Here is a 144179-nt window from a genome sequence, read left to right as displayed (position 1 = left end):
TATTGGTCTATTCAGGGTTTCAACTTCTTGCTGGTTTAGGCTTGGGAGGATGCAAGTATACAGGAATTTAGCCATTTCTTCCAGGTTTACTAGTTTATATGCATAGAGTTGTTTATAATAATCTCTGATGATGGTTTGTGTTTCTGTGGAATCTGTAGTGATATCCCCTTTATCATTTTTTATTGCCTCTATTTGATGATTCTCTCTTTTCTTTTTTATTAATCTGGCTAGTGGTCTATTTTGTTGATCTTTTCCAAAAACCAGCTCTTGGATTCATTGATTTTTTGAATTTTTTTGGTGTCTCTATCTCCTTCAGCTCTGCTTTGATCTTCGTTATTTCTTGTCTTCTGCTAGGTTTTTAGGTTTTTTTTTGATCTTGCTCCTTTAGCTGTTTCAGTTTTGACGATAGGGTGTCAATTTTAGATCTCTCTTTGCTTCTCATGTGGGCATTTATTGCTGTATTATTTCCCCTCCAGACTGCTTTAAATGTGTCCCAGAGATTCTGGTATGTTGCATCTTCATTCTCATTGGTTTTGAAGAATATCTTTATTTCTGCCTTCATTTCATTGTTTATCCAGTCAACATTAAAGAGCCAGTTGTTCAGTTTCCATGAAGCTGTGTGGTTCTGAATTAGTTTCTCAATTCTGAGTTCTAACTTGATTGCACTGTGGTCTAAGATACTGTTATGATTTCTGTTCTTTTGCATTTGCTGAGGAGTGATTTACTTCCAAATATGTGGTCAATTTTACAGTAGGTGTGATGTGGTGCTGAGAAGAATGTATATTCTGTGGATTTGGGGTGGAGAGTTCTGTAAATGTCTATTAGATTTGCTTGGTCCAGGTCTGAGTTCAAATCCTGGATATCCTTGTTAGTTTTCTGTCTCATTGATCTGTCTAATAATGACAATGGGGTGTTAAAGTCTCCCACTATTATTGTGTGGGAGTCTAAGTCTCTTTGTAGGTCATTAAGAACTTGCCTTATGTATCTGGGTGCTCCTGTATTGGGTGCATATATATTTAGGATCATTAGCTCTTCTTGTTGCATTGATCCTTTTACCATTATGTAATGTCCTTCTTTGTCTCTTTTGATCTTTGTTGCTTTAAAGTCTATTTTATCAGAGACGAGAATTGCAACTCCTGCTTTTTTTTTTTTTTGCTCTCCGTTTGCTTGGTAAATCTTCTTCCATCCCTTTATTTTGAGGCTTTATGTATCCTTGCATGTGAGATGGGTTTCCTGGATACAGCACACTGATGGGTTTTGGCTTTTTATCCAATTTGCCTGTCTGTGTCTTTTGATTGGGGCATTTGGTCCATTTACATTTAGGGTTAATATTGTTATATGTGAATTTGATCCTGCCATTTTGATGCCAGCTGGCTGTTTTGCCCATTCGTTGATGCAGTTTCTTCATTGTGTTGATGCTCTTTACCATTTGTTATGTTTTTGGAGTGACTGGTACTGGTTGTTCCTTTCTATGCTTAGTGCCTCTTTCAGGAGCTCTTGTAAGGCAGGCCTGGTGGTGATGAAATCTCTGAGTACTTGATGAAATCTCTGAGTACTTGCTTGTTGGCAAAGGATTTTATTTTTCCTTCACTTATGAAGCCTAGTTTGGCTGGATATGATATTCTAAGTTGAAAGATCTTCTCTTTAAGGATGTTGAATATTGGCCCCCACTCTCTTCTGGTTTACAGGGTTTCTGCTGAGAGATCTGGTGTGAGTCTGATGGGCTTTCCTTTGTGGGTAATCCAACCTTTCTCTCTGGCTGTCCTTAGCATTTCTCCTTCATTTCAACCCTAGTGAATCTGACGATTGTATGCCTTGGGGTTGCTCTTCTTGAGGAATGTCTTTGTGGGGTTCTCTGTATTTCCTGGACTTGAATATTGGCCTCCCTTGCTAGGTTGGGGAAGTTTTCCTGGATAATATCCTGAAGAGTACTTTCCAGCTTGGATTCATTCTCTTCATCACATTCAGGTACAACTATCAAACGTAGATTAGGTTTTTTCACATAGTCCCATATTTCTTGGAGACTTTGTTCATTCCTTTTTACCCTCTTTTCTCTAATCTTGCTTTCTCATTTTATTTCATTGAGTTGACCTTCGACCTCCTATATCCTTTCTTCTGCTTGGTCAATTCGGCTGTTGAAACTTTTGTATGCTTCGCGAAATTCTCTTGTTTTTCACTTCCATCAATTCACTTATATTCCTCTCTAACTTGTTTATTCCCGTTAACATTTCGTCAAATCTTTTTTCAAGGTTCTTAGTTTCTTTCCATTGGGTTAGAACATGTTCTTTTAGCTCACAGATGTTTCTTATTACCCACCTTCTGAAGCCTGATTCTGTCAATGCATCACACTCATTCTCCATCCAGCCTTGATCCCTTTGTGGTGAGGAGTCGTGATCCCTTGTAGGAGAAGAGGCCTTCTGGTTTTGGATGTTTTCATCCTTTTTGCACTGGTTTCTTCCCATCTTTGTAGATTTATCCACCTGTTGTCTTTGTAGTTGTTGACTTTCAGATTGGGTCTCTGAGTGGATGTCCAGTTTGTTGGTGATGAAGTTATTTCTTTTTGTTTCTTAGCTTTCCTTCTAACAGTCTGGCCCCTCTGCTGTAGGACTGATGAGGTCCACTCCAGGCCCTGCTTGCCTGGGAATCACTTGCAGCAGCTGCAGAACAGTAAGAGTTGCTGCCAGTTTCTTCTTCTGCTATCTTTGTCCCAGAAGGATACCCACCAGATGTCAGTCTGAGCTCTCCTTTATGAGGTGACTCTTTGGATATACAAGGGTCAGGGAGCTGCTTGAGGAGAAAATCTGTCCTTTATAGGAGCTCAAGTGCTGAGTTGTGAGCCTCATTGTTCATTCAGAGCTGCTGGGAAGGTACATTTAAGTCTGCTGCAGCAGAACTCATAAACCCCTTTTTTTATTTTTATTTTTCCCCAGATGCTCTGTCTCGGGGAGTCAGGGCTTTATTTATTAATTTCTGTTGTGCTGTTGTCTTTTTTCAGGGTTGCCCTGACCAGCGAGGAGGCAGACTAGTCACTGTCTGCCTGCAGAGGCTTTGCTGAGCTGCTGTGGGCTCCGCCCAGCTGCCCTGTGAACTTCCATGCAGTACTGTTTATACTGGTGCAGTTAGAACTGCCTCCGCAATGGCAGCCCACCTCTATAGTGGCAGACTCTCTCTGTAATGGCGGGCTGCCTCAGCAATGGCAAACAACCTCTGTAGTGGTGGACTGCCTCAGCAATGGCAGATGCTCCTCCCCCACAGAGCTGGACCATCCCAGGTTCAGCTGTGCTTGTTTTGAAACTCTCAATCCAGAGTGTTTCTGATTACTGTTTTTTTGTGGGGATGGGACCAGCTGAGCTTGATCACCTGGCTCCCAGCCTCAGAGCCCCTTTTTTTTTTTCTTAGTTGAATGGTTGACTCTGTCTACCAGGTGTTCCAGTCACCTGTTGAAAAGGCACCATGATCTGTCTGATTTGCCAGCTGAAACAGCTATGCTGTGATTCGTGGTGCTTTTTTGCCCAGGAATCTCCTGGCCTGGCTCCCTGTTTCAGTCCCCTTTTTAATCAGTTGAATGGATGCATCTGTCTGCCAGGAGCTCCAATTGCCAGCTAAAACAGTGCCTGGACACGTGTATTTTGTATGCAGAACCACTGCCCCAGGGCACTGGCAAAGCAGCCGCACCAGCTACCCCTGGGGCTCCTCCACCTGGGGATCTCCTGGTTTGTGGGCAATAAAAATCCATCTGGAAATATGGTGTCCACTCACCCTCTGCGCTTTTGCTGGGAACTGCAATCCTGAGGTGCTCCTAATCAGCCATCTTGGATCCCTCCAAACTGTTTCTTGTAAGTCAGTTTTAGTTATTTGTAGAGTCTGGATATTAGCCCTTTGTCAGATGTGTAGATTGCAAAAATTTTTTCCCATTCTGTTAGTTGCTAGTTCACTCTAATGATTGTTTCTTTTGCTGCTCAGAAGCTCTGGAGTTTAATTAGATCCTATTTGTCTATTTTAGCTTTTGTTGCCAATGTTTTTGGTGATTTAGTCATGAAGTTCTTGCCTATGCCTACGTCCTGAATGGTTTTGCCTAGGTTTTCTTCTTGGGTTTTTATGTTGTTAGGTCTTATGTTTAAGTCTTTAATCCATCTGGAGTTAATTTTAGTGTAAGGTACCAGTAAGGGGTCCAGTTTCTGTTTTCTGCACACGGCTAGGCAGTTTTTCCAATGCCATTTATTAAACAGGGAATCCTTTCCCCATTCCCTGACAAACCTGTCAGATATGTCAAAAATCAGATGGTTTTAGATATGTGGCATTGCCTCTGAAGCCTCTGTTCTGTTCCATTGGTTTACATCTCTCGCCAGTTAGAATGGCAATCATTAAAAAATCTGGAGACAACAGATGCTGGAGATGATATGGAGAAATAGGAACACTTTTACACTGTTGGTGGGAATGTAAATTAGTTCAACCATTGTGGAAGACAGTGTGGCAATTCCTCAAAGACCTAGAAATAGAAATTCCATTTGACCCATCAAGGATTATAAATTGTTCTATTATAAACACACATGCACACGTATGTTCATTGTGACACTGTTTACAATAGCAAAGACCTGGAACCAAACCAAATGCCCATCGATGATAGACTGGTCAAGAAAAATGTGGCACATATACACCATGGAATACTACGCAGTCATAAAAATTGATGAGTTTGTGTCCTTTATAGGGACATGGAATCTGGAAACTATCATTCTTAGCAAACTGACACAAGAACAGAAAATCAAACACTGCGTGTTCTCACTCATAGGTGGGTGTTGAACACTGAGAAGAAATGGACACAGGGAGGGGAGCATCACACACTGGGGTCTGTTGGAGGGGGACAAGGAGGGACAACAGGGGGTGGGGAGGTCAGGGAGGAATAACATGGGGAGAAATGCCAGATGTATGTAGGTGATGGGGGGATGGAGGCAGAAAACCACACTGCCATGTGTATACTTATGCAACAATCCTGCATGATCTGCACATGTACCCCAGAATGTAAAGTACAAAAAAAAAAAAAAGTTCTCACCAGAAAAAAAAGTAACCATAAGGTGATGGACACATCATTTACCTTAATTGCGGTAATCATTTCACAATGTTTATGCATATCAAAATATCATGGTTTATACCTTAAATATATACAATTTTTGTTTGCCAATTATAACCTTAATAAACTAGAAAGAAATAAAAAAAGCTAGAGGTCATTTGTAGGGAACCAGCCCTACATCATTCTTCTGTCCCACTGGTTCAGTTGGACAGAGGAATGAGAAAAAGACAGATTAAGAGAGAAAGTGGGACCGGGGGCCATCACTTTATTACTTTGGAGGAGACGGTAAAGGCCCTGAGCTCTGATCACCCACACTATTTATTGATTACAATCACTTTGATTTGTAGGGTAGGGGTGGAGTGATGGTGGAGTGAATCAGTGAGCCATCAGTGAATAAGTGAGCTGGAACTGGTGTGTCATCCTAAGGACTGATAACAGTGGCAGTTTGGGAGTTTCACAAAACAAGAACTTGTAGTTATCTTTAGTTTATTATCTATGTACGGCTGGTGGAACATGGACCTTACAAGGAGCCTACAAGTCTGGCTATCTCATAGAACTGCAAAAGGGATTTATGTCCTTGAACACAAAGTTTATGGTAACAGAGCCTAGGTCACCCTGCACTGGAATATGAGGCATGGAGAGGCGTTCCCCCTCAGAGATCTCCTGCAGTCTTCCACAGTTCGTTGTTCCTTGTTTATGGGTTACTCATAACCAGTTTATGTAGACACTCTGTAAGTCTTTTCTCCTTTGCTGTTTTTCCCAACAGTAGTCCCGCTTCTCAAAATGGGAGAATTAATATAGAAAGCTGGCTAATTCAGGAAGAAGGGGAAAGAGAACATTTTAGAAACAGTTATATAGTAAAGGATAAGTGTTCAGGCTGACACTATCACTCTTGGATCTAGGGATAACAAATAACAAACCTAGGCTCCAGATTCATTCATCTGGGTGATTCATTAAGACGCAGACTTTAAATTAGTAACTCGAGCATAGGAATCAAGGCTTTGCATATCTGTAATGCCTGTGCTTGCCCACAATCCCCAGTGTGCAGAGCAAAGTCCCAGAAGACAATGGACACTGGGATCAATGGCCAGAGGACTAGTCTCATCTGACTGGGGTGATAACAGGTCTCAAATCTGTAGGCTCCCGGAGCTTCTTTTTCTGGCTGGTGAAAAGCTTCAAAACTGAAGACTTGGCATCGACACCCAACTGTCCTAGAAATTGTCCTCTCTTTACTTTTATTATATGAGCTGTTTTTTGTCTACCACCCTAACTCCTGTAGTGGCTCCTCTTATACCTCCTGCCACCTGGGAGTAGACATTAAACAAAGTTGTATCATGGAATCCTTCAGAAACAGATTCCGTTTATGACTTCAATTAAACTTACCACAAGTTTAATTTCAGGTTTATACTTCCAACTTGAATCTTTCTGTTAGTGTTTCCATTAAGACTTGATATGGTTTGACTGTGTCCCCATCCAAATCTCATCTTGAATTGGAGCTCCCATAATTCCCACATGTTGTGGGAAGGACCCGGTGAAAGATAATTGAATCATGGGGGCAGTTTCTCCCGTACTACTCTCATGGTAGTGAATAAGTCTTATGAGATCTGACACTTTCATAAGAGGAAACTCCTTTTGCTTGGATCATTCTCTGTTGTCTGCTGTGATGTAAGACGTGCCTTTCGCCTTCTGCCATGACTGTGAGGCCTCCCTGGCCATGTGGAACTGTGAGTCCATTAAACCTCTTTTTCTTTTTAAGTTACCCAGTCTCAGATATGTCTTTATCAGCAACGTGAAAACAGATTAATACAGTAAATTGGTACCAGTAGAGTGGGGTGCTACTGTAAAGATACCTATTATATATCAAATTATACATATAAGATTATATACAATATTTAATTCAAAGTGGTTTAAACAAAAAGTGAGATCCACTGTTTTGTGTAAAAGGAGCAAGGATATCTTCAGACAAGTCTTGATCTAGATATAATTATAATAACAATACAAGCTTCTTCCTTTCTCTTCCTCCTGTCTTTTGAAATCCTGTCCTGATCCTCAGACTCTATCTAGTTGTCTCTGGAATGTCTGAGCTCTGCCCTTATTATAGGAATGGTTACTGATGTTGTAAACCTCACTTAATATAAAAGAAAGATATATTTCCCATTCCCTATAATGCCAACAAATATATCTTAACATCTTACTGACTCTAATTGGGTTATTTGTCCAACATTATGCAAATCATTGAGGACAGAAGATAGTATAATCTTATTAGCTCAATAAATCTGGGTAATGTTAATCCCACCCAGACTTAATAGCTGAGAAGGAGAAAGAGTACTCGGGAAACAGAAAGAAGTAAGTATTAAGGAATAAATGAACAAATGTCCTTTACATCCAATTCTAGGTTTCTAACAGACATTGTACCCTATTTCCTAACACTGCCCACAACTCCAGGTAAGACATTTTTCAAAAACAACTCTCATCTTTAGCACTTTTTTTCCTGATTTTTGCTGAAAAAATTATACTCTGTCCTTCTTGTGGGTCTTAACTCACAGTTGACTTTTGACCTTTCTGAATCATATTTGTTTTCCCTCTCTCTATATTCCTTTAGTTCACATTATTCCATAATTATCTCATATGTGTTACTTTTTATCCATATAGATCATAATACATGAGAAGCTCAGGATACATCTTACGTCTTTTATATCCTCCTTCAGTGCAAAATAGATTTTTAAGCACATTGCATATACTCAATAAATGATTACAGAAAATAAATCTTATCACAATTACGTAGCAACAGATTGAGGTAAAAGAGCACCAGAAGACGTGGAGACCTCTACATTTGTTCATTTACTCCCTAATACTTACTTCTTCTTTCTGTGACCCAAAATACTCTTTCTCATTCTCAGCTATGAAGTCTGGGTGGGATTAACTTTACCCAGATTTATTGAGCTAATAACTTTATACTTTCTTCTGTCCTCAATGATCTGTGCAATGTTGGACAAATAACCCAATTAGAGTCAGTAAGATGTTAAGCTCATCTCTTGCCAGTTGGCCAATTTTGCACAAATTATTTGGCCTAGAAGCCTCATAATTATCATCTATAAAATAAGTAGATGTCTAAGTTTTTGGCCTATCTCATATTCATTTGTGGAATCAAATAAAATAAAGCATTTTTCAAAGTAAATAACACAGAAATTCATGAGAGAATCTGACAATAAATTCTGAAGTATTAGGGAACACTTCTAGCAGTAGAGTGTAGCTGGGCTTCTAAGTACGAATATCCCTAGAATAAGAAGCAGGAGAAAAGACAGTCTTCCAACTAGGGGAAAGGTAGGAAGACCAGAAAAAGGTCAGGAATAAGTACAGCATTGCAGGAAGGCAAGTCCTTGAATGATCTTGCAAATCCAGCTCTTCCCTCTCTGGCATGTGATTTTCAAACAGAATGTACCAAGCATGTAATGGTCTCAGATAAGCAGAAACTGTTCAGAACAGCATAAGCTTTGTCCTTGTCCTTTTAGAATAGCATATCCTGCAACACAACTCAGTTACCCTGGAATATAAAACATATGGCAGAGTCTTTGAGGATCTCATGGACGTGATGTGAAGTGGGGCACATGAAGATGAGACTCCTTCAACCCTGGGCACCTTTCCTGAGCCTTAGGTGAACATTTGTCTATAGATCCGAGGCTTCTGTTGATTTTTGCTACTTATTTATGAGTAATAAAGTTGTTTTGCCTTAGTTGTGCAAGTATCTTGTCTCACATAACTACATAACTCATATTCTGGCAGCTGGCTTAGTACAAAACTTCCTGCTAGATCTAAGAAACTTGGCAAAAATTAGTGAGGTATTTAAAGCCTTCCCCTGAAACTGGTAACTGGTACATGGTATTTCCCTCCCAAGGACTAATATCAATGCATATTATTCTAATTAACAAGCATTTTCTCTGAACCACAAAAAGAAAAGAAAAAAACTTAACCTCACCGACACATCCTTTTCAAAATGAGATTGACAAAAAAGAAACCTTTTGCTTTACTCTTTTAACAGTTGGAAATATAAAATTTACCATCCATTTTCAGTCAATTGTTGACTCTGGGTCTCTGAAATATCAAAAGGAATTAATTTTGACGAATAGAAGTAGCTGTTGCCAGTAAAACCAATTATATCACAAAATCGTAGAATCATGGAAGGGAGGGAACAGTAAGAACATATCTGGTTATTACCACCTTTAGTTAAGAGAATCCCTCAACTTTCCAAATAGACAAGAAACCAACTTTTTAATGGCTGTTAACAACATTTTACAATCTGTTTTAAATGTCAATATTCATTGTGTTATTACATTCAATATTCACATGGAAATGCATTTTGTTGACTCAAAACCACTAAGAACCTTAATTTTGTAAGAGACTAATTGAATCTGAGACCTAAAGCTTGAAATTACAAGACAAAGGTTCTTTGTGAAAATAACTATACTCCTAACACCTCTTTCCACTGCTTTAACCTCTCATTGTTAGCCCGCTGTTAATGTAAACTTGATATTCCTGAGAGAAATCTAAAATACTCAACAGGATTATTACCTAACAATAGGGACAAACAGGAAAACACATTGAGTTCATTTAGATAAGTTTCAAATCCCTGGCCATTTGACACTCACAAACAAATACATGCAATTATAAAAATAAGATCAGCCTGGGCAACATAGGGCTAGCTCCTCTCTACAAAAAATAAAATAAAAATAAAATTATCTGGGCTTGGTGACACACATGTGGTACCTGCTACTAGGAAGGCTGAGGTGTAAGGGTTGCTTGAAGCCAAGTGGTTGAGGCTGCAATGAGCCATAATCGGGCCAATACATTCCAGCCTGGGTGACAGAACGAGACTCCGTCTCAAAATAAGTAAACAAATCACAACATTTCCAGGACAGTTATTGTTGATGAGTTTGATAATCATGTCATTGTCACTTTGCTCAATAATCAGCTATAATATTTCCTTCTTTAATGCTGTGTGCCGTACACAATCATGAACTCAAAATTTTTATAAATTTTGACCTTATAAATATATAAAAAAGCAATATTTGTGTGCTTATTTCTAAGGAGTATAATAGCAATGATAAAAAGAAGAGCAATTACATTGGGGGACTACATTTCCTCAATATTTACCTTTAAATGTGTGACATTTAAAGATATTTCCCTAATAAAAGGATTTTCATTGTTAGTAGCAATGAGGAGAAAAGACACCCTACTCGTTGTACACACGGTGCAACTTTTATAGAAAATGGTTTAAATATATTTTAAATTTATCTAGAACTCCCACTGTCAGAATTTTACTTTACAAATAGACATAATTGTATGAAAATATGAGTGAAAAGATTTCATTTCAGCATTTTTGTAGTTTCCAAAAAAAAATAAATAAATAACAGCCACAACAAAACAGCAAATACTAAAACCACCTGTTTCATCTACAGGGGACTGGATAAATGAGTTTGGGAATACTACCAAAAAAAAAAAAAGTATATATATATATATATATATATATATATATATATATATATATATATTTATATATAGCCACCATGGAAAATAAAAGCAAACATAGTATTTTAAAAGCTCTCCAAAGTACATGCTCAAATGTAAAATTCAAAGTCCAAAACAATGTAAGTAACATGATTTATTTTCTGTAAAACAACTAAAAGAACATGTTGGTAGATACAACACTATTTCCTTTTTCCTTCTTTTGTAAGAAACTGGAAGAATTCAGGGAAAAAAATATTAAAGATTATCCTAAAGAAGCAGAATGAGAGAAAATGGAGAAAGATTTTTAATGTTTTTAACTCATAATTTTTCATATGGGTTGGTTCCCTATCTGTGTATGTATACCGTTTTGTAATTGTTTATATTGTTTTTAATTCTACTCATATTTTTGTACAGTGATATTCAAGATTGTAATTGCTTTTCATTTGTGCTACTATGTGATTTTTTTAAATGACAACTCATAGACACAGGTTTTATTTTACACACACAAAGAAACTGGAAATTCTGGCTGCTTAGGGCTTTAATAATTCCTTTATTAGAGCAACGGGTATGAGATTTGTAGGAGGGGAAGATGTTGCATGTCATGTTTCAAAATTATTTAACTACAGAATCTTTTTTTAAAAAATCCACAGAGATAAATATTTCATGCATGAAATGTTAGAATATTCTGACTTCACTAATCAATAGAGTGTCAGTTGAATCAGTTCCTTGTGATAATTGTGGTGGTGGTTGTTAATTATAGAGCACATGATAGCATTTAGTTGAGGTAAGTCCTCTAAGTCCTTTTACCTTGATTTATATTTTATACCAACTAAATGTATAATTTTCTAGTTTACAGAATAGATGAGTTTTTCTTGTAAAGGAACAGATAGTAAATATTTCCAATTTTGTGAGTTTTATGGTCTCTGTTGCAACTATTCAACACTGGCTATACAGAAGGAAAGCAGCCACAAGCAATATATAAACAATGGAGTATGCTTGTGATCCAATAAAATTTTACAGACAAAATCAGACTCAAATAGTCTGGATTTGACCCACAAGTCATAGATTTTAAATTCCTGATTTAACATTACTTTTTGTGTGTATTGTCTAACCTAAGAATCAAATATTTCTATCAAGCTGTGGTATGCTGTATCATTTGATCACACATTCTGCAACAAACTAGGCAACTCTATTTAGACAAGCATAAAATTCTCATGGATTGCTGACAGCTCAGAGCTGTCAGCCTGCAGCATTCTAAACAGTCACAAGAAAAATTCCTTCAATCTTAAAGGGAATTGGGGATTTTATTTTTTTATTTACATATATATATGTAAATATATATATATATATATACATATATATATATATATATAATTGTACTTGAGATTCTAGAGTACATGTGCAGATCATGCAGAATTGTTCCATAGGTACATACATGGCAATGTGGTTTGCTACCTCCATTCCCCATCAGCTACATCTTGTATTTCTCCCCATGTTATCCCTCCCCAACCTCCCTACCCACCACTGTCCCTCCCCTAATTCCCCCCCAACAGACCCCAGTGTGTGATGCTTTCCTCCATGTTTGTGTCCGTGTGTTCTCATTGTTCAACAACCTGCCTATGAGTGAGAACATGAGGTGTTTGATTTTCTGTTCTTGTGTCAGTTTTCTGAGAATGATGGTTTCCAGATTCATCCATGTCCCTACAAAGAACACAAACTCATCATTTTTTATGGCTGCATAATATTCCTTGGTGTATATGAGCCACACTTTTCTTGTCCAGTCTATCATCGATGGGCATTTGGGTTGGTTCCAGGTCTTTGCACGTGTCTTTATATTTGAACGATTTATAATCCATTTGGATCCTTTGTATGGGATTGCTGGGTGAAACGGAATTTCTATTTCTAGGTCCTTGAGGAATAGCCACACTGTCTTCCACAATGGTTGAACTAATTTATACTCCTACAAACAGTGTAAAAGCGTTCCTATTTCTCCACATCGTCTCCAGCATCTGTTGTCTACAGATTTTTTTTAATGACCACCATTCTAACTGGCATGAGATGTTATCTCAATGTGGTTTTGATTTGCATTTCTCTAATGACCAGTGATGATGAGCATTTTTTCATATGTTTGTTGGCCTCATATATGTATTCTTTTGAAAAGTGTCTGTTATGTCTTTTGCCCACTTTTGAATGGGTTTGTTTCTTTTTGTCCTGTAAATCTATTTTAGTTCTATTTTGGCTTTTGTTGCCAATGCTTTTGATGATTTAGTCATGAAGTCCTTGCCTATGCCTATGTCCTGAATGGTTTTGCCTAGGTTTTCTTCTAGGTTTTTTTTTTTTTAATGACAAACCCACAGCCAATATCATACTGAATGGGCAAAAATGGAAGAATTCCCTTTGAAATCTGACACTAGACAAGGATGCCCTCTCTCACCCTCCTATTCAATATAGTGTTAGAAGTTCTAGCCAGAGCAATCAGGCAAGAAAAATAAAATAAAGGGTATTGAATTAGGAAAGGAGGAAATCAAATTGTCTCTATTTGCAGATGACATGATTGTATATTTAGAAGACCCAATTGTCTCAGCCCAAAATATCCTGAAACTGATAAGCAACTTCAGCAAAGTCTCAGAATACAAAATCAATGTGCAGAAATCACAAGCATTCCTATACACCAATAACAGACTAAAACAGAACCAAATCAAGAGTGAACTCCCATTCACAATTAATACAAAGAGAATAAAATACCTAGGAATACAACTAACAAAGGATGTAACGGACCTCTTCAGGGAAAACTATGAACTACTGCTCAAGGAAATAAGAGAGGACACAAACAGATGGAAAAACATTCCATGCTCATGGTTAGGAAGAATCAATAGTGTGAAAACGGCCATACTGCCCAAAGTAATTTATAGATTCAAGGCTATCCTCAACAAAGTACCTACGACCCTCTTCACAGAACTGGAAAAAAAAAAAAAAAAAAAAACCTTAAACTTCATATGGAACCAAAAGAGAGCCCACATAGCCAAGACAATTCTAAGCAAAAAGAACAAAGCTGGAGGCATCATGCTACCTGACTTCAAACTATACTACAAGGCTACAGTAATCAAAACAGCTTGGTACTGGTACCCAAACAGAGATATAGACCAATGTAACCGAACAGGAAATTGGGGATTTTAGACAGAATTCATTATGACTCATCTCTTTAACACAGATACTTGACTCTGATCACTATCAATAGATTTACTTATTTGTTCAATGCTAGAGCATACCATAAATAGTTCAAAAATTGTCAACTCACCCCACTGGGAAGGTTGGAGAAGGAAAACTGTAACTAGAGTTGAGTATTCGTTTACCTGTCTTTTTAGTCTCATGGTATATAGTGAATATATTGTGTTTAAAGGTCACTTGTGTTATTTCTTTTTCCTCCCTTCAGTGTGTTTATGGTATTCATTCGAAATACACTTCTTATATTGACTAGTTTCTGTTTGTATTGCATTTTAGGTTTTTACCTTCAATCCCTGTTGATTTTAGTGATGCCCTCGTTCATTCATTCAACTTGAAGTGAAATATTAATACTTCCAAAAGTGAAACTTGTCCAAAATATATATACTCGGGGAACTCTTACTCCTCTCCCCTATGTCTTTTACTCATTTGCATACTCATACTCTCTGTTCCTTCAACCTGATCCCATTAATTCCCTGTAGGTAACCAAGCTTACTCTTTCCTGGAATTTCTCTCTGTGCTTCATTTTTGTAATGTGAAACACATTCCTGCTTGTCTTCTTATTTCTTCATTTTCTTACACAAAGGTTAACTATAATGAACATCTTTAAACTTTTTTAAAGTTAAGCATATATTGTGGCAATCTTATCAGTTCATAGAAAGTTTGCTCATTTTTTTTTATACAGTTGCATAGTTCTCCATTGGTGGACATCTTATAGTTTACTCAGCTAATCACCTATGTTACAGTATTTTAAGCTGTTCTTAATATTTTACAATTAAAAATGATGTTGCATTTAATAAACTTAAGCATGTAGGTTTTTGTGTTCTGAGAACTATATCTTCAGAGTTAATTTCTAGAAGAGGATTACTAGGTATTTTATACTACTAGATTGTTAAAAATATTGAGTCCATTTTGAACTCCTGAAATAAATCCTATTTGTGTATATAACACATTATTTCACTAATGTGGTATTGGATTAGTTTTATTAATATTTTATTTTATTTTATTTTTATAATAGTCATAATATTTATAAATGATATTGTTCTGTAATTTTCTTTTATTGTTAGTACAATTGTTATACTTCCTTCTAAAAAAGAATTAAGAAATATCCCATTATTTCTATGTGCTGAGACAATTCATGTAGCATTGAGACCACCTAGTTTTTAAAGGTTTGGTGAAATTTTCCTGTGAAAATATTTGACAATAGTGCTTTTTTGTGAAATATCTCCTAAATAATTTTCTCTGTTTCTTCTACAGAAGTTGCTATGTCTTCCACCAACTCTACCAACACCACAAAATCTTGGTTACTCTAGCTACACAGAAAACCTTAATATCAAATAGGATTATTCCTTCCACTTTATGCTTTATTTTTCCAAAATTCTATTGGCTATTTCAGCTCCAATACATTTGTATATGAATTTTAGAATATGTTTATGTCAACAAAAAAGCTACCTACCTGGGATTTCTTACAGGAATTGCATTATACGTACAGACCAGTTTGAGGAGAATTAACCTTTTTTTTACTATAAGGAGGTTTCAAAACAATGAACACGGTATGCCTCTTCACTTATTTAGGCCTTGTTTGATTTTTTTCAACAGCATTTTGGAATTTTTACGAAACATATATTGTCAATGTTTTTAGATTTATATTTAGAAATTTCATTTTCTTTGGCTGTAATGTAAATGGTTTTATATTTTTATTTCAGTTTCATTTTTTGTATATGAATACATTTTTGCCTGTTGAGCTTGAATCCTGCAACCTGAATGACCTGAATGTACTTGTTAGATCCAACAACCTCTTTTTGTAGATTCTTGAAAGGTTTTATGTAAACAATCATGTCATCTGTAAACAGGTATAATTTTAATTTTCCTTTTCACCTATAAACATTTAAATTCCTTTTCTTCCTTTATTGCACTGGCTCTGGGTGTTTTCATTATTATTATTTTAGTTGTACATCTCCTTTTACCCATGTATTAATAATGTCTTTTTATTCCATATTTTTGATACTTTGATGTCTTAGGGCCTTGCTGAACCTGAAGGAACTGCCCCCTCAGGCCTAATTCCTAGACAAGGCATACAACTGTCCTCTGAACACACCTGTCATGTGCAAACCAACCAACTCCCATGACCCTCGTAGCCCCAAACCACCTCCTTCATTGGGCTTTCACACTTTAGGCCACTACCCACCTGCGCTTATTACCCCAGGGTCACAAGCCAAACAACTTAGTGCAGTCCCTATGTCCTAGAGCCCACTAGATTATTCAAATTAGCCCATCCTAAACCTACTTACCTTGCCTTACCTGTCCCTTTCTACAGAAACCACAATAAAGTATCTTGCCTACATTTTCCCACTCCATCTGCATCCTGATCACTCCGGAGCTTCCTCGTGTGGCTTTCCCATGGAAAGGCATGGTCCCTCATCTCGGGATCTGTGTGTATAACAAACTGTCTTTCCATTAACAGTCCTCTCTCTCTCACTTTGAATTGTCATACCTAAATAACAATAAAACCTATATTTTAAAACAATGAAACAGTTGATCAATAGATTTTTATTCCTGTTGGAAATACCCTTTTGATTTTTATATCTTCTAACTAGTTCACAGTTTTATTACATAGTTAGAAAATGTTATCAGTCTATTCTCTTTGGTCAGGGCTTAGAGATCAATATCTAACTATAAGATGTATCTATTTGACTTTGTTGTTCAGGTCTATATACTTGTTTTCTCAATCTCAGAGAGATATATAAAAGCCTCCAATATTCAATATGTTTCTATCAATGTCTTCTTACATTGCCTATAGTGATTGCTTTATAAGAATAGTTATTTGGTGCATTGGTAATCTTACCTATTATATTTTTATTTTGAAATGAATGTGCCTTTCTTTGTCCCATATAATAACTTTTGACTTGAATTCTACTTGTCTGATACCAGAATTGCAACCTACATTTTCTTATTATTTCCATTTGTCTGTAATTCCTTTGTCTATCTCTTTGTTTTGAACCTTTCCAAATCTCTTTTTTGGGGTTTGTTCTTATATACATTATGCAGTTGAGTCTTGCTTTGTGTTAAACTAAGAATCTCTTCTTTTCAATATGTAAGTTAAGCCCATACATTTATTAAAATGACTGGTATTCTTAGTCCCTACCCTGCCAAATTATTTAAGTTCTAATTACAATGTCTGTACTACTTGCTTTTTCTATGTAATATGTTTTCTTTACTTGTTTATTTTAAAACTGAAATAACATTTTATTTTTTGTCCTAATTGTTATCTTTACACCTTTAAAGTACCCCTTTGCTCTCATTTTCTTATCTAACCTTTTGCTGGCTGCTCAGTTTGTGATGCTATAGTTTGACTAGACCTATTCCCTATACAAACAAATAATGAATTTATTCTACTTGCCTCTTTTCCACTCCCTTGTCCCATTTTTAGCTGTATTATTTCTTCTGTCCAAAGGTATATTAGTATATTATATTTTAATACTCATCTCCACCCTTGTTTTAGTTTTAGATCATTAATTTAAAATACTAAATTCTTACCAGCAGGGTTTTTTTTCCCGAAATTTCCTCAGTTACCATTTGATTGGATAAAGCTCATCTTCTCTTAGAATGCTCAAGAAATAAGCCTCAATATCTTGAATGTTTTAAAATGTTTATTTACAGTCTTGACACTTGAAGGATAGCTTAGCTAGGTAAAAAAGGTTTGTTCGGACATTCTTTCCTTGAGTGTCCTGAAAATGTTACTCATTGTTGTCTTTATTAACATGCTGCTTTTGAGAAGGCTGATAGTCTAATTTTCATGAAATGTATTTATTTGTTTGTTTTCCTGTTTATTCATTTAGTGTTGAGGTCCAGAGGGCCTTGGTAATTCTTTTATTTTAAAGTTTAATAGTTTTATTAAAATATGCCTATGGTTTGATTCTTCTGAATTGATCTTCACAGGTAATTGGGAAGCCCTGCTGATTAATGTCTATTTTATTTCTGGAAATCGTTCCTGTCTTATAAATATAAATACTAGTTTTGTTTTTCTTCTTCAGTAACTTCAAATTATGCTAATATGGATCTTCTTTATATTTCAACCACTGTTTCTCTTACCCAATTTACTTCTTTCTCATCTCAATTTTTATTTTCTTTGATGTCTTCCTACTTTTGTTTTTCAGGCGTCTTGTAATTTAGTCTTATTATTATACAATTTTCTCTTTTTCTTCTATATCTTTCCTAAGATCAATCAAGTACCATTTTCTTTCTTTATGGTTTGGGTACATTTCTGTCCTTTCTAAAATTTCTAACCTAAGATTATTGTCTTTTTTAATATTAGCATATGTTTGAGAATATGTAATTTATTTCACAATGTTGGTTACATTTTCGGTGGTGGGAGGGGGAAGCTTTCATTAGCTAAGATAGTTTGATTCTTGTTTTTACTTTTCTCTGACAGTATCTTTCTGGAAGTGAAAGTTTATTTTGCCATGAATTTCATGGACAAGATCCTTGATTTAGGGTGGTTTAAACATTCTTAAAGAAGGCCTACCCCACTCTCTGTCAGGGTGAGAAAGTGCAATTTCTTTAATTGATAGCATTTAGAGGACAGGTTTTGTGTTTTGTGCTCTGTTATTTTATTTTATTTATTTATTAGAGACAGCATCATGTTCTATAGCACAGGCTGGAGGGCAGTGGTGCAACTGTAGCTCACTAAAGCCTTGAACTCCTGTGTTCAAGCAGTCCTACCAACTCAGCCTTCCAAGCAGTTGGGACTACAGGCAAGCATCACTACACCTGGCTAACTTAAAAAAAAAAAAAAAAAGAATATGTAGAAACAGAGTCTAGCTTTGTTGTCCAGGCAGGTTATGCTCTGTGATTTTTGTTCTTTCTTTTGTCTTTCAGTATTTTATATCTCTCCCTAATTGCTCTTTTTTTCTCTTCACTGCACAATTTTCAAAGTTTGCCTCCCTCTTCTTCCCTTACTCTCCTCAGAAGAAATAACTTTCCAAGACTTCATCATTTTTAAGTACCTTATCTGTAGTCAATGTATTGATATACAAGGCTCTTTTTCAGTATTTTAGCACTTAACATAGACTTCCTTTTTTCTAGTGGTAACGTTTTCTCAGTCATAGGTTCTCCTTTCTTTTCTCCTATCTTCCTCTTGGTTTTTTAAGAGGCCTACCCCTTACTCTCTGCAAAGGTCGGTGGAAGCTCAGCAAACAACTCTATGAAAGTGATGTTTACATTGCTGTTTACAGGTAATTTGAAGCAATGGTGTTCTCTGTTTTTAACTTGAGATTTGGGCATTTTTGTGTTGTTATTCGTGTTGAATTGTATTGTTTTGAAGTGTGTTGGGAGATTTTAATTAAGGTGGCCACCATTACTTTGGGTATTCCAAGTCCATGAATGTACTTGATATGGTTTGGCTATGTCTCCACCCAAATCTCATCTTGAATTGTAATTCCCACAATTCTGACATGTCATAGGAAGGACCCGGTGGGAGGTGATTGAATCATGGGATGGTTACCCTCATGATAGTGAGTGAGTTCTCACAAAATCTGATGGTTTTATAAGGGGTTTTTCTTTCTTTTGCTCGGCACTTCCCCTGGCTGACGCCCTGTGAAGAAGGGTGTGTTTGCTTCCCCTTCCACCATGCATGTTAAGTTTCCTGCGGCCTCCTCAGTCATGCTGAACTGTGAGACAACCAACTCTCTTTTCTGTATAAATTACCCAGTCTCAGATTTGTCTTTATTAGCACTGAGAATGGATGCAGCACCTTAAAAATGTCGTCTTTCATCTATAAACTCTTAATTATTGCATAAACCTCTTTAGATTTTATTTAAAATTCTTCACAATATGGCTTAAATTTACTTTTGCAGCTTCATCAGCCAAATCTTACTCCTAGCCCTGCAGGTCTATCTTCTGTTTTAATAGTCTGTGCCACAGTTTTTAACATTCCTTAATTTTGCCATGTATTTCTCATCTCTATAGTTCTGCTGTGCTCTCTCCTCCCCTAAAAATGTCCTCTATAAATTTATTCGCCAGTTAAAAGTATTATTTGTTTACTGGGTTTCTGCCCTTTCCCCTTAGGTTTAATTAAATTTTTACTCTATGATTATATGAAGAGAAATTAAATCAGGAGTCATTTCCCCCTCTTGAGATTGGTACCATGGGGTGGGATGACTAGATGCAACATTTAAGCAAGAGAAACTTTTTCTTTCTTCAAAATCTAATTTTGAAGAAAGGAACAAATTCAACTAAATCAATCATTTATGATTCATTAAAATTGAACTTCCACTTAGCATTTTGGTAACATATAGTAACATTTTCCTTGGTAAACATTTTGATTATCAAATTTCAATTCCTGTGATACTTCGTATTCTCCCAAAGAGATGTTTTTAAAACATCAGAAGTTTTAAATAATTAAAGGTGAATTTTTCACAGCATGAATATTTCCTATCCTTCATTAACCATTACATAAAACATAATTAGGAGGCTGGATGTCAATTTTACATTTTAATAAGAAGATATCTTTGTACAAAAAAGGGCACTTTGATATTTTCCAATTTATAACTGTGGGTGTTGACTTCCAACATCACTTTCTTCATAAAGTAGAGTGTGTTTTGAATTATGTCTAAACATCTACAGCAAAATATGAAGGAAATGAAACTTTGGGGAAGTCTAATTCACTGACAACCAGTGAAGACCTTATCAAGAATTTCTGAAGCATCTATTACTTTTAAGTTCCTAACCTTTCTTATACCATGGGAATTGGCCTACTCTAGGTAAACTAAATTTATGAAGCCCTTGTAGATCCAACTTGATATTCTAAGTTTGCTGCTGATGTGGGCACATTTTGCCTACTGAGGAGCTTATTACTGAAATAATTCTGCTAAACTTAGAGGAACAATAAAATTAAATAAAGAAATATTGAAATATATTTCTCATAGGCTATGTATTTAGGCAAATACCTTGTTATCCACCTCTTAGAAAACTGACATTTGGCATCCTTCCCTTTATGTGCCCATGACCCTCTAAGTGGTATTTTCCCAAATGAATAATTTCACTGAAGGAATGGAGGAAATATTTCTAACCAATGGAATTTTCCTAATACACCTTATCAGACCACTGAACAGATAGCTGGCCTTAATATCAAGATAACAAATACATCAAGTCATTTTGGAAATCAAATTTAATGCTCTTTAGCTGATGAAAAAGTAATGGCTTTTTTCCTGGCTTCCTTTCCTTCTTATATTTTTCTGTCTCTCGACTTTGCCCTCAAGCATGCACAACACAAATTGGATTTTCTTAGTCAGGTTGGAAGATAATTCTGTTCAGAAAACAAGCTTAATATTTTCTCTTTGATGAAAAAAAGCCATACATTAATAAGAACATTTGGTAAAAGTGATTAATATGAAAAACTACAGTGAAGCAGTCACAATTCTTAATTTTTCAAGGTTATCTATCCTGTTGCTTCAGCCATGGCTGCCCTCCATTAGGACTATTGTGACTTTTCCTTTCTTCTTTCTTATGCTCTTTTCTTTCCCTCCCTCCTTCCCTCCCTTCCTTCTTTCCTTCTTTCCTTTCTCCTTCCTTTCCCTTTCTTCCTTCTTCCTCCCTTCCTTCCTTCCTACTTTCCTTCTTTCCTTCCTTTCTTCCTTTTCCTCCCTCTGTGTCTCTCTCTCTGTTCTCGCTCTCTCTCTCACTCATAGTCTGGTTTCTCACTGGAGAAATATTTATCTTAAGTGGAAATTATATTTCAAAATTTAGTTCATCTGGGCTGGCAAGAGAATGATGAAGAAATGTTTTGTCATGAGATTGCTCTCTGCAGTGAAAAACATTGATTTCAATAATTTGTCTATCCACTGCTAATATACCAAACGTATTAATTTGTTTTGTCATAAGTTTCATTTATATTTAAAATATAAATTTTATATTTTAAGTTTAAAGTTATGTTTATTTTATATTTAATATACTATAGATATATTTTTCAAAAACATGTAATGAGCATCTCATTGGAATAGGGGTAGAGAAAAAAATTTCTGTATTTTTTATTGACAGTGTTTTTGAATTATTATATGAATAATCAAGGAAGTAAAAACTTGAAGAAGTAATGTCTGTAACTGATATTTGGCTGGTTCCGAGGTAAACTTTATAACTATAAATCTGTTGAACCATTACTAAGATGACCTTAAGAGAATTTAGATTACCATCATAGACTTTAAACTGGTCTCCCTGCTTTCATTCTAGACTCCTCCATTCTTCACACAGCAGTTCAAGGAATCTTTTCATAATATAAATCAGTTTGTGTCAGGCTTGTGATCACCACTAACCAATGGCTTCTTATGTCAGAGCCTATTCATATTCCACCAATGCCTACTTGCTATCTTGGGGGGTAATTGAACCCTTGATGTATTCACAAATGATTAGAATAAAAACTACATTTTCTTCTTTATCTCAGACCTAGTGGTAGCCATGAGATGAAATGAAATTCTGTTCAATGGAATGGAATCACAAGTGTCTGAAACACTTTCTGGGACATAACTTTATAGATAGAGGCATTTTTCTTTTCTCCTTTGTATTTTATGGTTGTTGAAATACAGAGTTGATGACTGGAGCTCATTCAGCCATTTCAGTCCCTGAAGCAGAAGTCATAATCTGAATATGATTGAACAACAAGAGAGAGAGGAACCTAGGTCCCTGACAACATTATGAGTTGAACAGGATGCCCATATCTTGATGTCTTTATATGAAAGTGAATGGATCTTTATCTTTATCTTCCGAGAGAGAGAGAGAGAGAGAAAATCTATAAAATATACATATATAAATTTATACACATTCTAGTGCTTCTGCTTACATTCCATTGAATGGACTTCTGCTTACTCTCTGTGTCCATTCCATTAAGCAGAATTTAATCTCGTGGCTAACTCTATCTCTGAGATAAAGTAGAAAATGTAGTTTTTATTCTAATCATTTGTGAATACATCAGGGGTCCAATTTCCGCCCCCCCCCCCGCAAAAAAATAGCAAGTAGGTATTCGTGGAATGTGAGTAGGCTCTGACATAAGAAGCCATTGGGTGGTGTTAGGCACAAGTATGACATGAACTGATTTACATTATGAAAGCATCCTTTGGACTGCAATGTGAAGAACAGGAGTCTAGAGTTAAAGCAGGGAGACCAGCCAGAAGTCTATGATGGTAGTCTAAATTCTGTTAAGGTCAGCTTAGCAATGTTTTAATATATATGTAGTTACAAGGTTTATTTTGGAACTGGCCAAATATCAGTTACTGATCCTACTTCCTCAAGTTTTATTTCCTTGATTATTCACTTAATGTTTACTGCAAAAAACACAGACAACAAAAAACATAGGAATATTTTTCTGTGCCCTGTACTCTAATGAGATACTCATTGAAAGATAGAAGATTCATTCACTTTCATGTGCATGTGTGTGTGTGTGTGTGTGTGTGTGTATACATATATATTTCATTACTGACAGTGATACCTAATTTTAACTTTTCACAAAACTGAGAGGGAAATTTAAAATCCTCTTCATGGCTTCCATGTTCCTATATGGCCCAATCCTTGGCTTTCTCTGTTATTTCCTAACCTTCATCCCCATTCACGCTAGTGAAGCTATGCTAAACTTCTTGCTGCTTCTGAGAGCACACCACACCATAAGGTCTATGTCCGTTCTGCCCTTCAGACTGCAATACTCTTTCCCCAGGTACATAACTTTAGTCTCACCTCTGCTTGGATCTTTTCCAGAAAAGCCTTCTAATCACCATATATTAAATAAAAGCATAAGTTAGTCTTTCTTTGCCTGCAATACTTTTTTGTAGTACTTATTAATCTAAACTAATATATTATATATTTTATTTGTCTTTTAGTTTGCCTGTTTTCTCCATTAGAAGGTAATTCCGTGAGGGTAGGTGCTTCAGTTTTTTTTACCATGCTGTCTCCTAGACCATTGGCTGTTCCAGCTACAGTTGCCCAATATATATTTATTGGCTGTATAAATACAGAAGTAATTGATTATACATCTACTTACCCACAAAAATATTCTTATACTATTCTTATAATATCATGAAGTATATATCCTATGTACTATACCCAGGACACCCAGGATACAGTTAGGCTGGTAAACTGATATGACACTAATCATCATTTGGATGGTCAGTTGGTTAAAGGATCCCTGAAGAACCTTCAGAGTGTTACTTGGTGAATTCTTATGTTGTTCTATCAGTTTTACATACAGAAAACAGGAAGAAACTTGCTGAGATTAGACTCTAAATTCAGTTTTTTAATGAGAAAAGAGTGGAATATAAATGCAGTGACTTTGTTATTACATAACCTGACCTGGACAATTTTTGACTCAACATGATATTATCTAACATTATATAATTCAAAATTCTGGAATTATACTGATTTCATACTACTATGGGATTGTTTGGATATAAGTGTGTTATGGATGGGAGTTGAGCTTTCCCTCAATGAATATTCCCACAGTCAATTATACGGGACAAATTGTCAATCCTGCGGAAGAAAATTCCCCAAGAACCTCAAGAGATGCACCACAGCCTGAGAAGTGTGAACATCTTTCATTTTCTCTAAATGTTTTGGACAGTTGACCTAGATTCAGTGAGACACCAGTGGTTCTCACACTGATGGAGGCAACATGAATGTAAACAGGAAGTGGGCTGATAAAAACTCTACAGTAAAGGCTGCACTGTGTAATAATTGTGATTTCTTTTCTATGCTGTATTTTCTTCTAGTGAGGTCAAGCCTTCAGCAAAATCTTGATAAATGTTCTCTATGTCATGTAGAATTAAGGGCAAGGGACTCTTCTACCTATTAGGATAAAGCAGTCAGAGAGAATATAGAGTCCCTATCCAAAATTCAGAGAGCTGATCTCACCCTGGGTATGGATGTGCCCAAAATAGTGGCAATTAACCCAGGTGAATAGCTGAGACAGCAGTGCCACAGAATAATAACAAAATTGGAGGGGCAAATCAGAAGCACCTGACATTTATGAGCCAGAACTCTCAAGAAAATTTAGAAATTGTTAAACTTGAGAATTTGAGGAAAAAAGTGTTCATTTCTGCACTAAAGCCTGTGAGAGGTCATTCCATTTTAAGGAAGTCTACCTAAGTAAAATCTCCTTTATATGTTCTTTTCTATTTATATATCAGATATCATACATTTTTTAAAAAAATATATTTTTCACATTATACTAAAAATTGTGGCTTATCTTTTTACCCAGCACTAGCCCATACATTCCTTAAAGACAATAACTGCCTCGTTTATCCATGTATTCCCAGTAACAAGCACACTGCTAAGCAAAGTGAACCCTTCATAAATATTTGTGGAAGGCCAAAATGAATCTTTTAAATAGCATACACAGTCATTCCCATGATTTGAATGAAATAACATATAAAAAATGTGTCTTAATAATGTTAATTAAATCTTTTTTTTTTTTTTTGAGACGAAGTCTCGCTCTTGTTACCCAGGCTGGAGTGCAATGGCGCGATCTCGGCTCACCGCAACCTCTGCCTCCTGGGTTCAGGCAATTCTCCTGCCTCAGCCTCCTGAGTAGCTGGGATTACAGGCATGTGCCACCATGCCCAGCTAATTTTTTGTATTTTTAGTAGAGACGGGGTTTCAGCATGTTGACCAGGATGGTCTCGATCTCTCGACCTCGTGATCCACCCGCCTCAGCCTCGCAAAGTGCTGGGATTACAGGCTTGAGCCACCGTGCATGGCCCTATGTTAATTAAACCTTAAATTGTGCCAAAGACCTTGTACAAACAAAAACTGAAAATAAAAAATGAGCAAGGAATATTTTTAAATTATTACAAAAACACTTGTGCATTGTTATAGAATAAGAGGTTAAATGACATGAAAATAATGCTCTAGCTCATTGAAATTCAAGAATTTTCTTCTTCACAGTTTTACAATTCCTATTCTTCTTTCAAAATCACAAAACAAGAAAAGCCTGGGGAAGAAACATGAGAATAAAAAGGTATTTTTCTCTCAATCCAACTGTGACCTAATTCTAAGAAAACAAGCTAGCTCTAAATTATGATCTCTCTAAATACTTCAACTTCCGTCCTTCCTCAAATGTAAGTTCTTGGTATTTCTTTCTTTCTTCCTTTCTTCTTTTTTTTTTTTTTTTTTTTTTTGAGACGAAGTCCTGGTTTGTCACACAGGCTGGAGTGCAATGGCACAGTCCTGGCTCACTGCAACCTCTGCCTTCTGGGCTCAAGTGATTCTCCTGCCTCAGCCTCCCAAGTAGCTGGGATTACAGGCACACGTCACCATGCCCAGCTAATTTTTGCATCTTTAGTAGAGATGGGGTTTCACCATGTTGCCCAGGCTGCTTTTGAACTCCTGACCTCTGGTGATCCACCCGCCTCGGCCTCCCAAAGTGCTAGGACTGCAAGCATGTGGCACCCCACTCAATCAATTCTTAGTATTTCTAAAGCTAAAGCAAATGAACATGGTGGCTGATGCCCAATCCCTCACTAGATACTGGTTAGCAACAGTTCTGGCAGATAAAAAGTACTAAATGCTGCCATATTCTATTGTTTGTAGTAAAAAAGGAAAATAGGTAGAAAACAAACATCTAAATTCTTATTTATGATCTTAGCAGTTCAAAGGTTATGAAAGGAAAGTATTTTGTCACAGTTCTCAGGAATTTGCAAAAATCAAATTGTGTCATAGTTCATTTGTTTGGCATCCTTCTTTCTTAAGTCAGCCCAATGCAAGGACATTCAGCTCCTGTCTTTTAACAGCAATCATTTAGACTTAGAATCTTCCAGCCTAAGCTTAATCTTATGGATACTGATTGCTTTTCTGAAACATATTATTTAACTGGAGACCATTTATTCTGTGTACATAAGGGTACACAGACACAAACATTAAGTACTTTGGCAAACTGATACGATTAAAACAGAAAAGTAAGAATGACAGATGAATTTCACATGATTTAGAGTCAGATTAATAGCCAAAAATGAAATAATGCCTGTTCCCATTATATAAGGAAACATCATTGTTTCTTTTTACAACCAATTTTAATGAACAGGTTTTGGGACCTGAGCTCAAATTGCACTTCCTTAGGAATTATTAAGCTCAGAATAACAGAAAATAGTAAGGCACTACTTAATAAGCGTAAGAACAGAAATTGAAGTTTCATTGCTGAGGATTAATTGTCTTAAGTGAGATTTCCTCTATACAAATAGATGTACAGTTTCTGTCATCTCTGTATACTTTCATAACATTAAAAAATGAACTTTGAAAGAATGATGCCCACAAGGTGAAAGAATAGGAAGTCCCAGCCTTTATTTCCCCAGAGAAACAGTAAACAATAATATATGCACCAAAATACTTTTATGAGAAGTCAAGAATGTAAGTAAAGAGTTGCAGTATACCACATGAGCACAAAACCAAGAAAGACTACACTGAAATGGGTAAGAGTAATTTCACTTTATCCACACCAGCCTTTCCCCCAAACTGGCATAGCTCAGCACAGAGAGATTGCCTGGGCCCATGACTTCTACAAAGTGTGTAAAGAGAGAGTGAACCATAAGCCTCACTTCCCAGCTTTTCAGTATCCTCTACAAGAGGCTAGTTTCGGTGTCACCTTATACAAAGTGCTGAAGGAACCAGCATAGCTCAGATGACTGGAACAGCTTGGAACAAAGAAAAAGGGGTGGGCACCTCCTGACAGCTATCACAAATCTGCAAGATTGGAAATAATACAGAACGGAGACTTCTCCCTCAGGAAAGAAGTTGAGTGAAGCATGACTCCAATGTCCTTGACCTTTCAGCACACTGCTGAAGGAGTCAGTGCCTATCTTGCCTTACAATGAGCACGAAAGGAACTGACATAGTTTAACACCACCAGGAAAAAGAAACTATGGGTTATAAAATAAAAAAGACTGAATCCCTGGACAGCTATGAACACAGGCCTGGAATCTCTAGACAGTCTGATGAGTAATTTTTTTCTGTCAAAGGCAGTCTGTGGAGAATTGCTAGAAGAGTTAACTGTTTCTTCAAATGTATGGACATCAATGAAAAGCTACAAAAAATAGGAAAAAATCAGGAAAGCATGACACAATCAAATAAAGAAAACAAATCTCTAGTAACTGACCCTAAATAAATGGAGGTATAAAAACTATCTGACAAAAAATTCAAGATAGTCATCTTCAAGAGGCTCAGGAGTTGCAAGAGAACACAGACAACTAAACAAATTCTGAAAAATAATAAAGCAAAATAAGAACGTAAACAAAAAAATAGAAATAATTTTTTTAAAAAATCCAAACAAAAATTCTGGAGCTGAAGAATATAACTGAACTAAAATACTCAATGTAAGTATTCAGGAGCATATTTAGTCAAGCAGAAGAAAGAATTAGTGAACTCATAGATAAGAAAACAATAGGCATGGACAGCACCACAGGCCAAATAAACCTAACAGATGTGTATAAACATTCCACTCACTAGTGGCAGAATATACATTCTTTTCAAGTAAACAGGGAATATTCTACAAAATATATCACATATTAAGTTACAAAACAAGTTTTAACAAACTTAAGAAGGATGAGGTTAAAGCAAGTATCTTTTCTGAGCACCACGAAATCAAACTACGAAATACAAAACAGTAAGAAAATGAACAGGACACGCACAGAAAATGAAGTCATCTAATGATCATGGGTTGGAAGAATTAATAGTGTTAACTTGTCCATACTACCCAAAGTGTTCAACAGATTCAATGCAATCTCTGTCAAAATTCTAACTGAATTAATTATATTTCTTTACTGAATAAAAACAGAAATACAGATCAATGAAACAGAATGGAGAGCCCAGATATGAAACCATGCATATGCAGCCAGCCAATCTTCAACAAGCATGCCAAAAATACACAATGGGGGAAAACAGTCTTTTCCACAAATGTGTTAGGAAAACTAGATACTCACATGTAGAAGAATAAATTGGACTGTCGTCTCACATCATATATAAAAATCACTTCAAAATAAAGACTTAAATGTAAGACCTCAAACTGTAAAACTCTTAGTACACATAGGGGGAAAGTTTCTGGATGTTGGTCTTGACAATGATTCCCTATATATGACCAAAGCACAGGCAATAACAATAAACATGAAGAAGCGTAACTACTTTAGACTAAATAGCTTCTGTATAGCAAAGGAACAAGTCAAGAATGAAAAAGCAGCCAATAGCATGGGATAAAATATTTTCAAACCACATATCCAATAATGGGTTAATCTCCAAATATATAAGAAACTTCTACAACTCATTATCAAAATATTGTTAATGGGAAAAGGATCCGAAGAGACATTTCTCCAAAGATAACATACAAATAACCAATAGATATATTTAAAAAGCATTCAAACTGGGCTCAGTGGCTCATGCCTATAATCCCAACAATCTGGAGGCTGAAATGAGAGTATCACTTGAGCCCAGAAGTTTGAGACCAGTCTGGGCAATATAGTGAGAACCTATCTCTACAAAGCACTTAAAAATTAGCCAAGCATTGTGGTGCATGCCTGTAGTCCCAGCTACCCAGGAGGCTGAGGCAAGAGGATCACTTGAGTCCAGGATATCAAGGCTGCAGCAAGCTGTATTTGCACCACTGTACTCCAGCCTGAGTGGCACAGTGAGACCCTGTCTCAAAAAGTAAATAAATAAATAAAATTCAGCATCACTCGTTATGAGGGAAATGTCAATCACTTCACACCTTTAGGATGACTCAAAAAAAAGTGTTGTTGAGGATATGGAAAAGTTGGAATTCTTATACACTGTTGATCGAAATACTTGATGCAGCCATTATGAAAACCAGTATGGAGGTTCCTCACAAAAGTAAAAATAGAACATCTATGTGATCCAGCAGTCCCATTTCTGGGTACATATCCAATAGAATTGAAATCAGGAGCTCAAAGGAATTTCTGCATTCTCATAATTACTGCAGCGTTATTCACAACAACCAAGATTTCAGAACAATCTGAAGGTCACTCAATAAACAAATGGATAAAGAAAATGTGATATATACATACAATGAAATATTATTTAGCTCTTAAAAAGAATCCTGCCATATGTAAGAACATGGACGACCCTAAGGATATTGTGCTAAGTGAGAGAGCCAGAATAAATGCTGTGTATGATGCCATTTATCTGAGGCATCTAACGTAAGTCAATCTCATAGAAATAGAAAGTAAAATGGTGGTCGCCAGGAGCTGGGGGAGGGGGAAATTGGGGGTTGTTGACAAAAGGGTATAAAGTCTCTGATTGAGCCTGCAGTGAGTTGTGTTGGGCAACAGAGAAAGACTCTGTCTCAAAAAAAAAAAAAAAAAAAAAAAAAAAAGAATAGAATCCTAGAGATCTGCCATACAACATTGTGCCTGTACTTGACACTGTATTATGCACTTAAAACTTTAAGAAGATAAAACTCAAGTTTAGCATTTCTACTACAATAAAGAATAACTAAAAATTAAAAACAAACTTTGGTTTCTCTTTAGATAAACATACTTATGTTTTTGTTTTAAATTACCATATTTTATATTTAGGCTAAAGGTTTTTGTTTGTGCCAATTCAGGGAACTTCAGAACATAAAGCAGAATTAGAAGTATCATTTGATAATTGCTTTCAGAATCTCATAAGTTTTAAAAGCATAAAACTTTTTCATTGCACAGAATTTTAATGCTTTCAGCACTACTTGCCTTAGCAAATCATATAGGCTGGCTCATGCTACTATCAGTCAGGTATCTATCTCACTCATAGACATGTGCTGCTGAATGCTACCTCTACCATAAACTGTCTCCTGCCACTGCAAATCATTGTGTATGCTTATTAAACACCCTTATCTCCTGTACCACATTTGAGCTACTCTAATGGCTCCAGAGCACCTATTCAAAGAAAGAAACATATGAGTAAATGTAGTTATTATAGGGAGATGACATAAATATGAATATATACTCTGGTGTTTTGTGTGTACAGATATATTTTAGTACATGTGCAAGATTTTGATTCAAACTTGATAATGTACTTATGTCCAAAATAAAACCTTTTTTTCACTATAAAGTGGCTATTGTAGCTATGGCTAGGTACAATGAGAGATTTAATATATATAATTTCCTTCTCTTACGTAGCTACAATAACACAAAATAAGGATTCTTCTCAAATGATATTTATTGAGTTTATACATAAATATTGTCAATCATTCAATGATGAAACAACATTTTAAAACCTGTATTGTCATTTAAATAGAAATAAGAAATAGATTTTTTTTTTCTTTGCAAGGACTATCTGGTAAGACTTTATAATTTGAGCACATGGGCTTGCAACTGGCTCTGTACTTTGCTTTTGTGCCAATAGTTTGAGCTGATAGTTTAGGTTGATTTTCTACCTAAACCAGTAATAAAGAAGTTTAAAAAATTTCTTTTCTAATATTAATCATTTAATGCTTAGTGAATTGATTCAAACATTTTTAAATATTTTGTTTTGAAATATATTACAGATCCATAGAAAGTTGCAAAGGTATTACAGGGGTTCCATTTTCATCTAATTCAATTTCTGCCCATGCTTATTAATAATACTACTATATCAAAAGAAGGAAATTGACATTGGTTATAATGTATATGTATAGTTCTATGTCTTTTATCACATACGCAGATTCACGTAACCACCAAGATACAAAACTAACCTGTTCCCACAAAGATCTCCTTATTATTACCTCTTTATAGTCACATCTACTCCCACTTCCCCTCCCCTCAGCATTCCTAACCCATTGTAACCACTAATTTGTTGTCCATCTCAGTAATTTTATCCTTTCAAGGATGTCATATCGATGGAGTCATCTCTTTTGATATGGGCTTTCTTTTCCACTTAGCATAACATCCTTGAAGTCCATCCAAGTTGTTGCATGCATCAATAGTTCATTCCTCTTTATTTTGGAGCATATTCCATGATAGGGATGTACCACAGTTTGTTTAAATATCCTTCTACTTTAAAACATTTTGTTTACTTATAGTTTTAAGCTTTTATAACTAAAGCTGTTATGAATAATCTTGCACAATTCTTTGTGTGGACGTACATTTTCATTCCTCTGAGATAAATTTCCATGAGTGAGATTTATTGGACATGTAAATTTATGTTTATTCTTCTAAGAAACTGCTAGAGCCAGGCACAGTGGCTCAAGCCTGTAATCCTAGCATTTTGGGAGGCTGAGGTGGGTGGATCACCTGAGGTCAGGAGTTCGAGACCAGCCTGGCCTACATGGTGAAACCCATCTCTACAAGTACAAAATCAGCCAGGCATGGTGGTAGACACCTGTGATCCCAGCTACTCGGGAGGTTGAGATAAGAGAATTGCTTGAACCAAGGAGGCGGAGGTTACAGTGAGCAGAGATCATGCCACTGCACTCTAGCCTGGGCCACACAGTGAGACTCCATCTCAAAAATAAATTTAAAAAAAACAAAAAAAAAAAAAGAAAGAAAGAAAAGAAAGAAACTGCTGCACTACTTTTCAAAGTGTCTGTACATTTTCATAAACAATATATGAGAGATACAATTTCTGTGTATTCTTACCAACATTTGGCATTGTCAGTATTTTTAATTTAAGCTATTCTCATATGTATATAGTGATATTCATTGTGGTCTTCATTTGCAATGTTTAATCACTACTGATGAACGTCTATATTGACATCTATATATCCTCTTTGGTCTGTTCATGTCTTTTGATCATTTTCTAGCTAGATTTTTTGTTTTGTTGTTATTGTTGCTTTGAGAGTTCTCTAAATATTCTAAATGAATCCCTTGTAAGACACATGGTTTCCAAATGTTTTCTCCCAGTCTGTAGATTTTCATCCTCTTAACAGGGCCCTTTGGGGTGAAAGTTTTACATTTTGATGAAGTGTAATTTACCAATTTTATTTTTATGGCTTGTTCTTTTGATGTCGTGTACTCTTTATCAAGCTCTAGGTCTTAAATATATTTTATTTTATTTTATTTTTCTTCTAAAAAAATGTATAGAATTTTTTATCCTATCACTTTTTGAATTATAATTTTAAAAACCATAAATCCTGCCATGGTTAAGATGAACTATTTTTAAAAAATAAGTACACAGTTTAATAGTGTTAAGTATATTCACATTGTTGTGAAACAGATCTCCAGAACATTTTCTTGCAGAACTTAAACTCTATACCCATTAACCAATTCCTCTTCTTCCCTCTCCTTCCCCTGGTAACGTTTATTCTCCTTTATATTTCTATGAATTGGATGACTTTAGATACCTCATGTAAGTGGAGCCATACAGATATTTTTTGTGACTGGCTTATTTCACTTAGCATAGTGCCCTTCAGGTTCATCCATATTGTAGCATGTGACAGGATTTCCTCCACTTTAAAGACTGAATAATGTTCCATTGTATGAATACACCACATTTTGCTTATCCATTCATCTGTCAATGACATTTGGACATTTGCATTGCTTCCACCTCTTGGCTTTGTGAGTAGCGTTTCTATAAAAATGGGTGGGACAGGTTGGTAGTTTGCTTTATAATTAAATCTATAATCCAGTTTGAGATAATCTATGTGTAATATGTGAGATTTAAGGTGCGGGTCATCTTACTGGATATGCAATTTTCCCAGCAACATTCGTTGAAAAGGCTCTTTGGGAATAATTGTGTGGAACTATTTCTGGTTTCTTTTTCTATTTCATTGATCTGTTTTTCTATCCTTTAGCTAGTACCACACAGTCTTGCTTAAGGTAGTTATACAATAACTCTTAAAATAAGATGAAGTGATTTCTCCAAGTTCATTTCTATTTGTCAAAAATTGTTTCAGCTCTTCTGTTTCCTTTTCCTTTCCAAATAAATTTTTGAATAACTTTAGTTTTGTCTTAAAAAAATCTTGCTAAGGTTTTTATAATAATTGGGTAGCATGTTTGTATTACCTTGGGAAGAGCTGAGATCTTTACTCTGTTGAGTATTCCAATCCATGAACACTGGATATCTATTTAAACCATCTTTCTTTCATCAGTGTTTTGTAGTTTACATCATAGGAATCCTGTACATGTTTTGTTAGATTTCTACCTAAGTGCTTAATTTTTTAAAAGAGCTTATACATGGTGTTGTATTCTTAATTTTCATTTCCACAGGACCATTGCTTTCATGTAGGAATACAATGAATTTTTATATGTTTTACTTGGAACTTTTGGCATTGCTGAACTCATCAGTTCTAGGAGTATTTTTATAGATCTCTTATTTTTTATGTAGACCATTGTGTCATTTGCAAGTAGGAACAGGTTTATATCTTCCTTCATAATTGATGCCTTTTATTTCCTATCCTTGCCTTATTGAATTTCCTAGAACATCTTGTAATATGTTGACTAGCAGTGGGATTGAGAGACACCATTGCATTGTTCTTATCTTATGAGGAAAGCCTTCTACTTTCACCACGAAGATGTTAGCTACAAGATTTTTGTAAATATTCTTCATCAAGTTGAGGGTGTTTCTTTTTCTTAACTTTCTGAGCTTTTATCATAGATGAGTGTCAAATTCTGTCAAATTCTTAATTTGCCTCAATTGATATGATAATTTGATTTATCTCCTTTACACTGGTAACATGGTGAATTACAATGACTGTTTTGAAATACTGGACCAATTTTATATTTCTAGGATAAACTCCAAATTGCCATTATGTATAACTTATTTTATATATTGCTGAATGATATTTGCCAGTAATTCATAAAGGATTTTTGCTCTATATTCATGAGAGATATTGGTTTATAGTTTTCTTCATTTTGTATTATCTCTAATTTGGGTATAAAAGTAATATTGGTTTCATGTTCCTCCCTCTTTCATTTTCTGGAAGAAATTGTGTGGATCTTGTGTTATTTCTTTCTTTCTTTTTTTTTTTTTTTTTTTTTGAGATGGAGTTTTGCTCTGTCACCCAGGCTGGAGGGCAATGGTGCGATCTGGGCTCGCTGCAACCTCCCCTCCTGGGTTCAAGTGATTCTCCTGCCTCAGCCTCCCAAGTAGGTGGGATTACAGGTGCCCACCACCATGCCTGGCTAATTTTTGTATATTTATTAGAAGTAGGGTTTCACCATGTTGACCAAGCTGGTCTTGAACTGCTGACCTCAGGTGATCCACCTGCCTTGTCCACCCAAAGGGCTGGGATTACAGGCATGAGCCACCACACCCAGCGTATTTCCTTTTTTAATGTTTATGGTATCCTGTGAATCAATCTGGCCTTAGATATTTCTTTTTTGGTAGTTTTTAAATGATAAATTTAATTTCCTTAATAGTTGTGGAGCTATGCAATTATGTTTTGCATATTGAATAATCCTTGATAGTTCACATGGTAGTTGTATAGCCCATTTCATCTAAATTGTGAAAATTATGTGTGTAGAGTTGTGCATAACATTTATTTATTATCCTTTTGATATCTAGAATTTTATTGCCTGTTTCATTTCTGGTTATTGGTAATTTGTCTCTTCCTCTTCTCTCTCTGTCTCTCTCATTTTTTTTCCCTCTGCTAGTTTTGTTGTAGCTTTGCCAATTTTATCATTATTTCCAAAAACCATCTTCTTGTTTCATTGATTTTCTCTACTGTTTGTGTATTTAATGTCATTGACTCCTGCTCTTATATTCATAATCCTCTTCCTTTAGCTTGCTTTGGATTTTTGTTCTTCGTTTTCTAGTTTCTTGGTGTGGAAGCATAGGTTGATTTGAGGCTTTCTTTTTATAACATAAGCATTTAACACTATAAATGTCAGCACTGCTTTAGCTGCATGCCCAAATTTTTGATGTGTTATATTTTCACTTACTTTCTGTCCCATTTACTTTTAAAATTTCCCCTAAGACTTCCTATTCGACTCAAGAGTTATTTACAGGTGTATCTTTTAACACCCGTGTGTGGTGATATTTCTTTTATCTCTATTACTAAGGTCTAGTTTGATTCCATTTTTTATGAGAAAACATACTCCATGATTTCAATTCTTTTATATTTGTTGGTGTTAGTTTTAAAGTCCAGGATATAGTCTATCTGGGCATATGTTCTATAGGTATGTGTGTATTCCACTGTTTGAGTTAGTATTCTAAACATATAAATATAAATCAGATGTTGTTCATTGATGGTGTTATTTCATATACTTGCTGTGTTCCTGCCTAGGTGTTCTAACAGTTGTTGGGAGAGGGTTGTTATGTCTCTGAACATAATTGTAAATTTGTCTACTTATTCTTTCAGTTCTATCAGTTTTTGCTGATAATCTACCACATATTTTGTGACTCTATTATAGTCTATATTTTCTTGGTGGGTTGATTCTTTTATTATTATGTAATGTCCCTTTTTGTTCCTGGTAATTTTCTTTGCTCTAACATCCATTTTATCAGATATAAATATAGTCATTCTTGCTTGCTTTTGATTAAAGTTTATATGGCAAAGCAAATGTATTTCCATCATTTTACATTCAACCTACCTTTATTGTTCCACTTGAATTGAGTTTCTCGTAGGCAGTATATAATGGGGTTTTTTCATCCACTCTACCCAATCTCTGTCTTGTTGACATAAGAAGCCTATTTAGATTTAGGGTAATTATTGATTTACTAGAACCTAAGTCCACCATTATTCTTATTTTCCATTTCTTCTGTTTTTCCTTCCTGTATTTTCCCTGAATTCTTGTTACTAAAATTTTTAGAATTTCATTTTGATTTATCCATAGCGATTTCATTATATTTCTTTTGTATCTTTATTAGTGGTTGTTCTAAATATTATATAATTGATTACATAACTTTAAATATGAGTTGTTACATTTACCGGTATTGAAATTTTACCAATTTCAGTTTAAAAACCTTACCTACTTTTATGTCCCTTTATCATGCACCTTTATAAGTACCTCCAATATGTCTTTCACATTTACATTACATTAAGAACCAGATCAATGTTGTAATTTTTGTTTTAATAGTTTAAAATAATAGAGAAAAGTCAAGAGGGGAAGAATGTCTATTGTATTTAATGCTTCTACTCTATCAAAAAATTATTTCTCCCTTTCTGATGTTCTAAAATTCCTTCATGATTCCCTGTCTCATCGAAGAAATGTCTTTAACCATTCTTTTAAGGTTGGCCAGCCAGTTTCTTGTTCATTTCTCATTGAGGATGTCTTGATTTCTATGTCATTACTCAGGCATTCTTTCATCAGATATAGAACTTTGGACTGACTACACTACTATTCTATGAGCATTTGAAAACGTAACACTTGTTTTGTGTTCCATAGTTTCTGATGCGAAATCCACTGTCATTCATTCGGTTTTCCCCAGTAGGTCAGTATTGTTTTCCAGCTCTGCTTTTAAGATTCTGTGTCTTTAGTTTTCGTAATTTTAATTATGATGTGTTTTGACCCTGATTTCATTCAGTTTATTCTGTTTAGGGTTTGTTCAGTTTCTTGAATGTGTAGGTTAATGGTATTTGTTAAAGTTGGGGAAATTTTCAATTGTTATTACTTTGAATACCTTTTCAGCCCAACCTTTTCCCCTCTCCTTCTGCAACACCAATGATAGAAACATTATTATCATTTAAGTCTCACAGAGCCTGAGGTTCTGTACATTTCTTTTTAGTCTAAGTTACCTCTGTTATTCAGAATGGATAATCTTTATTTTCTTTATTTCTTATATCATGTTTATTTTCTGCCACATTCTATTTGCTGAGGTTTTCATTTGTTGCTAGTTGCTCATGAAGCATTTTGATGATGGCTGCTTTAAATAATTCTTAGTTAATTTTAACATTTGTTTCATTTTGGTGTTGGCATCTATTTTTTTTCTTAAACAAGTTGAGAATTTCATGACTCATTTTTTTTTTTTTTTTTTTTTTTTACTGACTTATTTTAGGTATTATGAAATTCTAGACCTTATCTAAATTGGTTTAGTAGATCTCCTCTGACACCACGTTGATGGCGAAAGAGATACTCACTTCACCTTATTACTGTCAGGTAGAGTTAGAAATCTAAGTTCCTCCCTCATTCTGCCTCTATTAAAAATCCAGGGGGGATGGGTGCAGTGGCTCACGCCTGGTAATCACAGCACTTTGGGAGGCCGAGGTGGGTGGATCATGAGGTCAGGAACTCGAGACTAGTCTGACCAACATGGTGAAACCTCTTCTCTACTAATAATAAACGAAATTAGCTGGGTGTGGTGGTGCATACCTGTAATCCCACCTACTCAGTAGGCTAAGGCAGGAAAATCGCCTGAACCCTGGAGGTGGAGTTTGCAGTGAGCTGAGATTTTGCCACTGCACTCCAGCCTGAGTGAGACTCCATTTCAAAAAAAAAAAAAAAAAAAAAAAAAAAAAAATTCCAGGGGAAGAGGTGTAACTGAACACCCAGAGTGGGAGTTCACGCTTCTTACTAGGAATGAAAAGGGGTTCCTCATCACCAGTTCAGGTGACAGTCTTGGCGCCCAACTCCCAGCTCCTACTTGGGGAGCCTTTGCTGCTGAAGGTGGAAGTGGGGCCATAGCAGCTGTGTTGTCTAAAGTCTGAATCTTTGACTGTTTGTTTTATAAGATCTAACGTTGTTAGCTATACTTACCAGGAGGAGTGGGGGAAAGTACTACTCGATCTTTCCAGAAGTTGATCTCCTAATTATTGTTTCCTAATCCAGTCACCAAAAAAATACAATTACTCACTTCCTTTAAATTGGCCTCACATGCTTTAAAACACAAACACTTATTTGCTAGTCATTAATCATTTTAGCATATATTTATTTCAAATTAGAGTCAAACAAAATACATAGTGAAATATTCTATATTCTCCCTAGTATTTTTTCCTGTTAACTGTTAGAAATATCAAAATGCCCTATTTGGAATATTGATTCTCTTTTGTAGTAGTAGAGATTTTCATAGAATATACATTTTGAAATATTTTGCAAGCGTTTTTCCTGAATCAATCTAAACTAATGTGGCAAAGTTAAAAAAAAAAATTTACCCACAACAAGAAAATGTGTTCTATGCATCATGTAGAATTAAAACATCTATTTTTATGAAGTTCATAATTGCCTTTTTTCAGATATATTTGGGACACTTTGAAAATTCCTTTGTGAAAAACGTCTGGTTTGATGTGTTAAAACAGAGTGCCAGCTCTAGGTATACTTTTTCACTGGGCTTGAGAAGGATACATTGTTCAACACGATTTAAATTACTTATAAGTATACACAAATTTTAAAAAATAGTGTTTTCTGTTTAGTCCCTTTATATTTACTTTTAAACCACTATTAAACATAAAAAGAATGACAATGTTTTCCAATACTTAAATTTTTAATGCACAAAGTACTATTTTATTCAATTTAATTGCATATTAGATATATCTTTTGAGTTACATGCAACAGAAAATATTTTTTAAACATCCCTATATAGACATTTTATATGCTATTTACACAGTACAGAAAGGCCTTGAGAATTTAAGCACATATGCTTAAAAAGGAAAATATTATAATTATTAGAAGATATGTCATAATAAATCCGTGATCCTTGATTTAAATAAAACTAAAGACTATGATTGTATTTCTATCTTTAAAAGTACAAAGAGTTAATATAATGCTGTAGTTATAAGTATTTTGTGCCATGTTTTTGCAACATTAAATAGTATTATAGTTACATGTGTTAGAAATTTAACATTTTCATTTATCAAATAAACTTTAGAAAAATAAGAATTTGTGCTACATTATTTTCTAAAGTAAATTAAAAAGTAAATAGCAAAATCAGTTTTTATAAACAAAGATTTTAAACATAAAATCTTTGCAAGCATTTTTATAATAAGTAACAAATACTATACAGATTTTAACCAACACCCTAAACAATGTCCCTAGCATTTTCCCATTGAGGAAATGAAAAACAGGTAAGAAAAATAGATGTTGCAGGTAAACATGTGATTAAAAGTAATTTTGACAATGTTATTCATCAATTATTTTCACTGACTTCATAAGCAAATTATATTGTAAAAGTATAATCACGCATTCATGATTCACTGAGAATCACATAGACATTATTATTATGACACTTGAATCAGAAGATATGCAAGTCCAACAAATTCTCCAGTGCATTCCACAGGCCAGCAAGAACATGACTTTCTTTGCTAGCTTGTCTTACAATTTGTGAATCATACTTTTGAACGACAATAAATCTTAACCATATTAGATGATTTTGAAAATTAATAAAACTTGAAGCTTACTAAACTGTCTCATTATAGGCACTTCAGAGTGAGACTCACCTGACGTTTACCTAAAATGGATGGCTATTTCCTTGTCTTTACTAAAAACGGTATTTCCCTGAAAGTTGACTGTTGTTTATCATTTACTTGCTGCTGATGCTACTGCTGTGTCTAGGGCAGACCATCCATAATGTACTTAAACTCTCTCTGCAGGCTAAACGTGCGACCAGACTTGATGAAATTGTAAATAGCACCTTCTTTCATTTTCAGTGGTTGGATGATAAATTTTATGGTCACCCTCTCAATTTATAAGTAAAATTAGAAAAAAAGAAAAAAGAAAGAAAGAGTGCTAAAGCATAATAAATGTGTCTTGATTCCCCAGGACCCCTATAGGGATACAAGAATGCCAACACATGGATTCCATAAAAATTCCATGGCATTTATGATGTAACTGATGAGCTGAAAGGAATAAAATTTATGTTTGCTGGGCGCGGTGGCTCAAGCCTGTAATCCCAGCACTTTGGGAGGCCGAGGCGGGTGGATCACGAGGTCGAGGGATCGAGACCATCCTGGTCAACATGGTGAAACCCCGTCTCTACTAAAAGTGCAAAAAAATTAGCTGAGCATGGTGGCACATGCCTGTAATCCCAGCTACTCAGGAGGCTGAGGCTGGAGAATTGCCTGAACCCAAGAGGCGGAGGTAGCGGTGAGCCGAGATCGCGCCATTGCACTCCAGCCTGGGTAACAAGAGCGAAACTCCGTCTCAAAAAAAAAAAAAAAAAAAAAAATTTATGTTAAAAAATACAGATGATAGATAATAGCCTCGTTTTCTAAGAAGCATGTAAGCATGTAACTTGCAGGCCAAAGCTGTCCAACATGGTGGGTAAGCCTAGGTTCTTCAGGACTCAGTGAATGTGAATCTCAGCTCTAAATACTTATGGGCAGGTTGACTTTAGGCAGCTTACCTAATCTCTCTAAGCTAGAGTTTCCTCACCTATAAAAAAAGTAGATATTAATTGTTTTTATAGCAAAGGATCATGTGTGGATTAAATGAACAACACGTGTCAAAACATTTTGCACAGTGCCCATCATATGCCATGCACCCAATGTCAGTTGTTATTATTATTATCCTTAGTGAAGCATAATTCAATTGGTAAACAGGGCATGTAACTGACCTTCTGGATACAGTGCAGATACATTCCTAAGTATCACATAAAAGAAGAGCCCATTAGTTCTAGTTTTCTTTTTCTCAATATTAGAGTAGGATAAAGTCATGGTTGATTAATAAAAATAAAAACAGACATGATACAAATCTGTATAACTTAAGATTCTAAAATAATTGAGTCATTCTTCTATTTTTCACTTATTCAATTAGTATTTATTCAGAGTATAGTACAAGTAGGTCATTTTAATTAATACTGTAACACATACTTGAACTTATTTCCACCTACAGATGAACAATGCTACTAAAGAATATGTCCCCAATTCTTTGCATAAATTTGTTCGATTAGACAAAATGAAAAAAATGCTTTTAGTCATCAAAACTAAACTATGAAACTTTGAAAAAACTTACACCTTTTAAGATTAAATTTTGAATTGGATCTGAGATATTCTGAAGTATACTGGCAGGGGAGAGTGGAATGAGGTTAGTGGAGTGAACACAAACATCAACTCTCTACAGTACAATGTAAAGGAATATAATCACTAAATTTCATAGGGAACAGTAACAGGGTCTTCCTCTGTCTCCCGGCCTGGAGTACAGTGGCAATCATGGCTCAGTGCAGCCTCAAACTCCTTGGCTCAAGTAATCCTCCTGCCTCAGCCATCCAAGTAGCTGGAACTACAAGCAAGCACCATGCCTGGCTAATTTCTTTTTTATTTTTTGTAGAGACAGGGTCTTACTATGTTGCCCAGGCTGGTCTCAAGCTCCTGTCCTCAAGCGATCCATCCTCCTTGGTCTCCCAAAGTTCTGAGATTACAGGTGTGAGCCACCACACCTGGCCTAAAATTCTTTACGTTTAAAACCAATGCATTATACTATTAGAATAAAGGATAAAAATAAGGTTTGCATTTGTACCATCCATGAAACATGATGAACAAGAAAAATTTAAATAAGTTGAAAGCAACATAATCTGTGTAACAGTTTAGGAATTAGAACTCCTTTTGCTCATAAGACTTAATTCACTTTTAAAGAAAATATGACTGAAACTTTATTCTGTTTTTCAAATAGAAGCAAATACTGAAATTATAAAGGCTTATTTTTCTTTATTAGAATATTTTTTCAATTTTATTTGTCACAATTTAGATTGTTTTTCTAGGAATAAGTAGAAATTTAGAAAATTTAATTTTTATTTATACATTTATCCATTCAATACACATTTCAAGACATCTCTATTGCATCCTTTGTGATAGCTACAGGACAAAGAAATAAAATAATCCAAGAGAGACCAATAAATGTATATTTATAACACAGTAATGAACACAAATAAATGTGGAGTTATTTAAGAATGTAGAATGGTATATGCTCTACTCAGTACGGGGACTTCTACAAGACACAAGATCAGATTAAAGTCTTAAAAGATAATCTGGGGTTAGTCAAGCAGGTAGAAGTATGAAGAGCACTTTCTGAGTGGAATCTCCATGTGCCAAGTCTAGCTCAAGAGACTGGGGAGAGATCAGCAATTTGGAGTATGTGATATTAAGAAATGGCGAAGGTGAGCCTACAGAGATTCCACGTGGTACCTGTCACTTTAAGTTGCATAGTGAGGTTTGTGTTTGAGAAAGTAGACTCAGGCAGCCATGCAAAAGAGAGATGCATAGAAAAGGAGACTGAGGTAGGAAAATCAAGGCATTAACTGTTGTAGCTGGTGTGAGCAGACTTGGGGAGGCAATAGGGTGGATTCATGAGCTACTAAAAAGGTCAAAGGAGCAGGGATTCCTGACCCGTAAGTATTACAATTCATACAGAAGAAGAAAATATCACAATGAGTTCTAGATCTGAGCCTAAGCAGCTAGATGTTCGGATAATAACAAAAAGACTGCAAAAGAAGATCTGCACTTTGGCATAAATGAATATGAAAGTATCTGGGAATTTTATGCCATCATTAAATCTACTTATTATGCTGAAAATCCTTGTTAGCTGGAAAGATTAAAAGAATTTCCCAATGTGCCTAATACATAAACTTGGAGTAGTTTTCCTACTTCAGCTTTTATGCTGCTTATTATTTGTAGTCAATTTATGGTTGGTCACTATTAGTTAAACCATTTATCATCTTTATGAGATTGGTTAATGGAAGCAGCCCATTTTTAATCCAACAGTGGTGATTTTCTAGACCTCTAAAGAGAATATTAAAAGCCAAAAATCAACTTTAATTTTTGAGTACTTTTTCTACTTAAGGTTACTGAAATAAATTCTTTGCTAGAAAAAACTAAATAGCACTGCAATTTAAAATTCAATTTATTTTATAGAAATATTTCGGATTATTTTATCTTCAGGAAGCAATTCTTCTTACTTGAAAACTGTATCAGCCCCAATGGTTAGTGGTAGTAAAATGGAAGAATGCATACTGCAGATGAGCTACATATTTGTTTTCTTGTGTTCTACAGTCCCACTCACAAATACACTGCATTGAATTGTATTTAGTCAAACAGCAGGTTTGACTAATAGTTCCCTGAATCCAAATAGTTTAGATTAATTAAACTGATTGGTTATCTGTCATTACATGGATATCACCCAAGATGATGTTGTTAAAATAATAATGAATTAAACTGCCGGGCGCGGTGGCTCAAGCCTGTAATCCCAGCACTTTGGGAGGCCGAGGCGGGTGGATCATGAGGTTAAGAGATCGAGACCATCCTGGTCAACATGGTGAAACCCCGTCTCTACTAAAAATACAAAAAAACATTAGCTGGGCATGGTGGCACGTGCCTGTAATCCCAGCTACTCAGGAGGCTGAGGCAGGAGAATTGCTTGAACCCAGGAGGCGGAGGTTGTGGTGAGCCGAGATCGTGCCATTGCACTCCAGCCTGGGTAACAAGAGCTAAAACTCCGTCTCAAAAAAAAAAATAATAATAATAATAATAATAATGAATTAAACTAAAATAAATGCATGGCCCTGAGACCAAGAATAAAAAGCAGTTTGCCATTACCCAGGGATGTATTCAAGTTCAACAAACTTGTATGTTGAGTTAATATGCTTTACAACAAAGTACTGCATTTTGCTATAGCAGCAAAGTATTGAGCAGCTTCCAAGTCACTACCTTATGTGTATTCTTCATAGCAGTAATATTGGTAAACATTAGCTACCATATAATTTTCACTACCAAAATTCTATATTTTTCTTAGCCAATACATGGAATAAGTTTTTATAAAGTATTTCTTTCAAATCATTGAATTCTTCCTCCCTAACCTTTAAATCCCATAGTCACCAAGAATCATGGGTTCCTCACCATCACTCTTTGCTTCTGTTCTTAAAGTTGTTGTTCCATGAGCAGTGGGACACTGGACCCACCAGCTCCAAGGACACATCATGGTCATTTACCCGGTACCCTGTGGCATGATTTTAATATTTCAAGCACTGACAACTTTTCACATCGATTCAGATTTTGTAAGATTTGATTACAGTGAGTTTATAAAACATTTCAGTTATATATGCAATAGAAACGAAGTATCCTATTTTTGAAGATAAGTCTAAGGCATTCGCAGCAATATAAAAGAAGTACTTTAGTACTTCTGGATTTCAGTCAAGGGAATTATTATTGTAAAGCTCTAATAATACATGTTTAGATATTTAACCAGCCATAGATACCAGGAAACCAGGTATTAAATCAAAGACACCAGGAAACCATGAGTCACAAAAACATCAGTGTAGCAGTGTTGTATGTATTACGACTATATGGACCTGCACCCTAAAACATGAACAAGAGTGTACCTTAGAAGTTCAAAACCCTACTTAAAGACTAAGAAGCACTTTAGCCAGGTGGGGAAAGCAGTAGTTATGAGTGGAATAAAGCCTGGAAAATCTGCTTTTTTAGTGACAGAGCTTTAGGGCAAGCACACAGTTTTACTTATTTGCCTTAAGTCAATATTTCCAGCTAAAAGGTATGTTTTTCTTGTGGAGATTGCAGAATAACTACCACTAGCAAATGCAGAAAGTATTCATTTCAGCTTGGCAGAGCCATACTTTTTCACTATCACGAGATGATCTTTACATGAAAATTGTTACACATAACGTCTATAATAAGCATGATTTAAAAAAATAACTTTCTAACGCAAATGGCAAAGGCTTTCTTTTTCATGAATTCTTTGGTAATAAATAGGTTTTGAGTGATTTCTGTTCTATGAAGTACTGAGTGACTTTGCTGATATATGTTCTGTGTGTCCTTTGAAGATCAGAATATAATTAATTTTATTCTGGTCTAATATATTTTTTCCGATTTGCATTGCTTTTATGTAATATAATTACAAAATGAAAATATACCTTTAGAACTGAGATAGCATATATTATTGATGAAGCTCCTGCTGAGCATGTTGCATAAGCTTTTCATCCTTTTAAAACTAAAAACTCAGAGGTTTGTAACAGGAAGGATAAACAAAGCTAAAATCTGAACTCTGTTTATCGTCCTATGATTCTTGACATGATGTTTTGCATTCACTGGCCCGTAGATTCCTGAGTTAAATAAAGAATAATGAAACATAATTAGTATGTTCTGGTTATACTATAGTAACTTACTATCGCTTTAGCAAAGCAAAAAGTACTGGAAAGTGAAGGATCCAATCTACTGCCAAAACAAAGAGCTCCTATTCTAATGTTGATGAACTAAGAAATTTTGAACCTAATTTGCAAAAAAGTTAGCTAATGTGCATAAGTTTACACCCTCAAATATATGGCAATATATGAGACTAAAATAATAGAAAGTCCAGAAAATTTGAGAGGAAAACAAATAAAGCTACATGAAAAACTGTAAAAGAAACTAGCCCATGGTGATAAAATAAAACATACAGCCAGTGCAGAAGATTTACTTCTGGATTGGTGGCTATGTGTCTTCTGGTAAAAAAAAGATAGTATTTATGTTTGTGTAACTATTCTGTAGATTTTCCCCTACAACAGTGTAAACAAGCATATCCAAGCACATCATAAATGACCAGGTTTTTTATGGAACTAAAAAAAAAAGCAACTGATTAATAGATAGCCTATGTATATTGAATTGTACCTTTTATTTGGAATATCACTCGGAAGTAACTTACATTTTTTCTGAGCCTGGGAACATTATTTTCTATACCATTGCTATCATCTGATTTCCTGCATAGAAAACAAAAAAGAAAATTACTAAATGTTTACATTACATAAAATTAAGTCTGTACATCACTGATACCATGGCTATCAGATTAAAATGTAAGATGTCCAATACAGACAGAATTCTTTTTTCCTAAAAATGTTTTACTTACAATGTTGAATTTATTTTGATGACATTGCTTGAAGAGGAGCTGTTACCACAGATAATAGTGGCTTATTGATTTTATGCACAGGGAGAATTGCTTCTCCCCAAGCATGAGTGAGGACTTGGGCATTTATGACCATAACTGATGTGTGGTTTTGGAAACCTGCAAGGTAACAGCTAATTAGGAGGTCAGCCAACATGTGTGATTTGGGTGCTATATACTTGTACGCTTATTACACTGAATTAGTGGTTAAACATGTTTCTTTTTCCACCCAAAGTTCATCAGAGCAGCACTACAACTGTGGGCCTCAGATTCTAAGGCTGAACTAAAACTAAATAACCAGTATGCATAATGAATACCTTGTCCTTCAAGGTCTTGGAGTAGGCTTCAAGCATCAAATCATAACACATATCATAAGACAGTGTTACTTATAATTAACTAATAATATTTTCTTAAAAAAAAAAAAGAAAAAGAAAAACAAATCCCACCGAGTCCTTCTTTTTCTTTGGTGTGTACTCTTCAAAAGCAGAATAATGGCCACTAAAAAACCACCTCAGCAACTATTTCAAGAAATGGTTTGAAGGGCATCAAAACACTCATTGCTCTGAATGAGTTCAAGTGCCCTTGATAATTTGTATACAATCTAAAGATAGTGAAATACCCTAAAGATAGTGAAACACCCTAAAGATAGTGAAATACCCTAAAGATAAGAAAAACTAAACCCCTTCAGTGATCTTTATGGTGTTGTACATGATGAGCACAAGATGTGTATTATCCCAACTTTCAGAAAAAAATTCATTTTTTACACTACAGATTGAATAAATTTTACATTGTTTAGAAGTGATATTCCATTCTACACTGTTCTGGCACCATCCTTTCAGAGTGTGTTTTGAATTAGAATGCAACCACCAAACATGAGCTAGAGGAATGGTTAGAGACAGTGGGAGGCAGAGCTGGGAGAATAGAGGAATCCGAGCAAGGTTCTGTCTTCGAATATGTCAATGACTGTCATGTTATTTATATGATGCTAAGAATAAGAAAAAGACCAATACATGGAAATCAGAAAGATTTAAAGTTCAAATCAACATAAATGTCTATGTTCTCCAGAAAGATAAGGGATTGTCTTGGAAGAGAAACAATTCCCTTCCATCTATAGGAGTCTATGATTCTAAGACAACGCTGCTTTTTCCTACCTGGGGTTACAGGATTTCTGATGTAGTTATTTTGTGCCCTTAATTTGGAAGCTCATATCACGTTGGTTTATTTTACCAGCCTACGTGAACTGAGTAAACATGATTATTTCAATAATGTCTACAAACACCTAAATGACAAACTGTGTGCACCACTCTCGGTGTCTGTGTCTGTAACACTCACCCACTCCACAGAGTTCCTGTTGGCTGATAAACTCTAAGTGCCATTTTGTGTTGGTAATAGTTGCTCAGGCCTTCCACTTCTCAGGTTTTTTAAAGCAACTTTAATCTAGCCTCATTTTCCTGGTCCCCAGCCCTTGGCTCTGTTGCTCAGACTTTATCGCAATCTTAAGGCACCTCTGTTACTGGCCTCCACACTCAGTTATCTGGCTTGGAGGAACTAGGAACGCCCATCTTTGCCAAACTAAATTACATCCCTGGTGATTTTATTCCCAGACCTCCTCATGCTTCACTCTAAACAATGGAGGCTGTGTAAGAGAAACTTGGCACAATTTATGTTCACTGAATGACAATAACTAGTAGAATTCTAGGCCAGTGATTTTCAACAGACAGAGGATCAACACCATGTTAGATGTTTTCAAGAAATAAAGATGCCATAGGCCCAACCCAAGAAGTTCTGATCCAGGAGATTCAGTAAGATCTGAGCAACTTTATTTTTAAAAAGACTCTTAAGTGATCAAAGCAGCCTGGGTTGAGAACCATTGCTTTAATAATATTAAATACTTCCTGATGGTTACTGCACACCTTCTGTGCACCAAAACCTATGCTATGCATTTATATATACAGTATTCATTCCATCCAACAGTCTCATGTGGTAAATAATACTATTAAACCCATTTTGTAGCAGAGAAAGCAGAAGTCTAGAGCAGTGCAGGCAGTAAGTAATGAAGAGGGATTCTCATGCAGGCAGGTACACTCGGAATGCTACTTTTCACCACCACATCGATGAATACAGAAAATTCTCCTCTGCTTTGTTCCCCCCTAACTGCAAACATTTCATTCAATTTTATATTTCCCTGTATTTTACTCAAGTGAAAAATAATCTGTAAAGAATAATACTCACAGCTGTTCAATCTGCTCAAATTCTCTCCCCTCATCTGAGTAAAAAAAAGAAGAATTTTACTATGAAGTTGATTTGTCACTTTTATGGAACACATGTGCTCAATTAAACCTCCTTCCTAAGTAAGAAAGTACTGTGCTCTTTCTCCTGTTTGAAATGAAGGAGAGACACGACACTTTACACAGCTACAGCTCCTTCATCTGCACTATGGGCCTTATCTGCTTTTCTGATCAAACATAGTTTACTGGCCTGGTATTTTCAAAAATATGACTGATTAGTTTGTCGTTATTTAAATATTTAAAAGTTTAGTACAAAATCAGGAAAGAATACAGGATGCAAGGTCAATTTTCTCGAGGGATTATGGTTTTCTCAACCTGTAACCCATCAGGCACAGGCTGCAAAAATAGAAAAATAGGAAATGGCAGGACAGTGTTTTTTTTCTTTTCTTTTCTTTTCTTTTTTGAGGGAGTTTCGCTCTGTCACCCAGGCTGGAGTGCGGTGGCACGATGTTGGCTCAGTGCAACCTCTGCCTCCCAGGTTGAAGGGATTCTCCTGCCTCAGCCTCCCAGGTAGCTGAGATTACAGGCGCCTACTTCCACACCCAGCTAATTTTCTTTGTATTTTTAGTAGAGACGGGGGTTTTACCATCTTGGCCAGGCTGGTCTCGAACTCCTGACCTCCTGATCCAACTGCCTCAGCCTCCTAAAGTGCTGGGATTATAGGCATGATCCACCATGCCCAGCCAGGACAGTCTCTCTTTGATAAGGAACTTTGGAATGGTTAATAAAATATTTTTTGAAATGATTATCTAAGTGAAAGAAAAATTGTTTCTTTGAGATCTTTGATATTAAGCTATCACAGATTTTTCTAATATTCCAGTGCCAGAATACATGTCACCTAATTGGTGCTTGGGTACCAGTAACACCAAAAAAGGGAGGGTGGGGTGGGGAAGAGAAAGAAAAAAAGGCATTTTTAATGCTAAGTTTTTGCAGAAACTGAAACAGAAAGATCATTGATATATGTTCCTAGCTCACTGTCACAAATACTGCTCCACATAAGAAAATTAATATTTTTCCCCAAAAATCCTAAAGTCATTGCAATGTATCAAATCATAATCCGAATCATAAGTAAATGATACTTATAATTAACTGATAATATTTTCTAAAATAAAGAAATCCCACCTGAGTGCTTCTTGTTCTTTTGTGTGTACTTTTCACAAAGCAGAATGATGGCCACTAAAAGAACCACCTCAGCCACTATTGCAAAAAATGGTTTGAGGGGCACCAAATAGCTCAGCACCACAAGCTCAATGTGTCCTTCACTCTCGCCTAATTGGAAGAGTGCACGGCACCAGTAAGAGCCCCCATCTTCCTCCAACAGTTGTTTTATCTTCAGCTTTGTTTCGTTAGCATATGTTTCATTGATCACATACTTATTCATTTGAACACCAACAGGAACCTAATATAAGGAGACATTAAAATCCATTCCTATCACAGTATGTAAAAGATACATGATGTAGTTTTTGAGTGAAAGCTCTAAGATCATGCCAACAAAATTGTTTACTAGAGAAAGGCATATTAAAATGTGTGACAGGTTATAACAGACTTAAGTCTTATCAGAGTCTGATCTCCCAGGGAGCAAAGAAAAGAGGTATACATTGCTGTAAGGATTTAGCACTGAATGTTTTAAACTACAAAGAAGCAAGCAGGTCATCATGGCTAAATATTACATAAGAATTAAAAACAGAAAAATCCCAGTCACCCGAGTCTCACATTCCTATCCTTGCCTAGTGCCTTAGTCAAAGTACTTTTTTCTTCACAAGCACAGGCACCCATTCAAACAACTAGCACCCTCGAAGCTACTATTGCTGACCATTCCTATAAAGGAAAATCACTCATCTGGACAATGGGATTTCCCCAGGCTGGAAATGAAGATGAAATATTCAGGCCTTTGGAGCTGATATAGATAGACTAGAGGGAACCCTCCGTGGGCCTAGGGTCCGAAGTGAACTGCACACCTTCTATCTTTACATAAATGAATTTGTCTCTCAGATAAGCTGGCTTCTAAGATTTCCTGGGTTTTCCACAGCCTCACAAGGTGCCATACTAAGCTATTTAGGGCTGTTTTATTTAATCTATTTAAATTAAATTTTATTCCCAAGCCATTGGATGCTTTCCCTGCTCCCTCATTCAACTGCACTGTAAAATAAACACTAATCTGGATCCATATATTCACAGAGACTATCCAAGGAAGAACTGTCTGTGAGTATATTATTTGCGCAAAAAAAATTACAGCGATCTGGTACCATGTTCACGGCTCTGCCTGGGATGTTTGGTACTGACTGATTGCAGCTGATCAATCAAAGTACCATAGTTTTAATAAGTACCCAGCTGCTTCTGATGCACATGGTTGCTCTATATTTGAATAGGTATTTGTGCTAAAGTTTTGACTTATGCCCTATTCCCCAAACTTTTCTCACACCCTAATACAACTCATGCTTAGAGTCAAATTAAGAGGATAATTACTAGAAAAGCAATGGACAAAAGCACCGATACATCTAAAATGACATTTTCAACATCTGATATAATTAGACGGAGGCTAATATTTTTCACGTATTGTTGTATCACATACATATCAATAAATAAGGCAGTGTATTTCAAATACCATGGTTGACAATTTGTTTTTACAAATTTATACTTAAAAAAAAATTATATATACACAATGATTGCCTTTCCTCAACATCCATCAGAAGACAAGCAGGAGTAGGTATGGCTTACGTCTACATCTATGGGATTTGGTTGGAACTATTTCATTGAAAAACTAAACCTGTTGCCACAGAATCAGTCACATTCCCTTCTGAGTCCTTTATCTGTCATCCAACAATAGTCTATAATAATACCAATTCTGTCTAAAAAGGAATTTAATATTTCATTGTAACATCTATACTCTCTCATATGTTCCTTCTAGAGTTATAGCTCACCTTGAATGGAACTTTATAATGCTTATTAACACCAGCGCAAAAGAAGGGTGTCTCTTAAAGGACAATGTCCTAAATTTTCCTGCCATTAGAGGCCATTTGGAAAGAAGACAGGAAACCAGAAATTATTTACAAAATACTCATGTTTTTCTTAGTATCAGCTCTTTGAATAGCCATTTCTCTTCGTAAAAAAGAAATTAAAAGTATTTGGCTTCTGTCAGGTATCTTAAAGGCTATTTAAAAAATGGCACTTACTGATAGAACCCAAGATGTAAGTTTAAGTTAAAAAGTTTTCATTCCTTTCTCAAATAGTACCATTATTTTGCATTCTATCACAGATATTCAGAAGCAGAAACCCAAAAAGGTGGCTAGAATTTTTTCTAGTTACATTCATGGAATGATTTTTAAAAAGAATCTTTTCTGCTGGGGTTATTTCTAAACTAGGCAACTATGTATAAAATGTAACTTCTTTTCAAATAATATAAATTGTTAAACCTAAAAAACAAAGTACCAGGTAATGAAACAGGAAGAGTATCTTCATATGTACAATGTAAACATGCCCAAAACCATCAAATGACAACTCCATTGATCACTGCTCTTTATGAACACATGCTAAAGAAGAAGAAAGTAAAAGTATAAGTCATCTTAGGAAAGTTGAGTCTGTTACAATCTTGTTATTTATTAAATAAATAGTGGCTTTTTTTGTTTTCTTCAAATCAAGGAAATATCTTACCTGTACACTCCCATTACTATGGTACCAGGTCCAATTTAAAGGAACACAATTTTGACATTTACATGTCAAGACAGTAGAATCCCCCACATAAGAGATCAATGGCTTGTTTTTCCCATGAAGTTCAGGGACTAAGAATAAAACAGAGAAATGTATGTTACTGAAAGAGTTTAGGCAAAGGAAATGTATTAAATTTGTTGATATTGTCTCCTTTCATTTTTTCATTAATACATTATTTTATACACCTTAAATTATATGTAAATGAAACTAGTAGTCGTAATAATAGTAGATAGATTCAATATAATTGTCTCCAATGTATAGAAATGGAAGGTCTTCTATTATTGAGCCTAACAACAAAAGTATTGTTACTTTTGGGATAAGTTACATGTTTTGGATAAGAAAGAGGCTTCATGTTTTCAAACCTGTTCTTTCTTCCCACCTACTAAGCTATCTTGCAATAATTACGTTCTTCAAAGTTTTAACCTTAGGTAGCACTTGAGTGAAAAGATAAAATTTCCAGGATAGGAAGTCTTTAGTTGATACTAATTTATGAGGAGCCAGCAAAGAGTTGGAGAAGGTAGGAACAAGGAACAAAGGAAAATTAACAGAAAGAGAACAGTGTAAGAAAGAAAATAAGATTTAAAAACACTTTCATGTGGTTTTGTACAAAATATATATACTAACATCTATTACGATAAATTTCCTAGTCAAGAAAGTTTGAAGTAGATTCCATTAGAAACAGAATACAAATGAGCACTGAATTTATTTTAAAAAAAAAGAACTTTTTTAAAGTTTATTTTATTGTGTCTAAGAATGTAAATAACTTGGTAAAAAATACTAAAATATAAGAGCATAAGCAGCATAATGAAAATCCTATGATACAATCAGATCCTTCTGATTGACCTTGAAGGATGTATTACACTGAAAACTGTAGACTCATCAACAAACATTATTTTGTTGATTTTTTTTTTTGTTTTACTTTTTCTAATTTTAGCAGGTTTTTGCTTTTTTGGTTTTGTGCGTCTGTGTGTGTACACATGTATGTGTTTGTGTTTTTACTTTTTTCATTTATATGTTTAGTTTGCCAGTAGGCAAAAAGAATGGGTGAGATTATAATGTCAGCTAAAGACCTGCAGATAATGAACCTGGAAACCATCATTCTCAGCAAACTGACACAAGAGCAGAAAATCAAACACCGTATATTCTCGCTCATAGGCGGGTGTTGAACAATGAGAACACATGGACACAGGGAGGGGAGCACTACACACTGGGGTCTGTTGGGGGGAAATGGGGGAGGGGCGGGGGGTGGGGAGGTGGGAAGAGATAGCATGGGGAGAAATGACAGATACAGGTGAGGGGACGGAAGGCAGCAAAGCACACTGCCATGTGTGTACCTATGCAACAATCTTGCATGTTCATCACATGTACCCCAAAACCTAAAATGCAATAAAAAAAAAAGAAAAAAAAAAAAAAAAAAAAAAAAAGACCTGCAGATAAGCAGAAAGTAAAGCCTAGCTAAAATATAGATTATTTTCTGAAGCCACAAGGTTCCCTATAACCTCAGAGGGAGGGCAGCCACACTTCTGAGTTCCAGGTGAAGAGGCACAAGAGAGGCACAAGAAGCATTATTGCATTATTGGTGCAATGACGTCTAGAGCCCTGTTAGACTGGCCTTAAACACTGCTTTGAAGTGCAGGCTTGTGTTGGACACTAAGTAGTTAAGGGCACAGTTTCTGCTTTCCCAGGTTGTTTATCTCTCAGAGATCCTATTTCTCAATCTCTACATCTTTCTTTCTGGCAGTTGAGTCATGCTTTAGCAGGAAAATATGTGTTGAAATAGGTTCAAAATGCTGAAATGTACCCACAGGATAAGAGTAAAATGTGGAAGAAAGGTAATCTTGGGGAAAAACCTGGCAGAACATACACGACTTTTCAGTATGCCTCAAAGTCACCTGCTTGGGAAGCATACTGGAAGTTGCAAGGTGCTTTTCAAGAAAGCTGGGCATTTTATAAGACTTGATGAGGAACACATGACTATGCTATTAAATCATCTCAACTAAATGTTAAGATCAGGCTGTAAACTGCAGGTAACTGACAATGACTACTGACACATGAAAAAGTTGAGACCAAAATTCTGTTTTCTTGCCATCTCTTCAGTTTTCTTCATTAAATGACTAAAATACCATAAACCATACTTTTGTTCTGCTATATATGGTTAACAACAGCAGTGTGAATTTAAATTATAAAATGTACCATGTTCATGGAACATGACATTTGTTTGAACTATTGTGGGGCTTGGGGCCACAGCTTATATTTGGAAATATTTATTAATATAAGGACAGTGAGATAGTATTCTAATGTGCCCTATTGACCTTTTCAGATTTTGCATAAAGTAGGATGCATATGAGTGCTGGGGTTGGAATAAACCAGGTTTGAAGGTGGTGAAATTGCTGATTCAGGCTGGTGTCTAGGAAGATGGGGTTTGGAGCTACCCAGTGAAAGTAACAGCTCTCTGAAGTTGTAAAATTGGAGACTATATTTGTATATTCATGAACTAGGACAAATTGGCCTAAATGTCATGTTGGTTCAAAGACTTTTAGGTGTCACCAAATTAGGAAAAGAGATTACTCCAAATAGTCAAAGACAGCTAACTATACTTCAACACTGGGATTCAGGGCTGAAGTCCCAGCTGATTCTATTATGTTACCTTTCCATACTTTGAATTTTTAGATACTTCCAGGGAAAGACAGATAGCTGAGTTATGCAGGCTTCACTGCATTTGGTACTATCAAAATCTCATCATGACTTTCAAAGGCTCTTTTTGGAAGAAAATTTAAATTTCTGCATACTTTCTACTAAGAGATTTTAACATTGATAAATACCACGGTAGCTTTCAGCAACTACTCAGAATATTTGACCCACTACTGAGAAACACTACAGACCATCACTCAACTTTCTCTTTCTTGAGTGACAAGTAATCAGCAACATATTAGCAGTCACAAGCTTCCAGTGTACACTTTTGCTGTCTCTTCTGTCCTGGTATCAACAATTAAACACATAAAGTCAGCAGGTTTTTGTGCATTGAACTAATCAGTAATCTCGAGCGCCTTTTACAATTTTATAGTAATAAATCAGCTGGTTCCCGTAAAGACAGAAGCAGGGACTTTGCTGATGAATTGTTCTGAAGGCTCGGGCTCATGCACTATCGGTGGCTCATGTAGTCAATGGCAGAAAAATTTATCTTTGGCTCAATTTAAAATAGAGAATAAAACAGACTTTTCATCAACATGCAGCTGTAATACTTGTAAGGAAAGATAATTATTATTCTTAGGAAAAACCATAAATAAACCATATGAAGAAATAATAGCACATTTATAAAAATAAACATCACGTTATAAGCCTTTCAGACCTATTAAATAACTATAATATAATATGCAGATGTCTTTAAATTCTACTCAAGTAAAATTATTTCTCCAAGCAATATTCAATTTAGATGAATTATAGAGAATTATTATTTTACCAAAGAATATTTGAAAGGACCCAACTTACTAATTTTATAAATATCTTCAAGATATAATACATACTTAAAAGTTACATTAATGTTAAATGGGCATTAAAAACAAAGTGGCTAACCTAAACTGCTTCAAGACAACTAGAAAAGAAAAAAAAGTAAATATTCAGTGATTCTTTGCTTTCCTTAAAGCCTTGATTTAAATCCTAGGCCTTGGTTCAATGCTCCTGACACCAGCCAAAATCAGCTTAGTTACCTCAAAACAGCTGTCAAGAGGCTTTTCCTATCAATATCTGGCATTCAACATATTGGTATGTTGAAAAGTAAAATGCTTGTTAATCTTCGCATTAAACACAAGAATGATCACTTCCACATAATGATTTAAGTAATAATGAAAACTTACAAGAAAAATGTATTACCTTCAATATTTAAAGCAGGTATGACTAGTATATATTTCCAGAGCACAAAATGTCTTAGAAAAAAAAAAAATGAAAACAGTGTTTAAAGTTGAATATCTTGGGAGCACTTTAAGTCACAAGATTCTGTGAGCATTTCCTCAGGATTTGTAGGCCTTCCTTAAATATGTTCTCAATAAAATATGTTCACTAAAATTTTGTGTATGTATTTAATATTATTTTTGCTCATTGGGAAGAAAGCAAAAAGAAACAGAAAGAGAGAGAAAAAAGAAAGGAGGAAGGAAGGGAGGGAAGGAAATGAACTCGAAAGGTGGGACGGAAGAAAGGACAGGAAAAGACAGAGAAAGAAAAGAAAGATTAAGGAAAGAGGAGAGGAAGGGTAGACGGGGCAGGGGAGGGAAAAATCAAACGCAGAAGGAAAAAGAAACTGAAAGGAAATGTATATGGTGTTATCTGGTCCTTCGCTAAGTTAAAGGCAAATAGAGGGGGAAAGGTTAAGAAAGAATATACATGATTAAACTAATCAAAGAATGACAGTAGTTTCTGCTTTTGGAGAAAGCAAGATATATAAATACAATAATGTATTGTATTCATCACATTGGAACAATTACACAACCATAAGAAGAAAATGAGTCAGTGAGTGCAGAAGGGACGCAGTGACGGATACAGGAGTGAACCATTAGATCACAGCAATGGTGAAGCAAACCATTCTGCTATTGATGGAGCCTCGAGGATAGCATCCACATTCTGTCACAGAAGACAGTTGGACTTCAGGATGTTCAGGAAAAGTAGAGAACACTCTTCATGTTCCCTGGGAAATCAGTGCAAAGCAGAGTCCAACAGAGTCAATATGGCAACAGTTGCATTTACCAAATACCAGCATGGATACTGTGGTTCACTAATTACCACAAAATACTGGGTTCTTCATAATGATAATTATTTAACTCAAACAACTAGTCTTTATTATCAGACTGAGACCTTCTTGAGTTTTGGTTTAATGACAGTACCAGTAAAATATTTTAATTTGTTTGTTTCCAAGGAGGAGAAATGTGAATGACATTCTGGGGCTTTTATGTACCTTTAAACCTCCTTACTTGGTGAGATAAAAAGCTGGCAACCCTTTGTGCATCTCCATGTTATTTTTAAGTTTTATGGATCCTAAAATCCCATGTCCATGTCCTGTAGCTTCAGATATGGAACACCAACCCACGTTCGCAGAGGCTGGGAGGACAATAACTTAGAAATCTGGAGGAGTACTACAAAAGCTATGCATTTAGAGGGATAAATAAATAAAGAAATTCAGGCAACTGATATAATTCACCAATAATCTGGTAGGCTGGCCTTTTGAATTAAAACCTGTGCTGTAAATTGAGGCATAGAAGCAGGCAAGAAGTGGACTTGACAGGGAGACAAGACTATTTTCAAGGTTGCCTCTTGTGACTCTGGAAAGCATATGATTTTCTTTCAACTACTTTATGTTTATTATCGTAAAAAATAATTTTAAAATTACAGGATTGCAAAATCTAAGAACATAATGCTGAAGTTATTAACTATTCCTCAAGTTATTAATACCGACCTTTGAAATTAAATGTTCCCTTTTGTTCCTTTTCCTCTTGAAAGAAACAAGAATAACTTCCCATTTGTTTGCTATTCATGATGGTAAACCTAAAAATAATTCACGTTATTAGTATAGGCTTAGTTCTCAAACCTTCTTAATGAAAATAAAAAGACTTAACCATTAATCAAAATTTTAAAATAGAAATAATTCTGTAAATATGCAAGCGTTAGCATAACATTCAAGTGGATGCAAAGGAAAGAATGCTGCATCTGCAAAAATATTTAGAATTAAGCTACTTTTGATGAGCAAGGTAGGTTAAAATTTGTATACTCACCTGTACTGGGTATATAGGGTGCTTCCTGTTGCATTGACAAGATAATTATTTTCAAGTAGCTCATCGTCTTTTTTCCAAGTCACATTTACTGCATTCAGATCCCCAGATGTTGTGAACTGGCATGTGAGTTTTATGTTAGAAGCCCTTTCTAAAGTGATGTTTTTTTCTACTGGCATACTAGAATGTTCTGTTAGCACAAAAGAAGGCAAAATATGAAAGTTACCATTTGGAGGAACCTAATATATAAAATCTTTATTAACAGTAGTGCTTTACTCACAATTTCTTAATGTAACATTCATGTGAAGAATTATTCCTCTATCAACATAGTTGGTTCCCTTTCTTACTCCCTTTTATATGAACACCTAAAGAAAAGTTTTGATCCAACATTAATACAGTCAAAAAAACCTAAGGCTGTGATATTTATCTCCTTAAGCTCTGTACTGAGCAGGATATAGGGTAGAGAGTACCCTAAAACATGTGCCTTATGCTCTGACAGTGTAAAAACAGCACAACTGTAAACACAAACACACACTCATGGGTGACAATGGAGTGTCTGTTTTAACACTTTTGAGTAATCATTTTGTTGGTAGTTATTACAAGAATGTTTTGTGTGTAACATGGATTAAAGTGATATATTATATTCTAACCATTCCTAGATTTCTTAAGAACCTGGCTGGGCTCCGAGGCTCATGCCTGTAATCCCAGCACTTTGGGAGATTAAGGTGAGTCGATCACAAGGTCAGGAGTTCAAGACCAGCCTGGCCAAGATGATGAAATCCAATCTGTACTAAAACTACAAAAAAAAAAAAAAAAAAAAAAGCCAGGCGTAGTGGCGGGCACCTGTAATCCCAGCTACTCGGGAGGCTGAGGCAGAGAATTGCTTGGACCCAGGAGGCAGGGGTTGCAGTGAGCTGAGATCACCCCATTGCACTCCAGCCTGGCCAACAGAGCAAGACTTTGTCTCAAGAAAAAAAAAAAAAGGACCTGTAGGGACATAAGTACGGGGCAGAGAATTTAAATAAGCATCCTGTAGTTCTGAATTTTAACTAAATTTTGAATATCAGTATGAATTCATGAGGTGTTTATCTTAAAAGAAAATAAGGAAAACCACACACACACACACACACACACACACACACAGAAGGGTCCAGAATATGCCACGATAGCATACAAATTATTTTTGAGCAGAAGGCATTTGAGTTCCTGAAATCTCTTCTCTGACCAAAAGCAGAACCTTTCAAAGGAATTCCAAAAAACCTCCACTGCCATAAATCCCTCCCTAGGAGTAATAAGGAAGATGGACTCTTATCACTGAAAATGGTAAGTCTTCACACCACATCTAAACAGACACTGTCACAAAATTATCACATCTTCCACCTGTTATCTAAATTGCTCATTTATCTTTCCAAAAACTCATTCATTTTTCCATAAGCAGTCCCTGCCCTTACCCAACTAAGATGGCATATAAGCCCCCAAATTTTAACTGCCCCTTTGAGCTACAGTTTTCTAACTTCCATCCATATGTAATTAAATATGCTTCCATCTTTTGTCAGTTTAATTCACTGTGCCTGAAATTGACAGAAAAAGATATAATGGTTAGGACTCCCCATCCTTCCACTCCAACCCCAATTCCAAAGTCTGGTATTTCAGGACCTCTGACCCAGTAGGCAAGTACAAGCTTTTTTTTTCCTTTTTTTTTTTTTTTTTTAACCAGCATCCTAGATTTCTACTGCAGGTCCAGTAGAGCAAGAGCAGTAAAGCTTCTATTTGTCTTTTCTTTCTTCAGTTTAAACCTCAGGTTCCCAACCACTGACTATTCAACAATACTCTCTCTCTCTCTTTCTCTCTCTCTCTCTCTCTCTCTCTCTCTCTCAGGGAAAACATGTAAAACTAACTTTAATTTTCAACAGTAGTAAATAAAGAAAAAATATTAAGCCTGTGCTTTGTTTGTCCTACACTAACTGTACCTGGCTAACCAAACAGAAGAGAAAGTAAACTTTATAGAAAAATTCTAGCAAATGAATAAAAAAGAAATCATATAAATATACCACAATGATGCTGCAACCCCTAGTGAATCATGGATCTAGGCATTTTCCATCTACTGATGCAATAATTTCAAGAACAGAATTACGTCTCTCTTGATGAAGACTACCCCATTATCTAGGCTATAATCTTGTCAAAAAAGATGTTGGAGGAGGTTTCTGAAATGGATTAAGTCTCTGGATCCAATTCCCAGTTTACGGGAAATAGGGATTATGGAAGAACACATTAAACTACATTCCATGAAAGTAATCAACAAAATCCAGATTGCAGGAAAACTACAAAATGAACGATCTGGGCAGGGCAGGGTGGCTCACGCCTGTAATCCCAGCACTTTGAGAGGCTGAAGCAAGCGGATCACCTGAGGTTAGGAGTTCAAGACCAGCCTTACCAACATGGAGAAACCCCATCTCTACTAAAAATACAAAGTTAGCCAGGCGGGGCGGCTCATGCCTGTAATCACAGCTACCTGGGAGGCTGACGCAGGAGAATCACTTGAACCCTGCAGGTGGAGGCTGCAGTCAGCCCAGATGGCAGCATTGCACTCCAGCCTGGGCAACAAGAGCAAAACTCCTTCTCAAAAAAAAAAAAAAAAAAAAAAAAAAAAAAAAACGAGGGGAGGTAGCGGTGGGGAAAAGTGGACAGGAAGGCGGGAAATGAGAGGCCTGAAAAGTTACAGTGAGCTGGAGCCGCTGGAGGACCTGAGGAAGAAGCAGAAAAACCTGTGAATAATAAGGCTGTTTCTTCCAGTAATGAAGGGGAAAGTTCCAGTCATAGCACTGAGACGCAGTCAGCTGAAGAAGCTGCAGACCTCCCAACAAAGCCTACAAAGATCTCCAAGTGTGGATTTCCCATAGGTCGTCAGACAACAAAAAAAGCATCAGACATATCCATCAAACTTGGATCAAGTAAGCCTTAAACCGTTCCAACTCTTGCTCCAAAAACTTTCAGTAGCAGCAGCTTTGAATGAAGATGAAGATAGTGAACCAGAGGAAATGCCTCCGGAAGCAAAGATGAAGATGAAGAATATAGGAAGAGATACACCAATATCAGCTAGACCAAACTCCTTCAATAAAGGAAAGCATGGGTTTTCTGATAACCAGCAGCTATGGAAGTAAAATATAAAATCTCATCTTGGAAATGTCCATGACCAAGACAATTAAACGATGTTTTCAAATTGGGATGTGGGGCGGATGTAAAGTTAAAAGGAACAGTTTCCTTTTTTAAAGAATGGTATAAGACTATCTTTGGAGCTGCTTTTTCTTTTCTTTTTCATTTTTTTTTTTTTAAAGATTGAGTGGTACACTAATAAATTAGAGTTTCAAATTAGAGGTAATTTATGTTTTATATACAGATTTTAAGACATTTGCTAATTTTGTTGTTTCATGTGATTAGTTTCCAAAGGTTACAGATAATAAAGAAATCAGAAATGATGCCTTTTTGAGAATTGCATGTTTTTTTTAAACACAAGCATTAGCACATTAAGAGAAAAACAGAAAGTATTGCCAGGCTGGGCGCAGTGGCTTACTCCTGTAATCCCAGAAGCAAAGAGAAAGATGAAGAATATTGGAAGGGGTAAACCAACATCAGCTCCCACTTTGGGAGGCTGAGGCAGCAAAGTGAAACCCTGTCTCTACTAAAATACAAAAAAAATTAGCTGGGTGTGGTGGTACGTGCCTGTAGTCCCAGCTACTTGGGAGGCTGAGGCAGGAGAATTGCTTGAACTTGGGAGGCAGAGGTTGCAGTGAGCCGAGATCGCGCCACTGCACTCCAACCTGGCGACAGAGCAAGACTCTATCTCAAAAAAGCAAACAAACAAACAAAAAGGTTATTATCATTTTAAAACTGCAAGCAGTTACTCTCTTAACTCCCTTATTACCTAAACTTGTCTAGCTCCTAGGAACAGCCTTACAGAGAGATGGAGTATTGTATTGGGAGGAAGATGCTACTGAACTATTGACTGAAAGTAAATTTAGATAAAATTAAAATTCCTTATGGGCATTTGTTTTGTTTCAAGTCATCATAAACTAGGTATTGCATTGCTATCAGTGGATACATATGTTTATCTCTTAAAAGGATTTTTTTTTTTACGTAAACTGTTTAATATTTGAAATAGCCCACTTCGCCTTAATGGGTCTTGTCTATCTTCATTACTCTTCAAAGAAAAACCGTTTGCTACCAAAGTAAATCAGTATTTTGAATGTGCTTCTCTTGTTTTTTATTAGCTAGTTCCTGTAAGAAATTCCACCAGAACTTGAGGCACATCATAAGGAAGCTGCTTCTTTTAAAATACAAACCATCACCAAAAATTGAAATGTATATATTGTTTATATATTTGGCTCTTTTTATTTTTTAAAAGGTATAAACATACAAAAAAATTTTAACTTTGTATGAAGGTGGAAAACAAGAAGATGCGCTTTCTGTAACTTTAAGGATGTAAATTACTAACTTGTGAAACACAATTTGAATTGAACTTAACTATCAGCTTTCTTACCAGAAAAATTACATGGTTTATTTTAAATGTATACATACTGACCAATGGCCTCTCAAAAAGCACATTTTAGATACTGAAATGGAAAGAAAATTCATCTTTAAACATATTTTGGTATCTCACCACATACACTTTGTTAGATTGTGTATTGTAGGGTGTTTGGTTTTGTATTTTTGTATTATATATGAACTTTTTTTTTTTAATGTGACAGTTAAACACACCTTTAAAAGCATAGTCACAGACAAAAGAAACATACAGTATAAATATCTCCTTGAAAATTCCTACAGTATTAAATCTGGAGGCAGCTTCAGACTGTTTTATTGGTGGTAACTGCCCGCTGAGCTCTTTTAGACAGTAACAACTCCAAAGACACAGCCTATGTAAATTCCTAACACTTTGTTCACTAGCATTTAAGTTTAGAATAAGCCCCATGTAAAACAATAGAAATTTATGTAGAACTCTTAGTTCTTACATGATTTAATTATATCAGGATACGTGAATTTTGCCTTACTTTAATGTAGGCAAACTATCCATTTTCTTGTTTGTTAAAATAACATACCTCTCCTACATATTCTTTTCTTGACCCAAATGAAATATTAACCTAAGGTCAAGCTGGGAGAGAGAAATGACTGGGATGAATGTCTTTACTAAAATACCAATAAAGTTGTCAAACTAAAAAAATAAAAATAAAGAATGATCTGTTACTTTCTAGTCTTCCTTTCTCTTTCTTTACTGAAATATCACTAAATTTGCCAAACTCAAAAATAAGATTCATTCCTTCCTTTCCCTCCCTCCCTCCGTCCCCCCTCCTCTTCTCTCCCTCCTTCTTTCCCTCCCTCCCTCCCTTCCTTCCTTCCTTCCTTCTTTCCTTTCTTCTCCTTTCTCTTTCTCTCTTTCTCTTTCTCTTTTTTGACAGGGAGTTTCTTTCCTCAGCCTCCCAAGTAGCTGGAATTCCAGGTGCCCACCACCATGCCTGGCTAATTTTTTTGTATTTTTAGTAGAGACGGGCTTTCGCCATGTTGGCAGCCTGGTCTCGAGTTCCTGACCACAGGTGATCTACCTGCCTCAGCCTCCAAAATTGCTGAGATCACAGGCATGAGCCACCATACCTGGTCTGGTTTTTTCAATAGATAAATTGTAAAAGGGAGAGAGATGTCTTTGTATTGAACGTCACGTGCTATGTTTGGGGCACCTGAAGATCATAAGCCACTTAAAAGAAAACAAGCCATTAAAAGAAAAGCAAAACTGAACTGTAATATTTAGGGACACATACCTGAGTGATAAAACAATATAAAAAAGCAAGAAAGTGGCTGCATAAAAATCAGAATAGTGATAATTCCTCTTAAGGGGAAGAAAAGGAGCTGTGTTTGGAAAACAGCAGTGCATCATACAATTTTCTCAAGCTCTTCTCATTCTCAATAATGGTATAGTATGATTAAATGTAGAATGTAGAGTCAAAATGTAGAAAGAAAAGTAATATAACTCAAAATGGCGAGGTGCAGTGGTTCATGCCTATAATCCCAGCAATTTGGGAGGTTGAGGTGGGAGACTGCTTGAGCACAGGAGTTTGAAACCAGCCTGAGCAACATGGTGAGAACCCATCTCTATAAAACAAATGAAAAAATTATCCAGGCTTGGTAGGGCATGCCTGTGGTCCAGCTAATCGTAGGCAGAGGTGGGAGGATCTCTTGAGCCCAAGAGTTGAGGCTGCAGTGTGCTAAGGTGACTCCAAAAAAAACTATTACTTTGAATTACGTAAGAAACTTGAAATGCTTCCTTAAGCAAGGAACAGGTACAAGGTTTACAGATAAGCTCAAGCAAAGTGCTTTGTGAGCACATGCTTGAAATAACTGCTTATGTAATTGCAAAATTGCTGAATTGAATTTTATGCTCAAAAAGAAAAATAACATTTGATGTCTCTAGAATATCATATACTGCCAGAGACTACCTATTCCTTGCAATTCCCTTTACTTTGCTCTATTTCACTATCCTAGTATATTTTAAACATTTTGCTAGCCATACCAAATTGTTCCAATTACCTTTTAAATGTTGGTGCCCATCAGAATTTTGCTCTCTGGTCTCTTTACTTTTCAATTTGACACTCCTTTGGTGGATTCAACTATTAATTCTAATGCTCTTTACTTGCAAAATCAGAACCTCCACTGAAGTCTTTTTTTATTTTACAGCTCCAGGTGTCTACGGAGCATCTAAATCTGAATATCCCATGGGAACTTCAGACTCAAAATATCCAAGAGAGATCCATTAGTATTCCCATATCACTGAATCACATGCAGTAGTATTCAGTTGATTCTATTGCTAAAATGTCCATCAAATTTGCCCAGTTTTATCCAACCCTCCTATTATTGGCCTTCATTATCTTTCACCAAGACCAAGCAAATTACTTAATTTCTCTTGGATAGCTTCTCTTGCTCCAACCAAAATTGTCCTCCTAAAAGCAAAACTCAAATTGTTTAACTGTCTTGATTCTATATCTTGCATTAGCAAATCAAAGTATCTTTGTATGGGACATCAATTACCTTATTTGTAAGGTGGGACAATACATATTTCATGAGATTGTAGAAAGTTCTATCGTAAGAAAAACACTAGTAGTATAATATAGCAATTAATAAATGCCCACTTCTTCTCACCATTATCTCACTGGGGAATATTATAAAAACAATCATATATGATGCTAAGGGTTATACGTTGATTAAATCATTTAATTTTCATAATAGCTTTATGAGGTAAGTATCGTTGTTATAATTCTGACTTTAGAGATGAAGCAAAGAGAGGCTGACTATCTTGTCTAAGATCACACATCAAGACAAAGGTAACACTGAATCTCAGATTTGGGTATGCCTGAGTCCAGATTGTGATAACTAACAGAATATGTCAACTCTCAAAGACATTACATTCTCATGACAATGGAATTAACTTAATCACCTTCAAACTGTTGAACCAAGATTTTAAATAAAAGAAAACATTAATAGAAGATTAAAGAAATGTACAGTGTACCTATATAACAATGTGAATGTGATGATAAATAAACAGTGCAATCAAAATATATTTTAAATGTACATTTTCAACTAAACAGTTTTACATAACTAAGGTGAGTTCAGCCAGCAATGTTTCAATTTCCTTAACACCACACAACTTAACACTGCAATGCATTTTTGCCACCTTAGAGTGCTGCAAAAACATCTATGACATCTACATTTTTAAAACAATAAAAATTGGTTGTTTCTGAAACATATTTTTAAGACTGTTCTTAAAACCATATAGTAATTTATACCTAAATAATTTCATATTTTCATAGATAACATTTTTAAAGTATATGGGCCTTTCATCAATTTGCAGTCTTCAGAGAAATGACATTTACATCTTCTTGGGTCTATTTAGGGCCCAATCTTTTAAACCATATCACTAGAAATAAAAGTCTGCTTTGTTCTTTATTTAAAAAAAGAAAATATGGAGGAAGCCGATTAAAATTTATTGCATAAGACAGTGTTTCCAAACGTGCTTTAAAAACAGAAACTCTTACTAAAAACAGTTAAGTGAACTGTGACATATACAACTGATTAGATGGGACAACTGTGATAGAAGCCAAGATAGAAAATATGGAGCCCCATCAGCCTGAGTTTTCATTATTCATAACGAGGTAGGAGGTGGCCTGGACCAGACTGAAGACTGACAGAAACAAGGAAGAGGCGACAAAAACTTCTCTCCGTAAGACATGCCCACCAGCACCATGACAATTTACCGTTGCCATTTACCCAGAAGTTACCATCCCTCTCCATGGCAATGGCCCAGAAGTTACCTCCTGTTTTCTAGATATTTCTAAATAGTCTGCTCCTTATTTTGCATGTAATTAAAAGTGGTATAACCATGACCGCAGAACTGCTACTCTTGATTCACTTCCCAGGGTACCCCTGCTCTAAAGGAGAAGTCACAGAGCTGTAACACCCCTGCCTCAGTAAAGCTGCTTTTTTCTACCACCAGCTCACTCTTGAATTCTTTCCTGAGCAAACCTTCTCAGGCTACATCCCAACACTGGGATTCACCTGCCCTGTAACAATTTCACCATAAACGTCAACAAGGCTTCACGATGCAACCTAAAATGTCAATGAAACATCCAGAATCCTTACAGAAACAGAAGGCCACACTAACAGGAGGCCAACATCCCTATATAAAAACGATGCAATGATCTTGTTTTTATCATTAATGTTGCACATCTTAAACATAGGGAGTTCACTTATAATCCCTCTGAGTAAGCATAAAGTTCTCAGATTTTATATCTGAAATTTATAAAACACAATACTATTCCTTGATTCTTGTAATTTCACCTCTTTCCCAAATTAACTCTCATACTGAATGAAGAATCCTGATCATTTATTAAGTGATCCTATCAACAAGTTATTTACATGCTATCTGATTAGTGCAATACCAGTGTGATACAGCCTAAAATACATGTGCTTCCTGAATCCTATAAACTTAAAATTTGAAATCACCAATATGCACAGAGAAACCTGAAATGATAAAAACCCAACTTAAGTTAAAAGTAGTATATATAAAGTTTGATACACTTTTTTATATGTATATAAAATCTCCACGTACTTCCTAGAGACTCCCTCAAGACCTATGAATAATGAGCCCAGCCTATTTTCAAACTTTTAGAATCTTTTTTTTTTAACACAGGCATCCTCAAAAGAAATATCAAAAAATGTGAATGGTTTCTACACAAATGAAGCCAGGTTTTCCAAAATAATTCATCAAAGGTTTAGTAATATTTTGGAAAATGTGTTAAAATTATTTAAGAGGAGAAGCTAGTTGAATGTTACTAAACAAAGCTTCTGTTAGTCACTGTTTTCCTCCACTTCAGTTAGTACCAAAAATTAAATCATGTAATGGTGATTTTTCTACTTTCTAAACTGATTTAACATCATTTCAAAGAAAAAGAAAAATAATTCTATTTGGATTCCAGAATTGCATGTCTCCTGTTGCAACGAAGTAGTATTTAATTTGAGGCAATAACATTGGGTGATAATACAATAATTAAATATATTTTTCTACAACATAGTGAACAACATTGCATCTATTGTTTGCATCCCTTACAGGAAAACTATAGCAAATGGTTATACTGTTTCCATTCCAACAAATACATTTGTTGCCACTGTTTCCAAATAATGAACACAAAGTTAATCCAACACTATAGCAATGGCCACTGATCCTATTTTTGGGCAATCGGAATCTGAACACTCTTCCCATCCATATACAGTTTGGTGATAGGCAAAGCACTCACTCACTGCAGAACCCTAAAAACAGGTATTTCTTCTCTCTGCCCAGCTGAGCACTGGAGTTTGGCCACTTTAATTATAACCTCCTTGTCAGGGCTAAAGTTAGAGGAAGGGAGTTAAGGACCTAAGTAGGACTAAAAAATTAATCACAATCGCAATGGCAAGTGTCTAGCAATGACTGTGCCTCATTATTCCTTCACTCACTCATTTAACACTTACTTACTGAACACTTACCACGTTTTTCATTTATCCATTCGTTCAACAATTTTACTAAAAATCTATTATGTGCCTTTATGCCAGGCCCTAACATCAAGAGTCCAGTGCCAGCAGAAACATCTGAAGCAGACTATTCCAGCAATCCTTGCTATCTGTCACCTGAGGTCCTTGGCATTGCCAGAACTTGATTTCCAATCTTCTCATCAATTCTGCTAGCCAAAGTCCTTTATTCAATGAATTATTTCCTGTTTAACTGGCTATAGACTGTTTCCAGGCTTGAGATCATTAACCTAATCCATATACACCTATCAAGATTTACACCAGATGCTTCATCTATGCACTCCGTCCATTTGATTAAAATTACATAGCACTTATGTCACTTGGCAGCTCACAAATATCTAGAACATACGATAATATTTGGTCCTCAGAATAAATTCTACAAAGTGGTAATCATAGTACCTGTTCAGTATTTCTGAAAGGCAATGCCCGAGCTCAGGAGCAAGATCCAGGCTGAGGTAGCAGTCCAGGACTCAGAACAGCCAGTCCCTGGCCCTGTATGCTCCCCTCCACAGCCAGTTCTGCCCTCCTGTTCTTGAAGCCATAAATCACACTTTCGTATTTTTCTACATCTCTTCTATATCTACAAATCAAAATCATCATCTCATGCCATAACAATTTGCCTTTGATCTTTATATCTCATTTCTGCCTTCTCTACCCTGATAAAAAGTTTCATTTATTTTGAACCATTTTGCACATATCCACTTCAATATAATGGAAGAAAGGAACAGCAAATGAAAATGTCACATCATTTGATTCCCCAGTACAAAAATCATTTAAATTTTGAGATGGGCTATTCTAATGATAATTTTGAAATTCTAATTTCAGATTCTAACTTCAAAATTATTTTAGTACCAGAACTGTTTTAGAAATAAGTCAGAGGAAAACTTAAGCAGAACCTCCCTCCACCAATACAAACACACACACACACACACACACACACACACACACACACACAGATACTATATAAAACTGATAAAAAAAAAATGTTGCTACAATTAGTGAAGACTGAAAAGGATGTGGAAAGCACTCAAGATTGGCCTCTTCATCCCTTCAACTTCTTTCCCCATCATGTTACATCCCAGGGAACAAAGGATTTAAAAGTGATGCATGCACACATATGTTCATTGCAGCACTATTCACAATAGCAAAGACATGGAATTAACCTAAATGCTCATCAGTGATAGACTGGATAAAGAAAATGTGGTACATATATACCATAGAATCTACGCAGCCATGAAAAGAAACAAGATCATGACTTTTGCAGGGGCACGGATGAACCTGGAAGCCACTATCCTCAGCAAACTAACACAGGAATAGAAAACCAAAACACTGCATGTTCTTACTTAAAAGTGGGAGCTGAACAATAAGAACACATGGACACAGGGAGAGGAACAACATACACTGGGGCCTGCTGAGGGAGGGTGGGGGGTGCAGAGCATTAGGGAAAACGGCTAATGCATGCTGGGCTCAATGCCTAGGTGATGGATTGATAGGTGCAGCAAACCACCACGGAAAACGTTTATCTACGTAACAAACCTGCATATCCTGCACATCCTGCACACGTACCCCTGCACTTAAAAAATAAAATAAAAGTAACTGGATTTCGTCAAAGAAGAGGTAAACACCAGCCTCAGGACATACCAGATCAAGATGAGGGCTCATAAATACCTAATGTAAACTGAGAGCATGGCCTGCTACCTTGGTAATGAGCTTCTCCAAACTGCAGGTGCTTACACCTTGATGCCAGTCCTTGAGATTTATGTCTCATGGTATCAACTTCTAAGGTGCTAACCATGCAGACATTCAGGGCATCAGTATATGCATTTTGGTGCATGCCCCAAGTGACTAACTGTCTCAGGTCACATGCCTCCTTTACAGAAAAGGCTCCTCCAACCGGACACATTGTTAGCAACAGACTCTATCACACTTCCTTCATAGACTTCCTAGCATTTGGTACCGTCTAGTATTACCTTTTATATTAATTTTTTATATTAATTTGTTTTCTTATTTATTCATTGAGGGAAGAAAGGGAAGTCTGCCATGTTCATCACTGTAAACCGGGCTCTCAATAAATTTTTGTTGAAGTGTTTGTAATAATGCAACTGGCTCCTGGAATAGAGCATTTAAAACACAGAATCACGTCTGTAGACAGATAAGGCACCTTGCCTTAGAGTGAAGGTTCAAGCATAATAAAATTCTGCCTCATGAATTATATGAGGAATTCTAGGCAGAAAGTACTTTAGGAGATAGGCAAGAAATATATAAAAAGTTCTTGTCTCACACAGTTGACTCATTCATTGTCTCAATTAAATTTGTTTAGTATTTTTATGTGCTATATGTGATACAGAGGTGAATTTAAAAGTATTAATCTAGCAGGGGATGTATAACTCAAACGTAAATTACAATTACGTTTAACTGCAATAAACACTCTAAATCAAATGAGATCTAAATCATAGATGGTAATAGCATAAAAATATTAATTTCCTCCAAAATAAATCTACAGAGTAAGTGAACAATCAGTCAAATTCCAAAAGCATTTTTTACGAAACCCAATTTAAAGTGTATGTGAAAGAATTAAACTCCAAGAAAGAAAATCTGTTTCTTAAAAAAGAACAGAGATAAAAAGATAAAATGTTTTAAAAATAATACTAACATCTTAATATCATAAAATGCCAAGAAATTAATGAATTAACAGGCCAAACTTTTCAGACTGCAAGCCAAAATCTATTAATGGATCAGGAAATCAACTTAATAGTTATCATGATTTGTTTTTTAATGGATTGGAATAAAAGAAATTATCAGAATATAATAAGCCTATTAGGTGTGGGTGTTATTTGACCAATGTTTTGTTTCACATCTGTGTGAATAGTGCATCAGGTTACAAAGTAAAATGTATTTCTTACTTTGGGCAATACTTTAATAACTTTGTAAAACAATGAAAGAGTAGAGAAACAGAATAGAGTATGGGAACTAAAATATGATTACAGTGTTATTTCAAAGCTATCAGAAAAAGGAGAACTATTCTTTCAGAGAGTGTTGAGATGCTGGCTAACAATACAAAACAATAACCACAAAATTAGTTCCTTACCACATACAAAACATAAAACTACATCACATATGGATTAAAAAGCAAAAGGTGGAAAAGTATACAAATAATAGGAGAAAACATATAATAAAACTTCTTCACAATTAAAAAGCACCACATACAAGTTTAAAGACAAGTGGGAAAAAATATTTGCAACTTCTACAAAAAGTAAAAACTCAGTATCCAAAATTTATGCCTACCTCTTCAAAAAATAAAATATAAGCCTAATATGGATCAGGGAAAGGGGCCAACCATCAAGATATTTTAAAGGGCTATATGGAAGTATATATTAAAATAAAGATGTGCGTAATTTCTAACTTAGCAATTCTACTTTGTGGTATTTATCATAGAGAAACGTTCACAATTATGCCCTGAGAGACAAATGTAGGGTGTCCCTTGTGACATGGTTTATAACAAAAAATACATAAGCCAAGTAGGGTCCACTAAGGAAAAAAATGTGTAAGTAAGCTGGTATATTTATTCCATGCATACAAGTGAAAAAAGAAAAAACAAGCTAGATTCATATGCAATATGGCTACATCTCCAAAAACTAATGTTGAATGACAAAAATCAATTTTCAGAACAATATATATGGACTAATACCACCAACACTAAAGAATACAAACAATACTACATAGTTTTTATGGATGCACGCACACACACACACACACACACACACACACACACATACACACACACACAGCATGGGAAACAAACACACTGAGCAGATTTTAGCACTGGAAAAGAAAGAGCACAGAGATAGAAATGGTGGGTAACCCAAGGAGACTTGAACCTCATCAGTCAAGTTTTTTATTTCATCTCCTGGAGTTATATTTGGATATTTTTGAAACCTACTTTGCCTTTTTAAAAAATAATATAATATTCATTTCTCATGTTTTTAATATTTCTTCTTTTATGGCTCTCCTGGTATTTCTATAATTTGAAGCTCTGGAATGTCTAATCCTACTGCTCTTTAGCTCTGTTAGGGACTGCATGTTTGTTTTTTATATTTTCGTCTTGTGACACGTTGAGACATGTAACAGTAGGCATTATGTCACCAAGATGGACAATGCATTCTTCTATAGAGGGTTTTTAACTGCTTTCCTGTGGAAGTACTACCTGCCAGGGTCACTTTTGTGTTATTTGTCAGCTCAGAGGCTCCTGTACAGTATAATAGAGTTAATATAAACTTGTAATTTAAACTGTTAAGGACAGGCCCACGTCTTTCAATAATAAGGTAAATATTTGGGGGTTTAGAGGCTTTTTGTTTTAAAATTATTTTTATTCACATTATTTTTAATTGGCAGGTAACACTGGGAATCTTTTGGTTTTAATGCCTAACAAAACTTTAAAAGGAAGAAGCCAGCTTGTCATCTTGTGCTGTCTGCTGATTTTCTTCCCTAAATCAAACCTTTCACTACATTTATAGCCTAGGAAGGATCAGTTTTCTGGAGGTTTTCAGTTCCAACTCCTCTGCTTGCATGAATTCAAGGCTTTGTTTTTTATATTTTTGTGGCTCTTGAAACTCAAGGATCTTGGCAACAAACATAGGAAATCTAACACAATATCACTTCTTGAGTTTCAAGCCCTGAGCACCAGTTTTGGTTAATAGAAACTCTTTACTTTTGTGTACATAGTTACATAGTTAAAAGAATGTTTACTATGTTTTAGATATTTGTAGGTATGGCAGGAGGTTTTTCAGATTTTCTAAATTACTCTAATGCTGAAAATAATGTTTTAATTTTTTTTGAAAACTCATTTTTACTTACAGAATTAAAAATTAACAAAAAACAGTAAATACATATCAGAGAAGCAGGAACATACATACTTCTTTGTTACGTGCTTTACTGAAGATGTGGCTTTTGGCTCCATTCTTATTGAATACCAGTAGAAGGGAGGGAAGAGACAGGTCCCACTTACAGGGTGTGAGGTCCTGTGCCTGTGATTCAGCACCATCATGTAACTTCATGGTGAGATTCTTTATTAAGTATTAATCACGAGATTATTAAATCATGTGTTTTCTCATGATAAGGGGTTGAGAAACACGTGCAGAGTCTCGTTTTTAATATATAGAACAGCAGGGGTAATTTTCAAGCGGGGACAATTTTGTTCCCCCAGGGAATGTTTGGCAATATCTGGAAACATATCCAGCTGTCCCAACTTAGCAGGTGCTACTCAGATCTAGTGATTAAAGGCTAGGAATGCTGTTAAATAACTTACAATGCTGCAAACAACCTCCTCAACCAGGCATCATCCAGCCCCAACCATCAATTCCTCTGCTAATAATAATAATAATAATAATAATAATAAAAAGAAACCTGATATAGAACAAAAGTCTATCATAGCCACTGCCACTTGTGTTGCCATGGGTAGATCCCTCTTCCATCTTTGCTTTCTCTGACTCTCTATGAACGTTAGGTCTCAATATTTTTTCTCTGTACATCAACAGTCTACATATCAGATTTGATGAGTGCCTCTGAAAAATATCATAACATTTTCAGCTTATTGGAGTCATGCTATAATCTCCTCCGCAATAAAGTATTTTCTTCTTTTCTTCTCAATCTTCTAAGTCACCTGCTCCTAAAATCTGAGTGGTGCTAACCTAGATCTCTTGCAGGCCTAACTTCAGGCAATGTGGTTGTCTTTCCTTATGTTGACTAATTTTCCCAAATCTTACCTTGTGCCTTACCTCTAATGTCTGCATATATTACCTACTTGGCTCAAAAGAACCTTGCAAGACAGCTGCTCACATCTCAATATGTAAATAAAATGTGCCATTGGTTCAACACAGGAGAGGTGATTCCAACTTGAACAGGCTGGTCAAGGAAACTATCAGCTATTTCTTTTTATTTCGATCTCTTAATTTAAACTATAACACTGATTGAGAAACTAAACCCTAATACACAGAGAGGAAAAAACCAAAAATAGAAATATATTGTGGTAATACAAACAATAAAATGAATTCCAAGTACTATGAATACTGGAAAATTAAGTACAGTGATATAAAAATAGTCCATTATCAAAAGGTTGTTTTTAAAACACCAGAAAGCAGAAAAAACACTTTTAGTTTCAGTCAAGTCAATTACTTTCACAAATTTATGATTACGCAAAATGCAATTTCTTTCTTTTTTTTTTTTTTTTTTTTTTGGAGATGGACTGCTCTGTCACCCAGGCTGGAGTGCAATGGTGTAATCTCGGCTCACTGCAACCTCTGCCTCCCAGGTTCAAGCAATTCTCCTGCCACAGCGTCCCAGACAGGTGGAAATGCAGGTGCCTGCCACCATGCCTGTCTGATTTTTGTGTTTTGGTAGAGATGGGGTTTCGCTATGTTGGCCAGGCTGGTCTCAAACTCCTCTCAGGTGATCCACCCGCCTTGGCCTCCCAAAGTGCTGGGATTGCAGGTAGTAAATGTAATTTCTAAAACTAACCTATTTAGTAATAAAGCAATTAAAATGGTTTATTTCTGTAGTTTTTTACTATATCATTTCAAAACTAATGTCATTATTCTCAAAATAAATACAATTAATCTAATAATGCTGTTAAAATAAATAAGTAACTGGGCATTAAGAAAGGCTGAAAAACATAATGGTTAGTAGCACAGACCAGGCACCAAGCTGCCTCCATTTAAGACCGTAAGCTCCAACTCGAGGCCTGCGATCCTGGTCAGTTCACTTCATCCCTTTTGCCTCTCTTTCCTCACTTGCAAATTACAAATAGTAACAGTACCCACCTCATAGAGCTGCTATAAGAATTAATTAAGTTATTTAGAAATTCATATATGATACACAGTCAATATCATGAGTTTGTTAAATAAATAGTAATATTTCAAAAATATTAAATAAGTAAACAACAAAGCTTTTGTGAATAAAAAGTCATGTCTTCATTCTCCTAGGCACAAGAATCCATATGTTTTCCAGTCTCAAGAATCTTTGGGTAAGTACGTGTGTCAAGAGCCTGACCAAATTCTTTCTGGTCCAAAATTTACAGTTAACATATTCTATATGAATCTCTCTAAAAGAAACATTTTATCCTAATAGAGAGATTAACTTCTACAATGGCCAGAGGGAAAGAGAAAATAGTTAAGTAACAACATAGAAATGTTGTAAGTATTGTTTATAGACAAACATAAATAATGATAAAATCAATGTTGATACAAAACAAACAATGTTACGAAAATATGAAAACACTCCATTTACACTCCATTACACATAGTAGGTTAAAAATCTTAATATCAGCCGTAAGAAGAAAGTCTATGATTCAGAAGGTGAAAATGGATAAACAGGAATTGGAGTTATCTTGTTATAGCCAACTAAATTAAGAGTCCAGACACCCAGTAAAAAAGGAAAAGCAAAAACAAAAACAAAAACCACTTGGAACACAAAGCACCTGCCCAGGGCTAATAATGCAAACCAGCTGCTGAAATGACCTGGTATGACTTGAAGATCATAGTTCACAGGTTCTGAAACAAACTGCCATGACTCTAAGACTAATTTACCCACCACAAGCACTTCAGAGCTTGTCAGCTCCAAAAAACTTTGCTAGTGAGGAGTTTTCTTCCAAAACAATATATAACATTTCTCTCTAATAAAACCCCTAAGCTTCTTTTTGTTTTTTCAGTCATACTGAAGACCATTCCATTCTCTGTGTATGCACTGAACTGCAATTCTGTTCTACCAAATAAAACATTTTGTTTAGAGATTCATCTCTATATTTTTATATTACCTTGAAACTCAAAATTATAAATAGATCTTCATATTTAAATTCTATAGTTCAGTAAAGGAGTTTCTAAGACCAAACTTTTTGATGGGAAGGCAACTAGAGTAATAACCTACATGGAAATTTAACCATTCAGTGCCCAATTCTGAGATCTAATGTTTCCAAATTAATGTCAAATCTTTTCTTTTGTCAAAAACAAATCCAAACTTAAATGAAGACACTTTTATTATTATTATTATTATTATTATTATTATTATTATTATTATTTGACAGAGTCTTACTCTGTTCCCCAGGCTAGAACACAATGGCTTCACTTTGGCTCACTGCAACCTCCACCTCCTGGGTTCAAGTGATTCTCCTGTCTCAGCCTCCTGAGTAGCTGGGACTACAGGCATCTACCACCATGCCAGCTAATTTTGTATTTTCAGTAGAGACAGGTTTCGCCATGTTGGCCAGGCTGACCTCAAGTGATCCGCCCACCTCGGCCTCCCAAAGTGCTGAGATTACAGGCGTGAGCCACCGTGCCCGTCCAGAAGATATTATTTTTAAAAAGACTACTGCAAGGCCGGGCGTGGTGGCTCACGCCTGTAATCCCAGCACTTTGAGAGGCTGAGGCGGGTGGATCACAAGGTCAAGAGATCGAGACCATCCTGGTCAACACGGTGAAACCCCTTCTCTCCTAAAAATACAAAAATTAGCCGGGCGTGGTGGCGCATGCCTGTAATCTCAGCTACTCAGGAGGCTGAAGCAGGAGAATTGCTTGAACCCAGGAGGCAGGGGCTGCAGTGAGCCGAGATCGCACCATTGCACTCCAGCCTGGGTAACAAGAGCGAAACTCCAGAAAAAAAAAATAGACTACTGCAATAGGGAAAAAGCTCCAAACTTAAGATCTGCAAGCATCGCAAAAGTAAACAGAAAAAGGCTTCTTCTAATATAGAGAAGGATAAGAAGACAAGCAGGAACTTTTTAGGGAAATTGGACAAATGAAAGAGTGTACACAGACAGCATGATCAGGCTGCAGTCAGCCAATTATCAAGATGTTCTTCATTTTAATGTTTGCTCAGCCTTAGGGCAAGCCACATTTCAGTGATCTGTAAGGAAAAAAAAAAAAAAAAAGCCAGACTAAAGTTTGATCAAGCCAAGGCAGAGATAAGTAATGGACAATTGCAAACCATTAGTCTCTAACTGTGGGAATACTGCTTTAAGTAGCACTATTTAGAATAAAAGAATAGGAGTTAAACCCTCCAAACAAGTTAAGTAAGTAAATAACTAGCCTAGCATCAATTAAAAGTTTATTTCTTGCTCCTGCCCTGAGACTTGACCCTTTTGTTTCCAGGCCCCAGCTGTACTGGTTAAGTAAGGGGTGCCCTGACGCCAACATTGCCAGGCTGGTTAAAGAATGTGCAAATTGCTTTCTCACATGAGTCTCTTAAAGAAACATTTCATCCTAACAGAGGCAACCAACAACTAGAACATGCAAAAAGTAAAAGAACGTAGAAATGTTATAATTATTTTTTACAAGAATGAACTCCATACATTGGAATAGGGACATCTGGGAAAAAAACAAAAGCTGCAAAAAGACACAAAAATGCTCCTCCAAAAAGCTTAATGCAAACATTCCACTGTTATCAGATTGAGAAATACACAGGTGCACGTGCGCGCGCATGCGCGCACACACACACACACACACACACACACACACCCCTTCTATTCATATTAAACAGAAATAAAGAAACAGTTCACAAGACTAGAAGACAGTTAAAAACTGAATGTGTATTTGGAAAAATCTAATGATTAATTTAAAATCTAATGATTAATGATTAATTTAACAGATAGGACTGTGATATTTTAAATTCTAAATATACAATTTTAATATTGTTACTAAAACAGATTAATGACTCTTAGGAATTTTAAAAACTAAGATTACGTTGGAAACACTGGAACCAAAACTGTGAAAGAAAAAGCAGAGAAAGCAGGGGTTTAATTTTGGAGTTCCTTTCTTGCTTTTCCTTGGCACACTGACTCATTTGATATCATCTTTAATTTCTCCGGCTAACGGTTTTCCAATTGATACACAAATTCTCTTCTTGACCTAGAGTGACGTAATGGATGTGCCAGCAGGAATTAATGAAAATATAAGAGTATCTGCAAATCAAAATTGATTCTCCCTTTTCTCAGGTATCCGTTTTCTGGGAAGCCATTCTTGGCCACAGCATGTCTGGAACACTGGCCTCCATTGTGCACAATGTCCTCACCACACTGATTCCCAGCACACTACTGTTACGTTTCTCCCACCAGGCCATGAACAGTGATTACCACTTCACAAAGCAAAACGTAGTAGCTTTGTTTAAGAAAAACTATTTAAACCCTTATTTTGGAATTGCATTATTTGAAACATGATAAACTTACCAGTCAATGATATGTTATGATTCTCCAAGGAAAAGTTAGAATATTTTTCCAACATTTCTTCTCTGACAGGTGGACTTGTAAAAGGTGAATCTATAAGAGAAAGAACAAATGATTACACACTCTTACCAAGGCTAAATGACTACCCAAAAACTACTTTGCAACAGCTAAAACACTGTTGTGAACTATTAATGAAAAATAGTGTTTTCAGGAAGATCAGTCTTACATACTTCAAAGAAATTTAGAGCTATATTAGGCTATTAAATATGAAAAAATTCTGATTTTTTTGTTCTTTTTCAACCTAAAAATCCCTACAGGCTTACATCAGATGGCTTTTTTTTTTAAATAAAATCTTTCATTTTTATACTACAATTAGAGTTTATTTATAAAATGTAAATAAACTGAAGATATCGAGGTATTTGATGAGAGAGCCAGAAAATGGAAAGACATGAAGAGGTAGAGAGAAGATGAGAGTAGAAACAGTGACAGGCAAACCTTAATAAAGGTTATTAAAGAAAAAAACAGATAGCACTGGGCACCAGGGGACAGAGAAGAGGAAATAGCTGATGGGCAAGTTTGGGCTGCTATTTGTTTTCCAGTTATGGTTACCAAGAGGCAGCTATGGTTACCAAGAGGCATGCCCTCTGTCACCTGAATGCCGGTTTCCTCTGCCTCTGTCACTTCTCTCTCCTTTTTTGAAAACTTGCATTAAAGAAAAAAGGTTTCTATTTCTACCTCTCTCACTCTCTTCGAAGGTACTTTATTTTTTTACAAGGCCTACTGTTCCTTTTACTTTAGAGTACCAGACCTTACCTCCCAGGAAACTAGTCAACTCTAGCAAACAAGTCAGAAAAGCGGGGGATGAGGCTTGTTATTGTAAACTTGGCTGCATTATTTAAATTAAATCCGAGTCGTTTTTATTGCACTTTTTAAAAATAATCTGCTCAGAAAGTTATTTCTAGTACAAGATTCGATTTCTAGTTCTTTCATTTTCTTATATGTGTGAAAAATGTTATCAAAATTAATTAGTGATCACTTTTGTTACATTAGCTCTAGAACATGGCTTTTACAATATTGCCTAATAAAATAATGTATCTAGCAGAACCTAACTCTCCTGTGTTCCAATGGCTTAATCACCTCTAACAGCTTTGGAAGTTGTAATGGGCTTTCTCATGAAAACAATTCTTAAATAACATTTTGAATCAGACTACCCTCTGACAGTGATTATACAGGAAAAATACGTCCTGAGTTTCTCACTGGGTTATCAAGTATACAAAATCTTTCCTCCACCCACATCCAGTATTCATTCATTCATTCATCCATTCATTCATTCATTCCTATTTCTACCAATATTCTCTCATTCTTCCTCTCTTCTCATCACCTCCTCTTCTCTTTCTCCCTCCTCCCTAACTCCCTCACCACCACCACTGCCCCCCGCCCCCTGGCCAACACACACACAGCTTAAACAAAAGGCTACCATAAATGTTATTTTCCTAATGAAAATTTTTTGTTTCTATTTTGAGGATAGCATACTTAGGGGTTACATTAAAGACACAATATTTCAGGAAGATAAAGGCAGATGTTATTCACTCATAAACAGGAAGCCAGGAGGGGGTGGATGAGAAGGAAACAGCTATTCTACTATATCATCTGTTCTGTGAAGTCTGCAAAACATAAGCTTTGATATCTTTGCTTTCCTCTCCAGGCATACCCCACTACAGAGCAGGATACAATCTTAAGGGGTCTTACTATACTCTTTACCCCTGAAACAAGCCCATAACTTTTTTGAGATTTCCAGCATCATTTATTATTGGTGTTTACAGTATCAGTATAGGAGTGACATAAGCCGAAAAAAAATTCTGTAATTCTTATTCCTGTGCCACTTAAGTGAGTATATACAGTATCTGATGCACACTTGATGCTGATAGGGAGTATGAAGCTGCCCACACTTGGGCCATATGGATCGTAATAGTCGGGGTTTAGGCCCATGACTTGAGATTGAGAATTATTAAAATTTCAGAGCAGTACCCATTAATGCATAGTATTGACTATAACTAGCCAGTATATTTTATATAAATTGGCACATGAGCTACAGTGTGAAGCCTGGGCCTGGAGGTGGAAGAGGAGTGAAGATAATTCCAGGAAGTTGAGCTCCAAGGCTGGGGCTATTCTCCCTTTCTGATCACTAGCACTTGTCATGGATGGGCTCAACCGGGACCTGTGTTAGGACAAGGAGAGAAAAGGAGTCCAAGTTTGGCTTTGGCAGAGTCTAAGCTGATGGCAGTTGAAGGAATAGGAAAGGAAGAAAACAAGATTCCAGAGGTAGAGAAGTCTGCGTATTTCCAGAATATACTAGCTGTTGAGGCCCTTTCCACTTGCTGGCTCACATACTAAAAATACAATCAGATATCCATAAACCAAACACCAGCCCTGCCTTAATTTCATATTCCCTTCAAGGCATTAATTTTGATCCAGCTCCAGTTTGCACTGAACAAGCCCCACGTGCAAAAGAACACGTATAACTGCTGTGTGGTTTTTGCCTTGGGAAAAGTTCCTTACAGAGGCAATATACAGAGATGCCTTGAATGGAAAAGCAGGGCAGCCTATAGACGGTATTAGGACCATAAAAGTTCTTTGTTTAGACGAAATATTTTCTAACCAAAAAAGTGAGAATGTAAACCTTATTACTTTCAGTTGGAGGACAGCTGGCAGGAGATTCATTCAGCTAACACTGGGGTTTAAAAGAAATTGGCCAAAGACTCAAGCAGATGTGGTTTCAATACTTCCCTGAAAGGATTAGCTGAGTCACAAAAAGAAATATAAAAGGGAGAGGAAGAAATTTGGGGTCTTAATCCAAGTTCTGTCACTGACTTGTTACTTCGGATTTTCAAATGCCATATGCCCAGCTCAGTGCTTTGAAAATATGTCTCCACCGTAAACCTCATCTGATAGGGAAAAAAATGAGGATCAGAAAAGTTGTATAAATATGAGTGATGATGCCAAGATCATAACATGCATTTCTCAAGTTATCAAACTCACCCTTTCTTAATCATTGCTGGAACATATCCATGTAGCATTCTTTTACAGGTAGAGGCAAAAATGTCAACATGAAAGAGTAGCATCAAATAGTTGCTTCAGAGATTAAAATATTTTTTCCTCCCTTTGCAGGGTAGATAAGGCATAAAACTATTGCATCAAAGAATTAAGTAACATCTTATTTTTAACCTGTTATAATGTTATGTGAAACAGCAAAATTGTCTCTACTTAGATGTTTTTCATATATTTTAAAATACATGCTGCTAGAAGGGCTTATAATTTATTCTATTAACACTTTCAAGTGAAATAAATATTACAATTCTACTTAAAGATATTAAGGTAACATTTTCACATATTTCACTGTGAGGGCTCCATTTAATTGAAGTAAATTGGGAAGAAAAATAAGTAACACCAGAAAACTTCATGGGTCTTAAGATTAGCTTTTTAAAATCAGGAAATAAATGCAACTACATCTCTGATTAAGAATAAACATTCTCTCTAAAGCTCCCCAAATTCCTTTATTATATGTTAAAATATTGAAAAGGTCTGAACTTCATTCCAAAAGAAGTGTAAGAAGCAACTATTAAAATAAATATTCTTTATATTTCTCATCTCTATACTGATTGCTATCAACTGCGGTACTTAATAAATCATAATTTTGACATTCTGATATACAGCAATATAAATGTACAACCCAATTACAAAAGCACTAATAGGAATGAATATTATATATTATTTATGAAATAGAGATTTGGAAATAAGAATATATTTCTTCGTGGAAGCAATATTATAAATAACCGTGTGATCCCATGCAAAATTGTAAAGGCCACGTAAGCCATGATATGGTTAAATCTTAGCTTTAAAATACCTAATTACTAAGTAAAATACTGATTATATACAACATACGGAGAATTCTGGGTTTTAGGAACAGAGTATCCCTATCCCCTGTCCATAAATGCAACAGAAAGAAGAGAAAAGAAATAAGGCACCTCTGAGTCCTGGAAATCATACTCCAGAGATTCATCCAAAAAAGAAGAAAAACAAAAACGCTTGGCAAAAAAATTTAGTTCCCCTGATGGGGACATTTATAAGTCAGACTTTCTAAGTCAGGGACAGATAATAGTCCACACAGAGAACTCGAACTCTTGAAATTTTCTGCCTAGTGTGGAAACTACTGGACAAGTAGCCTTTACAGACAAGTTTTTTTTTTTGGAGGCCTACTGACAAGCACAATGTACACTTTTACCCTTCCTGTACAACTATTTTAAAAACCAGATGGTATAGGAATGGAAATAAATTGATCTTTTTCAAAAATAAAACTTTGCAATAATATACATTTCGAAGGGCAACGTGGAAACTCTTGTGTTTCCAATCACCTCTCCATGGGTCACTAAGACACTTTAGTAAAACCTATGCCAAATAAAAGCTTATTAAAAAATAAAAGCCCAAAAGTTAATAACTAAGATTTCTGTTCTTTCTAAAGAATGTAGATTTGTCAAATGTTTCAACTGTTAGACCAGTCAATAGAGTTCTATTTCGTTCAGTGGCTCTCAACTGCAGGTAGTTTTGCCCCACAGGGGCGATTGCCAATGTCTGAAAGCATTTTGCTTTGTCACAACTGGGGGAAGATTACTACACTTAATTGGTAAGTTAAGTTAGTTTCCATAACAAATTACCACAAATTAGGTGCCATAACAAATTACTACAAATTTGGTGGCAAAAACAACAGAAGTGTATTTTTCACAGTTCCAGAGGCCAGAAGAGGAACTCAAGGTACTGGCAGGGCCACCCTCCCCTGAACTCTCTGGTGAAGAAGCCTTCTTTGCCTCTTCCTAGCATCGGGGAGTGGCTGGCAACCTTGGCATTCCTTGGCTGGTGGTAGCAGTATCAGTCCAACACCTGCCTCTGTCTTCACATGATCATCTTCCCTCTGTGTATGTCTCTGTCTCTATGTCCACATCACCCTCTCATTTCTTTTATAAAGACCACAATCATTAGGGTTAGGGCTAACCCTAATCTAGAATGACCTTATTTTAGTTCATTACATCTGCAAAGACCCTACTCCCAAATAAAGTCACTCTCACAGGTACCAAACATCAGAGATTAAGCATATCTTTTTGGGGTGTGTAATTCACCCACATATGTAGAGGCCAGGGATGCTGCTAAATGTTTTAGAATAAAAGCTTGACATGAAGAATTATCCAGCCCAAAATGTCAATAGTGCCAAAGTTGAAAAACCCTGATTTTGAACAGATACATCGGCAACCCTGATTCTTCAATGTGATGATGATTCTTAATAATCTTCTAATGGCCCTGTGGCCCTAAATTTCTGATCTGCATAGTTTAGGTGCACACATTTTAAAGTGTGAGTATTTTTTACCAACCTTCCCTCCCAAGACCACCCTCCTGCGAGGGGCCTATTTTGAGGACTTTTTATGATGAAAAACCACATGCTGGATGGACCCTGAAATGCAAACCAGGAAAACAGTTACAGCCCATTAGCTATCTCACTGCTCTTAGCTAAGTTACAAAAGCACTTTGGCCTTCAAAATCAATCAAATGAGGTATCTAAATTCCCCTTCAGGTTCTGAGAAGTACGTAAGTGTAAGACTATTAAAAGCTTCTGGTTTGGGATTAGGGACACATTAGTACGATAACCTCAGTAACTTCAAAAATGCCAGGAAAATGCTATTTTCAAAGAAAAGAATAACTCCTTAAAGATAACATTATTTCTGTACTAACATTATTTGAGATATTCTATGCTTAAATAGTGGCAATTTTTACTAGGAGTAGAACTTATTTTTAGCAAAGCACTGTGAAGTTTGTTCCCCTACATTGGTATGTATGTCGTAAGTTGTTAATTTCCAACGTTCACAATATATTGTGCAATGTATGAAACCAGCTGTACAAAGCTAATGTCAAAAGATTACACTCTAGGACAAATAGCCTCTACACATGTGATTTGTTTCTGTTGGTGGGGATATATGTCTTTGGAAAATGATACCTAAGAACATTAACAGATTTCTCAACTATTGTTTTAGTTGAATGCCTATGTAAACCGAAGCTTTCTCAGGTAAACTAATTTTTTTTGTTTCTTTTCAAACAATCTCAAAGTAGCAGTAACATTTCAAGAATAGAACATTTTCCCCACTGAACCATGTGAGAGTAAGTTTCTGACCTGATGCTTTTTGCCCCTTTAAAACACTGCCATCTATTTCCTACAAAGAACATTCCCCAATCATCCCAATCAGTCATTAAAATCAGGAAATGAATGTATATGCAGCACCATCCCCAATCTAAGTTTAAAAAAAAAAAGAGAGAAAGAAAAAGTCCCTATATTACACTTGGTAGCAAAAGATTCCAGCTTAGAATCACATATTGCCATCATTGGCTGCTTTCTCTCCACTGTGGCTTCACTCTGAAACCGCTACAGTCTCTTTTGACTTTCATAACCTTAATACTTTTTTAAATTCCAAGACAGTTCAGCCGTAATATGATTACATTTGAGGCAGGCACCTTTGGCAGGAACATCACAGCGGTGATGCCATGCTCTTCTCACCAGATCCTCTCCTATGACACACCATTTTTTTGGTCTTTAATCAAAGTGCTATCTGCCAAGCTTCTCCACCATAAAGTTACTCTCTTTCCCTTGATATTAACAAGCATAGTCTGAAGAGTTACTTTGAATCTTTAATACTTTGTACCTCATCGAACTTTTCATTGATTCATTTTTTAATTTACATCGGCTGGTACTCATGAATCCCCATATTAGTAAATGTGCTACAATCCACTAATATTACTATTTATTTTGACGCTCAGTTTGTCCCAGATTTGTCCAGTGGGAAACCCCTTCATGTCGGCTCCTGTATCTTTTTGACATAACTCATTATTCTTTGAGAACTTCATTGCTTTCTCGCACAAGATGTTCTACGCTTACCTACTACTTTCCCACTGTGGCCCTGAAATCAGCCATTTCTCCAAGAAGCTTTGGTTACTATAAGTAAAGAACAGTATTTAGAATCCAAGCTCTGTGTGCTAAGTATACGCATCACTACTGGAAATCACTGCTAAGAATACATGTGCACACATTCATAGACACACACACAAACAACTTGTATATCACATAAATATATGTATATGATATGCATATATATTCATCATACATATATTTACACATATACTTAAGTCTACATACCTATAGATATAGACATAGATGAAGAGATAGAGATTTAATGTCATCGATTCACACGGATACTGCCAATTGCAATCCAACACCACAGAATTCATTCTACTTTTACCCCTATCTTTATTGCATTCCTCTCTAGTGAAAAGCCTAGATCTTATTATTTTTTCTAGATTTAATTATTTGATCAATCACCTTGTATATGACTAAACTCTTATTGCCACTGCCACACCTGTCCCCACAGATATGTCTTCCTTACCCACTCAGGCTCCAACCATCATCACTGGTCTGACCCTCCTACATGCTTTACCTCCACATCTTGTTTAGGATCAGACATCACTCAGCTGCTGTTCCCGCACAAAGCCTTATTAACTTGCTCAACTCTGGGACCCTGTGTCAAGCTGCCAGATGCAGAAGTACCCATTCACTGTGCTCAGGCTCTACCACTCCACACCAGGCTGCCCTCCTACCTGGATGCCATCCTTACCAGGCTCAGCCTCAGATACCTTATCTGGGCCCTTTGGGCTCCAGCCACTCAGTGAGGATGTCTCCTTGCTCTTCCCCACCCAATAACTACAGGACCTATTGAGTGAAAGATGAGAGGGGGAAGGAAGAAAAGGAGTGAGGGTGACAGAAGATGAGAAACAGTCAGTTGCCCTAATTCTTAGCAAATGTTTTAAACATATAATTTTATCATGACGATTAATTTCAGGTAAAAATTCTAATGCCTCAAAAACATCGCTACGAAAGGTAGGCTTAGGCTGGGCACAGTAGCTCTCGCCTGTAATCCCAGCATCTTGGGAGGCCAAGGCAGGAGGATCACTTGAGCTTAGGAGTTCAGGGCCAGCCTAAACAACATGATAAAACCCCATCTCTACAAAAAAAAAAATACAAAAATTAGCTGGGTGTGTAGTCCCAGCCATGCAGGAGGCTGAAGTGGGAGGATCCCTTGAGCCCAGAGGTCAAGGCTACAGTGAGCTGAGTGTGCCTCTGCACTCCAGCCTGAGTGACAAAGTGAGACCCTGTCTCAAAAATTAAATAAATAAATAAATGTAGGCTTATGGTTAATCTGTTTCCTTTAAGCAGTTTAAATGTATTTAAAGGTAAAAACTGGGCCAGGCGCAATGGCTCATGCCTGCTTTCCTAGCACTTTGGGAGGCCGAGGCAGGTGGATCACCTCAGGTCAGGAGTTGGAAACCAGCCTGGCGAACATGGAGAAACCCCATCTCTATCAAAAAATACAAAATTAGCAAGGCATGGTGGCACACGTATATAATCCCAGCTACCTGGGAGGCTGAGGCAAGAGAATTGCTTGAACCTGGGAGGCGGAGGCTGTGGTGAGCCAAGATCACGCCATTGTACTCTAGCTTGGGCAACAAGAGTGAAACTCCATCTCTAATTAATTAATTAATTAAAGATAAAAACTGCTAGCATGTTCTACTGAGATATGGACTAACCAATGTCAGACATATGTGGGTGCTTGAATAATATTTGTTTGAAAAATATTTATTACTAGAAATCTGCTGTTTGTGGTGAGGGGCCAGTGGGGAAGGGGGTTCATAAAGGGAGTGCAAAAGCCACATCCTCTGGAAGTTAAAAGGATCATTTAAAATGATAAAAAATTCTTATTTAATCAAAAAACCTTAAAGGAATCCCTGTACCTAATTTTATTCCAGGACTCAAGCTGTGTCAGCACGTCATTCAGCGCAAATCAGACATTTAAACGCACATGCTCTTCTGTCAGTAGTTCTCAATTTTCATAGACATTTCCAATTAGCTCAGAGAGACAACTGGATATTGTGTCTAAGCACTGTGTTTAAGAAAACAGGCACTGGATTGACCAATGTCAAATTTCCTGCTCTGCTACTTAACTAAATATGTGTACTTGGGCAATTACTTAACCTAAGCCTCAATTTCTTCATCTTGAGCCCAGAAGGTCAAGGCTGCAGTGAGCCATGAACGTGCCTCTGCCCTCCAGCCTGAGTGACAGTGCGAGAATCCCCCAGGAGTGCAGATGTTCTCAGAACTGCAATACTCTGAGGTAAATTTCAAAAGGTGAATCAGGGATAGAAGAACTGGGATACCGAGAAGGGAGAAAAATGTCCTGACAATTCTTTATTTTCTTTTTTTTTAGCTGAGACTTTAAAAAGCTAACTCATGGAGCTATACTGTAACTATTTATAACTATTCTTATTATTAACATTTGGCTCAAAAACTTAGGTTAACAGAAAACCCATGTCCAAGTATGTAATTCTATGCATCTAGGTAAAAACTATCCAGTAAATCTCACAATATTATTTGGCAAAGAGAAAACTGAATTTCACAGAGATCCATACAGAATCTAGAAAACACTGTCAGCTTGTTTCCTAGAATTTAAGACAATTTTTAATCCTGACTTAAACTCGATGCTAACTTCATAACTTTTGTCTTGTATGTTATTCCACAATTTTAGCTTAAGTGGAGCTAAGGATCTACCTAACAGTGTACTCTCTAGGCCACATCATTTTAAAGCTGGGATTTTCAACTGGCTTAGAATCCCATGGTTAAAGCTACATAGGGAGGTGTTAAAACTCTTTTTTTTTTTTTTTTTTTTTTTTTTTTGAGACGGAGTTTTGCTCTTGTTACCCAGGCTGGAGTGCAATGGCGCGATCTCGGCTCACGGCAACCTCCGCCTCCTGGGTTCAGGCAATTCTCCTGCCTCAGCCTCCTAAGTACTGGGATTACAGGCACTCGTTCACCATGTTGACCGGGATGGTCTCGATCTCTTGACCTCGTGATCCACCCGCCTCGGCCTCCCAAAGTGCTGGGATTACAGGCTTGAGCCACCGCGCCCAGCCAAAACTCTTAATGCCCACATTGAATCCCAAGCCAAATGAACCAGAGTACTGTAGGGCAAGGTCCAGGCATCAGGATATTTCAAGCTCTCTGGTGATTCTGACATACAGGCAAGTGGAAAATCAGTTCTACAATGAATACTGAATGCCCTTGTTCCCAGAACTGCAATACTCTGAGGTGAACCAGGGATAGAAGAATTGAGGATACCCGATACCCAGAAGAGGGAAAAATGTCCTGGACAATTCTGTTCCTCTCTCTCTCCCTCTTTCTTTCATGTATTTATTTTGACAGTTTCGCTGTGTCAGGAGTGGCACCATCACCATCATAACTCACTGCAGGCTCAAACTTTTGGGCTGAAGCAATCTTTCTGCCTCGGCGTCCCAACTACCTGGGACTATAGGTGTACATCACCACAACCACAACCGCACTTATTAAAATTTTTTGTAGAGAAGGGGTTTTGCTATGTTGCCCAGGAAGGTCTTGAACTCCTGGATTCCAGCCGTCCTCCCACCTCACCATCCAAAAGTGCTGGGATTCCATACAATCCTTTACAAATGGCACGATGGAAAAAGAGATGTGGTGCACGGAAATTTAGAACTGAAGCAACCCAAGATGTTCTGTCCAAGTTCTTAACAACTAGACCTTTTAAAAGATATTTATATAAATTAATAGTCTTATTTTTTGATTATCCTTCCCTCTCTATGGTGTGTTACAAAAATTCCACATATTATAAGCCCATGAAAATAAATTCCTATGAAAGTTCGAAAACTTTATGCAGAATAATGTCCCAATTTTAGTTACTGATGGCCAGTATTTACCAGCTTGAGAGGTGGTGGCGTTTTATTATCCTTACTGGCTGCTAACATTTATGACACAGAAATCTGCAATAGGTTGAATGCAATCCTTTCAACATGAACAGTAATTATAAACCAGTGAAGGGAAAATGGCAACTTTCGTGTTGGCTTTGGTAATGTTTTGCATTTAATCCCTCTGTCAAACTGTCTTAAACAATAAAACAGGTAACAATCACACACAATTTTCCTTGCAAAGACCACAGTGTAAAATGAAAATACACACATATTATCCTGTAAGTTGCGGGTCTTTAGTTGGCTGGTTGGTTGATTATGATGGCTTTTTTTTTTCTCCCACTCAGCTCTAAAAGAAAACATCCTCAAAGCCAACCCACGGCCCAAGAGGAGGGAAGGTGGTGATACTCTAGCCTTACTCTCATTCAAGAGAAGGCAGTAGGCCTTGGGGAAAAGTGACTTTCAAAATTCATGGCACATTTGCACAAGTCAAGTCGTTAGCTGGCTCCCGCATCCACCCACACAACCCACCGCCCTCTTCCTAGGAAAAACCGGACTCTGCCCTATTACCTACGCGCCCCACTCGCGGGGCGCTGCTTGTTCAAGACTCGCCCCAAAGAGCGCAGGAGAGCGAGCCGCCCCGGTTCCAGGGTTCAGCTTAGGTGACACAGCGTAGCCAGTGGGAGGCCGCCGCCTCTCCCACCCGCCCTGGCCAACATCCCCGCGCCTCTCCCCGCCACCTTTGCCCCGCGCGCCGGCGATGCCCTCCGCCCGCGAGGACCCGAGCCGCGTGCGCCCCTTCCTGCGCGCCCTTTGCCCTCTATACCCCGCCGCTGTACCCATCACACCTGGGGCACTGTCGTCGGCCGAGCCTGGGCGCGCGGTAGCGAGAAGGCACTGGAGGAGGAGGAGCAGCCGGGGCGTAGGCGCCCTGGCCCCCAGCAGGCCGGACAGGGCGCGCATGGCGCCGGGGGTCCGCCTCGGCCCAGGTGGAGAGCTCCCTCGGCTCGCAGGTGCCGGGAGACCCTGCGCACACTCGCCGGTGGCCCGGAGCCCGCTGCCAGTGCCGCGGACGGGACGCTGGAGAAAAGGCGGAATGGGAGGGGCCCGGCCGTCTTGCACTACTCCCCGGAGACGGTCTCTCGGCGCCCGGCCCTCCATCAATTATGCAGCCCTTAGCCGGCTGCTGGCGGGCCCGGATGTGCGTTCCACCTCCCGGCGGCCTCTCCGGCCTCCTCCCTCTCCGCTCGGGAGAGAGCTTGGGCAGGTGATGCTGAACCCGAGCGAGCTGAAGGAAAGCGCCACATTTTGAGACTGAGTCAGGAGTCCTTTCTTTGCCGGCGACCTCTGCGCTAACGCTCAAAATTCTCTTAGACCCGTAGAATGGGCTTTGTTTGTTTTCATACCTGGCTTAAAGGAGGGGAGGGGGAGCTTGGCTGAAGCAAATTTTTACAGAAGCAGAGCAAGCAAAAGTTAAGAGACAAGTGGTGCCGGGCGAAGGGCTCTCTGTATTCTAAGCAGGCACATTCCTAAGTGGAGATGGTACAGCTTGACTCGGTACCTTAGCAGTAAGCGCATTCCGGATTGCGAGTGAAGGGGGGTTAAGATGGAGATACTCAGGCTCACACCTAAGATGGAGTTAGGCTAACTTGCGGTAGGTTAACCACAATGTCCACCCTAGCTCCTGGGGAGAGGTTGAAACTCTCCCTGCAGACTGGCCTTTGCACTTCGCCTGAGGCAGGGTTCACTAATTTACTTTGATGGGACGCATGAGAATATAGAAGACACTTTTCTCTTATGACAGAGGCTTATTTTTGCGCAGGTGTAAGGTTCTCTCCAGCTGTCAGACAACTTGAACTAATCTTTCTTTGCTTTGCCTGCCAGTCGCACACGCCCTCTCTTCGAGCCTCTGAAGGCTTAACTGATTTTCTCCGAATGAAGGTTTCAGAGTCCCAAGGCCCCATATCCGGTTGATTTTACTTTATTTTTGTTTGTTAAGCCTAGCAGCTACTGAGAAGCCACCTAGAGCTCAAGAAACAATAGCGACAGAGAGTAGATAAACTGCACAAAGACTTTGACCTTTGTTAAATTCGAACACTGTTTAAGATAATGCTGTCTCTTACCCACGAGGCTGTAACTTGGCATTTTCAGTGCTCTGGACCAAATTAAATAAAACAACTAATTAGTGCTTTACGGGAGCTTGGGGGTGGTGGGAAGGTGGACGGAGAAATCTCCGTCATAACATTGAAATACATTGATTTGATTTCTCTCCGGGATGTTATAACACATAAAAGGTATTTTAAAGATTTTCATGAGCTTTGTCTCCTCTCCCTTTATTTTTTGGAGTTCAGCTTTCACATTCTTAAATTAAAAATCTAACAGCGTTTAAAGAAAAGGATTAGAAAGAAAGTAAAATACAAATTCTGAAAACTGAACTATTTAACAAAACCTATACTTACTCCAGACAAGGATAGTTAATTTTTTATTGGTACCTATTATTAAAACATGCCAGTTTCTAGTTTAGTATTATAATCGCAAAACTTTGGAAAAAGAATGTCGATTCCTCAAATTGGGAGTGACAGAATATGAATGATAAAATTCATTCAACAGTATCATCTACCAGGTGCCACTCATTGTGTTCAAAATAGGCTGAATAGGCACACATGCACGCATGCACATTTGCACACACACAGAGAAATTAACTTAGACAACTTTTTATCTGTGAATGACAAATCTCAGAAAAGCCTCTTCAGAAAATTATGGTTAAAATGATTAACCATAATTAATGAAACTTTAAACAGTGAATGAAATAAACTTTTGAATGAAACTTTAAACGATGCCTTCCAGGACTAAATCTTACACACTGTGACCCTCTCAGGGCTTGGTAAACCCAAATTGCCTGAACAATGGCGGCTTCATCACGCCTCTGTTTTGCTACCCCGCATCCGGTCTCGGGACTAACTGTACACATTTCCCTGTAATTAGATAGTGTACAGTAAGCACTTCTCATATCAAACTAAACTCTGACTGACCTTTCCCCGTTCGTCTCATAAAATCCTTAGAAACAAATTCACCCTTCTTCAAATGAGCTGAACTTAAAAAGAAACATTTTTTCAGCCGAATCAGCCTGTTTATGACCAGAAAAAACTCACTTGCCCAAGTGGATGCTGATCCCCAATGTTGCTTTTGCTGTTAGAGCAAAACAAGTTGAGAAAGAAATATAATTCTCATTTTGCTAAGCATTTTGAAAGTCTTTTCATCATTGTTCCTCTTCTATATTTAGATATTTGATATTTCCAGCCTTATCCACACTCTACCTTTTCAAATGCTTCATATCCTTTAAAACCGGCTTATCAACTACCTTCCCTATACAACTTTTTCTGACCTTTCTGATCCAAATTGACCTTTCTCTTTATGGTGAAATAAATATTGCCACAAGCACTTTTTGACACTCTCATCATCATGAGCTGTATTAAGGGAAAGTAAGGGGCCTATGTTTTCTCCCTTTGAGTTGAGTGGGCTCTGTGACTCCCGTAACCTACTGAATATTGCTGAAGACATATTGTGTGGGCTTTCTGTTCCAGACCACAAGAACTGCCACTTCCTTTCTCTCGGAAACCTTGCTCATAGAAGACAGCTGTCAGGTAAATAGTACTACTGTATTACCCTGACACTGCCACACTGTGAGAAGCCCAAACTCCATGGAGGATCCCATAAAAATAAAGTCAGGTTAAGTAAAAAAGGAATATGAAAGTTTATTGTACATAAAAAAGAATAGTTCACGAACTGGAAGACTTGAAATCAAAAGTGGTAAGAAACTTGACAGGAAAGTTACAGTGCAGTTTCTAAAGCATTAATGAGGAAGTGTGTTGACCTCTATCGTGACTGGCTATAAAAAGCATATTCCTTTTTGGACAAGTAGAGCTGCATAAGGGCATTTGTCTGTACAGTTTGTTTCAATTTTATCAACCTTAACTTTTGTTAATGGTTAGAGATTGCATTTCAGTGAAATCAGGATAGCTTAAGTTTTGGTTATGTGGCTGTGGGTGATTGACCTAGGGATATACTATGGCCTCCATTGTGATTATACTTAACAAATCCCCCCCTACAGGACCTTAAGTCATTGTTGATTGTTTCCTTTGCTGTGCAGAAGCTTTTTAGAACGATTCAATCCCATTTGTCTATTGTTGCTTGGTTGCTTGTGCTTTAAAGGTCTTACACAACATCCCATTGCGCAGGCTAATGTTCTGGAACACTTCCTTAAAGTTTTCATCTAATTGTTTCACAGTTCCGGGTCTTAGATTTAAACCCTTAACCCATTTTAATTTTACTTTTCTGCACAGTTAGATATAGGGGTCTAGTTTCATCCTCCTAAGTGTGTAATTACCCAGTTTACCCCCCACTATTATTAAGCACACTGTCTTTTTCCCATTGTATGCTTGGTGCTGTTGTTGAAGATGAGTTGGCTGTAAATGCACGGATTTATATCTGGGTTCTCTATTGGGTTCTATTGATCTATATGTCTATTTTCATGCCAGTACTATGCTAATTTGATTACTATAGCTTTTTTTTTTAAATCTTTAATTTTTATTTTAAGCTCCAGGGTACATGTGCAGGATATACAGGTGTGTTACATAGGTAAATGTGTACCATAGTGGTTTGCTTCACAGATCATCCCATCACCTACGTATTAAGCCCAGCATGCATTAGCTGTTCTTCCTGATGCTCTCCCTCCTGCAACATTCCACCCACAACAAGCCCAGTATGTGTCCGTATGGTCTCATCATTCAGCTCCCACTTATAGGTGAAAATATGCGGTGTTTGGTTTTCTTTTCCTGTGTTGGTTTGCTAAGGGTAACAGCTTCCAGCTCCATCTATGTCCCTACAAAGGACATGATCTCATTCTTTTTATAGCTGCATAGTATTTAATGACGTATATGTACAACATTTTCTTTATCCAGTCTATCATTGATGGGCATTTGGACTGATTCCATGTCTTTACTATTGTGAATAGTTGGTTACTGTATCTTTGCAGTAATTTTTGAAGTCAGGTAATGTGATGCTCCAGCTTTGTTTGTTTTTATTTTTTGTTTTTTTGCTTGGAATTGCTTTTGGTTTTCAGGGTCTTCATGGTTTCATATAAATTTTAGCATTTGTTCTATTTCTGTGAAGAATAATGTTGGTATTTTAATAAAAATTACATTAAATCTGTAAATAGCTTTGGATAGTATTGTCATTTTAGCAATATTAATTTTTCCAATCCATGACATAGAAATATTCTTGTTTAAATGTTCTGTTCAATTACTTTAATCAGTTTTTTATAGTTATCTTTGTGTAGCTCTATCATTGTTGGTGCACAGATATATAATCGCTATATTTTCTTGCTGAATTGACATTTTTATCGTTATGTAACCTTCTTTATCTCTTTTTACAATCTTTGACTTGTAGTTTACTTTTGCTAACATAAGTATAGTTACTCTTGCTATTTTTGGTTTCTAGTTACATGAAATATCTTTTTTTCACCCCTTCACTTTCAGTCTATCTACATCTTTAGAGGTGAAGTGGGTTTCTTATAGGTAGCATAAAGTTAGATATTGTTTTTTTATCCGTTCAGCCACCCTACACCTTTTAACTGGAGAATTGAGTCCATTTAAATCCAGTGTTATTACTGATCAGTAAGGAATTACTACTGCCATTTTGTTTCCTTTTTTCTAGTATTTTGAAACTCCTCTCTTTCTTTTTTTATTACTCCCTTCTTTTGTGGTTAAGTGATTTTCTGTGGTGGTATGTTTTTAATTTGCTGCTTTTTAATTTTTGTGAATCTATTATTGGTTTTTGCATCATTACTGTGAGGTTTACAAAAAAAGTCTTATAGCTATAACAAGTTATTTAAAAGAAATGACAATTTACCTTAGATCACAAAGAATAGAAACAAAGAAAAAACAAAACTTCCACATTTTAACTTCATTTCCCTCTTATTTTGAATTTTAATTGACTTACTTTACATATTTTTATATTACCTCTCTCTTAACAGATTGCTGTAGCTATTATTATTTTTGATACATTTGCTTTTGGGGGCTTCATATTAGAGTTATAAATGGATTGTACACTACTATTACAGTATTAGAGTATTCTGAGTATATTCATGACCATAATTTTACTAACATGTTTTATACCTTCAATTTTGTTTTTGCACATTAGTGGTTTTTATTTTCAGAATGAAAAACTTCCTTTAGTATTCTTTGTAAGATGAGTTAAGTGGTGGTGAATTCCCTCAGCTTTCCTTTGCCTGGAAAACATTTTATTTCTTCTTCATAATAACTTTGCTGAATACAGTATTCTTGAATGACAGTTTGGTTTGTTTTTTAACTTTTATTTTAGGTTTGGGGATACATGTGAAAGTTTGTTATATAGCTTACCTAAAGCTCTTGTCATAGGGGTTTTTCATACAGATTATTTAATCACCTGAGTATTAAGCCTAGTACCCAATAGTTATTTTTTCTGCTCCTCTCCCTCTTTCCACCCTCCATACTCCAATAGGCCTCAGTGTCTGTTGTTCTCCTCTTTGTGTTCATGAATTCTCATCATTTAGCTCCTACTTATAAGCGAGAACATGCAGTATTGGGTTTTCTGTTCCGGTGTTAGTTTACCAAGGATAATAGTCTCCAGCTCCATCCCTGTTCTCAGAAAATACATAATCTCATTGTTTTTCATGGCTGCATAGTATTCCCTGGTATGTATGTACCACATTTTCTTTATCCAGTCTGTCGTTGATGGGCATTTAGGTTGATTTCATGTCTTTTCTATCATGAATAGTGTTGCAGTGAACATTTGTATACATGTACCTTTATGGTAGAACAATTTATATTCGTCTGGATATATATCCAGTAATGTGATTCAAGGTCAAATCATAGTTCTGCTTTTAGCTCTTTAAGGAATTACCATACTGTTTTTCACAACGGTTGAACTAATTTATACTCCCACAACAGTGTACAAGTATTACCTTTGCTTTGCAGCTTCACCAGCATCTGTTATTTTTTTACTTTTTAATAATAGCCATTCTGACTGGTGTGAGATGGTATCTCATTTTGATTTTGTTTTGCATTTCTCTAATGATCAGTGATATTGAGCTTTTTTTCAGACACTTCTTGGCCACATGTGTGCCTTCTTTTGAGAAGCATTTGTTCATGCTCTTTGCCCACTTTTTAATGGGATTGTTTGGTTTTCTCTTGTAAATTTGTTTCTTGTAGATGCTGGATATTAGACCTTTGTCAGATACATAGTTTTCAAAATTTTTCTCCCATTCTCTAGGTTGTCTGTTTACTCTGTTGATAGTTTCTTTGGCTATGCAGTTTAATTTGATCCTGTTTGTCAATTTTTGCTTTTGTTGCAATTGCTTTCAGTGCCTTCATCGTGAAATATTTACCTATTGCTATGTCCAGGATGATATGGTCTAAGTTGTCTTCCAGGATATTTACAGTTTGGGGTTTTACATTTAAGTCTCTAATCCATATTGAGTTGATCTTTATATATGGTATAAGGAAGGGGTCATCTCATATGGCTAGTGAGTTATCCCAGCACCATTTATGGAATAAGAAATCATTTCCTCATTGCTTGTTTTCAAATTAATTTGAACTTTATTTGTTTTATACATTTCTTCTAAAATTACTTGTTAGACTCACATAACATTTTTTTCTCTCGGTGCATATTGCTTTTTTCTAACCTTTAAGTTCAAGGGTGACTTTATACAGGGTCTTTGTTTGAAATCTACTTCTTGTCTTTCATTTCACAGTGAGGAATGTTAATAAGGTATTTTTGGTGTTGAAGCTTTGGGGTGTGATCCAGTAGGTGGCGATTAGGCACATTGGTCAGTTAGTAGACTCTTGCTCAGTTGTGTGGCTCCCCTATGTCTCCTTATAGTCACAACCATGTTCCCTCTCAATGTTTTGAAAGTATGAGCTCCTCTCCTCCTTCAATGCTGGGTGTATATTGCAACTTGGCACTCCTGTGCTGCCTACTATAGTTCTGCAGTGATCTCGGGATGTATGTTCCTCCCCCAACTCGGACGCAGCAGAGGAAGAAAATTTAGTAGTTGTTGTGGTTAAGGGTCTTTTGCTAGTCTCTTAAGGGCTGCACCCCAGAGAGTTGCAGATCAGCAGGGACTCAGTGAAATCAGCCCAGAATGGAGGGTCCATGCTATAGTCCCAATCTGGGGGTTCCCTGTGTTGTTGTAATGAGCAAGGGGCTGGGGAATATGTGGGACCCAGGGAGATGAACTGGCCTCCTTTCCACAGAGCTGCTACTGGCTCAATAGTCCCTTAAGGGGGTGACTGGAGGCCCAGACCTGGAAGAACCACCCATTGAGGAGATATAGGAACAGACATCCATGTAAAATTCTGGCTATTTTTCCATAGGGTTGCTGTAGCATGCTGGGAGTCCACCTAGTTTCTAGTCACCTCAGATTTCATAGTACCCGTTCTCTGGGTAGGGGAGGTTGCCCTGGATCGGTGTCACTCCAGAATGGACTTTGGTCCTGCCTTGCTTTTCTCCATCTCTATGTGTCACGTTGTTTTTATAATTAGTTCCAATGAGTGTACCTGGATGTTGCAGTTGATCCCTATTTACTTGCCCCTTACGTTACACTAGCATCTCGTTGGTCACATTGAAAATGTCCTTCCACTTCTTCTGGCCTGTATGCTTTCCATTTAGCAGTCTGTTTCTGGATGAATTGGAACACCATTATTTATAATTTTCTTCTTTTCGCTTGCTGCTTTTAGCATTCTCTCGTTGTCTTTGAGTTTTGACCATTAGATTATACGACTTGGAATCTTATTTGAGTCAAATCTGTTTGGTGTTCTCTGACTCTCCTGTATTTAGATATTTACATCTTTCTTAAGTTTTACTTATTTGAATAAGCTTTCTATCCCTTGTTCTTGCTCAACTCCCTCTTGAACACCAGCAATTTTTAGATTTGGTCTTTTGAGCTGATTTTCTACATCTTATAGACAGACTACACTGTTTTTCATTCCTTTTTCTCCTCTGAATGTATACTATGTTTCTCTTCAACTTTTATTTAACTTCCAGGGTATATGTGCAGGATGTGCAGGTTTGTTACATAGGTAAACGTGTGCCATGGTGGTTTGCTGCACAGATCAACCCCTTACCTAGGTATTAAGATCAGCATCCATTAGCTATTCTTCCTGATGCTCTCCCTCCCCTCACCCCCTGCCAACAGGCCCCAGTGTGTGTTTTTCTTGTCCCGCAGCCCATGTGTCCATGTATTCTCATCATTCAGCTCATAAATTTTTCTCATCAAAATGTTTAAGTTCCTTATAGACTTGATATTAGACCTTTGTGCTGACCGTATATTTTCAGCCTCTTTGAGCTCACTGATTCTTTCCTATGCTCAATTCATTCTGCTGTTTAGAGCCTTTAACAAATTTTTCAGTTTAGCAAATTTGTTTCCCAGGTCCAAGATTTCTGTTTGATTTTTAAAAATTATTTTAATGTCTTTATTAAATTTCTCTGATAAATTTTTGAATTGCTTTTCTGTGTTATCTTGAAGATCACTGAGTTTTCCTAAAAACACTGTTCCTCAGAAAACCAAACACCGCGTGTTCTCACTCATAAGTGGATGTTGAACAATGAGAGCACATGGACACAGGGAGGAGAACATCACACAACAGGGCCTGTTAGGGGGTGGAGGGCTAGGGGAAGGATAGCAGGGGAGTAGTAGGGGGATAGGGGACGGATAACATTAGGAGAAATACCTAATGTAGATGACAGGGTGATGGATGCAGCAAACCACGATGGTGCACGTATACCTACATAACAAACCTGCCTGTTCTGCACATGTACCCCAGAACTTAAAGTATAATAATAAAAAATTTTAAAATTTAAAAATTAAAAAACTACTGTTTTAAATTCTTGGTCAGAATGCTTGCATGTTCCTATCTCATTAGAATAAGTTACTGGTTCCTTGTTTTGCTCATTTGAGATCATGTTTCCCTGTTTCCTATAGTTTCTTGTGGATATATGTCTGTGTCTTTCCACTGAGGGACTGGTTATGTATTCCAGTCTTTCCTGTCTGACTTGTTTAGGTTTTTACTGGATATGTTTGCTTAGAGGTTCTTTATTGCCAGGTAATTGCCTCCCTTTTGATTATAGATGGCATCTTAATCCCAGGTTCACCTCAGCTCTAGTAAACTATCAGAATGCTGCCCTTTACTAATGGGAGAGATCCAAAAGGGGATGTCCCAGCAATGCAGGAAGGCTAGTTAGGGGATAACGCCCAGGGAACATATGGGAAAAACTTCCTACAGTGTTGTGCTACTGAATAACCACTCTGAGTTGGCATCTCCTTTGGCTGATTCACACAGCAGAGTTTCTAGGGCTGGGGATAATAGTCTCAGTGTTCCACTTCCCTGCTTTGTCTTTGCCTGTCCACAGGGATATTCCTTCCTTCAGGCACTCACAGTGCTTCCCATGGGACAGGTCTCCTGCCAGGGAACCTATGATGGTGGGGAAGGTGGTTGTCCATCTCAATTTCTCAGTGCTATATATTTGGTTTTTGGTGTGGGGGAAGTGAAGTCAGCTTGCTTCCATACCACCTTTTTTGAAATAGAAGTTCAAGGTAGATAATTAAGTGAAGTTCAACTGCAAGTGATCAAATGGTTGTGATGGTGGAGTGAGTTATTCCTAGAGCCATTTTTATGACCTTTCCAGGATTATGGGTTTGATAAAGCAAGAATTTATTATAGACATTGCTAAGCTCCTTTTGAAAAGTCTGCCCACCAATACTTTACCAGGGTTTGAATCATTTTATTAATTCCATGATAAGTAAAAGAATGAAAAACTCAGAAGAATGGCAACTTTAGGGATTCAGGAAGTACTAAGCAGCTGTCTGGGTTTCCCCAGAATCCCTCGAGTATTTTACATTCTGTATTAATCTAATCTTTTTTTTTTTTTTTTCAGTTTCTAAGGCATATTTTTACCATTCTTGTAAGTGCTGATTTTTTTTTTAATGTCCTTTGGATGAATTTTATTCAAGGTGCATAGTTTATTAGTTGAGACAGTTTTGAAGGTTTTTTTTTTTGTTTTTTTTTTTTTTGGTTTTTGTTTGGTTTTTCGGTGGCAGCTTTAGCATGAAAATCAGCCATGTAATTTCCCTGATATTCAGGGTCTCTTTTATAAGTAGGAGTTTTCATTTTTACGCTAGCTACTTATGATGGTAGCAATAATGCAGAGATTAGCAACCTGAGACCCATTTTCATAAGGATATCATTTGATGTTAAGGATCCCCTCTGTTTCTACAGCATAATAAAATCATGGATACTCCAAAAGTATACCTGGCATCAGTATATATATTTAGTCTTATCTTTTACTGTTTTACAATCTCAAGTGAGGGCAAATAATTCTGTAGATTAGGCTTAATTAAATCGGAGAGATCTCCTTTTTATGACAGCTTATGTTGGACTGTAACAGCATGCCCAGCTTAATATTTTCCTTCAAAATTTTTGACATAGGCGCCATCAGCATAGAGTATATCTTCTGTCCCAATGAGATTACAATTCTTTTTTAGTACCTACAGATAGTCTTATATCTAGTATTTTTAGTGAACTCTGCTTTTATTATTTAGAAGCCCCAAAATCTTAGATGAGATCACAGCCTGAGCTAACACCTTGATTGCAGTCAAGACCCAGTAACTGTGCCTGAACTCTTTACTCATAAAGTCTATCAGATCAGAAATTCTTGTTGTCTTAAGCCACAAAGTTAGTGACAATTTGTTACACAGCAATAGAAAACTAGTAGAGTATGATTCTACTTATACTGTTTAAAAAAAAAAAAGTTCTCTACTTTAACAAGGTCAAGAATGAGTGTGAAAGGAAAAGGAGTGACTGGGTTCCTTGATGACATCGTTGAACTGAGCCACCAGCCCTGAGATGCTTCGTTCCAGGCCTCCTATAAAACAATAATAATAATACCATTAACTGTTAGTTACAGCACTATTATTTGGATTTTTTAATAATGGACAATTGAATGCATTTCTGTTTTCTCTAGGACTTTCTGTGGCTTGCATTAATTTAAATAAATATAAAGCCTTGTGTTATGCCTAAGATTTCAAATCGTGCTTTCAAATCTCCACACAGAATTCTCTTTCTACCTTCTAGCTTTAATTGCTCATCTCTGCTTTGAGGATAATATCCAGTACCTAAGGTCTTTCATTTTGTGAGCCTTAAATACCTCCTTAACTTACCTTTTACATCTTCCCACACCCAAACTCGACTTATCCAGAGATACTTGAAGTTCCTCCAAAGTTGGCTGTCTTACGTACCTCATTGATTTTTACCTCTGATTATTTTATTTTTCTTCTTCTTTTTTATATGTTTGATATAGCTTTGCCTAAAGCTCTGATGACTAGCTCTCAGTTCAATTCCTGTGAACCCTTCTTTTTGGAAAGCTTCTCTGATTGTCGTCTTCAAGAGCTTCTTCTTTGGCTTCCCAGCATCTTGCATACATCCTTATCCCAGCTCTTAACCCATTTTGCTGTAATCATTTTTAATCTCTATCAATCAACCCCCAAATGCTGAGGCACTATCTGGGTTACCTTTGTGTCCTATATGCCATGGTATGCAGCACACAGCTCTCATTCCATAGGTATTTCTTACACAGAATGAAAGAATGAAATTCAAAAGCTGAAAACAGGTATACTTTGAAAAGCAACCATCTCCTGGAGTATCTTTCATCAAGCTTCCCTCCCGAGAGATAACAATTGTCAGTTATCCTTCTTCCAGAGATCTTCCAATTCTATGCTTACATTTCTGTTTGCCTTTCCCTTCACAGATGGCAGTATTCTGTGGTGGATTGCTGCCTGATATCCAGCTTTTCTACTTTAACATTATGTCTACTGATTCCCTTATAGAGCATTCTGCATTAGACAGCTAAATATTACTCCGTTCTGTGGATGCTCAACTATGTATTAATCCATTCAAAATTGACTACATTTACATGGATTTTGACACTCCCTACTTACAAATAATTCAAAAATTATTAATTATTATTGTACATTTATTTCCTGGTTTCTATGAATGCATATGTAGAATATAATTGTAGCAATGTTTTCTTGTCAAAAGATATATGTGCTATACATTTTCATAGATATTGCCACATCATTTTCCTTCAACATTGTAATTCATTTGCATTCTCACCAATGAGAGGGTCTGTTTTCCTATACCAATGACTACAAATCAAATTTTTGATCTTTGTCGATCTGACAGATGAAAAATGGCAGGCATTTACAGTTTACTTTGTATGTTTTGTTAGAAGCCAAGGTGAGCACCTTTTATATATTAAAATGCATAAATGTATAAATGTATAAATGTATAAATCTTGCTGCAAACCACAAATTCCAGTCTGGCTAGTTCAGCCAGAAATATAAAATCTTAAATGTAATTAGATACTACTTGAGACTGGGGAAAAAACAAACTCAAGGATAAACTTTCAGAAACACAAAAAACCATGCAATAAATGCCTAGCATGGATACCACTGGTGCCTCTTTCATCACACAGGAAATGCCAGGTATCAATGCTCCTACTTTCACATTGCATCATCATTGATGCTACCTGTGATCAGGTACTTCCCTTGCAATTCCTGCTGCCACCTACACTAGCAAAATGAGAACACTGTTTTGCTCATCTCTAAATCAGTCTCATAGAGGTATGTCTGTTGATCGAAGTCTGGGTCACCTGCCTGAGTGCTAGTCATGAGAGAAGCTGGGTATTTGACTTCTGGTTTTGATGGGGAAAGGCAGGATTCATGATGTTAGAATTTCCCATAGTATGCAAATGTTTTTCAAAATATGAAAAGAAGCCCTGAACATGTCAAATATCCACTCCAGAGCTCCCCGCTATTGATAGGCAACCATTCTTCATACTTGGTCTTTGAAACAAAAGCAGATGTTCTCCCAACATAGTATACCTTCCACTCATTTCCAGTGCAACATTCCCAGCGTCTTCCAGAAAAGGATGTGTCTTATGTCTCTAACTTGTACAGGTGCATTCTAAGATCCTAGGAGAGAAGTGAGTAATATTTTTATTTCACATTTTTTTGGTAAAATTTGCTGAAATAAACTATTGTAACTGAAATTATTTAATACCACAGTGGTGGCTTAGAATTAGAGCCTAAACAACACCATTGTATAAAAGAAAGAGCTGATTTTCAAAAATAAGTTGTAAAGGCTGCCCCATTCTCTTCACAATAACTGCAGGCCTTGGCCTCTGTAAATACAGCTGCTAGTTTACTTTGCAAAATGCAAAAGGTAAAGCCACTTATCAATAACTGCCAGAGTTGCTAGTCTTTGCTTACCGGTAATAACCAGAATAAGTATCCCCATCGAATTACATCCTGGCTCCTGCAACTTGTAATAAGGGACTAAGATCTGTTATTTCTACCTTAACTCAGACAATGTGCAAACTACGCTTATCTTGACTTCTGTCGAAGTGACAACAAGTCTTCTAGCCCTCGGAATGTCCCTCACCCTCCTCCCTGCCCAGGAAATGATTTACGGAATCCCCAGGCCCTCAGAATGTCTGAATCCCTTCACCTCCACCCCCACCCCACACTCTTACCCCCAAAGGTGGGCATAAAAAGGTCTTGTCACCCTCCTTTTGGGGCCACGGGTTGGAGAGATGCGAGTCCTCTGTGGCCGCCGGCAAATAAACCCTGTAATTTGGCATACTTTTGTCTTGGTGTTGACTTTCTATGCTCAGTCCAGTACGACACTACTATTTATTTCTACTTCAAGTTTTTCATTACACTTGGTCAATGTCAAATGGTGTGCTAAGAGGAAGTTAAGAGTACATTTGTCAGGGATTTTTTATATGGTTTGGGTTTTGTCTTTGGTGTAGACAAGTTATTGCTAACCACCACAGTGTAGAAATGGCTTCAAGGTGTACAGAACTTCTGCTGTGTAACTCACTCAGCACTGGGACTGAGAATTCCAGCATGAAGGTGCAGTGTCATAAACCTGGTACTGATACCCTGGTGTCACCTAGCACCGGAAGTAAGTATGGAGCAGCAGGAGATACCAAGTTACAAATGGCTGGAGCCAGGAGCTGGTCTATGGAAAATTCTTCCAATCATCAGATCAGTTAAATTTAAGGGCAAGTTTCAATTCTCATCAACATTTAGACAGAACTGAAGTTTGTCTTATCAGGGATATATTTTATAATACAACATATACAATTACAAATGCACCATAAGTTATTTTTTTCTTTTGTGATGGTAATCGTGTGAAATAGAATGCATCGGAAACAGAAGGCTAGTGGGAAGAACCAGGGCACCTGACACACTGCCGCTGGGCTTGGCAGCAGACTCAACACTTACAGTCTCCCTTTTCTTCTGTTGGGGCTCAGAAACCAGTACCCTAGAATATGGCACTTTGACATGCTGAGCTAAAAAGGAAACTTCTCGAGCTCTCCCTGACCTTCCTTGCCCTCCTGTCTCTCAATCCTCCTTCCCAAAGCACAAGAAAACGTTGTTCTCTGAAGATCCCTTATCTGCCTGAAGTTTGAACTTGACAAAAACAACCAACCAACCAACAAACAAGGGCAATTACTTTTGGTTTCTCCCCTGCATTTTCATTAGCTAAATTCACATCACAGAATGAAGGAGTGAAGTCCTCCAACACATCTGGACAGACTTTTGTTACACAGCATTTTCTGCTCTGTAGGCCCAATAGACTTTGTCCCAGGTCATTGTATATTCTTTAAGCCTATTAAATTCCCCTAAAAATTATATTCTACCCCTTTAAAATCATCCACACTTCTCCATCTCACTATCCTCTAAAAATATGTAGAGAGAAACTTCTTTACTCCATTGAAATATTAGTCAATCACTCTGTAACTCTCTCCTGTACACACTAATAAATGATATACCATTTTCCTAGCAATCTGGCTTTTATAAATTAATTTTTTAGCAAAACTTCAAAGGGCAAAGGGAAAGTTTTCCTTTCACATCTACACTACTATCCACCTATCTGGATCCAGTCTCTAAATTGGATGCATAACACAGAACCTCATTCCAGAGGAGCCAGAGCTCCTGGCCACTGTGCCCTTCTCAGTCCCTTTACTGTGTGTGGATCATTTGAGTGCCAACCCTGCCAAGATGCTGACTCCTCTTCCTGCTTTCCATTTCTGTGTGATGATGATGGCAAAGTGTTCAACCTGCAGTGATGTCTTAATGTTGATGAGACTCTTTCTGTTTTCTCTAGTGGAAATAGTTTCTCAATGAGAACCAGGAATTTTAATTCCACAGGCACCTGAGTTGCAAGGTTAGGAAATATGAATTCTCTAATTTCCACTGCTTAGTTCCCGGATTCATACAAATTTGTTGATTTAAAGTATGCACTGTATTGAAAGATGGCCTTCTATCATCTCAAAGTCCTGTTTCTGAATTGCCACTTCAGCCATAGGCAGCTCTGTCCCTCCATCAAACTGACAACTTCTAGGTGATGAAAATGTGATATGACCCTGGACCCCATAGTCATGTGCCCACTTTCATACTTCTTTTGCTGGAAATTGAATCACTTGGTCTGTCACAATGTTGTGCAGGACTCTGAGTCAATGCATCAAGCATGTAGTTAGCCATGGGTGAGACATGCAGACTGAGATTCTGCAACCTGGAAAGACAAACCTTCACCAAAAATACCTGTCTGTTTCTGTTAAAATGAATTATTGTCCTCTCCAAGGGTTGAAAGGGTCAAAATGATTAAGCTAGTTAGCTCCATCAGAAATGCAGCATAGGTCTCTGCTATTGACAATTTGGAACCGCAGCATCAGCCAAAACTAGTTCATCCTTGTTGTTTTAGGTCAAATTGTGTCTTGCCAAGATAAGTCATATCCTCAGTAACTCTGAATATGGCCTTCTTTAAAAATAGGATTGTTGCAGATGTATCTAAGATGAGGTTATACTGGAGTAAGGTGGGCCCCTAATCCAATATGACTGCTGTCCTTATAAAAAAAAAATGCTATATGAATGGAAAGACAGAGAAACAGAGGGACGATGATGTGAAGCCTTCAGAACTGTAAGACAATACATTTCTGTTGTGAGAGCCACTTAGATGGTTGCACTTTGTTCTAGCTAACTAAGGAAACTAATGTACTTGGCAAGTAGAAATTCATGCTGTTAACATCATTCTTAGCTTCTATCTCTACTACCATGTTTATTCATTTCAAATGAGCATTGTCTCAATGCTGAGCCCACCCATCTGATGTCAACTGGCTGAGTGGGCATTAACTTGAAGTACAAAGACTTCACACTGTGTGCCCATTCAGAAACGTTCATCCTCAGGCATTTCCCTGAGACCTCTTTTTACTCAAATATTCAGTGTTTTCTATTCCAGCTTCCTGAAAAATTAACCAAGCTATTTTCCACTGTCCATGAGTCTGTTCATATTCCAACCTTGGATTCTTTCTTTCTCCTTAAAGTTGGATGATCAGGTGAACCTCCTGAAACTCTGACCAATGGGAGTATTTCTCCTCACCACTGACTTACAAGGTCATTTCTGAGTGGGCCTGAGTGCAGCTGCCATCCAGGAAGCAAGCTCAGATTTATCCCTCCTCCATCAGCTAGTTATCTGGGCTTCTCAATATAACTATAATTAGGGCTAGGAGAGGTATTGGTGCAAATATGGTGGGTGCCCTGAGGCTAAGTCTGTCTTCTCATTCAGCTTATTGGGCCCTCTGACTCTACTCATGCACTGATACATAACTTCTATCTTCATTGCTGCTGGTTCTGCTCAACCTTAACACTTTGTCAGTCTTACAGTACTCATGGAGTACTCGGGCCTCATGGTCTCTTACTGCCCATTATCCAGCATTCCAGTGGGAACAAAAGAAGCTCTTATTTTGAAAAGTGTGTAATCCTTTGGTGCAGAAAACATGGCATTGTTCCAGTTCCCAAAATGTCAGCTATGTTTTTCTTATTTGGGCTTGCCATAAACCCCATATTAGCAAGTTTTCCTATCAGTAATACTTCTAATATCATAGGTTTTGCGTAGTTTTATGGCCCAAGCAGCGTGGCAGCCCATGTGTGTGCCTGGATATGTTGCAGAGACCTTCTGTGTTCTGGACAGTATTTCATGTCAACTAGTATATGGGTCAAAGAAGTATTCTCAGCTATGGAAAATGCTGTACCAAAACCTGAAAGAAACTACCAGACCTGTGCTTATTTCTGTGTAGTGGACAATGAAGAGCAATTGCTGCTTTTATTTCAGAAGTGTAATTCTTGCAGGTCATAGATAGTGGAGACTTACAAATTAAACTGAAGTGATGAGCCCCTCAGTCTCCATAGGATTTATTTCTCACCCCCTGGAGTATAAACGTCTTACCACGGACCTTAATATACTAGCTGCTTCTTGCTCATGCAATCCGATTAGCATGGTGTCACTGATGTAGAGGACCCATGATATAGAGGACCTTGCAGGAGATTGAGCTAGTCTGGGTATCTTTAGAATATATTATGACAGAAGGGGAGAAGACAATCCTAGATACGAGGTAAGATAGAAAAAGTACTGTTGTCTATTCCAAGTAAATGAACTATTTCTGATTTTCTTTTTGATAAGGAGGAAAAAAGATGTATTAGCCAGGTCTTGGAATTAATATGCTGAAGGCTTAATCCCAGTACTTTTGAATATGGCCATATTTGGAGATAGAGCCTTTAAAAGGTAACTAAAGTTAAATGAAGTCATAAGAGTGGGCCTTTCATCCAATGTGACACAAAATACATGTCTATTATGTCCTCACAAAAAGAGCAAGAGACACCTAGGATGTGTGTATACAGAGAAAAGTCCACGTAAGAACACAAAGAGAAGGTAGCCATCTGCAGGTCGAGGAGAAATCAAATCTGCCAAAATCTTGATCTTCAATTTCCAGACTCCAGAAGTGTAAAAAATAAAAAAAAAAAAAGTAAATTTTTATGTTGTTTAAGCCACTCAGTCTGTGATATTTTGCTGTGGCAGCCCCAGTGGACTAACACAAATCTACATTCCTGAGGCTGTGTTAATCTATTCTAGCAAGGGGCCCACGTCTGGCATAGCAGCTGCAACTAGGACTGCTACTTAGTTCAGTTTGCAATAGTGCACTGCCATAGTACAGGAACTACATATATATGGGGGCAGAAAGAGTGGGCAGACTGGTGAGTTAAACGGAACGGGTTAGAGATCACCACTTCTCCATGTTTTAGGCCTTTAAGAAAGGCAGTAATTCCTGTATGACCTTGAGACATAATATTAGTTTTGGTTAACTATCTTGGTTGGGATTAGGGGGAATTTTCAGAAGTTTCCACTTAGCCTTTTCTATTACAATGAATCTTGTTCCAGAGTCTGAGAATCTAACTTACATATTATGCCAAAACCAAATATGTATATTTTAATTTTGCATTCAGAGAGCAGAAGAATGACTGCAAAATGGGTCTCCAGACCAAGGGAACCCCAGCAAGGCAAACTTGGACCAGGATTTTATTTATTATACCATCCTAAGTAATAATTTTTAGGCAAAGGCCTTGAGTTTTATTGGGGTAATTTCCTTTAGCCTCCTGATTATCTATCCTTGATTTTTTTTTTTATTGTACAGTTGAATACCCTTGTTGACTGACTATTTACTTTGTTATAAGGGTGTTATGTTCTATTTCCTAGACCTCTGTTGGTCAAGACCCTCAGCTGTCCCTCTAAGCTTTCCATTCATTACAGTAATTGTGGGTCAAGATGGCCAGAGGAGGACTTATGTTAATTCTACCTAAATAATTATAAGCTTGCTTGGCTCAGAGTACACTGAAGTTTAAACACTGAACTAAACTATATTATTGGTGCAGTTAATTAGAAATCAAGCAGCAAGGCCGGGCGCGGTGGCTCAAGCCTGTAATCCCAGCACTTTGGGAGGCCAAGGCGGGTGGATCATGAGGTCAAGAGATCGAGACCATCCTGGTCAACATGGTGAAACCCCATCTCTACTAAAAATACAAAAAATTAGCTGGGCATGGTGGCACATGCCTGTAATCCCAGCTACTCAGGAGGCTGAGGCAGGAGAATCGCCTGAACCCAGGAGGCGGAGGTTGCGGTGAGCCAAGATCTCGCCATTGCACTCCAGCCCGGGTAACAAGAGCGAAACTGAAACTCCGTTTCAAAAAAAAAGAAAGAAAGAAAAAGAAATCAAGCAGCAGCAAGAGGCCTAAGGTAAAGACCATCTGTGAGCACAGTAACACTGGGGAACACCGAGGGGCGGCTGCAGAGCAGGGAATACTGCTGTGGTCCCAGGAATGCCTTCCCAACATGGAGACTGCGTGAGCGTCTTCTAAAGAAGTCCTGTGCAAAGATCTCTGAGAAGGGAGACGACTCTACTCTCAAGATCTGGGAGGGTCTTTGCAGATGGGAGCTGGCAAGGAGGAGAAAAGCCTTGCAGGGCAGAGATCACGGAACGACTCAGGCTCTGCCTAGGTTCTCGGAATTTGGAGTGATTTCAGTTGCTCTGGGTCCTCAGTGCTTGGGAGATAACAGCCCTATTGTGTATTGGGTGAGGTCAGACTGGGTGGCTCCTCATCCTCTACATTTCTGATGAAGCCACACCCTGATAAAAATCTGTGATAAACTCTTAGAAGGATCTAAAGCGCTGTTAAATGCTCAGAGCATTAATTAGTTTAGCATGTTTTAGGATTACAAGTGCTATTCCTCTGGCTATCACACCCATCCCTTCGCCCTCCCCTTCCTCGCCCATAAGATCAATGAGATCACGCACATAATAAAAGTGTTTGGAGATTCAGTGAGGAGGAGGGCAGCAGAGTAGGTCCCTGAGTGCTGACAGTCAAGGAAGCTTTGCTCAGTCAGATTTTAGGTCTGAGAAGATGAGTGAAAACAGATACAGAGGTGCGGGGCAGCCTGCAGAGGCCTGTACAGCTACCTGGAGTATAAGTCATTGGTCAGACACCCATCCTGTGCCCTCTGGCCAGGTTCTCAGAGACCAGAGCATCTATACCCAGCTGTTGGAGATGACCCTGCACTTGCGGCAGACCGTGAGGAAGCACTTTGTGCAGCTGATGAGCAGGGAGGGCCTGCTGCAGGAACGGAGACATGCCGAGGCCGTCCATGAGCAGGGAGCCCTCCTAGATCGCTTACTGTGCCAGATGATCAACCTCCTACAGTCTGGGGCCACGAGTGGCCTGGAGCTCCAAGTGCCTCTTCCTGCCGAGGACTCTAGGGGTGATGTCAGATATGGGCAGGGGACCCAACTATCGGGGCAGCCTGATCCAGTTTCCCAAATGAGTGATTGTGAAGCCGCCTTTGTCAGTCGTGACCTATCCAACCGTGGGATTGACATCTCTGCCCTCTATCAGTCGAAATCCCAGGACTATAATGCCTACCAAAAAGAAAATATCATAAGGATAAGAATACCTTGGGCTTCATTAACCTTGGCACCAGTGAGAACAAGCTCTGCGTTGATCTGATGACTGAAAGATTGCAAGAAAGTGACATGAACTGCATTGAGGAGACCTTGCTGCAGTACCCTGCCCGGGGAGGGCAGCCGTTCCTGCGGGAAGAAGTGGCCCGGTTCCTGACCTACTACTGCAGGGCACCTGCCCCACTTGATCCAGAAAATGTGGTTGTTCTAAATGGCTGCTGCTCTGTCTTCTCTGCCCTGGCCATGGTTCTGTGTGACTCAGGCGAGGCCTTCCTGATCCCCACTCCCTTCTATGGTGGTTTTGCCTTTAGCTCCCACCTGTACTCGAAGGTTGAGTTGATTCCTGTCCACCTGGAGAGTAAGATCACTGCTGTAAACACCTATCCTTTCCAGCTCACTGTCGACAAGTTAGAGGAAGCCCTGCTTGAAGCTAGGCTTGAGGGGAAAATCATCCGAGGCCTTGTGCTAACCAACCCTCAGAATCCTTTGGGTGACATCTACTCCCCAGACTCACTGATGAAATACCTGGAATTTGCCAAGAGGTGTGATCTACATGTGATCATAGATGAGATTTACATGCTGTCTGTGTTTGATGAATCCATCACATTCCATAGTGTTCTGAGCATGAAAAGTTTGCCTGATCGCAACAGGACCCATGTGATCTGGGGTACCAGTAAGGATTTTGGCATCTCTGGCTTCCGCTTTGGTGCTCTGTACACCCACAACAAGGAGGTAGCCTCTGCGGTCAGTGCCTTCAGCTTCCTCCACAGTATCTCTGGCATTGTCCAGCACAAGCTGTGTCAACTGCTCCAGAACACAGAATGGATTGACAAAGTGTACCTACCCACCTATCATTTCCGGCTCTGGAAAGCTCACAAATATGTCACTGCTAAGCTGAAGTCATTGGAGATCCCCTTTCTCAACCGCAGCTCTGGCCTGTATGTCTGGATCAACTTGAAAAAGTACCTGGACCCCTGTACATTTGAAGAAGAACAGCTCCTCTATCGCCGCTTTCTGGACCACAAGCTGTTGTTATCCTGCGGCAAAGCTTACATGTGTAAGGAGCCAGGGTGGTTCCGCCTCGTCTTTGCAGATGAGCTCCCCCGGCTAAAATTGGCCATGCGTCGGTTCTGTGACGTGCTGGAGGAGCGGAAGCAGGATTTGAGAGTGAAGCAGTTGGAACCGCCTGCCTCCCAACCAGAAGCTCCAGCTTGTCACTTGCTCAGGTACCCCCTAATGTCAGCCTCTAGCCCAGAAGGCCGGGATGTCTTCTTGTCAGGGTTGTGATGGAGAAAATGGTAGACTCCTCCAGAAGATCTCATCTGACCCAGTCATCACCCTCCTGTAGCTGAGTGCCTGCTGTCTTTGGAAGTTTTGTATCTTTTTAGTCTTTGCTAGCCATTATATATGCAAAATGTTTTTATTGGGGTTGGGGTGGGAAGGCCTACAGGTACCTAGATAAATAAAGGAAGCTCTCTGGGCCCCTATTTAGATTTTTTATTTTTACCTAATAAATTCTATATTCTTTAAAAAAAAAAAAAAAAAAAAAAAGTGTTTGGAGCCCTGAGCTCAGGGCTAACATGATTCCCATGCTTGCACTTGTCCCCTGGACCCATGCTGTAAATTCTACTCTTGTGTCTCTGTCTTTGTTTCCTTTTCTCAATCCCTCGTCACTGCCAGGACTAAGGGCACCCATGTACAGGGCTGGGGCTGGTATCCAGTGGTAACTGTGTCTATTTAGCTTCTCTTGGTTAAGTGCTATAACCCATCTATCTTCTATTATTTCAAATCACCACCATTATTATCAATGAGTCTAGTTCTGTAACAACCTCTCTTGCTTTGTTATGGAGGAGAGCTGCAACTGAACATTTTACTGATGCTGATTCTCCTCTCCCCAGCACATTTTAATTGCTACCATCAATGGTATCCTCTGTGCCCTGCCAAGGAACTTTCGGAAAATTGTGGGGTTTTCTGGTTCTTACTAATATTTGACTCTAGCACACCTAAACCACTGAAACTTTTCTTCTTTTTTCCATTACCAGATACGGCAATTTATGCATGGGGCATATTTCATATTTCTAGGGACTATCCTGTTAGTGAATTCGCAACAACTTCTTGAGGCCTTGGACATGATTTTAGTCCTTTGTCCCAGGAGAGTGCTTTCCCAACCTAAACTCTCCCTTTTGCAACCTTATGTTCTCCCACTCACATCCCTAATCAAGGATTCTCAGAATCCACCCTCAGGTGTGCTTCTGCAGGTATATGCTGGAAATCTGAGTCATTTGCTGATGCAATACACTTGCATCTTGCTTGAGAGCTCATGCTTGATCAAGTCTATTTTATCTCCAATTCATAAAAGCATGCTGCTGAACATGCCTGATTTTGTTACTTGTTACTTCAGGTAATACTCTGTTTATGATGGGCTCAGCCTCACTCATTCAGTAAACTTGGTGTTTACTGAATATCAATATGTGTATGTGTTGTCATGCAAGTGAAAAGAGGCTCAATGATTTTTACGTTTGTAACTTAGTGAAAAGCAATGGCAGTCTAGTATGTTTTTTTTTCATTTTGGTGAAGTCCAACATACCCCAGACTATGGTTGGCATAAAATTCCTAAACTTTGATTGAGGTGAAGCCACTTTTATTTAGGGAAGAGATTATTTATCTCTTATCCTCTGGTATGAATACTTTTACTGCAGCATTTAGATTACCTACTACTTTAGCTCATCAGATTCTATCAGTATAATGTAATTAATACAGTAAACTAGTGCAATGTCCTATTGCAGTGATCCAAATTGTTACTCCCTCAGAGACCATCTCTACAAATATTCCCTAGCAGTTACTGTACAAATATTCACATTCTTGCAATTTGGAAGGGGACATGCTGGGATTCAGCTGTGGTTTTAGGTACAATATAGGTGAGGATTGAGGAGGATTAAATTCTTTTTGTAGAGTTAACTGCCTCACATAACTTCATGACCAGATCTTTTTGCAAGTAAGAATCTGCTTGTTTATGAGGAGAAACAGGAGCTGCTTCAGCTAATAAACATATTTCATTATATTGGAGGATTTTAGGAACTCTCAGTCATCTGAATCTTCTCATATGTCCCCATTCTAATTTTCACAGACAACTCTCCCAGTAAATACATTTCCTTTCACATAAGAGAAGTACAGAATATTCAAATTCAACTCTCTATAATGCAGAAACTCCAAGGTTAAACATTTTAGTTTGATTTTTAGTTACTTCAACTTTTGAAGCTGCAAATGACTAAGCATTATTTTCCATCAGCTAGAAATCTTTTTTTAAAAGTGAGTTCAGCCAAGATTTCAGAACTTTACATTGATCATTCTCTTTCTTTGGGCTCTCCAGTACAGTTGGAAATAAGCAGGCAGTCTCACAGTCCTTGAATTCTGAAGCTTAGCAAGTTTCTTGCTTAGCAGCACTTGATACCCAAGGCCTTCCCATCAATGACACTTAATTCTAAATGACATTTGAATTAGTTGCCTGGTCATTACATGCTTTCAAACGTCACTAGCTGTATTGTCCCAGCCTTTCTCTTTGATTAAGAAATTCCACTATGCCCCCAGAAAAATCCCACTTTTTCATTTTTTGGATGTCCTTTTTCTTTGACTACCTACATATTACCATATCACTTGTGATTGTTAATAGCAAAGAACAGAATCCATTCTGGCAAGTTTAGCCAGACAAGGAAACAAATCATCACATGGGCTGGAGAAGAAAACTCAAATCTATGCAGCGAAGATCAACATTGTAAAACTACATTAAAAAACAAAGAAACAAACAGAAAGCTGACCTAAAGAGTACATTGCACACTGTAGCCACAGCCTCCACCAAACATAAGATGGCAGGAATCCAAAAATGTTAACATTATTGGGCAGGCATGGTGGCTCACACCTGTAATCCCAGCCCTTTGGGAGGCTAAGGCAGGCAAATCATAAGGTCAAGAGATCAAGACCATCCTGGCCAACATGGTGAAACCCCATATCTGCTAAAAACACAAAGATTAGCAGGGCATGGTGGTGCACACCTGCAGTCCCAGCTATTTGGAGGTGCACGCCTGTAGTCCCAGCACTCCTGAGGCAGGAGAATCGCTTGAACTTGGGAGGCAGAGGTTGCAGTGAGCACATTTTCTCTTCATGTCAATTGATGAATCAAGGTGTTAAATGGGTGTTTGTGTGACTGTCAGTGGGGGGAGTTACATGGTTGTGTTCTACTTGGGTGGAAAGACACAACACATTATATAGATAATTTTTCCAATATAAGAATAAAACAAATGCACATAATAGCATGTGTATTTTCTTTTTAATGGACTAACTGTTCAGATCCAGTGTCTATTTAGTTTTCCACAGTAACATTTCCGAATATGCCTTTTGTCTTGTGACAATGTTTATAACCAAAACTTATTTTGTTTGTTAGATTAACCAGTCTTTAAAAAAAAAAAAGTCTTATGTGTTTGTTTCCAAAATATTAAAAATAAAGATATCTCATGTTTTCTTCTGGTATCTTTTGCATTCTCTTTCTATCTTTGAATCTTTGATGCATTTTCAAACTTAGGTCCAATAATTATGACTCACCCTCCTTTCAAATTTAACCAACTTTTATTTCAAAATTTCACATTGTTTCTACATTTTTGGCAATAAAGTAATCCAATCATTTAAATAAATTACATATTATTTTTAAATATTCTGTACTGTATCTCTTATTTCAAACTGCCTCAAAGAAGTGACAATGTCTAATTAAAGGTATGTGGAAGGGTGGCTAACCAAACACACACTCAGAAAAGGAATATTAAATAATTTGATTAGTTAGCCTGATGGAAGTAAAGATTTCATAGCTGGACTGAATCTCACAAGATTCCATTTGTGTTTGTATTTCAGAGATAAAGCAATTTACAAAAGGCAAAATCAGAGATGTAAAAGTCCTTATACATGAAATTTTATCTCATGTATGAATGAGATGAGTGGGGAAGGGATGAGGAAAGACAATATATTTTATAATAATGATGTAAAAGTCTTCATTTTTATTTCAATATTTGAATTTATGCTGTTTTATCTCCAAATAGAGTCAATATATTATTTTACACGGCATTTAACTGTTTTGTTTAATTATTTAAAATAATAAAATTTAAAAGTCATAGAAAACTTAGCCAGGCATGGTGGCTCATTCCTGTAATCCCAGCACTTTGGGAGGCCAAAGAGGATGGATCACCTGAGGTCAGGACTTGAGATCAGCCTGGCCAACACAGTGAAATCCTGTTTCTATGAAAAATACAAAAATCAGCTGAGAATGGTATTGCACACCTGTAGTCCCAGCTACTTGGGAGGCTGAAGCACAAGAATCTTTTGAACCCAGGAGGCAGACGTTTCAGTGAGCCTAGATTGTGCCACTACACACCAGTCTGGGTGACAGAGTAAGACTCTGGCTCAAAAAAAAAAAAAAGTTATATAAAAGTAACTAGTCTCTATGATATGGTTTGACTGTGTCACCACCCAAATTTCATCTTGAATTGTAGCTCCCATAATTCTCACATGTCATGGGAGGGACCAGTGGGAGGTAATTGAATCATGGGGGCAGGTCCTTCTCATGCTGTTCTTATGATAGTGAATAAGTCTCATGAAATCTGATGGTTTCATAAAGGGGAATTCCCCTACACATGCACTCTTGCCTGCTACCAAGTAAGAAACATCTTTGTTCTTTCTTCATCTTCTGCCATGCTTGTGAGGCCTCTCCAGCTATGTGGAACTGTGGGTTCATTAAAACTCTTTCCTTTATAAATCACCCAGTTTCACATATTTCTTTATTAGAAGCATGAGAACAGACTAATACAATAAATTGGTACTGGTAAGATTGGGATGCTGCTGTACAGATACCCAAAATATTTGGAAACAACTTTGGAACTGGGTAACAAGAAAAGGTTGGAACAGCTTGCAGGGCTCATAAGAAGACAGGAAAATGGCAAAGTTTGGAACTTCCTAGAGACTTGCAAGACACAGAAGACAGGAAGATGTGGGAAAGTTTGGAACTTTCTAGAGATCTGTTGAATAGCTTTGACCAAAATGCTAATAGTGACATGAACAATAAAGTCCAGGCTGAGGTGGTCTCTGATGGAGATGAGGAACATGTTAGGAACTGGAGTAAAGGTGACTCTTGTTATACTTCAGCAAACAGACTAGTGACATTTTGCCCCTTCCTAGATTTTTGTGGAATTTTGAACTTGAAAAAGATGATTAAGGGCAACTGGCAGAAGAAATTTCTAAGCAGCAAAGCATTCATGATGTGACTTGGGTATTATTAAAAGCATTCAGTTATATATATTCACACAGATATGGTTTGAAATTGAAACAAGTTTAAAAGGGAAGCAGGCCATAAAAGTTTGGGAAATTTGCAGCCTAATGATGCAGCAGAAAAGAAAAACCCATTTTTTGAGAAGAATTTCAAGCCAGCTGCAAAAACTTGCGTAAGTAATGAGAAGCCAAATGTTAATCACCAAGACAATGGAGAAAATGTCTCCAGAGCATGTCAGAGACCATCCTAGCAGCCCCTCTCATCACAGGACTGGAGGCCAAGGAGGGAAAAATGGTTTTGTGAGCCAGGCCAAGGGTCCCCCTACAGAATACAGCCTAGGGACTTGATATCCTGCTTCCCAGCTGCTCCAGCCATGGCTAAAATTGGCCAAGGTACAGCTTGAGCTATGGCTTCAGAGGGTGCAAGCCCCAAGTCTTAGCAGCTTCCATATGGTGTTGAGCCTGCAGGTTACAGATGTTAGGAATTGAGGTTTGGGAACGTCCACCTAGATTCCAGGATGTATGGAAACACCTGGATTTGTAGGCAGAAGTTTGCTGCAGGTAGGTGCCCTCATGGAGAACCTCTGCTAGGGCAGTGTAGAAGGAAAATGTGGGTTGAAGCCCCAACAGAGTCCCCAGTGGGGCACTGTCTGGTGGAACTATGAGAAGACGGCCACCATCCTCCTGACCCCAAAATGGTAGATCAACTGACAGCTTGTACCATGTTCCTGGAAAAGCTACAGACACTCAACGCCAGTTGAAATCAGCCAGGACTGGGGCAGAGTTGCCCAAGACCATGGGAACCCAACTCTTGCATCAGTGTGACCTGAATGTGAGATATGGAGTCAAAGGAGATCATTTTGGAGCTTTAAGATTTGACTGGCCTGCTGGTTTTTTGAGGTGCATAGGGCCTGTAGCCCCTTCATTTTGGCCAATTTCTTCCATTTGGAATGGGTTTATTTACCCAGTGCCTATACCCACATTGTATCTAAGAAGTAACTAACTCACTTTTGATTCTATAGGCTCATAGGTGGAAGGAACTTGCCTTATCTGAGATGAGACTTTGGACCGTGGATTTTTGAGTTAATGCTGAAATGAATTAAAACTTTTGGGGACTGTTGGGAAGGTGTGATTGGTTTTGAAATGTGAGGATTTGAGATTTGGGAAGGGCCAAGGATGGAATAATATGGTTTGGCTGTGACCCCATTCAAATCTCATTTTGAACTGTAGCTCTTATAATTTCCATGTGTCATGGGAAGGACCTCTAGGAGGTAATTGAATCATTGTTGGGGCAAGTCTTTCCCATGCTGTTCTTGTGATAAATAAACAAGTCTTGGGAAACCTTATGGTTTTGTAAAGGGGAATTTCCCTGCACTTGCTCTCTTGCCTGTCACCATGTAAGACTTCCCTTTGCTCTTCCTTCATCTTCCACCATGATGTGATGCCTCCAGCCATGTGGAACTGTGAGTCCGTTAAACTTCTTTCCTTCATAAATTATCCAGTCTCGGGTGTGTCTTTATTAGCAGACTGAGAATAGAGTAACACACTCTAACACTAGATATATATCCATTTATAGTATTACTAATATCCTCATTTCTATTTCATTGACTGTTGCAGAGAAAACATACTTTAGTTTTACCAGCATAATAGGTGCTCCATATGTCTTCTTGAAGATGTGGCAAAATAAAGAAATAAATAGCAACATTATTCTAGGTTCTGATACAAAGAAGCTTTGTTTTTATTCTGGAAAATTAATGATTGCTAAGCAAAGTGGTTAAGTAATAAACCTAGGCATTGCTATTTACGGAAACTGATAACCAAAAGAAAAAGGCAGAAAGATCAGCTTCCCTGAATGAAGAAAATTAGCAAAAGTAAAGGTGTCATGAAAAAGAAAAACTTCTGCCTGTAGATGAGACAGCTTTGTGTATTCACGCTGGTAAGGGGAGGTTTGGAGGCAGCAGTTTTGAGACAGCACTGTCACTTACTCTTTTTGTGAAACCGAGAATAATCCCTTAACCATTTACTTACTTTACAGGAGTTTCCTTTCCTGTAGAGTAGGTAAACAATACAATCTTCCAGTACTGTCCAGTTCAAAAGAAAAGTTTTAGCAGTGCTACAAGCTGTAAAATAAGATATGTGAATATTTGCTGTAATGATTGTTATTGGTGTTGTTACTATTATTATAAATTATATGAAAGTAATATTTTTTCCTTGACTAAAATGTATAAAATAAATCAATTTGGAGTGTGTCTCGTTGTAAAGTAGAGCTAAGGAAGAACATTACCAAGTCACTCTAATAGGTTAATGAAGAGATTTTACTGACAAAACTTACAAGGTATGTGTTGACCGAAAAGAAAGGCATGGGTTTCCCAATACCTCCCTTTATTACACAGAGAGGCATGCAAGCTCCAGGTGCTCTGTTAGACCCCAAGTGTGGGATCACCATTCAAGGACCGCAACCCACTGTTGAAAGAGTGCACTGTTTTTCACAGGAGAATCAAAGATGGCTTACCAACAGGCTGCCTGGATTTCAGCCACCGGCTACATTTTGGAATGGTAGAAAAAACTACCAAGGTTGTGAGCTTGGAATCCATGGAAAGCTAGATTTAGGCACAGCTGCCTTATTGGAGTGGGGAGGAAAGAATAGTGATATTCAGTGCTAGAATAAGAAAAATTGTGTGAAGTTCCAATTAGAAAAAGTGGGGTCCCTACCTTCATTTAATGCTGTTGAGCAAATGCCCTTCTCTCACCCTCAGAGAAAACTGGAGAGGGTAAGACCAAGGATCTTTAGTCTTAGAACTTCAGACTTGATGATATGGGTACCCAGGACTGGATACATAATTTGTGGAACCCAGTGCAAAATTAAAATGTGAGTCCATTGTTCAAAAATTACTAACAATTTCAAGATGCCAAGAGCAGAGAATTAAATTAAGCATGAGGCCCTTCTAAGCGCAGGGCCCAGTGTGACATCACAGGGCTGTTGATCATATAGGTACTTTACTAAAAGTAAAAGATTAGTGTTCATACACACAATGAATACTGGATACTGAAACCTTTATTAAATGGCCGTTGCCTTTACTCTTGAAGAGAGAACATTGAAGGAATATTTTCAAGTGCATAAGAGCAGCCCAAGGGTCCTCAAAAACATGTTACTTAAGGTTACTTCAAGTGAAGGTCAAAGTCAAAAAGTCCCATATACCTGCTTAGAATTATAAAAATAAACTTTTAATCTCCTTAATCTTAAACAAAAATAAACAACTAAAGATTGCCAAGTACCCCCCAAAATGGTTTAATACGAAAAGAGAAACCAAACAGAAGAAACATGATTTGTTAGTAATAAATACACAGAGAGAAGAAATTTTACAAGAAATTATTATAAAAGATTACATTGCAAACTATGAAGGAGACATCTAAGGGAAAAAAAGGAGATCAGATTTTAAAACATCATAGAATAAATGAAACAAACATTTCAGAAAATAAAGTTGAGGAAATCTCACCAATATTAGAACAGAAAGGCAAAGAGATGGCTATGAGAACAGAAAAAAGGCAATATCAATGGGTTAGTCCAGAAGGCCCAAGATCCAAATAACAGAAGTTCCAGAAAGATAAATAAAGTAGAGGGAAAAGGTCAACAATGAATAACTCAAAAATTCACTAAAACGGAAGGCAATTCAAGCTGAGGGCATCTGCAAGGTTCTCAACAAAATGGATAAAAACTCACCTATGACAAAGCCTATCATTGTGAAATTTCAGAACCCTGTGGACAAGGAGAAAGTCACGCAGGTTTTATAGAAAGGAAAAGGAATATGGAATGGTCATAAATTAAAATGGCTTCCACGTCCTTAATGGAAAAGAAACATCTTCAACATTCTGAAAGAAAATGCTTCCAACCTAGGCCCTGTTGAAATCTCAGTTAAATATGAGGATAGAATAAAAACATATTAAAATATAAATTCTCTCCAAAAAAGTTTCCCATGCATCATTTTTTCTCAGCAAGCTTCTGGGGAATGTATTCACCAAAACTGAGAGAGTAAATCAAATTAGAGAGAAGGATATGGGAATTGGAATCATCTTATGTTGAAGAGAGATTCCAGGATAATAAATAGGCTCCAGTAAACAGGGCACATTCAGCTCACATTGGAGCCATGTAACTTGCTGAGGGCTCCCATGTGCATGCCTTTGCCTTTGTCCCTCAAACCTGACCTCATGATTCACTAGAACAAAATAAGGCAAAACATCAGATAAGAGGATGGGGGCCAGAAGCAATAGATTCAAGCCAGAAGAGAGGCAGAGGGAATTCAAAGCATAACAGAAAAAGGAAGTCCTAGAATGACAGCTGCATTTCTGGCCTAGAATGCAACCAGTCCAGACCCTCAAAAAGGGGCTTTCCAAGAGATTGTTTCCAAGAAAATAATTGAAATGTCTGTTTGGCAGATGTGATTGACATTGTTGAAAATTGTACTTAAAGGCTATTGGATGACTGGGATTGGGGTGTGGGCAGAGGAAATAGCAACAGAAACACACAAAAAGAAAAAGGATGAAAGATAAACAAAAGGGAGGAACAAAATATTCATATTACACTAAAATTATGAGCTATGAAAAATACTTCCATAGGCCAAATACTATAAACATTGAATAGTGACTTAACAATAAGGTCAAGTAGGATATATTTTGAAATACAAGGAAATCGTTCAAGATTAGGAAATAAATTCATATGATTTATTATTTTATATTAATAAAGAAAGTATATAATTATCTCTGCTGGAAATACATTTTATAAAAATTCAACATCCACTTTTATTAAGGTTACAAGAAATACTCTTTAGTAAGCTAAAAATAAAAAGAAAGTTCTGTCATATTATCAGTATTGATCAATGACAAAAACATATTTAAGAGTAAGATACAATAGAAATTTCAATGAAAGTAAGAAGCAAAATAAATCATACTGTTACTATTCAATATATTTTAAAGACTATGAGATATTTTTGTAATGATTTTTCTGCTGGACATGTAAACCTTGATCCTATGATTTGGAAAATTTCCCACAAATGGAAGAACTCTGAATTGTGGAAAAACACGCTTTTCCCAACTTCTCTTGCCACTTTGGCATGTGCATAAGACCTGGGCTTAGCCAGTCAGATACTCAAACACAACCTTGTATTGGAAATAGTGCAATGAAGCAAAGACAGTGAGAAGCCACTATGGCTTCCCAAAGAACAAAAAGGCAGTATTGTGGTGCTGGGACTGCCAGCTGTTCAACAGCAATGGCAGTGATATTTTCACCAGACGGATTCATTTTCCATTTGATTCTGACTGCTTAGGGTGCTTGTTTTCCAAATGTGGTTCAATAGTTTTCCTTTGAGCTACTTTTTATGTTTTGTAAAAAATTAACCAGGGTATGACTTAACCTATTGTTTAAAATCAAACACTATCATCATTACATCGAAGTCCTGATAATAAAAATTAAATATTACAAAGAAACAAAAAACTTTATTAATTGCAACTTACGTGATTTTCTACTTAGAAAATTTTGGAATATCAGTAGAAAAACTATAAAAATAAATAAAATAATTTAAGAAAGGGACCTTAAACTTTTATAAGGTAAAGTTAATACTTTTTTAATTTATAGAAATAAATGACAAATATTTATTTTAAAATTCCTCTAAGACAAAATAATGGCATACTTATGAATATATTTAATTAAGTTGTGAGGCAAAAGTTAAAAATTTCTAAGATTAAATGGAAAGGTATTACAATATGAAAAGATTGAACTATTACAAAATATTTCAACATTGTAAAGATGCCAAATCTCCTTAATCTTACAAGATTGTAAGATTTCTAATCTTACAAGATTGAAATATTACAAAATATTTTAACATTGCTAAGATGCCAAATCTCCTTAAATAAATCTGTAAATTTAATATAATTTCTATTTAAATTCCAAAAGAATTTTATTATAAAAATTGATTTTAAAATATCTGTAAAATATAAATCAAAACAATAACCAGGTAATTTTTGAAGTACATTGAAAAACAATTTTTCCTACTAGATATCACAATATACTACATAGTTATAACAACTTCAGCAGTAGATGTGAGTGTGGGAAAAGACAAATAGTCTAATGAAGGAGAACACAGAGAAAAATAAGGCACATGTACATATAAGAATTGGGCATATAGCAAATACAGAAATAGATAATCCAATAAACGGCTTTTCATTTAAAAATCAATTTTGATAAATTTATGTCTTTATCTTATGCATTTATTAAACAATAAATTCTAATTGATTAGAGTTCTAAGGATAAAACTATAACATTGTTCAAATGCTATAGAAGAAAATTTTAAAGTTATTTTTGAGATAGGAAAAACCTTCATAGTAATAAAATTTAAGAATACAGAGGCCAGGAGCAGTGGCTCACCCTTGTAATCCTAGCACTATGGGAGGCCAAGGTAGGCAGATCACCTGAGGTCAAGAGTTCGAGACGTCTAGCCAACATGGTGAAACCCCGTCTCTACTAAAACTACAAAAATTAGCTTGGTGCAGTAGCACATGCCTGTAATCCTAACTACTCAGGAGGCTGAGGCAAGAGAATTGCTTGAACCCAGGAAGCAGAGGTTGCAGTGAGTACAGATTGCACCACTGCACTTCAGCTTAGGCAAAAGAGCAAGAATCTGTCTCAAAAAAAAAAAAATGCAGAAAAAGTCTAAACTTTTTCATTACATAAAATTTAAGAAAATTTATACATGATGAAAGATACCTCAAAGTAACAACAAAATGCAGATTAGGAGAAAATATGTGTAATGTACCATTTATAAGGGATTAATAACGTAAATATTAAAACAGCACCAAAAAATCAGCATAAAATATAAAATATCCACTTGAAAAAAAAAACGTGGGATCGGATACAGTTGGAATAATACATAAATGAATTAAGGTTAGTCTTAAATATTTGGATAATTAAGTAGTCTATTGCAATTTCATGGTTCTCTTTGCTAGGCTCCAAACACCACAAATCTAATTTTATGGCTACCATAATGAGCTCCTGTGTGAACCAGAAATAAAAAGACAAATAGAGCCATCAGCAAAATCACTGGCACAAAGACTCCTGAAAAGTGACCTGCAAGTTCATTTGGATGATGCGCTCCATAGAAGATCCAGGTGCAGAGCAAATGCTGTGGGACTCAGTGTCTTCCAGATCTTTGAGGGGATGAATTATATTTTCCATCTGTTTGTGGCTCGGCAGGACTCTGTAGCCAAGAAAAAAGAATATTATTGTCCTGGTGATGCTTTTAAAAGCATTTTGGAAATGCTGAACCCTTTCTTGGAGAAACAAGTCAACAGGATAAGTTTAGGGTAGGCCAGGGGAACAGTAATGACGGTGAGTTGGTCTCAAAAACCCAGAGAGAATATGGAGAATTTTGTCACAATGAGGGAGTCAAGATACAAATCATAGAAAAGCACCTTCAGCAACACCTAAAACATGTCACTGAGTTCTCTGCCATTGTCGGATCCTCCCCAGGACGTCAATCAGCCCCGTTATCTGCCCTTGTTCAAAAAGCACAAAAAAAGTTCCACTAAACATATTTTCAAGCTGTTACCTTTCTCCCACAGTCTCTACACTGTTTTGTCATGTCTCTTTATAGATATATAATTTATATTTATAATTATATATTAATTTATAATTATATATCATATATTTATTATATATTAATATGCATTATATATTAATTCATATTTATAATTATATATTTATATTTCTATATTTTCATTTATAATTATATATTATATATTAATTTATAATATAGATTTACATATTGCATTTTAGGTTCTGGGGTACATGTAAAGAACATGCAGGATTGTTGCATAGGTACATACATGGCAATGTGGTTTGCTGCCTCCATCCCTATCACCTATGTCTGGCTATCATGTCTCTTTTATTTGCTAGTTAATGTCATTCTAAATAAAGAAAATAATTTGATCATTACAAAGAATTTTACCATTCATCTTTGTATTGTGTAATACCAGATTTAGATGCTAATTTGTATGTATTTGTATGTAATACCAGATTTAGATGCTAATTTGCATGTATTTCGCTCTTACCAAATAAAAAGAAATGTTGCATGAAAGCAGTGTGACAGTTTTTGTTTCCCTTCTCCATACATGCACCTTCTACCAATGATTGCTACCTTTTGCTGCAGAGAAGTAAGGAAAGACTGAAAGGAAAAGGCTGTCCTATTTTTTCCTTTCCTTCTGTGTCATCATTTTTTATGTAAGTGCTTGGCCAAAATAAGAACGTAACTTAAGTAAGAAAGGACGTGATAGGCTTCCTTGGACATTCATATGTCATAAAAGGCCACTGCTTTCTGCATTTGAAGCAAGATTGTGTGCAAAGGAATGCACGGCCTTTAAAAGCTGTCACTGTCCTGTTCCAGCGCCCTCCTCTTACTCAGTCCCCCATATAAAATGCTCATTTTTTATTTACTTTAAGTCCCACTGAATTCCCAAGCCTAATGGCCCACTGAAATTCTGTGCATATAGTGCATTATCTGCAAGTGGAGTGTCAAGGAAGTGCAATGCACATGCGTACTGAATGTATCTCCTCTGCTCATGTGCATGTTCCATTATCCCATTAAACTCTACTTAGAAAACACAATTCAAAGAAAAAGTTGTTAAGAATGTTCAGATGGGCCAGACGCAGTGGCTCATGCCTGTAATCCCAGCATTTTGGAAGGCCGATGCAGGCGGATCACAAGGTCAGGAGGTCTCCAAACTGGTGAAACCCCCTCTCTACTGAAAATAGAAAAATTAGCCAGACGTGGTGGCATATGCCAGTAGTCTCAGCTACTGGGGAGACTGAGGCAAAAGAATTGCTTGAACCCGGGAGGCGGAGGTTGCAGGGAGCCCAGAAAGTATGCAGGAGCCAGTCAACGTCTTACATGGATGGTGGCAGGCAAAGAAAGTGTTTGTGCAGAGAAATTCCCATTTTTAAAACCATCAGATCTTGTGAGACTCATTCACTATCACAAGAACAGTTCAGGAAAGACCCACCCCCATAATTTAATCACCTACCACCAGGTTCCTCTCATGACACATGGGAATTGTGGGAGTTACTATTCAAGATGGGATTTGCGTGGGGACACAACCAAACCATGTCACGCTAGTTTACAGAATGTTTATTGCACTATCACATAACAGTTGACATCACAAACTCTGATGCCTGATTACCTTTGCATAATTCCATTACCAGTTTAATAATTGTGTATTTTAGGACACATTATTTAAATTCTCTGCTTCAGTTTCCTCATTGGGAACATATGGAAATAACAACCATTCCTAACTCATGAAAGTATTGACTGTTAGAGTTGTGCCTGACCCATAGTAAGTTCTTGGTAAATATCATTTGGCTTGTTTTTAGAGAATTAGCTACATGAATGACTGTATTGTAACTCCAGAATTCTAGGCAGTCTTTAAAAATATGAGTCCATTTCTATGCATGCTACAAAAGACTGTCCATTATAACTTGTTGAATAAAGAAAAAATAAGACATGCATATGAGTATTTTACACATAAATTATGTGTGTGTATCTGGAAAAATTTCCAAGTAGCTAAAACTGGGTCTATCAATGCCACTTCCACAGTTCTATTGGGAATAGAGACAGGGTAGGAAAGGCTGTCAATCTTATTATAAAGTACCATATGGTTTGAATTTTTATAAAATTTAAATAAAACCAATAAAATAAGATTAAAAAATCTTTTCCAGCATTCTCTGATCAATCCTGTCTGTCTTCTCCTATGTAATACTAAAGCCCATCTGCTATTCATTTGAAATGTCTTTCATTACCTCTCTTTCCTGACTCATGCTATAGATGCAGGCAACAGCACTTTCAAATAATGTAAAATGGTAGGACATATTATTATGCAAGTATTGTTCTTGTCCCCACTTCTTGGTCTGAAATATTTCACTTGAGCAATACTGTGATATATACATTACTATTAGTCTCAGCTGAGTAAAAATAAATAAATAAAAATAAAATGTTACACGTATTCCAGCCCAACCACCATAAACATTTCCTGAGAAAACAAACAAAAACTAACCAAATGGTCAGCCAAGAAACATGGATTTAATTCTGGGCTTGTAAATAGAAAAAAGCTTTGTTTTCCATCGTGACTTAGCCAAGACACATGACAAGCAATCGAGGCCACAGTGAAGAATAATTGCAATTACGGACTTAAGTTCACTCTCACTCTGTCATGGCACTTTGCTTATGATTATTGCTACATACTGTAAAAGTGCAACTACTGGTATAAGAAAATAGCAGTGACTACCTTTCAAATGTGCATACTAACTTTCAGATGATTGAAAAAATAAGATAAAAAACAGATCTCATATCTTCAGGTGAAAATATTGACATTTATTTATTCAGTCATTTACTCAGCAAGTGCTTATTGAGCACCAATGATATGCCAGATACCATTCTCGGTGCAGGGGACAATGTAATGCATTGAAGAAAGGTCCTACCCTGACGGAAGGAAGAGAGTGACAACAAATGGAAATAGAATGTCTCTCGAACTAATAAAACTCCACCAGCTCATGTGTTTGGTGCTGTTATCATTGTCATTTTTCTGATTTTACAAGAGGAGAAAAGAAGGAATAGAAAAGTTGTCACTTACTGGAGGGCATGTATGTAGTAATACCAGTAGTATATTACAGCAATGGTACTCAAATCGCAGAATTTGATGCCAGATCCTGAGGTCTTGACATTCCTCTTCAAAATCACATCACGAGGTTGTTCAGAGGATTAAATGAGAGAATTTATGTTAAACCATTTTTAAAATTTTATTTAAAATAGTATCGTCATCATTATCACCGTCAGCTATGGTATTTTTGTGTGGGCAAATTGCAAACTCCAGGGTTGGCACTGGAACACTACATCAGCCATGCTAAATTCTTCCCACCAATTTAGTGAAAGTCCTTTGGTATAAAACAGCCAAGAAAGCATGTGTGTGATTCAAAGGTCCAGAAATTTCACTACATCATATAGAGGAGGTACAGAAAGGAGTGTGTCCAGTTCAAGTGCCACAATGAGACCCCAAAACTTAGCATGAAGGTTCTTTGAGAGCACAGCAAGAATAATTCCACCTGATGCTACCACCTTGTAGAAAGCTGCTTTTTAAACGGATACTATAAAACAGTAAAACTAAATCTCTGCATACTTCTATAAAGATATGACCAAGAGAAATCTCTCTAAAAGAAAGAACTGGAAACCTGAACTATGATTTAGCTATAAAATCACACCTCCCACATATAAATTATATATTTCTCAGATACTGCAGCTTCCCTCACTGTTGAGTCAAAGTGTAAATATCAGTGAAGAATGCCCTTAACACTTAACATATATGTATTGTAAATCCTGAAGATTTACTATAAAAGATGAAGATTATCAAATTGAGAATGGAAGATGAAAAAAATGCTAAACTAGACCAACCAAGTTAATAATTAAAAGGTTATTTTTATACAGTAATGATATATTTACCACATGAAAAACACTGTATGATAATTGTCTTAATGAGGGTTTCATCAGAGAAGAAGATTCACTATAAGTGATATAGAGTAAGGAATTTATTTCAAAAATTAGAACTTATGCAACTGTGGCAGTGGTCAGACTATCTATATAAGGCCTTTCTTGGCCTGAAATTAGCAGAGTTCGTGGTTGAAAACATCATTTCCTCAGGGAATCACTTTCTGAGGTCCAGAATACATTAGGTCTCTACGAAATTAGACCTTGTGTTTGTCTGATGGTGAGAGGAAAATGGAAATAATAATGGCTCTAAAAACTCAGACTACTTCTCTTACATAAAAGGTTCAGAGGCAGGAAGACCAGCTTCCCATTGTCAACAGGATCCAAAACCCTCTTTAGACACCATCCTAGCACATGATTTTTATACTCAGATTCACCTCAAGTCACTATGTGACTGCCAGACATCGTAGCATCATGGTCATGCTAGAGGTCACCAAAAAATAGGATAGTTAGAAGAGAAAAACGGTGGTGGTGGTGGTGGTGGGCTGTGATCTCTAATTTGTATCCGGTCTCATTAGTCAGTTTTCATGGATGTTCCACGTATCACATCTTCTTGCATCTCATAAATCAGAATATCATCATCTAGCTGCAAGGGAGAAAGATGAATTTAGTCCTTATTGCAGGTAGCAATGTGCCCTATAATAATAATGATGATGACGTAAGAATCACTATTAGCGTGGCTCATCCTGTAGTCTCAGCACTTTGAGAGGCCAAGGTGGGCAGATCACCTGAGGTAGGGAGTTCGAGACGAGCCTGACCAACATGGAGAAACCCTGTCACTACTAAAAATACAAAAAATAGCTGGGTGTGGTGGTACATGCTTGTAATCCCAGCTACTCAGGAGGCTGAGGCAGAAGAATTGCTTGAACTCAGGAGCCAGAGACTACGGTGAGCCGAGATCGTGCCATTCCACTCAAGCCAGGGCAACAAGAGCAAAACTCCGTCTCAAGAACAAACAAACAAATAAGAATCATTATTACGGAGTTAAGTAATAAAGAGGAAAATGTGAGCATGTTAAATATTATATTACCTACTAAAGATTTACTTTGTATTTTTTAGATAAAAATACATCCAAATGCAAATCCCATTTTTTTCTTACACTCTGAACAATATTCTAGAATATCCCCTGGAATACACACAAACCACTTTAGAAGCTACTGATTTAGAGAATGGAAAAACATTATTTGAACGTGACAGATGACGATTAATAGTTCACACATGTTGGTTCCCAAGAGATGCATTCTTTCACCCAGCATTTATTAATATTGATTATTTGGAACATTACTATTTAAAAGATTATGATGCATATATAATAAGTAGCATTAAATTTTTACATTTATTTTTCTGAATAGATGTGTGTCAAAAGATTTCAAAGAAAGATATTTAAGTTACTGATGTATAGAGTTAATATGCTGCTGAACATTCATGACGTATATATGAAAGCGAGCACTAAAACACACAGACATTTTTGGTATACACACTGGTACACATACAAAAACATATGCACACATACACCCATTTACATATTCAATGTTTTCTCTAAAACTGAAAATGAATGCATTTTGAAAGACTAATTTAAATTTCTCAGATTGGCAGAACTAAAATTTATCTTTTGCTTATGATTACCATATATGCTATCTATAAGTTTCTTACAGAATTGTTATTTTTAGTAAATAAAATATTTCTTTAAATAATATTTTATTTTCAGTATTAAGTAATGTAATAAAACTTTAGAACTGTAAAAATGTGATAAGTTAAACATTTTTACTTTAAAATATTACCAGAAATAGCTCCACAAATATATAGCAAGAAATTCTTATGAGTCCTCATCTCATCTTAGAAGCTATAGTATTTTGCAACTTTTAGAGTAATTTCAAATAACTGATTTTACCCATTGATGGCCTCACACTACCGATGTTTCCTATTTCAACAAAGTCATTTATCTTTGAAGTGGAGTTGTTTGAGATGAGATATCATTGCTCCTCGAAGAAATTTTAAACTTATGTCCTTCAATTTCACTTCTCTAAACAACTCAAGTTTATAGATGAGAAAATGGGCAACATCTTTTACATATAAAGGAACAGAAAGAGAAAGGCAGAAGAGAAGATTGACTCTTGTTAATCTGTGACTAAATAAGCTCTTCGGTTGAGTTTGCTTTCTTCCATCATTTACACTATTCTATTCACTTTCTACCCAATTTCATGGGGATTAGTATCTGTACTCGTAATTATTGTTTATTTGACAGAAATGGTCACATTTTTCTCTGAAGTTTAAATTTTCCAAGGTTGCAAATACATTCTGGTTCTTAAACTGTGTAGGGGTGTGTGTGTGTGTGTGTGTGTGTGTGTGTGTGTGTGTGCATGTGTGTGTGTGTGCTCAAGCATGTGTGTGTCATATATGCAGTTACTGATTACTCCCTGTGAGGTAGGCTCTGCACCTTATATATTTACTACTAAATTTAAAGGAAGTAAATGCAAAACTATTTATCAAAATTATAATATTTAACTTTCCATATCACATATATTCATCAAATAGCCATATTGCTACATTCTTCATTGTACCTAAATGTATGTGAAACATAAAATGGTATTTGTCCCTATATTCCCTTTTCAGGTTTCAGTTTTTGGGGAATCTCATCAGCATTATATTACAATAATAATCATATACTATTGCATATCAGGTTTTAAGATTATTTGTAGCTATTTTCTACCTATTAGACTAAATAATTAGTCTCTAAAATGCTTTATTGTACTTTGTCTAGAGTATTCTCCTCAATTCCATTTTGTCTGCAGAAAAGAATATTTAGAAATTTTCAAAGAACAGAACGGTATGCCCTCAGGGCATGGAAAGCACGTACGATTGCCCTAAAATACATAAATTCACTTCAAGTCATCCACACATGCACTTACGTATGTGTGTATGTATATGTTCATAAATATATAATTTCAAATTTATGTATATGACATTTTCAATTTAGTAAATATGTATACACAAAAATGAGATTAGAAATGTTACAAATATTTGACTAAAGTCCAGATTCCTCACCAAAAAAAGCACAATTTAGTGTGTGTCACTCTTTAAAATATGAAACTATGTATACAACTTTAAAATTATCAGAGCTTTTCTGCACATGAATCGGGTAGAGCATATGCAGAAAACAGCAGCACAATGCTTTCAAGTAGCAGTGGCTGTTCCATTTGAACTCTAACCTTCTCAGGCTAAGATCACAACCTGAGCGTATTTCAACCCCTTTCTTAAATCAAACTATATTCCCAAATAAGGCAAAACAAAAATACACTGTAGTTTGAAAACTATACATTAGTGAAGCACTCATATTGATTTTGTTGTTGTTGTTTTTGTTGTTTTTGAGACAGAGTCCTTGCTGTGTTGGCAGGCACCAGGCTGGTGTGCAGTGGCGCGATCTCGGCTCACTGCAACATCTGCCTCCCAGGTTCAAGGAATTCTCCTGCTTCAGCCTCCCGAGTAGCTGGGACTACAGGCGCATGCCACCACGCCCAGTTAATTTTTGTATTCTTTAATACAGATGGGGTTTCACCATGGTCTCGATCTCTTGACCTCGTGATCTGTCCACCTTGGCCTCCCAAAGTGCTGGGATTACAGGCATGAGCAACCGCCCCCAGACTATTTTTAAAGATATTTTACTAGAAAATAATGTTAAACCACTGAAAATAAAGGCGTCTCAAAATGTAACCACTGGAGCAAGGTATAATTTTAACGTTATAACCAACTGTAGTAATTTGGTTTAAAAATCAGGACTTTGAGTATATAATGTTCTACTTAAACACTTCTACCCTGTATTCAAGTAAATATTGACTGAAAATTTTTGTGACTCCAGATTTTGTGTAGTTGTTTTTCTTAGGCTTTTCTATCTTCAACATTTTGTTATAGAATAACTCAGAACAATAGTCCAGGTTATTCTTGATGTGAGAAATAATGACAAATAGCACATAGTCTAAAAGATGACAGTAGCTGTGAAGATAAGCAGCCAGCAGCATTTTATCTTGGTGTTGGAACAGAGTCAAGGGTGTGAGAATATGGAAATTAGTTTCCAATTTTGAGCCATTTCTATTCCTTTTGGAGAGATCCTTCTTCTCATCACTACCCCATACCTACCCAGTTTTCACAATATTCTTTTTTTTTAAGAGTAACCCTCATTGATACATTTTTCTCATGTATTATATTGTATTTATCAGCTTATGATCTGATTAATACAGAGAAATAGATCAACAGCAATATAATTGATAAATTAATAAACTCTCAATGCCTCCACATTGTTTTAATTGCAGACAAAGATATTAAGAAGCTATACAATTATAATGCCAACATCTTTTTAAAAACTGAGCAGTTTGCTGAACATTCATTGAGTCAGAATATTTACTGATATTTTACTTACAGGTGAAGCAGAGGACAGCAGTAAAATGTGATCACAGATCAGGACAGATGCTTGTTGGTGTAATCCCAACCATAGATGTCACTAGTATTCAAATAGTAGATTAGTTGCTTATACCAGACTCACAGATAATATTTTTTGTACTTGTGGGTGTGTTTCTTTGTCCATCAATTCATTACCATATCCCCTATTTGATGCTTCTCAAACCTGTTGCCCAACAAAATCAATTTTTATAATGCCTTACAGCACAGCTTTAAGTATGGTCTAATTCAGTTCTACTTAGTCAGAATCTTTGGGAAGAAAATGTAAAATGTTTCCCTCCTTCCTTCCCTTCACCCCACCCCCTTTTCCCTCCATCTCCCTTCCTCCCTTCTCCTTCCTCCCTCCAGGCATATTATAGGATGAAAACATTAATATAAGACGAAAGAGAGAAATAATGAAAATAAATAAGTCAGTATTAAATATCTTCACTTAATAGAACAAAAGTAAATATTCAAATACTTTTTTGAATGAAAAATATGATGGATCCAGCTCATATAAAAGTTGTACCAAACTGTCCAAAAACAGGTATAATACTAGAGGAGATAACTCAATGTTTTTGTTTTTGCTTTTTGGAAACAAGGTCTTACTCTGTTGCCCAGGCTGGAATACTGCGGTGTGCTCACAACCCATGATCACACCTCAACTCCTGGGCTCCAGTGATCCTCCCCACTCAGCCTCCTAGGACACGGGCACTGCAGGCACACACCACCATGCCTGCCTAATTTTTTCTATTTTTTGTAGAGACGGGGTTTTTCCATGTTTCCCAGGCTGGTCTCAAACTCTCAGACTCAAACGATCCACCTGCCTCAGCCTTCCAAAGTGCTGGGTTACAGCTGTAAGCCCCCACAACTGGCTAACAATGGCATTTTAGGCCTTTTAAAATAAGTATTTCTTTCAAGGGTGAGACGTTCCCACTATCATGTTTCTACGGTATTTTATTGAAACTTCTGAAGGTTCAATATGATTGGTTTAGTTGCCTACCTATATACATCTATTATATGAATTTATTAAAGGAAATTTAATAGTACTGAGTTTGTCTCTAATTTGGCCCAATTTATCCTGCTCCTTCATTGCTTCCACTGCCTAACACACCCTTTCCCATCTGCATTTGTCAGGCTTCTCCAGAGGAACAGAACCGATAGGATATACGTATACATAAAAGGGAGTTTATTAGGAGGAATTGGCTCACATGATTGCCAATTGAGAGAAATGTCACAATAGGCATTCAGCAAGCTGAGGAAGAGAGAAGTTGGTAGGAGCTCAGTCCAAATCCGAAAGCCTCAAAACCAAGAATCCAACAGTGCAGTCTTCAGTCAGCAACGAAAGGCCTGAGAGCCCTGGGGAAGCTGCTTGCTGGTGCAAATCTCAGAGTCCAAAGACCAAATAAACAGGAGTATGATGTCCAAGGGCAGTAAGAACAGAAGCAAGCATCCAACATGGAAACAAGAAGACAGCCAGAAAACTCAGCAAGTAAAGTTATTCCATCTTCTTCTGCCTGCCTCATCCTAGCTGGCCAGCAGCCGACTGGATGGTGCCCATCCACAGTTAGTGTGAGTCTTCCTCTCCCAGTCCACGATTGAAACGTCAGTCTCCTCTGGCAACACTCTTACAGACACACACAGAAACAATACTTTACCAGCCATCTAGGCATCCCTCAATCCAATCAAGTTGACACCTAATATTGACCATCATGTCATCATTAATCTCTTAAATTTCTATTTTTCCTTCTAAATTAAGCTTATACATTCAATAAATAATTACTGAATGCCTATTTAGTACCAAGAGTTGTGATTGCATAGAAAATACAAAATGCAATTAAGCTTTGTCTCTTCATCAAGGACATTTACTCTCCTGCTGTTTGGAGTGATAAGTAAATAAATAATTACAGAGATGTATAATGGGAAGATGTGCCTGGAACCAATCCCCCATGAATACCAAGGGACAACTGTGTATCGTTACTGTTTAGGCTTTAATGTGTCTACTTGGCTGTGCTGAACTACATTTTCCACGATTTCCTTTCCTGTATGTTAAGGTGGACCACAAGAAAGACATCTGGCAGATCTGAAGAGCAGATAGGAAGCAGCAGGTCTTGTGTTGCTAACACGTGTTGTTTTTGCTGATCTTTGAAATGCAGCTAAAGCAGTGTTAAGAGAAAAGTTTATAGTGTTACATTCCTATATCAAGAAGTTAGAAAAATCTCAAATTCACAATTTAACAGTGTACTTAGAGAAACTAGAAAGAAAGGAATAAGCAGACCCCAAAGCTAGCAAAATTTAAAAAGTTATGGTTTAAAAAACAGGAGTTAAAAACATAAATAAATAAAATAAAATAAAGTCAGAGCACTGAATGAAATTGAGATGCAAAAACTTATACAAAAGATTAGTGAAACCAAAAGTGTCTGTCCTTTGACAGAAGAAACAGGATTGATAGAACACTAGCTAGATTAATAAGAAAGAAGATCCAAATAAGCCCAACCAGAAATGACAAAGATGCCATTACAGCTGACCCCACAGAAATGCAAAAGATCCTCAGAAACTATTATGAACACCTCTGAGCACACAAATTAGAAAGCCTAAAGGAAATGAATAAACTCTCGGACGCACATAACCATCCAAGACTGAACCAGGAAGAAAGTGAAAACTTGGAACAAACCAATAACAAGTTCCAAAATTGAATCAGTAATTTAAAAAACCCTACCAAACAAAAAAAAAAGAACTGGACGACACAGACTCACAGCTGAATTCTACCAGATATACAAAGAACTGGTATTAATTCTACTGAAACTATTCCAAAAAATCAAGGAGGAGGGACTCCTCCCTAACTCATTCTGTGAAGCCAGCATCATTCTGATACCAAAATCTGGCAGAGACACAAGAACAACAAAAAAGAAAACTTCAAGGCAACATCGCTGATGCACATAGATGCAAAAATCCTCAACAAAGTACCAGCAAACCATATTCAGCAGCATATCAAAAAGTTAATTCACCACAATCAAGTAGGCTTTATCCCTGGGATACAAGATCGGTTTAACATATGCAAATCAATAAATGTAATTCACCACATAAACAGAATTAAAATAAAAAACCATATAATCATCTCAACAGATGCAAAAAAGCTTTTGATAAACTCCAATATCTTTTTATGATAAAAACCCTCAACAAATTAGACATCGAAGGAACCTATTTCAAAACAACGAGAGCCATCTATGACGAACCCAAAGCCAACATCAGACTGAATAAGCAAAAGCTGAACCATTCTCTTTGAGAAATGAAACAAGACATTCACTCTTACCACTCCAATTTGACATAATATTGAAAGTCTTAGACAGAGCAATCAGAAAACAGAAAGAAATAAAATGTATCCCAATAGAAAAAATAATAATAATAAATCAAACTATGTCTCTTTGCTAACAGTATGAATATCTATTTAGAAAACCCTAAAGGCTCCACCAAAAGGCTTCCAGAACTCATAGGTGTCTTCAGAAAAGTTTCAGCATACAAAAATCAATGTACAAAAATCAATAGTATTTCTATATACCAATAATTTTCTAGCTGAGGGCCAAATCAAGAACACACTTCCATTTGCAATAGCCTCACACAAAAATAAAATATCTAGAAATGTATCTAACCAAGGAGGTGAAATGTCTCTACAAATAAAACAACATCATTTTTTATAGAATTAGAAAAAAACTATTATAAAATTCATAAAGGAAACAAGCAAACAAAAAAGCCTAAAAAGCCGAAGCAATCTTTAGAGAAAAGAACCATCAGAGGCATTGCATTACCTTACTTCAAACTAAGCTACAAGGTTACAGTAACCCAAATGGGATGGTTATAGTACAGAAACAGACACATAGATGAATGGAACAGAATAGAGAACCCAGAATAAAGCCACATACCTACTACCATCTGATCTTCGATAAGTTCACCAAAAAAATCAATGGAGAAAACGCTCCCTATTCAATGAATGGTGCTGGGATAGCTGGTTATTCATGTGCAAAAGAATGAAAGAAAGAAACTGAACCCCTACCTATCACCATATAAAAAAATTAATTGAAAATTGATTAAATATTTAAATGTAAGACCTCAAACTAGCCTAGAAGAAGACTTAGGAATTACCCTTCTTGATGTCAGCGATGGCAAATAATTTATGGCTAAGTCCTCAAAAGCAATGCAGCAAAAACAAAAATTGATTAGTGGGACCTAATTAAAGTAAAACACTTCTGCCCAGCAAGAGAAACTGTAAGGAAGTAAACAAACAATCTGCAGAATGAAAGAAAATATTTCCAATCTATGCATCCAAAAAAGGACTAATATCCAGGATCTATAATAAGCTTAAAGAAATCAACAAGAAAAAGAAAAATAACCCCATTAAAAATTGGACAAAGACATAAATAGATACTTCTCAAAAGATGACATACAAGTATCCAAGGAACATATTAAAAAATTGTCATCAAAACTAATTATCAGAGAAATACAAGTCAAAACCATAATGAGATATCATCTCACACCTGTCCAAATCACTTTTGTTAAATAGTCAAAAAATAACCGACATTGGTGAGATTGCAGGGAAAAAGGGACACTCAGGCACTGTTGGTGAGGATGTAAATTAGTCCAGCCACTATGCATTACAGAGAGTAGTTTGGATACTTCTCAAAGACCTAAGAGTTTAACTATCATTTGACCCAGCAATTTCATTACTGGGTATATACCCAAAGGAAAAGAAATTATTCTATCAAAGGACACATTCACCTGTAAGTTCTTTGCAGCACTATTTACAGTTTAAAAAAACAAAACAAAACATAGAATCAACCCAGGTGCCTATCAACAGTGGTTTGGTAAAGAAAATGTGGTACGTATACACCATGGAATACTATGCAGCCATAAAAAATAAAATAATTTCATTTGCTGCAACATGGATGCAGCTGGAGGCCATTATTTTAAGCAAACTAACACAGAAACAGAAAACCAAATGCTGTTATGTTATAACTTATAAGCAGGGCTAGACATTGAGTAAATGCTGACATAAAATGGGGAAAAATAGACACTGGGAACTCCTAGAATGAGGAGAGGGGAGGGGGTAAGAGCTAAAAAACTACCCGTTGGATACTATACCCATTACCTAGATGAAGGGTTTAGTCATAGCCCAAAACTTAGTGTCATGTAATGTACATTTTTAATAAACTTGTACTTGTGCTCCCTGATTCGAATATAAAAGTTGAAAATATAAAAAACATTAAAAAAATAGAATAGCAAATTTGCATATGACTACACACTTTCACCCATATACTTTAAATCATCTCTAGATTATTTATAATGTCTAATACAATGTCATGCTACGTAAATAGTTGGCTATACTGTTGTTTTATTTAAGAAATAATGACAAAGGAAAGAAGTCTGTATACGTTCAATACTGATGCAACCACTCATTTAGAAAAAAAATAGCTTCTGATCAACGGTTGGTAAAATTCATGGATGCAGAATCCATGTGTACAAGGACTGACTGTATTGTTTCACCCGCCAGGCTACTTTAGAAGAAAGTGTACTACCTGTTTTCTCGCCTTTAATAATTTCACTCTATTTGACAGTATCTACATTCACTGCTGGGTATTGCCTTTTAAGAAGGTCTTGGAGGAAATGAAATGTAATCTGAGAGTGCATTCATAATAATCATATGAGGAAGATTCTGATGACCCTTGAGATTTTTGAAAAGTTCACATGTGGAAGATGTAATAGGCTTATTTGGCTTACTGCAGAGGATCAACAGTTAAATGTCACACAAAGGTAATGTTTTTTGTTGTTTCGTTTAAAGTCTAAAAACTCCTCTCAAATGCAAGCTCTATACAGACAGGAATTGTGTGTGTGTGGGTGTGGGTGTGTGCGCGTGCGCGCGCACGCGCGCACGCACGGGTATTGTGTGTATTTTTTTAAATTTCCAATGCTCAGTACAAATCCACATATGTTAAAGTGATCAAAAATGTTTGTTGGATTATTCAATTAACTGATGGACAACTGAGACAGTTTTCTTGAAAAAATAAAGTTGAACTAATTAACTGTGAAATGGGCTATGCATATATTCCATAATTCCATTGTGCCACGGCATAATAAGTGTGCCATCTTTTTATAAGCATATGTTCTTTCAGGGTTGTGAAAACCAAATGACAAGAAATTTTAAAAACATAAGCAATCTTCATAAAAGATTCAGAATATCTCAGATGTTTGAGAATTTATATTTTAATAAAATCATGAAAATAGCATGATGGCTAAAAATATTTTATTCTTCCTTGGGCAACCCGAATGTGTCAAATTGTGAAACTAGATGGAGGGTAAAAAATTATTATGATTTTATTTTGTAGTACTGTTTATTATTCCCGAATGATATAATTGACCAAAACATGATTTCATTTTTCATTTGCTTTCATTGGCTAGTAGTAACCAATTGTACATCACCGACAAGAACACTGAAGGTACAAAATAGTGGTACTTAGGAATGTTTTTGGTTTCACATGTTTTTGGTTTCACATTGAGGTACCTAACATCTTTTGAGCAACCCACTTGTAGGCATATATAAAACCAATATTTGCATCACAGGCCGCCTGCACCCTCAGCTGCAACCTATGAATGCAGTTAGAACACCAATCAATTCTCCTAAAACTCAAGGATTCTGAAATATTTTTCATTTTTTATGAGTTAGTTTCTTCCTTTTTTTCTATCCTTGATTTCTTCTTAGGAAAATATGTAAGTTCCATATTTTTTGGCTTAGAAATTGAACTGTAGAGAATAATATATCCGATATCTACCATATTCTCTGGTTTCTTACAATTGTACAAAACATCCTGCCCTTTGCTCATAGTCCAAGGTCCTGTCTTCCCAATACCCCAAATATGCAATTTTTTTTATTACGGTGCATGAGATAATTTCCCATTCAACATCCTTCCTCAACAGTAATGGATTTTCAAATAAATTAGTAGCATTTCATGTATTTGTAAACATAACAATCTGAATTTAAGGGTTGTCTATAAAAACAAAATTATCCTTCTAGAACTTTCCATATTCCTCATTTCAGACTGTTGTATTTTTCTTAGTTTTTTGAAATGTGGTTGCAGAAAATTGAGTTAGTTACGCTCTGAAGAGTATTATCAGCACATTCAAGACCCTTTGCTTGTTGATATTGACTTTTCCCTTTCATCCCTGATCCCTGTCCCCATCACCTTTCTCACCTCACTGCCAGACACCTGTTTTTAGATTCATTTACAAGTCCTTGAATAACATCATTTAATTCAATGTCACTTTGTAATAACTGTAATGAAGAAACAAATGGATTCCACATGAGACCACCGTCTGTGTAGAATTTGCACGTTCTCTCCATGTCTGTGTGGATTTTCTCCAGGTATTCCAGTTTCCTCCCCCGTCCCAAAGACATGCATGTTCAGTTAATTGGTATGTCAAAATTGTTCCAGGATGAACTGGTGTGAGTGTGTCCATGCATGTGCTCTGTGACAGAATAGCCTCCTGTCAAGGGTTGAATCCTGCCAGGATAGGCTCTGACCACCCTGGACCCTGAACTGGAATATGCAAGTTAGAAAATGAATAAATAAATAAATAAATACAAATTATTATAAAATAAAAATTTGTAAACGACACAATAATCCTACAAATGCTTGACAATAAACAATGAGGTACCAAAGCCCTCATGGAGCCATATTTGTGATTATTTGTGCCTAGTGGTAGGACATCCTGCTTAAAAATTTCAATTTGCAACATTTGTTCTTTTATTTAACCCATGGCCATTATGACTGTTCTAACTCTCTGATTCACCAAAAATTAAGTAAGTAATTACTTTACTTGTTTCTATTCACCTTTCTTCTGTGTATGTATAGCTCACATTTATTTCAATGTTTGATATAAGAAGTGTTTGGGGTCTTTATTTAGAAATTTGGTGATGTTTTTGTGTCCAAAAATATGGCAGAAGAGCAACTTAACTCCTGCTTATATCAATTAGCCTAGAGTAAAATTGGTTCCAATATTCATCATTTTGCCTAAAGTCACAGTTTCCAAGAGCTTACCAACAACAGTTAAGTGAGGACTTACTGTATATCTCGGCAAATTGTACTGGATTTTGGAAATGTTGATGTTTTAACCATTTTCCTTTGCCCTTTTCTTCCCCTTTTGATTTTCTGCCATTTTCAGTTAATGAAATGATGTTCATTAATTCCTTCTCTATTCTAGATGTCAATCAAGAATATTTATATTATACATTGTAAATATCTTTCCTGAATTAGTCAACAATTGTTTACCTATGTCTCTATTTCTTCGTAAAATAAACCTTTAATTGTAATTTAATAAAATCCATAATTTTTTTCCCTCCCTTCCTCCCTCTCTCTCTCCGTCGTCTCTCCCTCCCTCTCTCCTTCCTTCTCTCCCCTTCCCTTCCTTCCTTCCTTTCTTTATTCCTTCGTTCATCCTCCTAGGGTCAGAATCAACATGATTTTCCACTGCCCCAATTCTGCTTTTCACTAATTTAATGTATGGCATATGGCCTTAACTTAATTTTTTTCCATTTTCCAATGCTACTTACCAATCTGTTTCCCCAAATCATTTATAGTTCAACTTTATTATCTATCAAATTAATATATGTGTTTATAACTGCATGTTTGTGTGCATTTCTGAGGTCTCTTATGTCATCTTTCTCTCTGTGTTAAATACCACACTGGTTTCATTATTATTATTTATCATTATGACTTTGTACTTTACATTATGTCTAGCAGGATGTGTCCCCATTCCTTGCTTTTCTTTTAAAAAAAAGGTAACTAAACTATTCATACACCTTTTTTCTTCCATATATATTTTTGAATACAGTGGCCAATTTCTTAAAAAAAAAAAAAGGCTGTTTGAATTTTATTTGAAAATAAGATGGCATCTTCTTGAAAATTGTGGCCATGCATGTTTTAGATCCTTATCTGTGTGGTCCATTAATCCTGCTGACTAGGTTTTAGTTTGTTGCCTTTCTTCTACAACACTGGAACAATTTGGTCTCCTCAGGGTCAGGGGTTAAAATCCAAGCCCTAGCTTGTACCCAGCTGATGAAGTTACAAATGGAGTAGGATACAGAGAGCCTCTGATTTAACAGTCAAGGCTTATCCATTCTGTTTTAATTTTCTCCCTCCTGTCAACACTGCCATGTGGCTGGCTGACAAGCTGGGGTCTCTGCTCTTCCTACACTGTGTCTTCCAGTGCCCACCAGAAGTGCTCTTTTCTGTATTAACTCTCCAGCGTTTGGTTAAGGCAGCTACCCTGTCATTCTGGGTTCAGATTCTTCCTAACATTGTTAATAATGATACCATCACGAGTCCTGTTTATTAGTTCAGATTGTCCATAAAACTTGCTAGTGCTGGTAGTTTGCAGCATCAATAAAATATGTTTTCAGACTTCTATTTCCCAAGGTGTGTATATGAGACTGCTCACAAAATTGTTGGCTTGCCAGGCAATGCAGTAAAAGCCAGTTAGAAAATTTATCATGCTAGAAGAAACTTCTTGCTTCCTCTTACAGTTTAGAGGATGATTGTACATACTTTGTAATAAAATATGACACACAAAAAAGAGATTGGCATCCATGGGAAGAGGTAAGAATTGAGTGTGCAGATTGGGGATTTACTTACTTCACAACCTTGCACTAATTATTTAACCTCAGTTTCCACAGCTACAAAATGGAGATACTTATAGTACCTATCTTATAGGGTTATTGTGAAATTAAATACGTGTGTGTGCATGTGTGTGTGTGTGCATGTATTCATTAATTTAATTAATAATAAATATTATACAATTTTTAGAACTGTGCTTGGCACATAGTAGGCCCTCATAAATGTTAACTATTGTTATTATTACTGTTGCCTTCAGAGGTTCCAGGGGCTTGAAAATTCAGATTCCTAAAATCCACTATTGTCATGTATTCTTTTCCCCCTGTTTTCTGCCCTCTAGTGGTAATTTCAAATATGATTTCTGTGCTTGATTTTATGTGAAATTCTTGTTAAATAAAGACCCACTTTTTTCCTTTTTTCCATTAAGTGCAAATTATTTTAAGTTCAGTCTTGTATATGCAGGACTGCAGACAATTTGTAACCGCTTCTCATTGATTTGGTAAGGGATAGTTTGAATCTTGTAAAAGGAAATTTCTCTTTAATTCCTTGCATTCATTTCTCTAAGACACCTCCATCCTGAAACAACCCCTCTCTCTAGAAACAAGAGCTCTCATTTCACCTGACCTTGCCTATGAGATTCCACCCCATTTTAAGCCCTGTAAAAGTAATCCAGCATTTTTACATTAAAGATACTATTTTCTGAAAAATAAGTATTTACCTCCAAATATAACAACGGTCCAAAGATAGAATGTGCATTCATAGTTATTGAAAGCCTTAATCAAATAATAATAACAATCCTTAAGCTATTCATTGCCTCAGAAAATATGTTACCATCTTCCATTTCTTTTAACACCACCTCCTTCCCAATACATTTATACTTACTCTGAATTTAGAGATAAAGAAGAATATTCTTAACTGCTTTATAGTAAAGACAGATATGGTCAATTAGTGTAAATAACAACTGTGAAACCCCCTCCCCATTCCCCTTTTCTTCCAGTCTCAGAATATAAATAACAGCAAAGCCTTAACTGGCATTTTTAAGAGCAATTTTTTGGTGCTTTTACAACATATATTTTTATAGAGAATTTAAAATATCATCTTGGACCATATAGCTTTATCAAATAGATATATAATGAAGACAGCTATACCAATCTGTAAGAAATTAACTGAGTTATCAGGACTTGCAGTTTACATTTATAAATCAGGAAATTGAGTCAGATAGAACTGAAGGAAGACTAATGAATAATAAACTATAAGATTTAGTGAGTGGATCAAGTATTCAAAATACGATCTTGAACTACTTAATGTATCTATACATTATTTTGTCCTTGATCTGAATAGGATCATAAATATGAGAGGAGGAAAGA

At 36.8% G+C, this 144179-nt stretch overlaps 1 protein-coding gene and 2 pseudogenes across 1 annotated transcript; 2 read left to right on the top strand and 1 right to left on the bottom strand.

Annotated features, from left to right (window-relative positions):
* Window positions 1–38115: 38115 nt before the first annotated feature.
* Window positions 38116–90577, bottom strand: EMB (embigin). The gene is made up of 9 exons (XM_003925874.3): window positions 90236–90577; window positions 78531–78620; window positions 58220–58406; window positions 57904–57992; window positions 52404–52531; window positions 49875–50151; window positions 48697–48730; window positions 46228–46282; window positions 38116–45649 (listed from the first exon to the last, which is right to left on the bottom strand). The coding sequence occupies exons 1-9, from the start codon at window positions 90546–90548 to the stop codon at window positions 45632–45634; spliced, it is 1191 nt and encodes a 396-aa protein (XP_003925923.1). The 5' UTR covers window positions 90549–90577; the 3' UTR covers window positions 38116–45631.
* LOC120363302 (PEST proteolytic signal-containing nuclear protein pseudogene) lies at window positions 59677–61422 on the top strand (annotated as a pseudogene).
* A 19706-nt stretch (window positions 90578–110283) lies between the features above and the next one.
* On the top strand, window positions 110284–112124 carry LOC101038201 (putative inactive 1-aminocyclopropane-1-carboxylate synthase-like protein 2 pseudogene; annotated as a pseudogene).
* The last annotated feature ends 32055 nt before the right edge of the window (window positions 112125–144179 follow it).

The sequence above is a fragment of the Saimiri boliviensis genome, chromosome 1 (assembly GCF_048565385.1).
Source record: "Saimiri boliviensis isolate mSaiBol1 chromosome 1, mSaiBol1.pri, whole genome shotgun sequence".
NCBI classification, from domain to species: Eukaryota; Metazoa; Chordata; class Mammalia; order Primates; family Cebidae; genus Saimiri; species Saimiri boliviensis.
This window is presented reverse-complemented; position numbering and strand designations above follow the sequence as displayed.

Bases quoted from the DNA above. Each gene is read 5' to 3' on its own strand.
- EMB (XM_003925874.3), bottom strand. From the start codon at position 90,548: ATGGAGGGCCGGGCGCCGAGAGACCGTCTCCGGGGAGTAGTGCAAGAC. The intron at 78,621-90,235 runs GTGTGATGGGTA...TTTCTCTTATAG, and splicing joins GGCCGACGACAGTGCCCCAG to ATTCACCTTTTACAAGTCCA. The intron at 57,993-58,219 runs GTGAGTATACAA...AATTATTTTTAG, and splicing joins ACCCTATATACCCAGTACAG to GTTTACCATCATGAATAGCA.